This window comes from Ambystoma mexicanum, chromosome 11 (assembly GCF_040938575.1).
Source record: "Ambystoma mexicanum isolate Mex_15411 chromosome 11, UKY_AmexF1_1, whole genome shotgun sequence".
Taxonomy (NCBI): Eukaryota; Metazoa; Chordata; class Amphibia; order Caudata; family Ambystomatidae; genus Ambystoma; species Ambystoma mexicanum.
The window spans coordinates 81976042-82120220 of NC_090934.1; the positions used below are offsets into that span (position 1 = coordinate 81976042).

Below are 144179 nucleotides of genomic sequence, written 5' to 3' on the forward strand. Positions count from 1 at the left end.
AGGATGCCACATAGATGAATGTCAGTCAGATAATAAAAATTCAGGTAGTTCCACAAAGATGACAGGTGATTTATAGAGCAAGTAAAAGACACCTGCAGTGTCCAGTAAGACCATGGATGAGTGCACTTTAAACAATTACATCAAGCTAATAAACATTATATGAAACAGTTCAGGGAGCAGTCCTCATTCAAACCCTTTGGCGAGACCGTGTCCAATAAGTTGATCCAGTACATTTCTCTTTGTAAAAGAAGAGATCGCTAGTTGCCCCCCCCCTCTGTGGGCGTTTTTATAACTTCCAATATTTGAAATTTCAATAGGCCAATGGTGTTTTATTGCTCCGAGATGTGTCTAGCCACCTGAGATCTAGGGTTGTTACATATTATGTTCGATTTGTGCTCCATCCATCGTTCTTTGACAGGTCTCGTTGTCTGTCCAATGTAGAGCTTCCTACAGGGGCATTTTATAGCATAAATCACACCTGAGGCGAGGCAGGATCGCAAAATCCCTCAGCTTGATCTTTTTGCCGGGTTGTGGATGGGAGATTGTATCTCCTTTTATAACGTTGTTGCAATGAGTGCAGCAAAAACATGGGACTTATACGATGTAAGAACACAGGGGGAACCTTTTTTTCATATAATATGGGATTGCACCGATACTCTGTTACTGGAGAGTGACCCTGGGCAGATTGGCTACAATTATGGGGGAGGCTATGCCTCATGAACCAAAATAAGTGTTGTTGGCGATTTGGGGGGAAACATCCTATTCTCACTTTGGGAAACTGTTTTTGTCTACCGCAATTATTTTAATGAAATGCATATTGTCATGATGTTGAGAAAACCAGAAAATCCAAATAGAGCAAGTGGGTCGCAGATATGCATGTTTGCATGTCACTTGAAAAAGAATCTACAACGCTAGGTTGTGCCCAATGAAATCGCAGAAAATATTGGGCAAGTGGGAAGCTGCCAATGGCTGCTCTAATCAAATTTTTCATCCAAGAAAGGGATAGTCAATTCCTTCTATTATCTAGCCTACCTAATGCGTTTGTTTGTCGAACTGCTAATTGATGATCAGTGTTTTAATTTGTTATACGTTTAAAATCCATCAAATGTGTTATACAAAAAAAGCAACATTTCTGCCATTCAGTGGTTTCGCTGCCTTCTGATTCTATGTGACCCTTCTTGAAGCACTACAACTAAAATGAATCGAATGTATGCTTCTAAGTTAAAGGAAGATTAGGCACTGCCATTCTACAAATAGAAAAGTAGGAGGACCCTTTTCCGCAGAGACTTTGAACATTGTTTTGGGTGAATAACTTCACTGCCATCCTCTTTAAAGGGAATATTTCCCACCAAGACAAATGGGTGTGGCAAGGCTTTCTTCTCCTTCAATTTCCTCCAATGAGAAATTTGCGAGAAACAACCCCCACCTTCAAACTGGATTTCAGCGACCTCTCTGACCTCCCACCCTCCATACCACTAAAGAGGATATCTGTAGGCCTTGTAGTGCAAGGTAGATCAAAGACAAATATAAAAAATAAAATCTATATAAAATTATCAGAAGGGGAAGCCAAGGGAAAGGAAGCAGTCTAGTAAGAGAACCAGACCATTGAGGGACTTGGTCTCCTGCAACAGAAGGGGTCCCCACCCAGAGAGTTGCACTTAGGGGCATCTTTCTCCACTAACCCCTCCTCCCTCTCTGCAATTGTTGTATTGAGCAGGCTTGGTCTAAAAGAATGAACTCTCTTCTGGAACCTTAGCTTGCAGGTCCCATGCCAAGGACATAAGGAATAGCCTCTTAAAGGGATAGGCAAAGAGCTTGCAAAGCTTGAAGGGTCATGGTAGGGAAATGTACCCAGATGCAGAAGACCACCAGGTCACATGGGCACACCATGCGGCTTGGAGCTTATCAGTCATTTGAGTTATTGCTTTCTTCTTAACTGGTGCCCACTCGTATATAGGGAGCTCGACAGAGTGCAGGCCAATCCACAGTCAACTCCAATCCACAGTCAAGGTCAATCAATCACAGTCATGGCATCAAAACAAAGGTAGCTAGAGCATCAGAGCTGGCAACTGGAGGTGAAAAACACAAGGGAGCTCACATTCACAAGAGCCATAATGTGAATGGAAGACATATAAACCTTGAGAAAGGCTTTAACGCCTTTCAAATACGTCACAACTCATTTTCAAGCATTTGTAAGGCGGAGTGGAGGCGAGGTACGCAACTTGCATTTCTGCTGCTCTCTTCCCCTCCGCCATAAAATTGCTCCAGCATCTGTGCCCATATGGATTTTCATGGCAGTGCACATGCTGGAGAACCTTATGGATTCCGCCAGGTTTAGGCATCAGCGTAAAATAGACAGACTCCATAGTGAGCCATTATACACATTCCCTGCCAATGCGAGCATGGCAGTGAGCGTGTACAGTTACAATTAAACCCTCCTTGACAAGCTCGCATGTCGGGCAGGGCGTAATTGTATTTAAGAACACTGCATGTCAGGGAGGGCTTAATTTCAATTGTGAACACCTCTTACCATGCGTGCATAGCTGGCGGCACTCACAATGAAAAGTAAACGCTGCCTGGCATGCCAGCATGTACTGCAGAGAGCAAATATGACAGGGAAAAAGCAGAGTACACGCTTGAACGCTGCCTTTTGCCCTTTACATTTGCACCCCACATTGCAAATGAGGAGAATGTAGCAGTGGAGACCAGGCTATGCCTCAGTGCAAACGAGCCAGGTCCCCGACGTCAAATTACGTCTGAGAGCAAAATGAGCTCCTGAGTCTCAACAAATAAGAAAATGCGCCCTCTCAGTGAAGTCTACGTGGGCGCTCAGTTCAGGCTGTGGCTAAAGGGGACACCAAGGCTGTGCTCATGTTCTTCCCTTTCCAACAAACTACAGAACATAAAGCAATATATCTGCACACCAACCTCCATCTAAGTCTTATCAGCTTGAGTTGATCGAAGACCAAAAGTCGACAGCTGTTTATTATGGAAGGATGTTGTCATAGAAAAGCAGCCCTGTCCCTAGGTACAGTAAACATTATGATACCCCAAAACAACCAGAAGATTTTAGGTCAACAAAAGGGACACTGTGGCATGTCCCTGAAGAGATTTGTTCTCAAGGCTGTCTTGGATTGTCCAGTGTGAGCCAATCCACATGGGAGGCCGAAGAGACAGACATTTGGAGTTACATTCAAGGGCTGTCCGCTATCACAAGTCTACAAAAGTGAAGCCATCTGATGAAATAGTCCAGGTTATGGTCCTGTCTCTTGCGCAACCATTCATATACACAAAGAGTCTTCAGCCCATCATGTCCATTTCACAAAATCCAAGAGCTGAAGCTGCTTCAGTCAAAACTCTAATGCCGGAGAGGTGGGATTTTCTTCCATTTACCGACATGGACTTGGCTCACCTCTCCCAGCACGTTTTAACTCCCAATCCAATCACTGAATTCCAAATTGGGCCTCCACCCTAGGCTCAAGTCAATGTGGTCAAATCAGGATGGAATGTTCTTTCCAGAGTCCTTCTCTTCCTCTTAGAGCCTCTAGGTGGAAGTAAAGGATGATGACTTGATATGAGACTCTTGAACCTCCAGGACATGGTCTTGTAGCGGGAGCCAGCGGAGAATCTTGCGCCACATTTTCAGCAGATCTGTCCGGAAACGTTTGACAGAGAAGCAGTAGATCACAGGGTCAATGCAACTGTTGAGACTTAGTAAAGCAACATTGATCCTGTGCATGACATCCAAAGTAGAAGGTGACCTGCAAACTGGCGAGGAAGGACGATTGACCAGCCAAGCCGCAATGGTGAGATGGTACGGAGCAATACAGATTAGAAACACAAGTAGCATACCAAGGACCATGGCTTTGGCTAACCTGCGGTGGGCACTGCGGGAGCGGCTCTGCGGTGAAGATAGGGACTTAATAATTGAGATGTAGGACGCCAACACAATCAAGAAAGACGCAACAGTGTAGACGATGGTCGCATAGCAATAGCCTTCGCTGTCGGAGTATTGCTCAAAACACTTGGTCACCGAGAGATTGTTTTGGAAGCTCTGCTGCTCCAACAGGGATGGAAGGGCACAACAGAGCCACACAAGCCATGTTGCGAGGCTGATGGCTAGTGCCCCCTGCCGCGTGTTCAAGAGCAGCCTTGACTTGGACATTTCAATGGTGTAATACCTGTTGATGCTAATCAGGGTCATGAAGGTGATGGCACTGTACGTGGCCAAGTAGTACGTGGCTCCAGACAACCTGCACAAGATCTCCGACACCACCGAGCCATTTAACGCGGGCCAGTCGCCTCCTCGGAAGTAGTAATAGATCCAAAGCGGCAAGGTGAGGTTGAAGAGAATGTCTGAAATTGTCAGGTTGATCAGATATATCCGTATGGCTTTCTTAATCTTCCCGTTGTGGAAGAACACCACCAAGGCAATGGCGTTTCCTGGAAGGCCAACACAAAGGACCATGGAGTACACCATTGGCAAAAAGAAGAACTGCGTTGGGTCGCCAACGTCGCATGGTTCCACCTCACTGCCGGTGCCATTTTGTCCGTCGGAGCTGTTCATCTTTCTGTAAGAGGAAAGAAGAAAAAAGAAATCAATGGTCATTGAGAAATATACTTTTGGATTTGCTATTATGTATGTATGTATTCAGAAGTACAGGAGGCCCTCGACGGAGAACGAACACGGTCAAATAACCTGTGCTATAGGTTAGTTCCCACTCAGGACATTGATGGTATCTGCTGAGGGGCTCTTTTTGTTGGTGGTCGCAAAACCCACGAGGAGCCAGACCCTTAGATATGATATGATAGGTTATGAATACCCAGAGGTTTCTAGGCGCGGACCCGGGGATCAAACCTGTGTTGCTCCGTGTCGTCTTGCTTCCACGGCGAGCATGTTGCCCCTGAGCTATCCCCCCGAGACATATGTATGAGCCCCAATGCTTCACGGAACCAATTCTGCAATGATATACCCTTATTGATGTCCACTCACAAAGCTATTTGGTGTTGATGTAATTTAGCATCGTTTAGGGAATTTATAACATTAGAAGATGAACATGGGAGGTCCCTGAGGGATTGCATAACATTTGGCGATGGAGCTCCTTATCAGGATAACAGCCCTTTAGATTAATCAGCATAATTAGTATCTTATTCACTTTCTTTTATTCATTTCATTTTTCTGTAATCGAATTTTCAGGAGGTTCCAACATTTGTTGAAGTTGGGTAGCCAGGATTTGTCTGCTCTTACTCAGGGCAAACCCATTCAGAACATCCATTCTAATTTTGGGGGGGCAACCCAATCACTGGAGATCGCTGTCTTCACACTTTCACTAAAGATGTGGATTCCTTACGGAAATCCAGGTAACATTCGGGTAGCCAATCAGACATGTGTTGGCTCCGCAGCCCTCGTTGTTCAAAGGCCAGGAGAAGCCATGACCATATATGGCAACACAGAGGTCCAATCAATAGCAGGGAATGAAGTGTAGCCGTGTAACTCTATTTCCTCTACTGGTTGCTCTTAGATCCCTGGCAAGTTGGCACCTTGCCCCACCCCTGTTCTTAGCTCCCCACTCCCTTGTTCTTCCCCCTGTGATTGTAAAGTGCTCTGTTGCTTCTGGAACCTAGGTCTACGTTCAATAAATACCCTTATAATACACATAATTATCTTTTTTTTTTTAAATATATAATGTCATTAAGAGTTCTTGTATAGCGACCCTCTGCCACTTATGGTGGACTCCCTGCAGGTGGCTCTGTAAGTACGAGGGGGGTCTTTAGTGGGACCATGGGAGAGGCAGATGCAAAACCTATAGCGTTGATGGGTGCTGGCTGGATGTGCCTGGTTCCTGTTTGACAATCTGCTTTCTATGAGTTTGGCGGAGAGACTTGAGAGTTTGTTATCCATAGGGAAGAGCCACAGATCAGATAGACTTCATCACTTTTGGTCTGATCTGGGAGAGTGTGATAGAGCGTACTCATGGCTTGATTAGTGTTGATGTGCTAATGGCTACGTCTGTGGCTGCCATCGGTGGGGGAATTGTATGTGTAGCGTAAGGTGGTAGGAAGTCTAAGATGGGAGTCAGTTAGTCAAGGGGAATTAGAAGGACGCCTTACAAGGCAAACCATCCAGCAGCCCTGCACTCCGACTAATGGACTCTTGTGACAGGTCCCATTTCACTAGCCCGCATTGTCACTGTCGTTCTCTCTCGCTTGCTCTCTCTCTTTCCATTACTCTCTCACTTGCTCTCTCTCTCTCTGTTTCTCTCCCTTCCCCTATCCCTCTCTGTCTCTCTCTGTCTCTGTCTCTCTCTCTCTCTCTCTCTCTCTCTATCTCTCTCTCTCTCTACCTATCCCTCTCTCTCTCTCTCTCTACCTATCCCTCTCTCTCTCTCTACCTATCCCTCTCTCTCTACCTATCCCTCTCTCTCTCTCTCTACCTATCTCTCTCTCTCTCTTTCTCTCTCTCTACCTATCCCTCTCTCTCTCTCTCTCTCTCTCTATCTCTCTCTCTCTCTCCCTATCCCTCTCTCTCTCTTTCTCCCTCTCTACCTATCCCTCTCTCTATCTATCTCTCTCTCTCTCTCTCTCTCTCTGTCTCTCTCTCTCTCTCTCTCTCTCTCTCTACCTATCTCTCTCTATCTCTCTCTACATATCCCTCTCTCTATCTCTCTCTCTCTCTACCTATCCCTCTCTCTCTCTTTCTCTCTCTTTCTCTCTCTCTCTCTGTCTCTCTCTCTCTCTATCTACCTATCCCTCTCTCTCTCTCTCTCTGTCAAATAGATACATTGTGCCCAATGAAAAGAAACAAGCATCATCAAGTTAGCAGATGAGGGAGGGAAAGGAGTGCAGTGTGGAAACTCTACTCATCACCATACGCTACATGTTAGAGGTTAATGAGGCAAGAAGTTTTGGGTCAGAGAGATGGCTTCTTGAAATTTGAGGACCGCATGGACCCATTTTACCTTCCTTTGTATGTTGGTTGGAAGTCTGAGAGACCCTCAAACCTCACTGCTGTGCCCAGTGGCCTGCTGGGATTTTTGCCTGTTAGGCCGTGTCATTCGGGGGAGGGGGTGCCAGGTGTTTGTCAGGTAGTCAAGACATTTCCCCCACAGATCTACACTTCTTTCTCCCATAAGCCCCAAACTCTCCACACAGCCACAGGCCAAAATGAAAATGCCCCGCGACCCCACCGGTCACTGCTCACAGGTTCTGAAGCCGCACCAAGAGGTCAGTTTCAGAAGATACTTCAGGTGTCCGGTCAAATGTTTGAATCAAAGGGATCGAATGACCTTTTGATCAACAGTAAAAGGACCGAAAAATAGGATCACATTTTTTATTTTATTTATTTATTTATATATTTCTTTGGTTTGCATGTATAAAAAACTTTTTTATAAAAGCAAAACGGGGGGTTAGGGGGATCACCCCTAAAAAAAAAAAATTCTATCCTTTTTTTCGAACCTTTTACTGTCGAAAAAAAGGCATTCGAGACTTTTGTTTTCGAACATTTGACCTATAACCGATACTTCATCCCTGCCGCAGATTCTTTCCGGTTTCTCTAACCAGCGAAGCCAAAACAAGTATGATGCAAGGTTCCATGCACAGGAAACAGGGGGTCTTTGTGGCACCCTAATCCTCCTAGGCAAAGGGCCTCCTTTCAGGCAACACATTACAGGGTCCTGTCCACATTGATGGCCTTATGCAGGATAAAGATTGGTGAACAAGTCAGTATAAAGCAACATGTTTGCTGCATCTTTCCAGCGGTGCAGTCCAAGGTGTTCAACCTCTCAATCCAGCCACAGAACTCACAACTGAATGCAACAGCGTCAAAAAGCACTTCACAGACATAATAGACACCATCAGACTTTTCCAATCATAACATAGAACTCGCCCGTATCCCTCTATGAGGGACCTCAAGGTGCAGTGAGTTCAGGATCATCACCCGGGAAGAACTGCCCAGCACCCCTACATCCCTCAAAGCACATTCCTACCAGTGAAGATGACACTCTCCCCGCCATTATCAACAAATCCACTGTAGGAGCAGCACTCATACCAGTCCTCTACACCCACAGTGCCTCCCTCAGTCAAGGCGCATTCCACTACATTTTTAAGAGTGGCCAAATGGTCCCCTTGCAGAAACCATCCAAAGGCGACCGAGATGGCCTAGCCAGTGTAGCCCCAAAACACCTTTCATGGGCAAGATAATTGAAAAAATGGCCTTCTGACCACCACACAAGAAGATCACCCATCCTAGCCAATCGCATGGGGCTCGGCGGCATGGTCCTGATGTGGTCCACCTCGTAAGTCACAAATAGAACTAAGAGCTCCCAATGCTGACCTGCAATAATAATAATAATGTATTTCTTATACAGCGCTACACGCCCATAGGTCTCGGGGCGCTGAAATAACAGAAGAGAATATTATCCTGGGGCCTCCCTCTGGAACAGCCTCCCTGCCTCTCTGAAACTTGAGCAGAACCATCTCCGGTTCCGGACGCACCTCAAGACCTTCCTCTTTGCTTCTGCTTTCTCTCCTCCTCTCCCCTGCTGATCTCCTGGTGGAATCTGAAACTGCACGGGTTACCTGGCTACCCTCTGATCTAGGGCCCAGGTCCACCCCCACCAGTTGCACTCCTGCACTGCCCCCCCCTGGCAACCCTTGCACTTGGGACTGTTTCTGTATCCCTACAGCCCCTACTAGCACTTGACACCTGATGTCTGCACTTACCCTTGCACTTGCCACCAGCTGCCTGCACTTTTATTTATTGTCTTTATTTATTTTACTGTTATCCTATGTACTGCACTGCCCCCTCCCCTTTCCCCCTGCACTTGTGCAATCTCAATGTCACTTGGCCTAGTAGGATTGTTGTCTGTGTCTTCCCTCTGATTCCCCTCCTTGCCTCGTCGCACCTTGAAACACTTGTGTATAGGCGCATTATAAATGCCATCTCATCTCATATCATATCCCACTGAGTGGTACTCAATTTATCGACCTTGGAAGGATTAATGGCTGAGTTGAACCTGCAGGGATTCGAACTTGCCACAGCTGAGTGCGCACAGATATCAGGGGCGAGCACTTAGCTCAATGTGCTATCTAACCGACCAACCCGTGGCATCCCGCATGGTTCCATCCTCTACACAGCCATAGTCAACCTCTCCATGGAGTTACTGGGGCAACTTCTCCCTGGTTGGACTTTAAGATCCACCAATACACAGATGATTCAGAGCGTTTCCTGACCGGCCATTGAGTCATCGACATCACCATCTCCATTCATGTACATCAGCCGTCTCGCTGAGGCTGAATCCCCAGGAGCTCATCCTACTGGCAAACGCCACCAAGCAAGCTCTAGTCTAGAAATTGAACTGGCAATTTCCCACCCCCAACTGACGCCCTACATGAAATCACAAAGTTCCACCATTCACTGTGACCTCTCTTTTGAGCTTGGCACCAGGTATCACCCTGCTGTGGAATCAAACACTTTATTGCACGGATTTCAGAACAGCCCCTTGACCCAGATGATGGCCACTCCCTCCTAGCAGGTGTGCCAGCAGCTACCTGGGTGCGCCTAGAAGCCGTCAAGCACACCACAGCATTCACCGTCGCAGGTCCTCAGAGGTTTAACCAGATCACTTGCACCGTCAAGGAATTGCACATGCCCCTTGCAGGCCGGCATCCTCTTTAAAACAGCCTCCATCCCCTACAACACACTGGCGACCGAGGCAACATCATACCTGGCCGTAAGGCTCCCCATCCCGGAGGTCGCATTCCACCGGAAACAACAACAGGCGTTACCTAGAAACCAAGAAGTGCAAGAAAGAGAAAACGGCCCTTTTCCTGCAACACGCCAGGACTTCAGAAGAAAGGACCTCTATCAGTGAGGCTGCCACCCTTCCTCCTGCACTTCAGGACGAAGACCGAGAATACTGGTTTCCAAAGACCACTGCACTGTATGCTGAATAACAGATCCCATCCCCTATCTATTATGGCCCTGGAGGCGGTCACGGGCACAGCACCATGTTGGTGTGCCGGGGTCACCCAGACTTATAGGTGTCGCAGGGAGGGCCCTGTGAGGCTGTGGGGAAACAACCTAGACGCTGGAGCATCCTGGATGGTGGGTGCCTGGGCTGCACCCAGGGCATCAGGCTTGTCTGGGGTACCCAGACCAGCAGTGACCTGCAGGGCCATGATCACACTGTGTGGGCCTACCCCTATATATTCTGGGCCCGGCGCGCGGCCGGCCTCACTGGTGCAAGGAGCCCAGCACCCTCTTGGTGTGCCAGGGTCACTCGGGTTTACAGGTGTTGCAGGGCAGGACCCTGTGAGGCTGTGGGGACACAGCCTGGGTGCCGGAGCTACTCGGATGCCGGCGGCATCCTGGATGGTGAGTGCCTGGGCTGGCCCAAGGCACCAGGCTGGTCTGGGGGCCCAGACCAGCAGGGATCTGCAAGGCCGTGATCCCACGGCGTGGGCCCGCAGGCCAGGGCTGCAGGATCCTGATCACACGGTGTAGGCCTACATGCCCAGAATGAGAGACAGAAACAACAGATGTTCCATGGTTGGAATATGCAGCCGTTCTGCTGCACGTGCCTGCAATTGCTCCTTTTAATTAGCTTGTCATGGCCCATCTTAAAAGGGCTACACACGTGGCAGGGACACATTTCATTAAAAGGGCAATACATTTGAGAGGGTCAGATATCACACTATTCTTACCCAAGGGAGCCTCTTAATCACCCTCCTTTCACTTTTTAACTTTTTCCTTCCCTCTCCCCATTTACTAATAGCCTTCCGTTGCTAGCCGGCTAGGTGTGTGCTGTACAAATCTTGTGCATGCACACACACATGGTTATTGCCCCCCCCTTCTACTGAAGCCAGGACCCTAGACAGCAGAGCCATGGTAGCTTGAGTACTAAAAATATCGGGTAGCTGCGCCTCATCTCTATCGCCTGCACCACTTGGAGGACCCCCCCTCCAGATGGGTTCACTCTCACTGGGGACCCCTGGTATTGATGATACTGGACAGCAACAAACTGGTCCATAGGCTCCCTGGGGTTCAGTGCCCTGGGAGAGTGGATGCAGTGGATGCTCAAGCTCTACACAGCAATTCAAGCTTCTCACACTGCCTGTCCAGGCACACCAATCTCCTTACACTGTCTCTCCAGGTCCACCAATCTCCTCACACTGTCTCTCCAGGTCCACCAATCTCCTTACACTGTCTCTCCAGGTCCACCAATCTCCTCACACTGCCTCTCCAGGTCCACCAATCTCCTTACACTGTCTCTCCAGGTCCACCAATCTCCTCACACTGTCTCTCCAGGTCCACCAATCTCCTTACACTGTCTCTCCAGGTCCACCAATCTCTTCACACTGCCTGTCCAGGCACACCAATCTCCTTACACTGTCTCTCCAGGTCCACCAATCTCCTCACACTGTCTCTCCAGGTCGACCAATCTCCTTACACTGTCTCTCCAGGTCCACCAATCTCCTCACACTATCTCTCCAGGTCCACCAATCTCCTCACACTGTCTCTCCAGGTCCACCAATCTCCTTACACTGTCTCTCCAGGTCCACCAATCTCCTCACACTGTCTCTCCAGGTCCACCAATCTCCTTACACTGTCTCTCCAGGTCCACCAATCTCCTCACACTATCTCTCCAGGTCCACCAATCTCCCCAACTGTCTCTCCAGGTCCACCAATCTCCTTACACTGTCTCTCCAGGTCCACCAATCTCCTCACACTGTCTCTCCAGGTCCACCAATCTCCTTACACTATCTCTCCAGGTACACCAATCTCCTCACACTATCTCTCCAGGTCCACCAATCTCCTCACACTGTCTCTCCAGGTCCACCAATCTCCTCACACTGCCTCTCCAGGTCCACCAATCTCCTCACACTGTCTCTCCAGGTCCACCAATCTCCTCACACTATCTCTCCAGGTCCACCAATCTCCTCACACTGTCTGTCCAAGTACACCAATCTCCTCGCACTGTCTCCCCAGGTACACCAATCTCTTCACACTGCCTGTCCAGGCACACCAATCTCCTCACAATGCCTGTCCAGGTACACCAATCTCCTCACACTGTCTTTCCAGCTACACCAATCTTCTCACACTGCCTGTCCAGGTATGCCAATCTCCTCACACTGTCTCTCCGGGTACACCAATCTCTTCACTCTGCCTGTCCAGGACCACCAGTCTCCTCACACTGTCTCTCCAGATCCACCAATCTCCTCACACTGCCTGTCCAGGATGCCAATCTCATCACACTGTCTCTCCAGGTACACCAATCTCCTCACATTGCCTGTCCAGGTATGCCAATCTCCTCACACTGTCTCTCTGGGTACACCAATCCCCTCACACTGCCTGTCCAGATACACCAATCTCCTCACACTGCCTGTCCAGGTACACCAGTCTCCTCACGCGGCCTGTCCAGGTGCACCAATCTCCTCAGACTGCTTGTTCAGGTACTTCAAGCTCCTCACACTGCCCAGGTACAACCATTTCCTCACCCTGCCTGTCCAGGTACACCAATCTCATCACACTGTCTGTCCAGCCACAATAATCTCCTCACACTGTCTCTCCGGGTACACAAACCTCCTCACACTGCCTGTCCAGGTACACCAATCTCCCCACACTGTCTGTCCAGGCACACCAATCTCCTCACACTGTCTCTCCAGGTACACCAATCTCCTCGCACTGCCTGTCAAGGTACACCAATCTCCTCACACTGCCTGTCCAGGTACCTCAACCTTCTCACGCTGTCTTTCCAGGTAAGCACATTTCCTCACACTGTCTGTACAGGTACCTCAAGCTTCTCACACAGCCTATACAGGTACCTCAAGCTTCTCACACTGTCTCTCCACGTACACCAATCTCCTAACACTGTCTCTCCAAGTAAGCACATTTCCTCACACTGCCTGTACAGGTACCGCAAGCTTCTCACACTGTCTCTCGGGGTACACCAATCTCCTCACACTATCTGTCTAGGTACCTTGAGCTCGTCACACTGTCTCTTCAGGAACACTAATCTTCTCACAATGTCTCTCCAGGTACCTCAAGCATCTCACACTGCCTGTACAGGTACTGCAAGCTTCTCACACTGTCTCCCAGGTACACCAATCTCCTCATACTATCTTTCTAGGTAATTTGAGCTCATCACACTGCCTCTCCAGGTACCTCTAGCTCGACACACTGTCTCTCCAAGTACACCAATCTCCTCACACTTTCTGTCTAGGTACCTTGAGCTCATCACACTGTCTCTCCAGGTACACCAATCTCATCACACTGCCTGTTCGGGTACACCCGTCTCCTCACACTGTCTCTCCAGATACACCAATCTCCTCACACTGCCTGTCCAGGTACACCAATCTCCTCACACTGTCTGTCCAGGCACACCTATCTCCTCACACTGTCTCTCCAGGTACACAAATCTCCTCACACTGCCTGTCCAGGTACACCAATCTCCCCACACTGTCTGTCCAGGCACACCAATCTCCTCACACTGTCCCACCAGGTACACCAATCTCCTTACACTGCCTGTCCAGGTACACCAATCTCCTCACACTGTCTCCCCAGGTACACCACTCCCCTCACACTGCCTACCCAGGTACACCAATCCCCTCACACGGCCTGTCCAGGTACCTCAACCTTCTCACACTGTCTCTCCAGGTACCTTGAGCTCCTCACACTATCTCTCCAGGTAAGCAAATGTCCTCACACTGCCTGTACAGGTACCTCTGGCTTCTCACACTGTCTCTCCAGGTACATCAATCTCCTCACATTGTCTCTCCAGGTAAGCCAATCTCTTCACACAGCCTATACAGGTACCTCAAGCTTCTCACACTGTCTCTCCAGGTACACCAAGCTTCTCACACTGTCTCTCCAGGTACACCAATCTCCTCACACTGTCTCTCCAGGTAAGCACATTTCCTCACACTGCCTGTACAGGTACCGTAAGCTTCTCACACTGTCTCTCCGGGTACACCAATCTCCTCACACTATCAGTCTAGGTACCTTGAGCTCATCAACCTGTCTCTCCAGGTACCTCTAGCTCGTCACACTGTCTCTTCAGGAACACTAATCTTCTCATACTGTCTCCCCAGGTACACCACTCTCCTAACACTGCCTGTCCATGTACACCACTCTCCTCACACTGCCTGTCCAGGTACACCAATCTCCTCACAGTGTCTCTCCAGGTACACCAATCTGCTTGCACAGTCTCTCCAGGTACACCAATCTCTTCAAACTGTCTCTCCAGGTATCTCAAGCTCCTCACACTGTCTCTCAGGTACCCCAGGCTCCTCACACTGTCTCTCCAGGCACATCAATCTCCTCACACAGTCTCTCCGGGTACCTCGAGCTCCTCACACTGTCTCGCCAGGTAAGCCAATTTCCTCACACTGCCTATACAGGTACCTCAAACTTCTCACACTGTCTCTCCAGGTACACCAATCTGCTTGCACAGTCTCTCCAGGTACACCAATCTCTTCACACTGTCTCTCCAGGTATCTCAAGCTCCTCACACTGTCTCTCAGGTACCCCAGGCTCCTCACACTGTCTCTCCAGGCACATCAATCTCCTCACACAGTCTCTCCCGGTACCTCAAACTCCTCACAATGTCTCTCCAGGTACCTCAATCATCTCACACTGCCTGTACAGGTACTGCAAGCTTCTCACACTGTCCAGGTACAACAATCTCCTCACACTGCCTGTCCAGGTACACCAATCTCATCACACTGTCTGTCCAGCCACACCAATCTCCTCACACTGTCTCTCCAGGTACACAAATCTCCTCACACTGCCTGTCCAGGTACACCAATCTCCCCACATTGTCTGTCCAGGCACACCAATCTCCTCACACTGTCCCTCCAGGTACAACAATCTCCTTACACTGCCTGTCCAGGTACACCAATCTCCTCACACTGTCTCCCCAGGTACACCACTCCCCTCACACTGCCTACCCAGGTACACCAATCCCCTCACACTGCCTGTCCAGGTACCTCAACATTCTCACACTGTCTCTCCAGGTACCTTGAGCTCCTCACACTATCTCTCCAGGTAAGCAAATGTCCTCACACTGCCTGTACAGGTACCTCTGGCTTCTCACACTGTCTCTCCAGGTACATCAATCTCCTCACATTGTCTCTCCAGGTACACCAATCTCCTCACACTGCCTGTCCAGGTACCTCAACCTTCTCACACTGTCTCTCCAGATACCTTGAGCTCCTCACACTATCTCTCCAGGTAAGCAAATGTCCTCACACTGCCTGTACAGGTACCTCTGGCTTCTCACACTGTCTCTCCAGGTACATCAATCTCCTCACATTGTCTCTCCAGGTAAGCCAATCTCTTCACACAGCCTATACAGGTACCTCAAGCTTCTCACACTGTCTCTCCAGGTACACCAAGCTTCAGACACTGTCTCTCCAGGTACACCAATCGCCTCACACTGTCTCTCCAGGTAAGCACATTTCCTCACACTGCCTGTACAGGTACCGCAAGCTTCTCACACTGTCTCTCCGGGTACACCAATCTCCTCACACTATCTGTCTAGGTACCTTGAGCTCATCAACCTGTCTCTCCAGGTACCTCTAGCTCGTCACACTGTCTCTTCAGGAACACTAATCTTCTCATACTGTCTCCCCAGGTACACCACTCTCCTAACACTGCCTGTCCATGTACACCACTCTCCTCACACTGCCTGTCCAGGTACACCAATCTCCTCACACTGAATGTCCAGGTACCCTGACCTCCTCACACTGTCTCTCCGGGTACCTCAAGCTCCTCACACTGTCTCTCCAGGTAAGCCAATTTCCTCACACTGCCTATACAGGTACCTCAAACTTCTCACACTGTCTCTCCAGGTACACCAATCTGCTCGCACTGTCTCTCCAGGTACACCAATCTCTTCACACTGTCTCTCCAGGTATCTCAAGCTCCTCACACTGTCTCTCAGGTACCCCAGGCTCCTCACACTGTCTCTCCAGGCACATCAATCTCCTCACACAGTCTCTCCCGGTACCTCAAACTCCTCACAATGTCTCTCCAGGTACCTCAAGCATCTCACACTGCCTGTACAGGTACTGCAAGCTTCTCACACTGTCTCCCAGGTACACCAATCTCCTCATACTATCTTTCTAGGTAATTTGAGCTCATCACACTGCCTCTCCAGGTACCTCTAGCTCGACACACTGTCTCTCCAAGTACACCAATCTCCTCACACTTTCTGTCTAGGTACCTTGAGCTCATCACACTGTCTCTCCAGGTACACCAATCTCATCACACTGCCTGTTCGGGTACACCCGTCTCCTCACACTGTCTCTCCAGATACACCAATCTCCTCACACTGCCTGTCCAGGTACACCAATCTCCTCACACTGTCTGTCCAGGCACACCTATCTCCTCACACTGTCTCTCCAGGTATACCAATCTCCTCGCACTGCCTGTCCAGGTACACCAATCTCCTCACACTGTCTCTTCAGGTACATCAATCTCTTTGCACTGCCTGTCCACGTACACCAATCTCCTCACACAGTCTCCCCAGGTATACCATTCTCCACACACTACCTGCCCAGGTACACCAATCTCCTCACACTGCCCGTACAGGTACTTCAAGCTTCTGACACTGTCTGGGTACACAAATCTCCTCACACTGCCTGCTCAGGTACACCAATCTCCTCACACTGCCTTATCAAGTACCTCGACCTTCTCATACTGTTTCTCCAGGTAAGCCAATTTCTTCACACTGCCTGTACAGGTACCTCAAGCTTCTCACACTGTCTCTCCAGGTATATCAATCTCCTTACACTGTCTCTCCAGGTAAGCCAATCTCCTCACACTGTCTTTCCAGGTACACCAATCCCATCACACTGCCTGTCCAGGTACACCAGTCTCCTCACACTGTCTCTCCAGATACACCAATCTCCTCACACTGCATGTCCAGGTACACCAATCTCCTCACACTGTCTGTCCAGGCACACCAATCTCCTCACACTGTCTCTCCAGGTACATCAATCTCTTTGCACTGCCTGTCCAGGCACACCAATCTCCTCACATATTCTCCCCAGGTATACCACTCTCCTCACACTGCCTGCCCAGGTACACCAATCTCCTCACACTGCCTGTCCAGGTACTTCAAGCTTCTCACACTGCCTGGGTACACAAATCTCCTCACACTGCCTGCCTAGGTACACCAATCTCCTCACACTGCCTGTCCAGGCACACCAATCTCCTCACATATTCTCCCCAGGTATACCACTCTCCTCACACTGCCTGCCCAGGTACACCAATCTCCTCACACTGCCTGTCCAGGTACTTCAAGCTTCTCACACTGCCTGGGTACACAAATCTCCTCACACTGCCTGCCTAGGTACACCAATCTCCTCACACTGTCTCTCCAGGTAAGCACATTTCCTCACACTGCCTGTACAGGTACCGCAAGCTTCTCACACTGTCTCTCCGGGTACACCAATCTCCTCACACTATCTGTCTAGGTACCTTGAGCTCATCAACCTGTCTCTCCAGGTACCTCTAGCTCGTCACACTGTCTCTTCAGGAACACTAATCTTCTCATACTGTCTCCCCAGGTACACCACTCTCCTAACACTGCCTGTCCATGTACACCACTCTCCTCACACTGCCTGTCCAGGTACACCAATCTCCTCACAGTGAATGTCCAGGTACCCTGACCTCCTCACACTGTCTCTCCGGGTACCTCAAGCTCCTCACACTGTCTCTCCAGGTAAGCCAATTTCCTCACACTGCCTATACAGGTACCTCAAACTTCTCACACTGTCTCTCCAGGTACACCAATCTGCTTGCACTGTCTCTCCAGGTACACCAATCTCTTCACACTGTCTCTCCAGGTATCTCAAGCTCCTCACACTGTCTCTCAGGTACCCCAGGCTCCTCACACTGTCTCTCCAGGCACATCAATCTCCTCACACAGTCTCTCCCGGTACCTCAAACTCCTCACAATGTCTCTCCAGGTACCTCAATCATCTCACACTGCCTGTACAGGTACTGCAAGCTTCTCACACTGTCTCCCAGGTACACCAATCTCCTCATACTATCTTTCTAGGTAATTTGAGCTCATCACACTGCCTCTCCAGGTACCTCTAGCTCGACACACTGTCTCTCCAAGTACACCAATCTCCTCACACTTTCTGTCTAGGTACCTTGAGCTCATCACACTGTCTCTCCAGGTACACCAATCTCATCACATTGCTTGTTCAGGTACTTCAAGCTTCTCACACTGTCCAGGTACAACAATCTCCTCACACTGCCTGTCCAGGTACACCAATCTCATCACACTGTCTGTCCAGCCACACCAATCTCCTCACACTGTCTCTCCAGGTACACAAATCTCCTCACACTGCCTGTCCAGGTACACCAATCTCCCCACATTGTCTGTCCAGGCACACCAATCTCCTCACACTGTCCCTCCAGGTACAACAATCTCCTTACACTGCCTGTCCAGGTACACCAATCTCCTCACACTGTCTCCCCAGGTACACCACTCCCCTCACACTGCCTACCCAGGTACACCAATCCCCTCACACTGCCTGTCCAGGTACCTCAACATTCTCACACTGTCTCTCCAGGTACCTTGAGCTCCTCACACTATCTCTCCAGGTAAGCAAATGTCCTCACACTGCCTGTACAGGTACCTCTGGCTTCTCACACTGTCTCTCCAGGTACATCAATCTCCTCACATTGTCTCTCCAGGTACACCAATCTCCTCACACTGCCTGTCCAGGTACCTCAACCTTCTCACACTGTCTCTCCAGACACCTTGAGCTCCTCACACTATCTCTCCAGGTAAGCAAATGTCCTCACACTGCCTGTACAGGTACCTCTGGCTTCTCACACTGTCTCTCCAGGTACATCAATCTCCTCACATTGTCTCTCCAGGTAAGCCAATCTCTTCACACAGCCTATACAGGTACCTCAAGCTTCTCACACTGTCTCTCCAGGTAAACCAAGCTTCAGACACTGTCTCTCCAGGTACACCAATCTCCTCACACTGTCTCTCCAGGTAAGCACATTTCCTCACACTGCCTGTACAGGTACCGCAAGCTTCTCACACTGTCTCTCCGGGTACACCAATCTCCTCACACTATCTGTCTAGGTACCTTGAGCTCATCAACCTGTCTCTCCAGGTACCTCTAGCTCGTCACACTGTCTCTTCAGGAACACTAATCTTCTCATACTGTCTCCCCAGGTACACCACTCTCCTAACACTGCCTGTCCATGTACACCACTCTCCTCACACTGCCTGTCCAGGTACACCAATCTCCTCACACTGAATGTCCAGGTACCCTGACCTCCTCACACTGTCTCTCCGGGTACCTCAAGCTCCTCACACTGTCTCTCCAGGTAAGCCAATTTCCTCACACTGCCTATACAGGTACCTCAAACTTCTCACACTGTCTCTCCAGGTACACCAATCTGCTCGCACTGTCTCTCCAGGTACACCAATCTCTTCACACTGTCTCTCCAGGTATCTCAAGCTCCTCACACTGTCTCTCAGGTACCCCAGGCTCCTCACACTGTCTCTCCAGGCACATCAATCTCCTCACACAGTCTCTCCCGGTACCTCAAACTCCTCACAATGTCTCTCCAGGTACCTCAAGCATCTCACACTGCCTGTACAGGTACTGCAAGCTTCTCACACTGTCTCCCAGGTACACCAATCTCCTCATACTATCTTTCTAGGTAATTTGAGCTCATCACACTGCCTCTCCAGGTACCTCTAGCTCGACACACTGTCTCTCCAAGTACACCAATCTCCTCACACTTTCTGTCTAGGTACCTTGAGCTCATCACACTGTCTCTCCAGGTACACCAATCTCATCACACTGCCTGTTCGGGTACACCCGTCTCCTCACACTGTCTCTCCAGATACACCAATCTCCTCACACTGCCTGTCCAGGTACACCAATCTCCTCACACTGTCTGTCCAGGCACACCTATCTCCTCACACTGTCTCTCCAGGTATACCAATCTCCTCGCACTGCCTGTCCAGGTACACCAATCTCCTCACACTGTCTCTTCAGGTACATCAATCTCTTTGCACTGCCTGTCCACGTACACCAATCTCCTCACACAGTCTCCCCAGGTATACCATTCTCCACACACTGCCTGCCCAGGTACACCAATCTCCTCACACTGCCCGTACAGGTACTTCAAGCTTCTGACACTGTCTGGGTACACAAATCTCCTCACACTGCCTGCTCAGGTACACCAATCTCCTCACACTGCCTTATCAGGTACCTCGACCTTCTCATACTGTTTCTCCAGGTAAGCCAATTTCTTCACACTGCCTGTACAGGTACCTCAAGCTTCTCACACTGTCTCTCCAGGTACATCAATCTCCTTACACTGTCTCTCCAGGTAAGCCAATCTCCTCACACTGTCTTTCCAGGTACACCAATCCCATCACACTGCCTGTCCAGGTACACCAGTCTCCTCACACTGTCTCTCCAGATACACCAATCTCCTCACACTGCATGTCCAGGTACACCAATCTCCTCACATTGTCTGTCCAGGCACACCAATCTCCTCACACTGTCTCTCCAGGTACATCAATCTCTTTGCACTGCCTGTCCAGGCACACCAATCTCCTCACATATTCTCCCCAGGTATACCACTCTCCTCACACTGCCTGCCCAGGTACACCAATCTCCTCACACTGCCTGTCCAGGTACTTCAAGCTTCTCACACTGCCTGGGTACACAAATCTCCTCACACTGCCTGCCTAGGTACACCAATCTCCTCACACTGCCTGTCCAGGTACACCAATCTCTTCACACTGCCTGTCCAGGAACACCAATCTCCTCACACTGTCTGCCCAGGCACACCAATCTCCTTACACTGCCTGTCCAGGTACACCAATCACTTCACACTGCTTGTCCAGGTACTTCAAGCTTCTCAAACTGTCCAGGTACACCAATATCCTCACAATGCCTGTCCAGGTACACCAATCTCCTCACACTGTCTGTCCAGCTACACCAATCTTCTCACACTGCCTGTCCAGGTATGCCAATCTCCTCACACTGTCTCTCCGGGTGCACCAATCTCCTCACACTGCCTGTCCAGGTACACCAGTCTCCTCACACTGTCTCTCCAGATACACCAATCTCCTCACACTGCCTGTCCAGGAACACCAATCTCCTCACACTGTCTGTCCAGGCACATCAATCTCCTCACAGTCTCTCTAGGTACACAAATCTCCTCACACTGCCTGTCCAGGTACACCAATCTCCCCACACTGTCTCTCCAGGTACACCAATCTCCTCACACTGTCTCTCCAGGTACACCAATCTCCTCACACTGCCTGTCCAGGTACACCAAACTCCTCACACTGTCTCTCCAGGTACACCACACTCCTCACACTGCCTGCCCAGGTACACCAATCTCCTCACACTGCCTGTCCAGGTACACCAATCTGCTCACACTGCCTGTCCAGGTACCTCAACCTTCTCACACTGTCTCTCCAGGTACCTCAATCTCCTTACACTGTCTCTCCAGGTAAGCAAATTTCCTCACACTGCCTGTACAGGTACCGCAAGCTTCTCACACTGTCTCTCCAGGTACACCAATCTCCTCACACTATCTGTCTAAGTACCATGAGCTCATCACACTGTCTCTCCAGGTACCTCTAGCTCCTCACACTGTCTCTCCAGGAACACGAATATTCTCATACTGTCTGTCCAGGTACACCAATCTCCTCACACTGCCTGTCCAGGTACTTCAAGCGTCTCACACTGTCTGGGTACACCACTCTCCTCACACTGCCTATCCAGGTACACCAATCTCCTCACACTATATGTCCAGGTACCTGACCTCCTCACACTGTCTCTCCGGGTACCTCAAGCTCCTCACACTGTCTCTCCAGGTAAGCCAATTTCCTCACACTGCCTATACAAGTACCTCAAACTTCTCACACTGTCTCTCCAGGTACACCAATCTTCTCACACTGTCTCTCCAGGTACACCAATCTCCTCACACTGTCTCTCCAGGTACCTCAAGCACCTCACAGTGTCTCTCAGGTACCTCAAGCACCTCGCACTGACTGTACAGGTACCACAAGCTTCTCAAACTGTCTCTCCAGGTACACCAATCTCCTCACACTGTCTCTCCCGGTACCTCAAACTCCTCACAATGTCTCTCAAGGTACCTCAAGCTCCTCCCAATACCTGTAAAGGTACCGCAAGCTTCTCACACTGTCTCCCAAGTACACCAATCTCCTCACGCTATCTTTCTAGGTACCTTGAGCTCATCATACTGTCTCTGCAGGTACCTCTAGCTCATCACACTGTCTATCCAGGTACACCAATCTCCTCACACTATCTGTCTAGGTACCTTGAGCTCATCATACTGTCTCTGCAGGTACCTCTAGCTCATCACACTGTCTCTCCAGGTACACCAATCTCATCACACTGCCTGTCCAGGTACACCAATCTCCTCACGCTGCATGTCCAGGTACACCAATCTCCTCACACTGTCTGTCCAGGCACATCAATCTCTTCGCACTGCCTGCCCAGGTACACCAAGCTCCTCACACTGCCCGTCCAGGTACTTCAAGCTTCTCACACTGTCTGGGTACACAAATCCCCTCACACTGCCTGCCCAGGTACACTAATCTCCCCACACTGCCTGCCCAGGTACACCAATCTCCTCACACTGCTTGTTCAGGTACTTCAAGCTTCTCACACTGTCCAGGTACACCAATCACCTCACACTGCCTGTCCAGGTACACCAATCTCCTCACACTGTCTGCCCAGGCACACCAATCTCCTCACACTGTCTCTCTAGGTACACAGATCTCCTCACACTGCCTGTCCAGGTACACCAATCTCCCCACACTGTCTGTCCAGGCACACCAATCTCCTCACACTGTCTCTCCAGGTACACCAATCTCCTCACACTGCCTGTCCAGGTACACCAATCTCCTCACACTGCCTCCCCAGGTACACCAATCTCCTCACACTGCCTGCCCAGGTACACCAATCTCCTCATACTGACCGTCCAGGTACTTCAAGCTTCTCACGCTGTCTGGGTACACCAAGCTCCTCACACTGCCTGTCCAGGTACACCAATCTCCTCACACTGCCTGTCCAGGTACCTCAACCTTCTCAAACAGTCTCTCCAGGTACCTCGAGCTCCTCACACTGTCTCTCCGGGTAAGCAAATTCTTCACACTGCCTGTACAGGAACCTCGAGCTTCTCACACTGTCTCTCCAGGCACATCAATCTCCTCACACTGTCTCTCCAGGTAAGCCAATCTCCTCACACTGCCTATACAGGTACCTCAAACTTCTCACACTGTCTCTCCAGGTACACCAATCTCCTCACACTGTCTCTCCAGGTAAGCAAATTTAGTCACACTGCCTGCACAGGTACCGCAAGCTTCTCACACTGTCTCTCCAGGTAAGCCAATCTCCTCCCACAATGTTTGTCCAGGTACCTCGAGCTCCACACACAGTCTCTCCAGGCACACCAATCTCCTCACACTGTCTGTCCAGGTACCTCAAGTTTCTCACACTGTCTGTGCAAGTACGCCAATCTCCTGACACTGTCTGTCTAGGTACCTCGACCTCCTCACACTGTCTCTCCATGTACACCAATATTCTCACACTGTCTGTCTAGGTACCTCGACTTCCTCACACTGTCTCTCCAGGTACACCAATATTCTCACACTGTCTGTTCAGGTACCTGAATCTCATTACACTATCTGTCCAGGCCTAAAAGCTACTCGTGTTGTCCGTCCAGCTACCTCAATCTCCTCCCATTAACTGCACATGTTCCCCAGGCTCCTTACATTGTCCGTCGTTATACGCCAGACCCCACACACTGTCTATCCTTGTGACCCACGCCCCTCACACAGCACATCCAGCTACCCAGGCTGCTCACACTGCCTGTACATGGGCCCACGCAGCACCCAGGCTGCTCACACTGCCTGTACATGGGCCCCACGCCCCTCACACAGCACATCCAGCTACCCAGGCTGCTCACACTGCCTGTACATGGGCCCCACGCCCCTCACACAGCACATCGAGCTACCCAGGCTGCTCACACTGCCTGTACGTGGGCCCCACGCCCCTCACACAGCACATCCCGCTACCCAGGCTGCTCACACTGCCTGTACATGGGCCCCACGCCCCTCACACAGCACATCCAGCTACCCAGGCTGCTCACACTGCCTGTACATGGGCCCACGCAGCACCCAGGCTGCTCACACTGCCTGTACATGGGCCCCACGCCCCTCACACAGCACATCCAGCTACCCAGGCTGCTCACACTGCCTGTACATGGGCCCCACGCCCCTCACACAGCACATCGAGCTACCCAGGCTGCTCACACTGCCTGTACGTGGGCCCCACGCCCCTCACACAGCACATCCCGCTACCCAGGCTGCTCACACTGCCTGTACATGGGCCCCACGCCCCTCACACAGCACATCCAGCTACCCAGGCTGCTCACACTGCCTGTACATGGGCCCCACGCCCCTCACACAGCACATCCATGTATACAGGCTACTCACACTGCCTCTACACCATGTACCCAGGCTCAGGGGTGTTGCTAGGTCTGGAAAAAACCCGGGGCTACGCTGATGTCGGGACTGTCGAGACTCGGGGCTAGCTAGCTGACGTAAATAAGGTATTGCCGCTCAGGTACTTATGTATTTACGTTTATTGTTGAAGTTCAGTTATCACACCAGGTTACACGAGACACGAAGGGACGACAGGAAAATACACCGGCTCCCCACACCCCTGCAGCTACCTCTCTCACTCAAGCTCCAGCTGTCACTCCCAGTATAGCGCTGCAGACCCATTCACGTCACAATCACCTGCACGCACATCAGACACGCGCCCAACCCCATGCACGCGATTATGACACTACTAGCCTTTTGGTTGTAGCTCCTGAGATTCTAACCGGGGCTACAACCAAAAGATCAGGGGCTATAGCCCGCTTAGCCCCCCCCCCCCCCAGCAACGCCTCTGCCCAGGCTACTCATACTGCCTGTACATGTGCCCCACGCACCTAACATGGTCCATTCACATTCCCAGGCGCTCCCACTATCTGTCAGTGCACCCCAATCTCCTCACACTACCTGTTCTTGTCCCCCATTAGTGGAGTAAGGACCTGTGGATTGGACGTCTTAATGGGCATTGGGGGGTGACATAGGGTGGGGCTACTGTAACAGAAATAAAATGGTCGACAATAGGTTGATCAAAATTATAACTATTTAATCATGAAGAGCTCCTCTGGGAGAAGGAAAAGGGATTTGCGCCGTATGGGGAGTGGGACAATATGCCTTGTTTGGTTATGGGGGCTTCTCGTGGGGTGCAAAGGGGGGAGAACGAGGAAGCTGGATACCTCCACAAGCTAGAGGATGCTGGGTCGATGGAGAGCGAGGGAAGATCCCTCAGTCACACCCGCTTAGCCCCCGCCGTGGGGCAAAGGGCACTCAAAGGTAACTCCATAAAGCCATTCGTCCTTTGAGGCACCCTGGCTCCAGAAAGATTCGCCTGCCCGCCCCCATACCCGCCCATTCCCCACTATTCCTAGCAGACCGGTAGCCCCAGGGCCAGTCAAGATTTCCGTTCCGGAAGGCATCTGCTTAATAATAATGCCCTTTTATTAAAGACTGGAAGGACAGCTGCCTCGCCAAGCAAGTCCGAGGGCCAGGAAGCAGCCCGCATCGGACCCCTTAAGGGAACCCGCAAGAGAAACTCACCATGACAGGAAGTGGGGAACTCTTTCACTTCCCCTGGCAACACCGAGGACAAACCAGACACCGCCAACAGTGCAGAGTTTGCTATGCAGGCTATGCAAAGAGCTCAGAGACACAGGCTGTGGGGAACTCAACCTGAGCCCTCATGATCAGGCAGCGACACCAAAGAAGGGTGAGGTTAAAATGTTGACAGACAAACCCTCACAGAGCAGCCCCAGACCAGCAGGGATGACAGCCAAACCCTCACAGAGCAGCCCCAGACCATCAGGGATGACAGACAAACCCTCACAGAGCAGCCCCAGACCATCAGGGATGACAGACAACCCCTCACAGAGCAGCCCCAGACCATTAGGGATGACAGACAAACCCTCACAGAGCAGCCCCAGACCAGCAGGGATGACAGACAAACCCTCACAGAGCAGCTCCAGACCATCAAGGATGACAGACAACCCCTCACAGAGCAGCCCCAGACCATTAGGGATGACACATAACCTCACAGAGCAGCCCCAGACCATCAGGGATGACAGCCAAACCCTCACAGAGCAGCCCCAGACTATCAGGGATGAAATACAAAACCTCACAGAGCAGCCCCAGACCATCGAGGATTGTCAGACGAAACCTCACAGAGCAGCAGCCCCAGACCATCAGGGATGATAGACAAAACCCTCAGAGAGCAGCCCTAGACCATCAGCGGTGACAGACAAAACCTCACAGAGCAGCCCCAGACCATCAGGGATGGCATACAAACCCTCACAGAGCAGCCCCAGACCATCCCATCAGAGATGACAGGCAAACCCTCACAGAGCTGCCCCAGACCATCAGGGATGACAGACAAAACCTCACAGAGCAGCCCCAGACAATCGGGGACTGTCAGACAAAACCTCACAGAGCAGCCCCAGACCATCAGGAATGGCAGTCAAACCCTCATAGAGCAGCTACAGACCATCAGGGACGACAGACAAAACCTCACAGAGCAGCCCCAGACCATCAGGGATGACAGACAAACCCTCCCAGAGTAGCCCCAGACCATCGAGGATTGTCAGCCAAAACCTCACAGAGCAGCCCCAGACCATCAGGGATGGCAGACAAACCCTCACAGAGCAGCCCCAGACTATCAGGGATGAAATACAAAACCTCACAGAGCAGCCCCAGACCATCGAGGATTGTCAGACAAAACCTCACAGAGCAGCAGCCCCAGACCATCAGGGATGATAGACAAAACCCTCAGAGAGCAGCCCTAGACCATCAGCGGTGACAGACAAAACCTCACAGAGCAGCCCCAGACCATCAGGGATGGCATACAAACCCTCACAGAGCAGCCCCAGACCATCCCATCAGAGATGACAGGCAAACCCTCACAGAGCTGCCCCAGACCATCAGGGATGACAGACAAAACCTCACAGAGCAGCCCCAGACAATCGGGGACTGTCAGACAAAACCTCACAGAGCAGCCCCAGACCATCAGGAATGGCAGTCAAACCCTCATAGAGCAGCTACAGACCATCAGGGATGACAGACAAAACCTCACAGAGCAGCCCCAGACCATCAGGGATGACAGACAAAACCTCACAGAGCAGCCCAGACCATCAGGAATGGCAGTCAAACCCTCACAGAGCAGCCCCAGACCATCAGGGATGACAGACAAAACCTCACAGAGCAGCCCCAGACCATCAGGAATGGCAGTCAAACCCTCATAGAGCAGCTACAGACCATCAGGGATGACAGACAAAACCTCACAGAGCAGCCCCAGACCATCAGGGATGACAGACAAAACCTCACAGAGCAGCCCCAGACCATCAGGAATGGCAGTCAAACCCTCACAGAGCAGCCCCAGACCATCAGGGGTGACAGAGAAAACCTCACAGAGCAGCCCCAGACAATCATGGGAAAACAGACAAACCCTCTCAGAGCAGCCGTAGACCATCAGGGATGACATTCAAAACCTCACAGAGCAGCCCCAGACCATCGAGGATTGTCAGACAAAACCTCACAGAGGAGCCCCAGACCATCAGGGATGACAGACAAAACCTCACAGAGCAGCCCCAGACCATCGAGGATTGTCAGACAAAACCTCATAGAGCAACAGCGACAGACCATCAGGGATGACAGACAAAACCTCACAGAGCAGCCCCAGACCATCAGGGATTACAGACAAACTCTCACAGAGCATCCCCAGACCATCATTGACAGACACCCCCTCAAAGAGCAGCCCCAGACCATCAGGGTTGACAAACACGGCCTCACAGAGAAGCCCCAAACCACCAGGGATGACAGACAAAACCTCATAGAGCAGACCCAGACCATCAGGGATGACAGACAAAACCTCACAGAGCAGCACCAGACCATCAGGGATGACAGACAGAACCTCCCAGAGCAGCCCCAGACCATCAGAGATGACAGACAAAACTCCCGGAGCAGCCCCAGACCATCAGAGATGACAGAAAAAACCTCACAGAGTAGCCCAAGACCGTTGGGGATTGACAGACAAACCCTCACTGAGCAGTCCCAGACCATCAGAGATAACAGACAAACCCTCACAGAGCAGCCCCAGACCATCGAGGATTGTTAGACATAGCCTCACAGAGCAGCAGCGGCAGACCATTAGGGATGACAGACAAAACATCACAGAGCAGCCCCAGACCATCAGGGATGACAGACAAAACCTCACAGAGCAGCCCCTGACCATCGAGGATTGTTAGACATAGCCTCACAGAGCAGCAGTGGCAGACCATCAGGAATGACAGGCAAAACCTCACTGAGCAGCCCCAGACCATCAGGGTTGACAAACACAGCCTCACAGAGCAGCCCCAGACCACCAGGGATGACAGACAAAACCTCATAGAGCAGACCCAGACCATCAGGGATGACAGACAAAACCTCACAGAGCAGCCCCAGACCATCAGGGATGACAGACAAAACCTCCCAGAGCAGCCCTAGACCATCAGAGATGACAGACAAAACCTCCTGGAGCAGCCCCAGACCATCAGAGATGACAGAAAAAAACCTCACAGAGTAGCCCCAGACCGTTGGGGATTGACAGACAAACCCTCACGGAGCAGTCCCAGACCATCAGAGATGACAGACAAACCCTCACAGAGCAGCCCCAGACCATCGAGGATTGTTAGACATAGCTTCACAGAGCAGCAGCGGCAGACCATCGGGGATGACAGACAAAACATCACAGAGCAGCCCCAGACCATCAGGGATGACAGACAAAACCTCACAGAGCAGCCCCTGACCATCGAGGATTGTTAGACATAAATTCACAGAGCAGCAGCGTCAGACCATCAGGGATGACAGACAAAACATCACAGAGCAGCCCCAGACCATCAGGGATGACAGACAAAACCTCACAGAGCAGCAGCGCCAGACCATCAGGGATGACACACAAAACATCACAGAGCAGCCCCAGACCATCAGGGATGACAGACAAAACCTCACAGAGCAGCCCCAGACCATCAGGGATGACAGAAAAACAACCCTCACAGGGCAGCCCCAGACCATCAGAGATGACGGACAAAACCTCACAGAGCAGCCCCAGACCATCGAGGATTGTCAGACATAACCTCACAGAGCAGCCCAAGACCATCAGGGATGGCAGTCAAACCCTCACAGAGCAGCCCCAGACCATCAGGGATGACAGACAAATCCTGCCAGAGCAGCCCCAGACCATCGAGGATTGCCAGACAAAACGTCACAGAGCAGCAGCGCCAGACCATCAGGGATGACAGACAAAACCTCACAGAACATCCCAGACCATCAGGGATGACAGACAAAACCTCAAAGAGAAGCCCCAGACCATCGGGGATGACTGAGACACCCTCACAGAGCAGCAGCCCCAGACTATCAGGGATGACAGACAAAACCTCACAGAGCAGCCCCAGACCATCGGGGATGAAGTCAAAAACTCACAGAGCAGCCCCAGACCATCAGGGATTGACAGAAAAAACCTCACAGAGCAGCCCCAGACCTTCAGGGATGACAGACAAAACCTCACAGAGTAGCCACAGACCATCAGGGATGACAGACAAACCCTCCCAGAGCAGCCCCAGACCATCGAGGATTGTCAGGCAAAACCTCACAGAGCAGCAGCTCCTGACCATCAGGGATGACAGACCAAACCTCACAAAGCAGCCCCAGACCATCAGGGATTGACAGACAAAACCTCACAGAGCAGCCCCAGACCATCAGGTATTGACAAACAAGGGATGACAGCCCCAGACCATCGGGTATTGACAGACAAGCCCTCACGAAGCAGCCCCAGACCATCGGGTATTGACAGACAAGCCTTCACGGAGCAGCCCCAGACCATCAGGGATTGTCACTGAGAGCAACAATCATTTCAAAGGGGTGATAGGCCTTTTGAAGGGTCAGACGAACCCACAGGGTCCATATCAGACTCAGGTGAGACTATGAAAGTCAGCCAATCCAAAACCATCTCGGGTTCATTCACTCAGCTGCAGACCAGTGGTAGAGCCAGCGGGTGGGGGTGCAGGTGGGGTGGTGTCTGGCGTTCTGAGCATCAGCCCATATATTTTAAAAAACACACCCTCTGAGTGGCGTGCTGTGCCACACAGGACAGCGTTCCACTCACAGGTGTTTGTTTTCATTTCATCACTTGCTGGCACTCAGTCAGTGCACTGAATGAGTGCCGACCCTTCTGATATTAAAAAAAAAAACTTTAAGTGGTGTGCCACACAGAACAGCGCACCACTCACAGGTTTTTAAAAAATCAACAGTTTCTGAGAGCCCGCCAGTGCTGCTGAAAAAGAAAATTGTGAGTGGCACGCCATCCTGTGCGGCGCAGCATGCCACTCACAGGGTTGCCATAGCAACTGCATTGGTGTTGATGCCCATGTGGCAGCATGCCTTGGGGTTTCAAGTACTTCTGGTGCATGCAGGTGCCACGTGTCCTGTCCTGCCCCTTCCCCAGAAGTGTGTGTTTGAATGTAATGCATCATGTGTGTGCGCAGGTCCAGTGGAGTGATTCTGTAGCTCTGCATGCATGTGTATGTATCAGGGTTCAAAATTGAGTGGAGCTGGGAGCTATTTAGCTCCTGCTTTGGAAGCCTGTTTAGCATAACACCAGTAGGTACCAGGAGCTACATTTGGCTCCCCAGCCCAACCGATGCCAAACAAACACACCTATGTGATTTTAACATTAGGATACATGTATAGGACATTTAAAGCATAAGGGGTCACATATAATGGAAACAGTTATCTTGCATGGAACTTCGAGTGTGTGTGTGTGTGTGTGTGTGTGTGTGTGTGTGGGTGTGTTTGTGTGTGTGTGTGTGTGTGTGTGTGTGTGTGTGTGTGTGTGTGTGTGTGTGTGTGTGTGTGTGTGTGTGCATGTGTTTGTAGCATCTCTGCAAGGAATTTACCATATGGTAGCTCACTGTAAATCCCTTGCCGAGACGGTTGGCACAGATGGGTTGTGTGTCAACATCCTCATGCGTGTGATTTCAAGAAAACTTTACTGACATTGATAGGTCACCTATCTATGCCAGTAATGGTCGCTTTAAATGACATGCATGAGGCTGCTGCCACAACCTATCTATGCCAGCAATGGTCAATGTAAATCACATTCATGAGCCTGCTGCCGCAACCTATCTATGCCAGCAATGGTCAGTGTAAATCACATGCATGAGGATGCTGCCACAACCTATTTATGCCAGCAATGGGCAGTGTAAATCATGCGTAAATGACATGCATGTGGCTGCTGCCACAACCTATCTATGCTAGAAATGGTCAGTGTAAATCACATGCATGAGGCTGCTGCCACAACCTATCTATGCCAGCAATGGTCAGTGTAAATCATGCGTAAATGACACTTGTGAGGCTTCTGCCACAACCAATCTGTGGCAGCAATAGTCAGTGTAAATGACATGTATGAGGCTGCTGCCACAACCTATCTATGCCAGCAATGGTGGGTGTAAATCACATGCATGAGGCTGCTGCCACAACCTATCTATGCCAGCAATGGTCAGTGTAAATGACATGTATGAGGCTGCTGCCACAACCTATCTATGCCAGCAATGGGCAGTGTAAATCATGTGTAAATGGCATGCATGAGGCCGCTGCCACAACCTATCTATTCCAGCAATGGTCAGTGTAAATTACATGCATGAGTCTGCTGCCACAACCTAACTATGCCAGCAATGGTCATTAAAAATCACATGTAAATGACATGCATGAGGCTGCTCCCACAACCTATCTATACCAGCAATGGGCAGTTTAAATCAAACGTCAGTTTAAATCAAACAGATAAAACGGTTCACTGCTTCATGCTGACCAAGATGCTCAAATGGAAAGAACATTCAGGAAAAAGGCTGAGGTGGCATGTGGTAGAATCACAGGATTCATTAGAAGGCAAGTGGCACACTGCGCAAAACATTGACTATCGTCATGGAGAGTAAATTTGCTGGCACTCTGGCCCATGCTAGCAAACTATTGGGGCTACGAGGCAAAATGGATCATACATGGATATGTGGACTTTCAATTTAGAGCAAAATGAGGGTTCCAAAGGCAGGTCCTCCCCACCCCCACTGCATTAGTAGCCGATATAGGCGAGATCTCACAAGTACACTGTGGCAGCAAAAGAACTCAAAGCACACACACAGATGTGATCGATTGAACCAGTGGTGAGATGCAGATGTAAAGCCCCCTAACATGATGCCTTACAAAAGTTAGAGTGTGTTAGAGAAAACATCTGCTTCGAGCTGAACCCATCGGAAAAGGAAGCTCTGGACTTGCCACACAAAAAAGCATGAAGAACAACAAGGAAAGCAGGAGTCAGAAAGGGATAATGACAGACTTTCATCAATCCTGTAGGCTTCCATTATTTCCCTGACAGGTCCTACGTGTCTTCATTAATGCAAGGGTGGGTCGCACTCAGGGGAATGAGGTCCAATCATAATGGAATAGCACAGCTGACCAGCAGTGGGCTCTCTGTGACCAGGAGCCCTTGAAGTTCCACAGTCCGCACTTTGCTCCTGTGGGAGGGAGGTGGATTACACCACACCCGGAAAGGACAGGTACATCTCCAATCCCTAAGGCCATATGAATCTGAAAAGGCTTGTGTGCCTGGGATAAGAGAACAATCTCTGAAGCCCATATCACGGGAGGCCTAGCAATTGGTCTCCCAAAAACTGCTTGTAGTCATTTATCTTGAATGCTTCAAGAATCAAGCCATTTCCCCCAAGCATGAACGTGATTCTCCACACTTATCTTTGTCATAGCTCTAGCACTATCTGAAATGTCGCCAGGCCTAGTACAATAATCGCTTGTTTGTCTCATCTCCTACCCCCCGCCCCTCCTCCTTATCTCTGTCATAGCTCTAGCACTATCTGAAATGTCGCCAGGCCTAGTACGATAGTGACTTTTCACATTCTTATTGTCTCAAGGCCTTGCAAGAATGTCATTGTATTTTCCCTTGCTCCCTCCCTTACCTTGACGCGCTTTGAAAGACACTGGGCCACATTACAAGAATGGAGGTAATGAAAAAAGGAAGGCGGTATGGCCATTACCGGCATGGGGGTTTGCGCGTGCTTGCGCACTCGTGATCACCCGCTATTAGCGGCCTCATACGAACACAGACCCGCTAGTACCTCATGCCGGTAATGACCCCGTTTTTACCACGCTCCTCGTAATGAGGCCCATTGTGTATAGGCACCATACAAATAATCTATCAATCAATCAATCAAACACAGAGTGGTGATGCTCTGCACGATCTGCGGCATGACTCACAACCTAATTTCCAATCTAAACAACCCGCTCCCGAAAAAGTGCCTTAGCATTCTTGGGTCTATTTACACAATGGCCATTTAAGCCCTAAACTGCCATATACTTGCATAGTAGCCTGGCAGTCTTATATGCACTTACCAAAGGGGACCTTAGAAAGGTGATTTACAGGAAATGCTATACAACCTCTTTCATTTTTTCTATTTTACATTTTATAAAATGTTGTTTTTCTAAAGCACTTGCAACACTAAAGCCCAATTCAAAATGCAAGATTACAGGAGGAAGCAAGGAAGGGAATGGAATCCCAGGCCTACCTGCTGAACAGGACAGGTGCTCCTTATAAGCTGCTTGGACCTTCCTAAAATTGGGCTGGAGGCAGAGATGCAGTGGCAGCGAGTCCCATTGGGAGTGGCCTGGATGGGGAAGAGCTCTTCCGCCAAAATGCATGTATTGTTGTCCCCATGAAGCCAGTATGTTTTGAGTGGTCGAGATCACTTGCCGGAGAGCTGCAACTTTCTTGTATGTTGTGTTCTTTTCCAACAGGACCATTTATTAACCTTTGTTACTTGATATAGTTTAGAATTTTGAATGTATAGCCTGCTAATTGCTTAATTATTATATTTATTTTAAGTAACACTTAGGTAGTTCAGTAAGATAACAGGACAGCACAAACCCTATTTCAAAGATTGTGCATGTCACACACTCTTCGTGAGTATCATTTGTGTATTTAAAAGTAAAGCACCCTGGGGCCCTCGACTGAGTCATCCGTGCTACTGGAGATTTCCCTCAGAGTGTGAGAAAAAAAATGATGATTTTATTAACGACGGTTGGGCTAATGTTAGGTACCACTTCTCAGAAGTAGGCACTGTGTGCAGGAAAGCAGGCAATGCGGCAAAACCGAAACCCAGAGGTAAAACATCATAGAATGACTAAGCGTCTCGAGCAGTAAAAAGGAAACGTATTCGTAGGCAAGTTTTAAATGATGGTAGCTATTGATATCTCAGTTATCCGCTGTGCTCAGCAAAGCGAGTGACTCATCTTGTCATAGTTGACAAAATGAGTACCATTGAGTTGGGTGCAGACAATTTAGTTTCTTTTATGGGTATTGAAATGGTCAATATTGAATTTCCAAGGTCTCCTTTCTATCTTCTATATCTACACCCATACCTCCCATGACCAGGCTCCTGGCACTGCCAATTATAACAGGAAGAGAACCCCTGTGACCGGCCCAGGATCTCCTTCTGAGATGTGCTGCTCTAAGACCAACATGCATCTCCAGTTATGACACGGGTGCAAAGACAGCTCACCTGCCCGTCCGACCCCCTTTAAGGCTTCTCCTCCCTGATGACTGCTCTGGATGAAGCCAAGTGTAGCTTCTTGGTCAGACCCCAGCCTGATTTTGATGAAGGCATTTGTCAGCCTCCATATGTGCCTGTGACAGCTCGGCCATAATCCATTCCAGAACGTCAGCAGGAAATAGGATGAAGATTTAATGGGATTTCCGGATCTAAACTAATTTTTTTCATAACAGAATACAGCTTTTTTCATCCCTGAAGGCGCTTGTAAAGACAAAATTGCTCAGGTTGTCAATCAGACAAGAGGGAGTCCAGAACGGACTTCTGCACTCTTGCTTGGCAGACATCCAGTAGCAAGCCAGGGGGTACAATTCTGGATGAGTGCATGGATTTCCCCAGGGTTGCAGGAGCGTACTCTGTTAAGTGTGGGGACATCAGGATTGAGATGGTATAATCCAACGCAGATTATAAAGATTGCTTTCAGGAAACCATTTCCAGGCGTAAAGTACACTATTGCCCAATCACAAATGTGGCAAGTGGATCACATAAGGCTGGAGAAAGAACAAAAGGTGGAGCCAAAGAACCTTGTACCGAAAAATTGTAAAAATTCCATACATTTCCTTAGAGGACTTTACCGCTGAGACAAAGGGGGTCCTTATGAGTTGGGCAGTATTCAGTAAAAGTGGCAGTAACTAAATCACTGCCACATTTACTTACCGTTCTGATGTATTATAAGTCAGCGGTAATACCCTCAACAGTAATTCCGCCAACAGTAATTCCACTGACTGCAACAAAATCGGTAGAATTACCGTCGAGAACAAAAAAGCTGTATTACTGTTGCATTACAAGTTGGGACGTGGTGGTGATACTGAAGAAATTCAGCATTAATTTCACCGAAAACACAGCACAGTTACCTCCATTTTTTAGGTGGAGGTAAATGCAGACAGATGCCACAAATGAAGCCACAGGTGCACCCAATCCACTCAAGAGGGCTACGCAAGGCACACATCTTCCCAAAACACACTTTCCAACACCATGCTGCCACTAGCCATTGCAACCTGGGATATGCAGCTGCTCACATTGCGCATAGGCCTACAGTGGCAGGAAAATCAGCCCAGGGCACAGGGTACAGAGAGGAGAAGGAGGAGACTCCATGGAAGGCAAGCGCCCATACCCAGGGTCAGACCCTCACGGACATCCAGCTGGTAACTCTGTACTGGCTCAACAGGGAGACCATAAGTGAGCTGCTCACCATAATCCAGGGGGTCATTGGGAGCAGGATTAACATCAGGACAGCTGTGCCCCCACTGCTAAAGCTAGTGTCCATCCTGCAATTCCAGGGAACTGGCACCTTTCAGCACTCTGTGGCCATGCTGCACAGCATGTGGCAGGCAACCTTTTCAATCGTGCTTAGACCGGTGCTGGAACCCATCCTGCGCCATGTTTCATCGTATATCTCTCTGCCCACCACCCCGGCACATGAGCATGCCATGAAGGCATGGTTTTATGCTGTGGCACACATGCCAAACGTCATTGTAGCCCTGCACTGCACCCATGTGGCATTAGTGGCCCCACAGGCACATGAAGCGGTGTACCGCAACAGGAAGTACTACCACTCTCTGAATGTCCAGGTGACTTGCTATCCAGACCTCTACATCACACATTGCTGTGTGCCTGCTTTCCTGGTTCCACCCACGAAACAGTGAATCAACTCATTAGTACAAGATACAAAGAGGGGCACAGAGGACAATGGACATGATTAGTTGGCATGAACAAGTGCCATCACACAATGTCAATGTGCTGCAATACAGAAAAGCATAGTTTCTGACCCACAACGCCTCCAGAAGAAAAAACATAATACTGGGAGTTACAGCTGGCGTGCAGAGCAACAGAGGTCAATGGTACCCGGGGGGCTCCCACGTTGATAACGCAGGTGGAGAGGCAAGCTGGCTACCATGGTACTATCCTTGACTCCAGCAAACAAAGTAACCAGCGGGTTCAGCACAGCCAGTGAGTCGGAGGAAGCTGAGATCAAACCAAACTGTTTTAAGTCGAAGGTTGTGAGTATCAACATTTTTAACGCAATGAGGAGGGCTTGTGTGTATGTTTGAACTTTAAGGAAAGCTCAGTGTTGGTCCAGATGCAGAGGTGTCTGGCGCCACATGGGCGCTCATTCAAAATGATCTCACCGGGACCTGTTTTTGACACTACAACAACCAGAAGGCCCTAGGAAAGGATGGTGTGAGGTGTCAAAGTGGCCCTACAGGTGTCACATCAAATCCCTTGTACAATCAAAAGTCTCTGACCCATTGCTAGAGGAAAGCTAGGGGAAGGGAATCCTGCTTTCCACTACGATTGTGAACTGTGATAATTGGTAAATGTGAACCCGACAGAGGGAAGCCGAAAGAAAGCAGAAAAGAAGAAATCCTGCTTTCTGATAAAACTGAGCAATACATGAACTGCGTAGAAGAAAAGCTGTAGTGAACCCGATGTAGAGAGGCCCTTTTTTCAAGAAAGAATCTGAGCCTGGCAGAGGGAGATCCCAGGGGTGAAAAGCAATCGCCCAGATAACTTTTCATTGTTTGTTACTTCCACTCAGCAAATGTTCGATTGCAAGAGACCTTTGCAGGAAAGAGACTTAGCCTTTGAAGGGTTTTTGAGGTCATAGAACTGAACTGTGAACCTTGTGCTGTCAAGGCCCAGGAGTGTGCTGTGCTCGAGAGTCCCACCTTGTCCCGTGCTTCAAATGTGGTGAAGGGAGACCCAGCCGTGCCATCCTGGCGTATCATTTGGTGAACACTGCTTTCTTTTCTGGTAAACATTATCCCACACTCTTATTTTGTAACTAGTAGTAAGGATTGCCAATATGTTTTTTTAGTATAGGCCCTTTTTATTTCACAAGACGCCACTAGGACTGCCTTATTATTATTTGATGGTCGTAGCTTGCTCCCATCTTAGATTTAGGTTTAGATTAGGTGTTTATCTCACCCATTATAAAGTTCAATAAACACCCTTGAACTGTGATCACTTGTGTCTATCTTTACTGTTGCCACCATGAGTTCCTTATATATGGTGTCAGGAGTTGGACGTGACTCAATTGAAACAAATTAGGGAACCCTACAATTTCATAAACTTAGTCAACAAACTTCTAACCCTTCTGTCGGAAAAGAGGGATGATTCCTACTGATTTGGTTCTGATACCCCCTCCAGTTTCTTCTCTTTCTTTGTGAAGAGATAAGCGCAAGCTCCTCCAGAGGCCACTTTGCCTGCTTGATAAACAAGCCAGGCAGTATGGACCCTGTGGAGCCAACCCTCCCAAACAAGGAAAAATCCTTACGGCGAAAAAAAAACGGATTCTGCTGATGTGGTTTCAGAATAGGATGGTCCGTTATTGAGTATAGGCAGGGGCAAACTCAGGAGGACAGAACAATGGTTTGACAAAACCTTTACTCACCAGACTTGATCCAGAAATATGTGATGGAAAGTGCTAGACAATGGAAGCAGTCAATAGAATAATCAAGCAAGTAAAGAGGAAATGGGGGGGTGCAGCAGCACAGAACCACGAACAGCAAGATGATAAGTGGAGGTAAGCAGGAGGACAGGCAGCTGCATGATGGCAAGCGGGTGGAAACAAGGAGAGGAAAGCAGCGGTCCGGCAGCAGGAGGATTGCTGGAGAAAGGAGCATGGAATTCACAGAAAAGGTGGTGAAAACAGGAAGGAAAGCCCAACGAAACACTCAGCAGTGTCTTACCCACGGAATGAAGGGTTGTAACAGTCAGAGCGATGAGAAGGAAACTGAATATACGCAAGGCGGCCATCTTGGATAAAAACTAGACCGCTGATGTCCATTAGGTGGAAGACGTGATGGAACATCAGCTACACCACCAGCGTCTCCATATGCTCCAGCCTCCAGTAATGAGGGTATGGCCCTTCCAAATCTGGGGACCTCTGGGTTTTCCTGGATGTCGCCTATGGAATAAGCCAGATAAGCCAGGGTGCATGGATGTCTCGTGTAGGTTCCCAAATCCTTTCTGCTCCTGAGAAGGCCTTCCATTGAACCAAATATTCTAGTGTGCCATGTCTATATCTAGAGTCTGAGTCGTGACACTTCATTCCTCCTCAGGTTCTTCAACCTTCCCTTTGCCCTGCCCCTTGCTCTTTCGTAGGTAGGTACCATGAAGACAGATCTTTAGGAGGGGGGTATGGAAGAGCGGATGAATCCTCATTAATCTATGAGGTAGTTTTAGTTGGTAGGCTAAGGGATTTACCATGGAGCTGATTTAAAAAGGTCCAATGTAAAGTGGAGAGAACTTGGTGGGACGTACCCATCTAGGTAGGTTCTTAGCTGATAACCACACCTTAGTACCTATGTCCCAAGAAGGTTTCTTTCTCCTGCCTCGGTCGGCCACTTTTTGCTTCTTTCTAGGTTTTGAAGAGCTTCCTTGTGGGTACGGGACAGGGTCTCCAGAAGAATATCCACTGATGGTATCTTAGAAGAAGGAAACACTGAAGTCGGATGGTGTTTGGGATGGTATCAATAGGTGCAGAACAAGGGACTTGCACCGGTTGCAGTGTGTCTGGTGTTGTTATAGGCAAACTCAGCTAATGGTAATAGGTCCCACCAATTGTCCTTTTCTTGATTACTGAAGCAACACAGATCTTGCTCCAGCGTGGCATTTAGTCTCTCTGTCTGCCCATTGCTTTGTGGGTGATAACCTGATGATAAGGCACGGTGGATACCGAGTTGTTTACACAGGGTAGACCAAATGACTGGGGTAAATTGGGAGCCACTATTGGACACAATAGTGTGTGGAAAGCCATGTAATCTGACAATGTCTTTGAGAAACACTGAGGCCGTCACTGAAGCTCAAGGAAGTCCTACTAAGGGTGAGAAATGGGCTAGTTTACTTAATGAGTCAACCGTTGCCATTAAGGTTGTATGTCCCTATGAAGGCAGGAGATCAACAACGAAGTCTGTTGAGACTTGTTGCCATGTTCCTGTGGGAGGAGGTTCTTGTTGTAACAAACCCATGAGTTTGGCTGTCGAATACTTATTCTGTGCACAACACGGACATGTGGAAACATATTCTCACACATCCTTGTTCACAGAGTACCACCAGAAATAATGTGTAACCAAATCAAAGGTGGCTGCTTGTCCCTTATGATCTGCGGTCTGTTGATCATGGCACCATGACATTGCCAACACTTGTAGCTCTTTTTTAGGCAGATACAAACTCTTGTTTTGAAAAAGACGCCCTTGCTCGAAACAAAGGGATGGGTCAAATGATTGAGATGTACCGGCCTCAAATTCTCTGGTGGCTTGTCTGACATCTTGCAGGAAGGAATTAACCTCTTCTATGAAGCTTTTTCCTGCTAGAATCCTTTCATAGCCCTGTTATTTACCACAGTCTTCGCTAAATCTTTGAGACAAGGCCTCTGCCAGGATGTTCTCCCTTCCTGGTATATATGTAATCACAAAATCAAATTGTGAAACAAAATAAGCCCATGTGGAACTCCATCTGCTGGAGGATTCAGAGATTTTGATGGTCCGTGCGGACTACAAGTGAAAACGTAGCTCCCTGCAAAAGATGACGCCCTTCTTCACATGCCTGGTGAATGGCCAGCAGCTCCTTTTCAAGAACGGAATAGTCCCTCTCACTAGGTGTGAGTGTCCGTGAGTAATACGCCATGGGGTGTTCCATACCATTGTCTCCTTTGTGTAGAGGAATGGCTCCCAGTGTGTCCCCGGATGCATCTGTCTCGACTCCAACGGGAGTCGTTTGATCAGGCTGTTGAAGAATGGGAGCCGAACAAAAGGCTGTGACTGGTAGGATGATGCCGCAGAATGGATGGATAAACTTCCTGTAAAAGTTTGCAAATCACAGAAACCGCTGGACTTCCTTGACGGACCTGAGGTCAGGCCTTTGTATGATGGACTGGGTCTTCCTAGGATCCATTTGCACTCCTTCTGAGAGGATAAATCCCAGATAGTAGACTATAGAAGACTCAAAGACGCACTTGTTCGGCTTGGCAAGCAATCTATGTTGTCGAAGACGAAGCAAGACTTCCGTGACATACCATCTATGTTCTATAAGGTAAAAGGAGTACACCAGGATGTAATCTACTACACCACCACAGAGGAGAACAGGATATCCGTGAATATCTTATCCATGGACCTCTGGAAAACTGCCGGGGCATTAACCATACCAAACGGCATGACTTGATATCACATAGTGGCACAGGGGAGTCCGGAATACTGTCTTCTATTTGTCTCCTGGTCTGATTCAGAGAAGATGATAGGCTCCACGGAGGTCGGGTTTAGTGAATAATTTGGCACCCTGAACAGCCTCGAGAACATCCTTAATCAGGGGCATGGGGTATCTGTCTCGAATAGTAAGACTGGTGAGTCTGCGATAATCTATACAGGGCCTCAACTCCTTCGAATCCTTCTTGGGGATGAAGAAAAGGGAGGCACCTTCAGCAGATTTGGATTCACAGAATAGTTCAGGTAATCTCTCAGAGCTCCCTTTTCTGGTAAGGATAATGGGAACATCCTGCCAAACAGTACTGTAGTGTCACGTAGTAGATCAATGGCACCGTCTTCCATGCGATGCAGAGGTAATTCTCTTGGGGTCACAGCCTCAACGATGTCTTGAAAGCCTTAATAGTGTTTAGGTATAGAGAACACAACAGATGAGGACAAAGGAACAGTATCACCTGCTTGTGAGTCTTTTGGCCTTCTCGGTCAGGCAAAAATGAGAGGAATATGGTGACTGGAACTAAATGGTATTCAGAGTCCAGTCAATACTCAGGTTATGACTTTGTAACCATGGATCCGTGGAATCACCGGAAAATGGGCAGCATGTATAAGGTCAAAAGATATATCCTCTTCATGATGAAACATGGAAACATGTATTGTGCAGTTATCCTGTACAATAGGACCCAAGGTTAATGGCGAGCCATCTACCCCTTGTTAGGCGGAAACCTGTGCAGTTCCCTCTGGGACCACTGCAAAAGATTTAGGACTACAGGTGTTTGGCAGTAAGCCCACTTGGTAGCAGTCTGCACCACACAGATTCACTGTTGGTAGCTGTGGCTGAGCAGTCAGACCTCTCTCAAGAAGAGTTAAGCAGTGTGTGGAGTATACAAAATAGGGCAATTCTTCACAGTAAGACAAGCAAACACGCAACGAGGCTCAGTGTAAAGATATGAAGGTATTTATTTATAACGAAACATCTATCAAAAACACTATGGCACTATCACGGCAAACAAATCAAACACAATTACTCTACGAAGAAGAAACGATCAATCCCCCTAGCAATATTTCGACAAGTCTAGGTTTTACCGGTACCACTTATTTACAGACAGAGGTGTATGCCTCAACCTAGATGGCACTCTAATATTAGTTAGGACGGGAGAGAAAAATAGGCAGGTTATGAAATCAACACAGTTCAATACTTCACGGCAAAAATGCAAGGCAAGAAGGCGAGAACCACAATAGATCATAAAGTTCAGAGGCCAGGCCCACTCGGAGAGAGGCAAGGCGATATGTCCCAAAAGTCTCTAGTGGAAATGTGTTCGAGTCTTTGTAGCAAATTGTTATCGGCAGATTGAACCAGTTCAGAACAATACGTGAGAAAGCTTGGAGGCGACCCAACGGAAAGGAGAGGATTAAGACACCTCACTCGAACCGATCGAAAGGGAAGCCAGGCGTACCTTGTTGTGGAGGGCAGCTCCGGCGGGGGCAGTTGTTCCTGGTGGTGGATGCACGTCGGGTCTTTGCCAAGAGTAGAGATGTTCTCGTCGTCGAAGAAAAGTGAAGTCCAGTGCACCACCAGGGAAGAGACCAGCCGCTGAGTGCTCCGTCACAAGGCACCACCTTTTGGTCGCGGTACAGGGGTAGTGGCTATCCGGTTGCTGAGGTGCTCTGCACGGGCAATTCGACCACTGCGTCCTGAGGTGAATAAAAAGCAAAGGGGACTGGTTGTTCCCACCAGTCAGGGGAAGAGACTCTCCGTCAGGGAGATCTCCTCTGTCGTCGGGAAGTGGTGAGTCGGTTCCGCAGGGCTCCACCGGAGGTGTCGTCGTGCAGGTCAGCTCAGCGTTACCCTCGTCGGATTCTTAGGTCCTGTGGCGACTTCTGAAGATCCAGTCCCAAAAGCCCTGCTTTTATGCAGAAAACCCCCATTCATTCAGCCTAGCTGTCAATCAACATATGCTAAGTGGTGAGCGGGAGGCTCACCACTTGGGCCAATCACTCCAGAGTGCGACCGGAGTTGGCAAGGCAACTCGGTCCAGGGTGCCTAAACCCCCTCCCACACCCCTGTGGTAACCCAGACAGAATGGCACCACTTTGGAGGGTCTCTGTACAGAGCCCGCCAAAAGTGGAACAAAGGGCTCAATCTTTGGTTTAGGAGTCACAGAGACGAACACAGACGCCATTTTACAAAACCGAGTTCTGGCAGAAAATACCATCCGATGAACTTATTTAAGATAAGTAGACCGGTGGTACGTTAGAGATTAACGAGGAAAAGTATCAATCTCCAACAATGGGACGAATCCCATAGGGTTATGTTTGGGGTCGAACATAACAAGTAGTTTCCACTGCCACCAGCCAAAACTCGACGAGGGGGGACGGGACAGTGCCCCCTCGAGTAACAGATCCAGGAGTAATCAAATTACCCCTACTAGTACGTCCACAATAAGATGGTTTGTACTAGTTCTGTTAGTAAATTTAGGTCTAGTAAAGCCAATGGTGACTTTACATGCCCGGGGAGACCGTAGTCAGTCCCCGGGTATGGAGTCTATGGTGGGTGTCCGCTAGGACGCCCCAGTGCTACGGCACGTAGGGTGCGGTGTAACACACATAGAAAAACATATGAGAGCCTATGGAGTAAAAGACCCCATAGCCCATAGAACACATTGACATTCAAAGGAATTACACACCTACATGTCCAAGAGCGGGAGAAAAAGAGTCCCACTCTTGGCAGGATGGAAAAAACAAACTCCAGAAATCCAGCAAAGCTGCTGGGGGACTCACTAGGTTAGGAAATTCAGCCTAAACAGAGAATTCTCCCTAACACTCGCCCCCCCCAGACTAAGGGACAGGAGGATTTAATCCACTCCTGGATGAATCTCATACCTCTAGTCGATGACATACATCCTAGAGAGACCATCAGCATTTTGGTGGTGACACCCTGACCTGTGCTCAATGGTGAAATCAAACCCTTGCAGGCAGATCGACCATCTCAATAGTTTTGGGTTTTCCCCTTTCATTTGCATTAACCATCTCAAGGGTTGGTGGTCAGTCTGAATGACAAAAGTAGAACCATACAAGTACGGCCTAAACTTCTTCAGAGCCCACACGATAGCAAAGCACTCTCTTTCGATTGTTGCCCACCTTGTTTCAGGATCCTTCAGCTTGCGGCTGATGAAGCAAACGGGGTGCTCCCTACCTTTCCCATCCAGTTGACTGAGTACGGCACCTATTCCTACATTTAAAGCATCTGTCTGCACAATGAAGTGTTGGCGGTAATCAGGAGCTCTGAGTACTGGGGCTTGGCAAAGAGCCTTTTTCAGGTTTTCAAAAGCCTGATTGCACTCCTCGTTCCATCTAACCTTCTTAGGAAATTTGGGCGAGGAGATGACATTCAGTGGAGAAGCTATGGTCCCATAGTTCTCTATGAAATTCCTGTAATACCCAGTGAGGCCTAGGAAGGCTCTCACTTGGGTTTGAGTAGTCGGTGTTGTCCAATTTTGCACAGCTTCAATCTTACTGAGCAAAGGCCTAATTTCTCCACCTCCTACCTCATGTCCAAGATAGACTACCTTACTCTGTCCAATTTGGCATTTACTCTCCTTTATGGTCAGATTGGCTTGTCCAAGAGCCTGCAAAACATCTCTCAGGTGGGTTACATGTTCTTCCCAGGAATTGCTGAACACTGCGATGTCATCCAAGTATGCCATGCAGAAGTCCTTCATCCCATTCAGAACCTGGTTTACCATCCGTTGAAACGTAGCAGGTGCATTCTTCAATCCGAAAGGCATTACCTTAAACTGGTATAAGCCAACGGGGGTAGAAAATGCAGTTTTCTCCTTGGCATGGTCTGTCAAGGCTATTTGCCAATAGCCTGACGTCAAGTCACATGTGCTGAGGAACTTGGCGGCGCCAAGTTTATCCACCAACTCATCTGTTCTTGGCAAAGGGTGGGCATCAGTCTTGGTGACTGCATTAAGAGCTCTATAATCCACGCAGAATCTAAGTTCTTTAGATCCGGCCTTTGGTACTAACACAACGGGGCTAGACCATGGACTAGTAGAGGGCTCTATTACCCCGAGATCAAGCATCTTGCTGACCTCACCTTTGATGTGGGTTTGTACGTTCTCTGACATTCGGTATCCTCTGCTTTTGAATGGCAAACAGTCACCAGTAAGTATGTCGTGCTGGCCCCACGGGGTCAAGCCTGGTGAAAGCGAGAACAGAGAGGCAAACAGATTCAACATAGATTTGCACTCTTCTTGTTGCTCGGGTGTCAGATTGGAGGAGAGATTTACTCCTTCAATTTTTTCATCTAAAGGTAAGCCTCTGAGGAGATTCGGAAGAGCTTCACTCTCTTCTTCTTCCTCGGATGATGCTAGAAGCAACGCTCCTACATCAGGTCGTGAGACATACGCTTTAAGTCGGTTGGTGTGAAAGACTGTCGGATCCTCCTTGGGATTGCCCAAGTCCACCAGATAGTTGACCTCTCTGAGTTTACCCACAACTCTGAAGGGTCCCATCCACTTGTCTTGCAAGGCCCTCTGCCTTGTAGGGATCATAACGAGAACGAGCTGGTCTTGAGCGAACTCAACCATGTTAGCCTTTTGATCGTGCCAGTGCTTGACCAATGCTTGTCCAGCTTTCAAGTTATCGCTTGCTTCCGTCATCATGTGCGACATTCTCCTCCGGAGACCTATCACGTAGTCAGTCACTCTGACTGGCTTGGGGGAAGGAGCACTCTCCAACCCCTCCTTAATCAGGGCCAATGGACCTCTGACGGGATGACCATAGAGAAGTTCTAAGGGAGAGTAACCTACTCCCTCCTGAGGGACTTCTCTATAAGCAAAGAGAAGGCATGGCAGTAGAAGGTCCCACTTACGCTTAAGGGGTTCTTCTAAAGCACCTATCATGCTCTTCATGGTTCGGTTGAACCGTTCTACCAACCCATTGGTTTGTGGGTGGTACGCTGTCGAGAACTTGTAAGTAACTCCACAGGTTTTCCACATGGCTTTCATCTAGTGGGACATAAAGTTTGACCCCCTTTCAGAGATTACTTCCTTAGGAAACCCGACCCTGGTAAAAATACAAAGGAGGGCCTTAGCCACAGCCGAAGCTGTAACAGTGCTCATAGGAATTGCCTCAGGATACCTAGTAGCATGGTCTACTACAACAAGTATAAACCTGTTGCCTGAGGAGGTTGGAGGATCAAGGGGACCAACAATGTCAACCCTACTCTCTCAAACGGGACTCCCACAACTGGGAGAGGCACTAAAGGTGCCATATTCTTGCAGCCAACCTTACCAGAGGTCTGGCAGGTGTGGCAGCTCTTGCAGTGTTTTTCTACTTCGGCTCCCATCTTTGGCCAATAGAAGTAGAGCGAAAGCCTTTCCTTAGTCTTCTTGAAACTCAAGTGACCAGCCAAAGGAATCTCGTGGGCTAACTGCAAGAACTGTGGTCTGTTCTCTTGGAGTACTACAAGTCGTTTGTAGTCTCCAGGTGCAGACTCGGTCGGTTCACTGTAGAAGAGGCCATCTTCCCAGTGCAACCTGTATTTCCCAGGCTCTTGCCCTTCAGCCTGAGCTTCTGCCTGGTTGCAAAGACCTTCCAGAGTTGGACATTCCCTCTGTCCCTTACTTAAGTCTGCCCTGCTGGGTCCACCTTCTGCCAGTAAAGACTGCAGCTCAGGATGGTCAACAGGATCCAGATCTCCAATGAGTTCCTGGCCTTCCATTAGCTCTTCCTCAGAGTCGAATTCTACCACACAGGGTTGTACCTCCCTCTCAGCCTCGGCTGGAGGTGGAGTTACGGGTGTAACTTTGGACAACCGCGGGGAAGTCCGTGTTGGCTGCACTGGAATGCTGGCTGCTGGTTTCGGGATAGAAGTCTCAGGTTTCCCTTTCGCTTCTGATTTCTTGGAGACAGCGGCCGACAATTCCAGTGGAGCAGGAGTGATTTCTTTCTTCATCATCTCCTGGAGAGTGCCGCGCATGGTCCTCTCTCTTGCGGGTCTGGTTAGCTCCTGTAACCGTTTACTAGGAGGTCTGGGAGTATGCGATACAACTCCGAGAGTTTTCAAATCGTTACCCAACAGTACGCGTCCTGGTACCTCACTCTGTATGCTGACAGGTATCTTCACAGTCATGTCGTTACAATGGATGAGAACTGGTAATTGGGGAAGCATCTGCACAGGCCCTCCAGCTAACTTGGTGAGGCGTTTGGGTGCCTTAGCAACATCCTCAGCCTGAAAAAACGATTTATCCACCACAGTTATGCTGGCCCCAGTGTCCCTAATGGCAGGAGTCTCCTGACCATTCACCTGGACACTGTCCTTATAATACTCTTTAGTATTATCGGGGATAGAATTATAGACATCTAAATTCTGTTGTTCCCACAACCCCAGAGATACTAAAGAAACACTGGCTGAGACTCCAATGGGTTCGTCAGCTAGCAGTAGAAAGTTTCCACTTGCCATTTGGACTTCCTCCTCTGGAGCGAAGGCTAAGGAGACAAGCTGGACCCCTGAAGGTTTACCCTTACATCTGGGATCTCCTTTCACGTGGTCAGTCGAGCCACAAACAAAGCATTTACCGAATTCTTTCTGGAATGGTGGCTTGTTCTGACCTCCTTCCGGTTTGGCACCAGAAGACACACTATTCTGCTGTGGTTTTCCTTGTGGCTTACCCTTCTGGTTTTGTTTGGGGCCCTCTTTGGAATTTGAGTTATTAGAATTCTCTTTTGAGTCTTTTTTAGGCTGTTTTCCCTCATCCTTTTTCTGAGTTGCCCCAGAATCCTTATGAGTAGCCCTGTTGGCAACCCATAAGTCAGCAGCCCTAGCCAGCTTCCGGGAATCCAATTCCTTCGAATCGGCCAAGTGCTGTCTGAGCTCAGGAGAACAGGCATCATAAATAGACTCCAACATAAAAAGATTCCTCATACCCTCATAAATGTTCACTTTGTAACCTTTAATCCATCCCTCTAAGTTTTTCAACCCTTCACTCACCCAGGTAGCCCAAGGGGTACCATCATGCTTTTTGAGGGTTCTAAACCTCTTAAGATACTGGGAAGGGGTCTTCCCGAATCTAGCTATCAAAGCTAGTTTCACACTTTTGTAATCCGTCTTATCCGCCTCCCCCAACTCCATTACCACATCAGTCGCAACAGGAGGGAGCCTAGAGAACAACCAGGGAAGTAAATCATTCCCGGTGATGTCCTGGAGCCCATGATTGTACTCAAACAGTTTCAACCAATCCAACACATCCAATCTCGGTTCATACATACCCACTAATTCCTTCGGCATCCGGGGTCTTTTGGGGCTGGAGCTTCTAGAGGAACCAGAGGAGAGAGAAGCATTTTCCATAGACAACTTTTTCATCTCTAACTCGTGATTAAGTTCTATTTCCCTGAGTCTTAACTCAGCTTGCTTCTGCTCAGCCTGGGCATTCATCCGTCTGAACTCGAGCTCTTGGTTTCGTTCAGATTGAGCCAAGAACCGTTTGTATTCTAATTCAAGCTTCATTTTTTCAAGTTCAAAATAAGCAGGGTTACTTGTGGGACCTGGTATGGGCCCCGTAGGCACAGCTGGTAAGGCAGGTAGAGGAGCAGCAGAGATAGTTTCGTTAGCCTCTCCTTCCTCTTCAGTCTCTTCATCACTATCATCAGAATTATGATTTAGATCAACACCATCACTATTATCTACATTTGCTGGAATAATTGATTCCTCTGAACCAGTACCCAGACTTTGGTTCGCCAGCAATCTCTCTATTAGTTCTAACTTCTTGCCTCTTACAGGAAGGTTCTCTTGCCTACAGAGAGCTCGCAAACTCTCAGTATTTTCACCTGACAAGGACTCTTGACTGTAAGTTTCCATCGTAGACTTGTTTTTTGAAAGTTGCTTTTTAGTGCTAAGTTTTGTGGTTAGTTATCCTAAAGTGTCGAAAAGCACTCTAAACTGTATACTCGATACAAATCCCACCGCTGCACACCAGTGTTAGGCGGAAACCTGTGCAGTTCCCTCTGGGACCACTGCAAAAGATTTAGGACTACAGGTGTTTGACAGTAAACCCACTTGGTAGCAGTCTGCACCACACAGATTCACTGTTGGTAGCTGTGGCTGAGCAGTCAGACCTCTCTCAAGAAGAGTTAAGCAGTATGTGGAGTATACAAAATAGGGCAATTCTTCACAGTAAGACAAGCAAACACGCAACGAGGCTCAGTGTAAAGATATTAAGGTATTTATTTATAATGAAACATCTATCAAAAACACTATGGCACTATCACGGCAAACAAATCAAACACAATTACTCTACGAAGAAGAAACGATCAATCCCCCTAGCAATATTTCGACAAGTCTAGGTTTTACCGGCACCACTTATTTACAGACAGAGGTGTATGCCTCAACCTAGATGGCACTCTAATATTAGTTAGGACGGGAGAGAAAAATAGGCGGGTTATGAAATCAACACAGTTCAATACTTCACGGGAAAAATGCAAGGCAAGAAGGCGAGAACCACAATAGATCATAAAGTTCAGAGGCCAGGCCCACTCGGAGAGAGGCAAGGCGATATGTCCCAAAAGTCTCTAGTGGAAATGCGTTCGAGTCTTTGTAGCAAATTGTTATCGGCAGATTGAACCAGTTCAGAACAATACGTGAGAAAGCTTGGAGGCGACCCAACGGAAAGGAGAGGATTAAGACACCTCACTCGAACCGATCGAAAGGGAAGCCAGGAGGACACGGTACCTTGTTGTGGAGGGCAGCTCCGGCGGGGGCAGTTGTTCCTGGTGGTGGATGCACGTCGGGTCTTTGCCAAGAGTAGAGATGTTCTCATCCTCGAAGAAAAGTGAAGTCCGGTGCACCACCAGGGAAGAGACCAGCCGCGGAGTGCTCCGTCACAAGGCACCACCTTTTGGTCGTGGTACACGGGTAGTGGCTATCCGGTTGCCGAGGTGCTCTGCACGGGCAATTCGACCACTGCGTCCTGAGGCGAATAAAAAGCAAAGGGGACTGGTTGTTCCCACCAGTCAGGGGAAGAGACTCTCCGGCAGGGAGATCGCCTCTGTCGTCGGGAAGTGGTGAGTCGGTTCCGCAGGGCTCCACCGGAGGTGTCGTCGTGCAGGTCGGCTCAGCGTTACCCTCGTCGGATTCTTAGGTCCTGTGGCGACTTCTGAAGATCCAGTCCCAAAAGCCCTGCTTTTATGCAGAAAACCCCCATTCATTCAGCCTAGCTGTCAATCAACACATGCTAAGTGGTGAGCGAGGAGGCTCACCACTTGGGCCAATCACTCCAGAGTGCGACCGGAGTTGGCAAGGCAACTCGGTCCAGGGTGCCTAAACCCCCTCCCACACCCCTGTGGTAACCCAGACAGAATGGCACCACTTTGGAGGGTCTCTGTACAGAGCCCGCCAAAAGTGGAACAAAGGGCTCAACCTTTGGTGTAACGCTCACCTGATTCCCGTAGAGGCGCCGGTCTTGACTGGGCGTATACCGTATCTTCAAAGGTGATGTGTAACACACGGCTGGCTCTTTGGGCTGGACCTCTGTGCACTGTATGTCTGACTCGAAGGGTAAGATGTCTGCAGATAGAAAATATGGGATTAAGGAACTGGGTTATTGAATGTCTCTCTCTTCTTCCCTTTCTCTTCTCCTGTAGAACCCCAAAGGTTAACGCTCTCACCTTAGGTAAGTGAACGCCGTGCCCTCCATCTGCCTCGGGGCAGGGTGCTGTAACCAGTTTCTTCACTGGATAAGGGGAGCAGGCCTCTTGACTTCAGAGGACTGCTGTCCGTCGTTTACTGCACGAACGGTAAGTTTCGAGTAATTCTAATGTCTTTAAAGTCTTTAGTAATGATGTCTCTTGTTTTGCAGGGTTCCGGCGATGGCGGATGACGGGCTGAAGTGAGTTGAAAATGGAGCCCGTGTGATGAATAGAAGCGCCTGGAAGCACGTAAGTAAGCGCTTGTTGCCTGCTTCACGATGCGCTCTAACTGTCTTTTTATTTTGCAGGTACAAGTTCGGAGCGGCTGCAGGGTGCCGGAATACCCACTGGGTTAGATGTGGAAAGGAATAATGGCACGTGAGTATTAAAGTTCCCCAATGGCTTTAAACGCACCTTGTTTTGTCTTTCAGATGCGGGATGCAGCGCCGAAGGCCTCCAGAGCGTGCGAAGAGTTGGTAAGCTTTTGTCTTTCAGATGCCGGAATGCAGTGTGAAGACCTCCGGAGCGCACGAAGAGTAGGTAAGCCTTTGTCTTTCAGATGCCGGAATGCAGCGCGTGGCGTTGGTGACAGCCGATGGACCAGGTAAGTGAAGAGCTGTCACTGAAGACCGTAATGCTAACCTGTTCTTTCTTGTCTTTATAGGTGTTGCTGAAGACTGGATTCGGGATGGTAAGCCTTTTCCCTTAGGCCCAGGATCAGATGCAGAAGACACGATGAGCGTTCTGCTGCAGAGGATGCAGAATAACGCAAAGCAAGATTCATCCATCGGGTGTGGTTTAAATAGCCTCCTGTAGTGCTTAGGTGTCTCCTTCCACAGCCACGCCTAGGTAAGAAAAGAGTTCCTGCTTTCCAGAAGAGTTCCAGTGTTCTGAATCTAGGGAGTGGCTCCTGCCCCACCCAACAGGAAAAGTAGTTCCAAACAGAAGAGGATCCGAGGCTCAACTGGCAGGCAAGTAAGCAGCATGGTCTGCTGCAGGTAAGTCCACCCAAGCATTATGAGCCCGGCGCTTCCAGCGCTGGGACTGGGCATATTTATGAGCCTGGTGCCACTGGCGCCAGGACTGGGTCCAAAAGGTCCCAATTGGGACTGGTTGGCACTCGGAACCTGGGTTATGGATCTGCTTCCAAGGGAGTTGGGAAAACCCTGACCTTTTGGAAGCAGAGATCATGACAGTACCCCCCCTCAAGGCCCCTCCCAAACCGGGCTTCTCCGGGGGTTTTGGCTTGTCAGGAAATGTTCGGTGAAATCTTTTGATTAGGCGAGGAGCGTGGACATATTCAGCAGGTTCCCAGGATCTCTCTTGGGGGCCGTAGCCTTTCCAGTCAATTAGGTAAAATAGTTTAGATTTGGAGATCTTGGAGTCCAGAATGCTTTTGACTTCAAACTCGAGTTCTCCATCAACTAGGATAGGTTTTGGAGAATTAGTTAGTCGGGTTTGAGGTTGCACGGGTTTTAATAGAGAGACGTGGAACACCGGATGTATCTTCATGTGCGGGGGCAAGTCCAACTTGACCGCTACTGGGTTTACTATGGTAGTGATGGAATAGGGACCAAGGTATCTTGGGTTGAATGTGCGTGGCCCTTTTAGAGGTAGATACTTGGTGGATAACCAGACTTGATCCCCTACTTGATATTGAGGGGCTTCCTTCCGATGTTGATCTGCTCCTTTCTTGTATTGTTCTTTAGCCCTTTGAAGGTGAGAAACAGCTTCCTTAAAGGCTTGGGTGATTGTAGAATGCAGGTAGTCTACTGCTGGTGTTTCAAGATCTTGGAGGGGATCCAACTCCGAGGTTCGAGGGTGACTGCCGTACAAAAGAAAAAACAGGGTTTTCCCAGTTCCCGAATAGACAGAGTTATTGTAGGCATATTCGGCTATCCAAAGGATGTCTTTCCAAGTTTTTTCAGTTTGTTGCAGCATGCAGCGTAAATACTGTTCCAGAGTTTGATTGGTCCTCGTGGTTTGTCCGTCGGTCTGAGGGTGGTGACTGGTCGATAGTCTCACATCAATTTGAGCCGACCGACAGCAACTTCGCCAAAAATGAGAAATAAATTGACTACCTCGATCCGAAATTAGAACCAAAGGAAAACCGTGCAGTCGTACGATGTTTTCGAGAAATTCTCGGGCTAGAGTTGCTGCTGTTGGCAAGCCTTTGAGCGGAATGAAATGCGCCATCTTGGAGAATAAGTCCACGATTACTAGAATCGTATTGTATCCGGAGCATGGAGGTAGATCGGTGATGAAGTCCATAGAAAGCGTATGCCAAGGGCGAGGTGGGATGTCAATAGGGCGTAAGAGTCCTGCTGGTCTTTCCTTTTGACTCTTGTTTTGGGCGCATACTCCACAGGACATTATAAAGTCTCTGATATCTTTTTTCCAAGACGGCCACCAGAAGTAGCGCTTGATCTTTTCTGAGGTCTTGGCCATACCGGGATGTCCTTCCATTAAAGAATCGTGATAACAAGAGATTACTTTTTTCTGTAAATCTGTGCTGGGTAGGTATAATCGTTCTTGGAAATACAATAAGTTGTCCTTTACTGCAAAGTCCTTTCCCTGCAGATGCCAATTCTGTATGTCTGCTGGAGTTACAAGTTGCCTGGCTTTATCCTTAACTTCCTCTATGGATTCTGTGGCGTTTACACCCAGAATTCTTTGTTCGGGAATGATTGGTACAGGTTTAGGGTTGATCAAGTGTTCTTCCACTCCCATCCGAGAAAGGGCATCAGCTTTACCGTTCTTTGTACCAGGTCGATAGGTAATTATGAAGTCAAACTCGGCAAAGAATAATGCCCAACAGAGTTGTCTAGAGGATTGGGCTTTTGCGTTTTTCAAATATTGCAGGTTTCGGTGATCCGTAATCACAGTAACAGTGTGTCGGGCCCCCAGCAGATAATGCCGCCAAGCCTTAAAGGCAGACTTGATAGCCAGAAGTTCCTTGTCAGTAATCGTGTAATTGATTTCAGGAGGTGAGAATTTGCGGGACCAAAATGCCACGGGATGCAACTGATTGGTTACCGGGTCCTTTTGTGATAGAACTGCCCCCATGGCAAGGCTTGAAGCATCAGTTTCCACGATGTAGGGGAGTTTGGGGCGAGGGTGTTTTAAGATTGGTGCAGAGATAAATTTAGTCTTCAAATCCTGGAAAGCTTGTTCCGCCTCGGTAGACCATTCAAAACGTTTGTTTTTCTTTAACAAGGCAGTGATGGGCTGGACTATTCGAGAGAATTCGGGGATAAACCTGCGGTAAAAGTTAGCGAAGCCTAACATGCTTTGCACACCTTTTACGGAGGATGGTGATGGCCATTTGAGAACTGCATCGACCTTCTTTGAATCCATACGCACTCTGCCAGGTGATAATATGAATCCCAAGAATTCAACTTCAGTCATGTTGAAAACACATTTTTCCAACTTAGCGAAAAGTTTGTGTTGACGCAATCTTTCGAGGACCATTTTCACGTGTTTCCGATGTTCAGATTCCGATGAAGAATAAACGAGGATGTCGTCAATGTAAACAACAACACACACATCTATGAGCTCTCTGAGGACATCGTTCATAAAATATTGAAAGGCGGCCGGGGCATTGCAAAGTCCGAAGGGCATGACCTGATATTCAAATAGCCCATACTTGGTGCGGAAGGCCGTCTTCCATTCATCGCCCTCTTTTACTCGTACCAAGTGGTAAGCTCCTCTAAGATCCAGCTTTGTATATATGCATGCTTTTCTGACTTGGTCCAGGAGTTCAGGGATCAAAGGTAACGGATATCTATTCTTAACGGTGATCTGGTTCAGGGAGCGATAATCTATACAAGTTCTAAGGTCTCCTTCCTTTTTTGGAACGAAGAACAAAGCTGAAGAAGCAGGGGACTTGGAAGGACGAATAAACCCATTTGCCAGGTATTGATCCAGGTATTGTCGAAGATGAAGGTTCTCAGGCTCGGTGAGGGCATAAATTCTACTACAAGGAGGAGTAGATCCAGGTATCAGGTCTATCTGGCAGTCATAAGACCTATGAGGAGGTAGAGAGTTAGCCTGATCCTTCCGGAAAACATCTTGGTATTCTAGGTATTCGGGAGGTAACTGGGGAGTCTCTGAAGAAATTGCTGCCAGTGCAACACCAGGTAGAGGGTGACAAGTAGAGACACATTCTGGAAACTGGACCGTTCTTGCTCGCCAATCGATCAGAGGATTGTGTTTCTCTAACCAAGGTATTCCTAGAATAATCTGAAACTGAGGGGCCTTGATCACATCGAACACGATCTTCTCATGGTGTCCATCTTGACTTACTAGCGTCACTTCTTGAGTGGTATGCGTTACTGGCCCGGAGGCTATCTCCGTACCATCCACCGTAGTAATGACGTCCTTTACAGCCTTGGGACAAAGAGTTAGATTCATCCTCAAAACCATTTCATGATCCACATAATTGCTGATGGCACCGCTGTCGACGTAAGCTTCAATTGCATGTAATCGATCCGGATTATCAGGGCTAATGAGGACCATAGGTATCACGAAATGCGAGGTCACAGAACTGGTTTTCACGCTCGGCAAGAGGACCTCTATTCTTGTCGGGCGAGGTCGTTTCCCTGCTCAGAGTTTGTAACTTTGGTAACTGCAGCTCCTACTGCCTTCTTGGCAGGTTTCACCGGACAGTCTCGAAGAAAGTGCCCTGAGTTTCCGCAATGGAGGCATAATTGCAACTGTTTTCTCCTTTCCCGCTCCTTTTGTGTTAGAGGACCTTTCAGACCCCCTATTTGCATGGGTTCCCCGGAGTCTACTCCTTTGGAAGGAGTTGGCGGTTTGGAAAATACTCGAGCATCAAACTTGGAACGATCGGCCTTCCTGTTCTGCAGTCTGTGATCTATTTGAACAACTAAGTCTATATAGTCCGAACAATCTTGTGGGGGATTCACTACTTGGGCTAACACATCTTTGAGCTCTCCACGTAGACCTCTATAAAACAGCGTAATCCTTTTGTCCTCAGGCCATTGAGTTTCCACTATCAGTCTGTTGAAAGACGCAATATAAGCCAAAAGGTCTTGATTACCTTGTCGCAACGAAAGAAGCTCATTGTCCAAGGCCTGCCCCTGTGAATGTCTTGCGAACAGTTTTTCCATACTGAGCTGAAAAGCTTGAAAATCATGGAGGACCGGATCATCTTGATTTACTAGAGGGATCGACCAGTCTGCCGCATTGCCACTAAGGTACGAAAGCACGAAAGCTACTTTAGCTTGATCAGTTGGAAAGGCTGCTGGCCGGCATAAGAAATGCAACCGGCACTGATTGATAAATACTGCAAACCTCTTTGGGTCACCAGAAAATCGTTCGGGCGGAGCCAGAGGTACATTCCCAGGTAGGTTGATCTGCACTGGATTCATAGAGGATGTAGAAGGAAGATTTCCCCCAGATGCGGGTAACGGGGTCTGTCCGGCTTGTGACTGTAGCAATTGTCTAGCGAGATCATCTGTTCGCTCCTTGGAAATAATCAGTTCCCTTCTTAGAGCGTTCGTTTCCTGACGGGCTGCATGCACTTCTGCCCTTAGTTCCCCAAGTAACTGGGCTAGCTGGTCGGTATCCGAGGTTTCCATAGCGCCTGGACGGGAGTTTTGTGGTAGGCTTTGCGTTCTGTAACGCTCACCTGATTCCCGTAGAGGCGCCGGTCTTGACTGGGCGTATACCGTATCTTCAAAGGTGATGTGTAACACACGGCTGGCTCTTTGGGCTGGACCTCTGTGCACTGTATGTCTGACTCGAAGGGTAAGATGTCTGCAGATAGAAAATATGGGATTAAGGAACTGGGTTATTGAATGTCTCTCTCTTCTTCCCTTTCTCTTCTCCTGTAGAACCCCAAAGGTTAACGCTCTCACCATAGCACGTAAGTAAGCGCTTGGTGCCTGCTTCACGATGCGCTCTAACTGTCTTTTTATTTTGCAGGTACAAGTTCGGAGCGGCTGCAGGGTGCCGGAATACCCACTGGGTTAGATGTGGAAAGGAATAATGGCACGTGAGTATTAAAGTTCCCCAATGTCTTTAAACGCACCTTGTTTTGTCTTTCAGATGCGGGATGCAGCGCCGAAGGCCTCCGGAGCGTGCGAAGAGTTGGTAAGCTTTTGTCTTTCAGGTGCCGGAATGCAGTGTGAAGACCTCCGGAGCGCACGAAGAGTAGGTAAGCCTTTGTCTTTCAGATGCCGGAATGCAGCGCGAGGCGTTGGTGACAGCCGATGGACCAGGTAAGTGAAGAGCTGTCACTGAAGACGGTAATGCTAACCTGTTCTTTCTTGTCTTTATAGGTGTTGCTGAAGACTGGATTCAGGATGGTAAGCCTTTTCCCTTAGGCCCAGGATCAGATGCAGAAGACACGATGAGCGTTCTGCTGCAGAGGATGCAGAATAACGCAAAGCAAGATTCATCCATCGGGTGTGGTTTAAATAGCCTCCTGTAGTGCTTAGGTGTCTCCTTCCACAGCCACGCCTAGGTAAGAAAAGAGTTCCTGCTTTCCAGAAGAGTTCCAGTGTTCTGAATCTAGGGAGTGGCTCCTGCCCCACCCAACAGGAAAAGTAGTTCCAAACAGAAGAGGATCCGAGGCTCAACTGGCAGGCAAGTAAGCAGCATGGTCTGCTGCAGGTAAGTCCACCCAAGCATTATGAGCCCGGCGCTTCCAGCGCTGGGACTGGGCATATTTATGAGCCTGGTGCCACTGGCGCCAGGACTGGGTCCAAAAGGTCCCAATTGGGACTGGTTGGCACTCGGAACCTGGGTTATGGATCTGCTTCCAAGGGAGTTGGGAAAACCCTGACCTTTTGGAAGCAGAGATCATGACAGTACCCCCCCTCAAGGCCCCTCCCAAACCGGGCTTCTCCGGGGGTTTGGCTTGTCAGGAAATGTTCGGTGAAATCTTTTGATTAGGCGAGGAGCGTGGACATATTCAGCAGGTTCCCAGGATCTCTCTTGGGGGCCGTAGCCTTTCCAGTCAATTAGGTAAAATAGTTTAGATTTGGAGATCTTGGAGTCCAGAATGCTTTTGACTTCAAACTCGAGTTCTCCATCAACTAGGATAGGTTTTGGAGATTTAGTTAGTCGGGTTTGAGGTTGCACGGGTTTTAATAGAGAGACGTGGAACACCGGATGTATCTTCATGTGCGGGGGCAAGTCCAACTTGACCGCTACTGGGTTTACTATGGTAGTGATGGAATAGGGACCAAGGTATCTTGGGTTGAATGTGCGTGGCCCTTTTAGAGGTAGATACTTGGTGGATAACCAGACTTGATCCCCTACTTGATATTGAGGGGCTTCCTTCCGATGTTGATCTGCTCCTTTCTTGTATTGTTTTTTAGCCCTTTGAAGGTGAGAAACAGCTTCCTTAAAGGCTTGGGTGATTGTAGAATGCAGGTAGTCTACTGCTGGTGTTTCAAGATCTTGGAGGGGATCCAACTCCGAGGTTCGAGGGTGACTGCCGTACAAAAGAAAAAACGGGGTTTTCCCAGTTCCCGAATAGACAGAGTTATTGTAGGCATATTCGGCTATCCAAAGGATGTCTTTCCAAGTTTTTTCAGTTTGTTGCAGCATGCAGCGTAAATACTGTTCCAGAGTTTGATTGGTCCTCGTGGTTTGTCCGTCGGTCTGAGGGTGGTGACTGGTCGATAGTCTCACATCAATTTGAGCCGACCGACAGCAACTTCGCCAAAAATGAGAAATAAATTGACTACCTCGATCCGAAATTAGAACCAAAGGAAAACCGTGCAGTCGGACGATGTTTTCGAGAAATTCTCGGGCCAGAGTTGCTGCTGTTGGCAAGCCTTTGAGCGGAATGAAATGCGCCATCTTGGAGAATAAGTCCACGATTACTAGAATCGTATTGTATCCGGAGCATGGAGGTAGATCGGTGATGAAGTCCATAGAAAGCGTATGCCAAGGGCGAGGTGGGATGTCAATAGGGCGTAAGAGGCCTGCTGGTCTTTCCTTTTGACTCTTGTTTTGGGCGCATACTCCACAGGACATTATAAAGTCTCTGATATCTTTTTTCCAAGACGGCCACCAGAAGTAGCGCTTGATCTTTTCTGAGGTCTTGGCCATACCGGGATGTCCTTCCATTAAAGAATCGTGATAACAAGAGATTACTTTTTTCTGTAAATCTGTGCTGGGTAGGTATAATCGTTCTTGGAAATACAATAAGTTGTCCTTTACTGCAAAGTCCTTTCCCTGCAGATGCCAATTCTGTATGTCTGCTGGAGTTACAAGTTGCCTGGCTTTATCCTTAACTTCCTCTATGGATTCTGTGGCGTTTACACCCAGAATTCTTTGTTCGGGAATGATTGGTACAGGTTTAGGGTTGATCAAGTGTTCTTCCACTCCCATCTGAGAAAGGGCATCAGCTTTACCGTTCTTTGTACCAGGTCGATAGGTAATTATGAAGTCAAACTCGGCAAAGAATAATGCCCAACAGAGTTGTCTAGAGGATTGGGCTTTTGCGTTTTTCAAATATTGCAGGTTTCGGTGATCCGTAATCACAGTAACGGTGTGTCGGGCCCCCAGCAGATAATGCCGCCAAGCCTTAAAGGCAGACTTGATAGCCAGAAGTTCCTTGTCAGTAATCGTGTAATTGATTTCAGGAGGTGAGAATTTGCGGGACCAAAATGCCACGGGATGCAACTGATTGGTTACCGGGTCCTTTTGTGATAGAACTGCCCCCATGGCAAGGCTTGAAGCATCAGTTTCCACGATGTAGGGGAGTTCGGGGCGAGGGTGTTTTAAGATTGGTGCAGAGATAAATTTAGTCTTCAAATCCTGGAAAGCTTGTTCCGCCTCGGTAGACCATTCAAAACGTTTGTTTTTCTTTAACAAGGCAGTGGTGGGCTGGACTATTCGAGAGAATTCGGGGATAAACCTGCGGTAAAAGTTAGCGAAGCCTAACATGCTTTGCACACCTTTTACGGAGGATGGTGATGGCCATTTGAGAACTGCATCGACCTTCTTTGAATCCATACGCACTCCGCCAGGTGATAATATGAATCCCAAGAATTCAACTTCAGTCACGTTGAAAACACATTTTTCCAACTTAGCGAAAAGTTTGTGTTGACGCAATCTTTCGAGGACCATTTTCAAGTGTTTCCGATGTTCAGATTCCGATGAAGAATAAACGAGGATGTCGTCAATGTAAACAACAACACACACATCTATGAGCTCTCTGAGGACATCGTTCATAAAATATTGAAAGGCGGCCGGGGCATTGCAAAGTCCGAAGGGCATGACCTGATATTCAAATAGCCCATACTTGGTGCGGAAGGCCGTCTTCCATTCATCGCCCTCTTTTACTCGTACCAAGTGGTAAGCTCCTCTAAGATCCAGCTTTGTATATATGCATGCTTTTCTGACTTGGTCCAGGAGTTCAGGGATCAAAGGTAACGGATATCTATTCTTAACGGTGATCTGGTTCAGGGAGCGATAATCTATACAAGTTCTAAGGTCTCCTTCCTTTTTTGGAACGAAGAACAAAGCTGAAGAAGCAGTGGACTTGGAAGGACGAATAAACCCATTTGCCAGGTATTGATCCAGGTATTGTCGAAGGTGAAGGTTCTCAGGCTCGGTGAGGGCATAAATTCTACTACAAGGAGGAGTAGATCCAGGTATCAGGTCTATCTGGCAGTCATAAGACCTATGAGGAGGTAGAGAGTTAGCCTGATCCTTCCGGAAAACATCTTGGTATTCTAGGTATTCGGGAGGTAACTGGGGAGTCTCTGAAGAAATTGCTGCCAGTGCAACACCAGGTGGAGGGTGACAAGTAGAGACACATTCTGGAAACTGGACCGTTCTTGCTCGCCAATCGATCAGAGGATTGTGTTTCTCTAACCAAGGTATTCCTAGAATAATCTGAAACTGAGGGGCCTTGATCACATCGAACACGATCTTCTCATGGTGTCCATCTTGACTTACTAGCGTCACTTCTTGAGTGGTATGCGTTACTGGCCCGGAGGCTATCTCCGTACCATCCACCGTAGTAATGACGTCCTTTACAGCCTTGGGACAAAGAGTTAGATTCATCCTCAAAACCATTTCATGATCCACATAATTGCTGATGGCACCGCTGTCGACGTAAGCTTCAATTGCATGTAATCGATCCGGATTATCAGGGCTAATGAGGACCATAGGTATCACGAAATGCGAGGTCACAGAACTGGTTTTCACGCTCGGCAAGAGGACCTCTATTCTTGTCGGGCGAGGTCGTTTCCCTGCTCAGAGTTTGTAACTTTGGTAACTGCAGCTCCTACTGCCTTCTTGGCAGGTTTCACCGGACAGTCTCGAAGAAAGTGCCCTGAGTTTCCGCAATGGAGGCATAATTGCAACTGTTTTCTCCTTTCCCGCTCCTTTTGTGTTAGAGGACCTTTCAGACCCCCCATTTGCATGGGTTCCCCGGAGTCTACTCCTTTGGAAGGAGTTGGCGGTTTGGAAAATACTCGAGCATCAAACTTGGAACGATCAGCCTTCCTGTTCTGCAGTCTGTGATCTATTTGAACAACTAAGTCTATATAGTCCGAACAATCTTGTGGGGGATTCACTACTTAGGCTAACACATCTTTGAGCTCTCCACATAGACCTCTATAAAACAGCGTAATCCTTTTGTCCTCAGGCCATTGAGTTTCCACTATCAGTCTGTTGAAAGACGCAATATAAGCCAAAAGGTCTTGATTACCTTGTCGCAACGAAAGAAGCTCATTGTCCAAGGCCTGCCCCTGTGAATGTCTTGCGAACAGTTTTTCCATACTGAGCTGAAAAGCTTGAAAATCATGGAGGACCGGATCATCTTGATTTACTAGAGGGATCGACCAGTCTGCCGCATTGCCACTAAGGTACGAAAGCACGAAAGCTACTTTAGCTTGATCAGTTGGAAAGGCTGCTGGCCGGCATAAGAAATGCAACCGGCACTGATTGATAAATACTGCAAACCTCTTTGGGTCACCAGAAAATTGTTCGGGCGGAGCCAGAGGTACATTCCCAGGTAGGTTGATCTGCACTGGATTCATAGAGGATGTAGAAGGAAGATTTCCCCCAGATGCGGGTAACGGGGTCTGTCCGGCTTGTGACTGTAGCAATTGTCTAGCGAGATCATCTGTTCGCTCCTTGGAAATAATCAGTTCCCTTCTTAGAGAGTTCGTTTCCTGGCGGGCTGCATGCACTTCTGCCCTTAGTTCCCCAAGTAACTGGGCTAGCTGGTCGGTATCCGAGGTTTCCATAGCGCCTGGACGGGAGTTTTGTGGTAGGCTTTGCGTTCTGTAACGCTCACCTGATTCCCGTAGAGGCGCCGGTCTTGACTGGGCGTATACCGTATCTTCAAAGGTGATGTGTAACACACGGCTGGCTCTTTGGGCTGGACCTCTGTGCACTGTATGTCTGACTCGAAGGGTAAGATGTCTGCAGATAGAAAATATGGGATTAAGGAACTGGGTTATTGAATGTCTCTCTCTTCTTCGCTTTCTCTTCTCCTGTAGAACCCCAAAGGTTAACGCTCTCACCTTAGGTAAGTGAACGCTGTGCCCTCCATCTGCCTCGGGGCAGGGTGCTGTAACCAGTTTCTTCACTGGATAAGGGGAGCAGGCCTCTTGACTTCAGAGGACTGCTGTCCGTCGTTTACTGCACGAACGGTAAGTTTCGAGTAATTCTAATGTCTTTAAAGTCTTTAGTAATGATGTCTCTTGTTTTGCAGGGTTCCGGCGATGGCGGATGACGGGCTGAAGTGAGTTGAAAATGGAGCCCGTGTGATGAATAGAAGCGCCTGGAAGCACGTAAGTAAGCGCTTGTTGCCTGCTTCACGATGCGCTCTAACTGTCTTTTTATTTTGCAGGTACAAGTTCGGAGCGGCTGCAGGGTGCCGGAATACCCACTGGGTTAGATGTGGAAAGGAATAATGGCACGTGAGTATTAAAGTTCCCCAATGTCTTTAAACGCACCTTGTTTTGTCTTTCAGATGCGGGATGCAGCGCCGAAGGCCTCCGGAGCGTGCGAAGAGTTGGTAAGCTTTTGTCTTTCAGATGCCGGAATGCAGTGTGAAGACCTCCGGAGCGCACGAAGAGTAGGTAAGCCTTTGTCTTTCAGATGCCGGAATGCAGCGCGAGGCGTTGGTGACAGCCGATGGACCAGGTAAGTGAAGAGCTGTCACTGAAGACCGTAATGCTAACCTGTTCTTTCTTGTCTTTATAGGTGTTGCTGAAGACTGGATTCAGGATGGTAAGCCTTTTCCCTTAGGCCCAGGATCAGATGCAGAAGACACGATGAGCGTTCTGCTGCAGAGGATGCAGAATAACGCAAAGCAAGATTCATCCATCGGGTGTGGTTTAAATAGCCTCCTGTAGTGCTTAGGTGTCTCCTTCCACAGCCACGCCTAGGTAAGAAAAGAGTTCCTGCTTTCCAGAAGAGTTCCAGTGTTCTGAATCTAGGGAGTGGCTCCTGCCCCACCCAACAGGAAAAGTAGTTCCAAACAGAAGAGGATCCGAGGCTCAACTGGCAGGCAAGTAAGCAGCATGGTCTGCTGCAGGTAAGTCCACCCAAGCATTATGAGCCCGGCGCTTCCAGCGCTGGGACTGGGCATATTTATGAGCCTGGTGCCACTGGCGCCAGGACTGGGTCCAAAAGGTTCCAATTGGGACTGGTTGGCACTCGGAACCTGGGTTATGGATCTGCTTCCAAGGGAGTTGGGAAAACCCTGACCTTTTGGAAGCAGAGATCATGACATTTGGTTTAGGAGTCACAGAGACGAACACAGACGCCATTTTACAAAACCGAGTTCTGGCAGAAAATACCATCCGATGAACTTATTTAAGATAAGTAGACCGGTGGTACGTTAGAGATTGACGAGGAAAAGTATCAATCTCCAACAATGGGACGAATCCCATAGGGTTATGTTCGGGGTCGAACATAACAAGTAGTTTCCACTGCCACCAGCCAAAACTCGACGAGGGGGGACGGGACAGTGCAGATGTTTATTAGATCCCCAGTACATATAGAGACCTTGGTCTCTTTGCTTCTTTCTTTCCGCAGGAGTCAGAGGACCTCTAGCCACCCCTAACTGCATTGGCTCATCCGTCACAGGCTTCTCTGCCTGAAAGGAAATAGGAGGAGCTGTAGTTTGAAAACCCCATGTCTTCCTTCGTTCGGTTGTTCTTTCCGCCAGATGGAATTCAATTTGTAATGAAAGAGAAATCAATTCCTGGAAAGGGGCTGTTCTAACAATCCAGGCTAATCCATCACTTATCTTCTCAAGCAGCCCTCTCCGGAATATGGTCTGTTGTGCTGTCTCCGGCCAACCAGCTTCGGTGGCCATCTTCTGAAAGACTGAAACATAAGTCTGGCCGTCTGAGAACTCGTACCGCCAGAAAGTTCTCAAAGGAGGAAAAAAGAACCTCAACTCTCTCAAAACACTCTTTAAACAGGCATACAAAGTGGCTGTCGTCGTTTAAGGCAGGATCTGATGTAGTAACCATGAGTGTTGCCCATGCCAAGGCGTCACCCACCAGACTGGAAATCAAGAAGACAACCCTTGCCCTGTCGGATTCATAAGACCTGGAGCGAAAGGTATAGAATACATGACAAGCATCCAGGAACTCCTTCAGACGTCATGGAGCACCGTCATATTTCCAAAATGGGAATCCTAGAGGTGGGAGGTCTCCTCTTTGGTCATCTCAAAATACAGCCTGTTCCCTCAGGCGATTCTTCTTGTAGCTCACCCTACTTCTTCCTTTGTCTCGGCACACGTTTCTTCTCTTTCTTTGTGAAGAGATAAGGGCGAGCTCCTCCAGAGGCCACTTTGCCTTGTTGATAAAGAAGCCAAGCAATATGGACCCTGTGAAGCCAACCCTCCCAAACAGGGAGAAAGCCTTATGGAGAAAGAAACCCTGATTCTGCCGATTTGGTTTCAGAATAGGAAGGTCCGTTTTAGAGTGTAGGCAGTAGCCAACTCAGGAGGACAGAACGATGGAATATTGGTTTGACAAAATCTTTACTCTCCAGACTTGATCCAGAAATACGTCATGCAAAGGCATGGACAATGGAAGCAGTCTATGGAAGCAGTCAACGGATGATCAAGCAAATAAAGAGGAAAAGGTGGGGGTGCAGACAAGTGGAGGTAAGCAGGAGGACAGGCAGCTGCAGGACGGCGAGCGGGAGAAAGCAAGGAGAGGAAAGCAGTGGTCCGGCAGCGGGAGGATTGCTGGAGGAGGGTGTAACCGGTGAGCCTTGATCCGCCAGGTGAGCTAATGGCGACATAAAACGTTACAATAACCAAGGCCTTTTATGTCCCATCCAAGTCGTTCAACTATTTAATGGTATTTAAACTTATTTGTTTATTCTAAAACATGAATTTTGTATCCATACAAAAACAGGCCATATTTACTTAAAATACAAATCATCCATACACATTCAGGGGCCTTTGTTAGGGCCGTCATACACATTTCTGTTCCAAACAGTGAATCTTCATTGCAATTTCAGACACAAAAGAAAACCAACGTATGCGGTTGAGATCTATACACAACATAAATCACTCCTATCAATGTAAATTAGGTAGACCCTGGCAATATCCAGAGATGTTTCTAAATTTTGTTTTTTCGTATAAGACCTGCCCTATTTTTGCAGTGTCAGTTGTTGCTGTCTTTATAGCCGATACGGTGTGTTTGGGCCGTCTCTTAAACCAACTGTGGTTCCACAATTGCGCAGCCTTCATCAGAACGGATTCAGTTTCTTTGGCGCTCCCAGAAAGTGTGTTTTGTGTCTTCTAGTAGTAGCCCAGCATCACCCGGGGTGATGTAACAGGGATTTGTGTGCCCCCAGATCCACCTGGGGTCATGGGAGGGGGTATTACTGTGCACATGGCATCAGTGCCTCATTTCAGTGTTTGTCTCCACTTTCCCGTGCTGGAGCGGGGAGTACAAGACTTCAATAGGGTGCTGTTGCAACACTAGCAAGGGGCAGCTGCCCAATGCTAGTCTGACATCAGCACCCTATTGTAATGGCATGCGCCCTGCTCCCGTGCTGGAATGCCCAGTGCCAGCATGTGGGAGGGGCACGTTTCCTTTCAATAGGGCGCATTCACCGCTACACAGGCTTGCAGGAGACCTTGAATGATTTCCCCAACTGCCGGGGCAGGGGGGCACAGATTACAATGATCCTACAATTGAATTAGCTGTCCCTTTAGGCTATGTGCTTTTTCTCTCAGAATCAGATTCAAGGGACTGGAGGGGGAGTTGCTGGTAGAGCTAAGAGAGCTTTTCATCTGTTTGAGGTGCCATGCATTTGCAATGACTGTGAAATTGTACACCTCAAGTTTACCCCTAATCATAATACTTGTATAAACTCCATTTTGCTTTATCACCCACCCTGGGAACATTTCGAAAAATTCACATTGCCACCTTAACTTGCTGAAACAGATAATACCTTTCCTATCAGAGCAAAACTGCATTCCTCGGGCTGTCATTCCTCCCAGAATTGACTACTGTAATGGACTTTTAGAGGCATCAGAACGAATTGCATTCAGATCCTACAAGTCCGTATTGCAAACAATGTGCCTCGCAACTCTCCCATTCCTGAAATAAGGAAAGAGCTGCACTGGCTTCCAGTAGCAGCTCGGGTGCACTTTAGGATACCCATTTGCGCTTGTAAGTGTGTGCGTGGTAATGAACCTGCTTATCTTTCGGACAGGCTGATCAGATATATGAGCCCAAAAGTACGTTACGGTCTCCAGGTGCTCGGGTGCTCTCAAGTCCTAGAGCCAGACGTGCCTTGGCCAATGGAAGACACTTCGCAACCCCGGGCACCTGCAGCCTAGAATACCCTGCCGCTGACTCTTCGGCAGGATTTTAACCTACGTCAAATTCGAAAGCACCCTTAGACTTTTTTGTTTGAATAAATGTTTCCATGCTCTGCATTTACCCATTCCTCTGCCTCTCCTGTGTTTCATGTTTTGTGTTAGTCTCTATGTGCGCCCTGATGCCTGCAGGTCTTTGGTGCGTTATGAACAAATAAATAAACAAACAAATAAAGCAACACACACAGCAATACAAAATCCCACACAACAGGCATCGAACAACTCAATTCTACACTACTAGAACCAAATTGCATACACCCTGGCTTATGCGCCCTAACCCCACAGGTACTCGATGCTCCCACCTGGACAAATGCTTCTATGCCCTTGACACACTCCACCTAGAAACAGAGCAACACATGGCACCCGACTACTCACAAACTACACGCATCAACAGAGCAGGAAAGCTACCTTGCAATTCCCCTCTCGCCACACTAACCCAACTCCTCCTTTCCCTCCAGATCCACCAGAGCGCCTACAGACCATGAAAAGGACAGCGGTGTGTGGCCTAAACCCCAACACGACACATATGTCACTGGTCTATCTCCTGAGATTGATCCCAACCCCAGAAACTCTTTGCTAATCACTGGGTCACTCAATTTCATCTTTCCTGTCTGCTAGTAAATCTGCCCTGTACTTCTCTCCCAAGATCTCTAAGGCACGCCACACTCCACCTGTGGTCCTGTCCAACCAACCTCTTTCAGCGGTCCCCCATCTCCTCTATTCTTTCCACTTTTAGCTCCCTCTCCCCACCCTCACCCTACGAACTGGCAGCCACTGCCCTGCAAACCACCCCATGCTGTGCTCCAGGGGACCCTAGTGCTACGCAAACAATAAAGGCAGTGGCACCGCTTACCTGTTCCTTCTTCTCCTTGTTCTTTACCCTCTAACTTGAAATATGCCCCTTTCCTGCCTGCTTCAAGACAGCCACGTGCTACCTATCCTCAAAAAGCCCTCTGCTGGTCTCTGACAGTCTCACTACATCCCCTGAAAGTCTACAACTTTGGTTCCTCATTGAGAGCGATTCAACACTTCAACACCGCGGCCGCTAGACAGCTCAATCTTCTTAACAACAGAAAAATCCTCCACCACTCAACACATCCCTCAACCAAAAACCCTTATTCCCACCTGGCACACGGTTGCCTTGACCATTGCTCCAGCCGACTACTGGTGCCCGCCTGTACTAGTGTGTCCCTGCAACAAATCTATTGATTATACTACTGGTACTCCCCTGTTCTCCTCCCACCACTGCCCACAGACTCCAATTTGGCTGGTTCTCTATGCAGCACTGTCCCCTTTTTAAGTTTGCTCTACTCGTTAGTTGGGCTATTAGGTGTCGCTTGCAACACCTATAAGCCGAAACTATTGCATTGGAGTACAGATAGGGAGGAACGGCATATGAGGGGGGACACAGAGTCTGTAGGTGTTGTTTGGTTATTTGCCCACCCATTACCTGTCCATGGCCATGCTAATCCCTATTTCAATACCCACCCATTCCTGCCTCTGCCCCACCCAAAACACCTCCTGGTGGGAACTCTTTGAGCTCGCTTTAATCAAGCCTTACCATCAGGTTTTGCAATCAAAGTGCCTGCCAGTGTTTGCTCAAAGCAGTCTTATGGGCGTTAATAACTTAATTGGAGCTGTCCACATGCTACTGGTGTAATAGAAATGTCTTAACCAGGTCTGCCTTCAGCCACTCGATTTATACCTTCACTGAAGTCCTGTTAAAAACAAGCGTTGGCAAAGCCAACAGTTTTGGCTTGTGTATAACTATTAGGCATGTGCCAGGTACTGCTATTAGATGCTTCAGTATTCTCACCATTTTGCACCTGCTACCCACAATGGGTAGTTAATGCCCCTACGGCTGTGCATGGCAAGTGCCTTTCCCATGCTTAAACAAATGTCCAAACTGTAGGCACTGCCAATGCTTGTTTGTAAATCCATGTATTCTACAGCCGCCCTTATCTAGCTTCCTCTATCACCCGCTTCTCACACACTTTGCTCCTCTATCACCCTCTATCACCCACTTCTCACACACTTTGCTCCTCTATCACCCTCGATCACCCACTTCTCACACACTTTGTTCCGGCACCCTAGTCTGTCTGCCTCTACCCCGCCCCCTACCCGCACTTCCTCATGCTTCTGCTGCCTTCCTTGCCTTCTTCCACTGGAATGCCCTCCTACTGAGAGCCTGCATTGTGCCACTACTTGCATCCAAATCCAGCCAGCCCTGAAACTTCATCCCTCCCTCCAAAGGGTCCCTACAGCTAAGCGTGTATAGTGCCACTTCGAGGATAGCCTATCCTATGCTTTGCAATGTATATATTTCTACATACATGGCATGGCCACCCACCCGCACGCATCTTCTATCATACACTACTATAAGACATATTGCACAACACCTCTGCCATAAGAATGCAGCTATCCCCCACGACATTAATTCGGTCTCGCAGCACACATAATGAGTCTCCTGCACTCGCATACTCTCCAGACTACCTCGCAGCACCCATCGACATGGGTAGCCAGCTGGGACTTCGCAACCCCGACCTAACTTCGTATTGCCTAAACCGCACACACGCATTCTAAACTCCTCTGACGAATTTTCCATACATAGTTTCCGGTTCCCAAGGGCGTTCACCTACAGTGCTTTAATGCCATACCAATGGCAAAAGGCGCTATACAAATGACAATTGCATTACATACATTTCTAACTGTCTTTGCATACACTACAGAGCCTATTTTGTCTGTATGTGGTGTCCTGAGGGAAGTTCCCATTATCACCCTCCCCGTCCACCAACTGCCCCACAACGTACTCAGCCCGTCTGGGCAGCCCCCTGAAAGAGATGGCTCCAGGTACTGCTGCTATGCTCAGGTACAGGGTTTCTGCCGGAAACGCTACCCTTTTCTTTCATTCGTTCATTCATTCAGCCAGTCAGATAGCACAGCGAGTAGAGCGCTCGCTTTGACATCCGTGCAGAGCCCTCAGCATTTCATCCTTCCGAGGTCGATAAATGAGCACCACACACCGTGGGTAATAATAAGCAGCGCTCAGATGCCTGAGGGTTCGTAGCGCTATATAAATGCTAAATTATTATTATTAAAAATGTTTATTAAATATAAAAACAAAATACAAAAATATATGGCTGGCTGGTTTCTATCAGTACAGCAGCCATGAAAATATTGTGAACGTACCATGAGGAAAAAGGCCAGGAACATGTTGTTTCGAGCAAGACATTTCTTTTTTTTCTCACCTGTGACAGACAAGGAGACTAAAGCAGTGGGATAGCCAAATGCAAAGATACCCGAACACGCTTTTGTCTCACCACTCAACGTATGTGTGGGCATTATGGCATGAAGCCAGAGAAGCAGAATGTCTCGCCTAATTAGGCACCTTGGATGTCCACAGAAGACAGACTGACCTAAATTCTCTTGCGGTCATACTGAATAAAAGGAGACAGCAAAAGCAGCACACAGCAGACTGGGAAGAGCGTACATACACGCACCCAGATACACAGCAGACATGTATGCACACCCACACAGTCAGTGAAGTGCAGACACACACGCACCCACAAACACAGCAGACATGTATGCACACCCACACAGATAATGAAGTGCAGACACACACGCAACCACATACACTGCAGACATGTATGCACACCCACACAGACAGTGAAGTGCAGACACACACGCACCCATACACTGCAGCCATGTAAGCACACCCACACAGTCAATGAAGTGCAGACACACACGCCCCCACATACACAGCAGACATGTATGCACACCCACACAGATAATGAAGTGCAGACACACACGCAACCACATACACTGCAGACATGTATGCACACCCACACAGACAGTGAAGTGCAGACACACGCGCACCCACATCCACATACACAGCAGACATGTATGCACACCCACACAGACAGTGAAGTGCAGATATACAGTCACAGGAGGCCGCGAAGCACACAGACAAATGCACACCCATGCATGCGTGGACACACATACACACATTCAGTGGCGGCGCACAACATTTGTGGGCCCTCCTGTGAGCCATGCTGAGGGCCGTCCTCCCTCCCCGCAACTCCCTTGTCTACAAATCACAGGTCGCGCCAAACTCTGTGTCGGCCTAGAGTACCACGCGTGCGCAATACACACCATTATCATGCTGCTGCAGGGGCATGCCACACACTGCACTAGGAGAAAGATATACATATGCATAAGCCGGTGCGATAACACAGCGAGTAGAGCGCTCGCTTTGACATCTGTGCAGGTTCGAATCCCGGCAGGGCCAAACTCAGCCTTTCATCCTTCCGAGGTCGATAAATGAGCACCACACACCGTGGGTAATAATAAGCAGCACTCAGATGCCTGAGGGTTCGTAGCACTATATAAATGCTAAATTATTATTATTATTATTATTATTATTATTATTATGTGTTTTCATGCATTATACAACATACTTTCTGAGACAATTTGGCTAAAAAACCAGGGCATTTGCAAATGTTTTGTAGTACAGCACCTATCAAAAAATCCAATACATGCAAGTCATGTACAGTGCACAGGAACATTAAGGTTTTAATTAATTGAATGTTTCGCTATTCAAAATGCCATGCCACAATTAAAAGATGTCCAACTAGCTGCACAATGTAGACCAGTCTAGACACTAATGAACATATTACAGTAAAACATGCCATGCCACATTAAGACATACCTAGACTGGCTGCACCAAAATGCCAGTCGAAGCAATGACACTTATCGTGGATAATTTATCACAGAAGCCCAGAAAAATATACAATGCCACAGTAAGAAATGACTAGACTGGCTGCACCCAAATGCCAGTGTAGCCAGGTAATTAAACTAAGCAGGACTGCTTTATCAGAGATGTCAAGTAAATAAAAAGTCAAGCCAAAGAAATGGCTAGACTGGCTGCACCAACATGCCAGTCTAGCCACTAATAACCGCAATGTTGCAAATCCATATGTATCGAGTGCAGTTAATTATGGATGGGATATGTTACTTTTGGTGTTACAGTTGTTTTGAATGTATACATATTAAATCTTCACGCACATAGAAAGATTCAATATTAAAACTGTAAATGCAACATTAACACAAAACTACAAAACGGGGTGCTTTGTAAAAAACACATGGAAGCTGGGAGTCTTGCAAAATGCATGTTGACTTTTAAACTGACTTTCTCAGATTTTCAGATGGCAGATATATTTGTAAATCAGTCATTTTAATCTCTGTGGTTAGCTGCTGCAGATGAATTTTAAGTAGCAGGGACATTCTTGACGGAAAGAAGAATGAGACATATAGCAAGAAGGTCAGCGTACGAACAGGACAAGGTTTATGATTTTACAGTTCCGCAAGGGAACAGATGTAATCTCGCTCATTGTATTGAAGTCGCTAGAGGGGGTTGGTCATTTGTTTGGTGGTCATAAAAATGAGGGCTGATACCAGGGTGTCCGGTGACAAATTGTTTTTACAGGCGATCAGAGGCAGTATGTTCTAGAGTTGTGATCACATAAATTAGTAGGTTTTAAGAAGTGCCAGGAGTCTGGGGTAGTTGAGATTGCAATCAGTAGTTCAAAGAAGATCCTGCTTATTTAGGCCTTTCTCTATTTGCTAACATATATAAGCGGCCCATGTGCAATCACACTTAAAGTAAAAGGCCTTAGGCCGGTTATTGCTAGCAATGAATCATGTTTTCAATACCAATGCTTAACTATTTACTGACATCATGGACTACTACGGATGAATCCTAAAGGAGAGGTGTGTTCTGAATATTGTCTAAAGACGTCTATCAAGATAAGACTGACCAATGAAAATGGAAGAATTGGGAACCAGTGAGATTTCTTTGAAGAGGTTTTTGTCCAATCATATTTGGGGGGTGGATAAAGTATCTGGGAATGTTTTCATTGTTGCAAAAAAGTATATAATATGCCAACTGATGTTGTATTGTTCAGACTTGGGATAGTTTGGCCCTGCAACACCATCTAACCTCTCCCCAGAGCTTTGCACAATAAACTTGCTTTATGTGCAATGGTGTACTCACTTCTAAAGTGTATCAGAAGGGAAGCGCCGAGAGCTTTAATGGAACAATGGACCCCTGCGCTGGTCTTGTACAATCTTCTATGGTGTGTCCTGCTTTCTGGTCAAGGGTTCATGTGGGATAATGCTCCAACTGGTCCTGTGCGGTAGAAATTGTATGCAAGTGGAGAACCTTATTTGTGTTGGTGCTGGATTTCAATTATTCATACCACTTTTGGTAGGGTGTGTAGCAAGGTCAAAAAGAAAGTAGTAGATAAATATATATAGTCTGTGCTACTTATTGATTGCTTGCAGAGTTATTTTTATTTGAATGAGGTTGCCAGAGTTTTGGCTGAGCAGCAAAGGTGGGGCTCACATAGCAAAAAGCCAACACGTGTTTCAACCATCAGGTCTTTATCAAGGCGTCAGAAAGTTAGATCTAACTTTCTGTCATGATTCCTGCCCCTCATGTCCCCAGCCCTCCAAGATGTCAGGCTGGAGCCAGGCCACAATCACCTACAAGGCCCTCAAGGGCCTCTCCATCCCTCCAAAGACCCACTTGGAGTCAGACTTGGCGCTTGTGGTACCAGACTCACTGACTCCCATAGGATAACATTGGGTATTAGCCTTGTAGTGCATTGATGGGGACAGGATGGATGCCCCCACATATTTCCGTTCCCAGAACTGCATGTGCAGTCTAGTCTTTTGGGTGTGGTTCAGCCCAGAGACACCTGGGATACCCAGAGAATATTTAAGCCACACCCAGGCTGAGGAACATGCTCTGTGTTTTCTGCACCTGCAGCATGACACTCACCGTGTTCGGATCGGTCTCCAGTAGGACTGCATCTTTAGTCTGTGCTCAGCTCCTGCAAGAACAAGAACACCGTTAGGAACAGCCTTACCTTGCAGCGCTTCTGCCCATCATTCATCGCTCCTTCTGTTCTGCGGGCATCTTCGGCGGTGTCATTCCCATCCCGGCACGCGGCTCCCTAAGGAAAAGGGAAAAGAACAGAAAAAAGGCATTAGTAAGCATTCTGCAAATATTCGCTTATTTTTAAATACTGTACGAGCTTCAAACGCTTACCTGAATCCCAGCCGCTCTGGGGGGAACTCTGTCTCCGGAACTTCTCATCCATCTGCAAGAGGGAAAAGACACTCCAGGTTAGCGTGGAAACATCTAGAGGCGCCGCATACCGCGCTTACTCACAGCATTTGTTCTTCATAACCGGCATCCACGCTGAAAAAGTTGCGGCACCTAACAGACACAGGAAAAGAACTCAGTTCAATACAAATATGAAAGTGGTGCATCGCGCATCGCGCTCTCACTCACCTTCAGCGCTACTCATCTCAGCAGCACGCCGCCATCCCCGGAACGCCGGCCATCATCTAAGGAAGGAAAAGAACAAAGTTAGAGAACTGTTCAAAAGACTCATTATACTTACCTGTCGGACTCTTGCCAGTGAAGTAACTAGGCAGCAACGAGCCCGCATCAATCAACGCGCCCCTGCGCTGAAAGCAGGACGGAGAGCACACTATCCAAGAAAACAAGGTGAGCTGTGGATCAAAGGGAAGGGTTGGACCCCGGGGAAGAAGGGGTTCAAGCACACAGAGACAATAGGGAGTTAAACTCTACCAATCAGGTGTTTCAGGCCCAGTCTCCAGTCGAATAGCCTCCAGGGAAGGGTTCGAGGTAGTAAGAGGTCAGAACAGGCTGAGTGACGTCCCCGTGGATACCAGGTGAGCGTTACAGAACACAACGCCTCACATCAAAATCCATCTGGGCGTCATGGAAACGTCAGAAACCGACCAGTTAGCCCACATGTTGGGGCAGCTACGTTCCGAAGTACATGCGGCCAGGCAGGAGACCAACACCCTGAGGAGAGAGCTGATAGTAGCCAAAGAGCACACTGATGATTTAAGCTGGCAACTTCTCGAGTCACAAGCAGGGCATGCACCAATTGCCGGGAAGCGTGCCCTCGATGCTAGCGCCATCAGCCAATCCTGTTCAGACAACCCTTCCTGGGGCAGTTCCCTTGGCCCCACCCGAACGATTTACGGGGGATCCCAAGAGGTTTGCAACGTTCATGAACCAGTGCCGCCTGCACTTCCTTTGTAGGCCAGGGGCCTTTCCGAATGACCAATCACGGGTTGCTTTTGTGCTATCCTACCTGAGTGGTAGCGCCACGGACTGGTCTGTACCATTTGTGGCCCAAGATGATCCTTTGCTGCATGACTTCAGAGGCTTTCAGCAGGAGATGGAAAAGCTGTTTGCCCGTCGTACTCATGGGCAGGCATTAGACAATGAACGTCTGTCCCTACGCCAAGGGAATCAAGACCTATTAACGTACATAGCCACGTTCAATAGACACGTAGTTGAAGCAGAATGGCCAGTGGAGAAGAGAACCACGTTATTTCATTGGGGGTTTTGGGGGGAGCTCAAGGATGTTCTCGCACAAGTAGTGAACCTCCCGAAAGACTGCTCAGAATTCATTGACCTTGTTGTTCAACTGGATCATAGGTTGCAGGACCGAAGAGCAGATCGAACCAGACCGGACCCTCGCCCTATGTATGTGCGTTCAAAGGACAATACTGCCCGAACAACGGAAGGTTCAGGAGAACCAATGCAAATCGGGGGGGTCAGATCCCCCTTGACTAAAGCGGAAAAGGATAAAAGGAGAAAGCAGCAGTTATGTCTGTACTGTGGAAGGTCAGGTCATTTCCTTAAAGAGTGCCCAGTGAAGCCACCGAGGAGGACGGTAGGGGCCACGGACAAGGAAGATACCATTAAGGAATCGGAAAACTCCCCAGCCTGGCAAGTGTAGGGGTCCACTTGTCGAGCGAAGAAAGTGAACTACAGACATCCCATTTTGCACTATCTGTGGTCTTAATCAATCACCAACAACCATCTCGGATGCACGCAGTAAGAGCGTACATAGACAGTGGAGCCGTTGGGAATTACATCGACCAGGATCCTGCGGCAAAGATGGGGCTTCCGTTACGCCCTAAATCAACCACCGACACTGTTACCACGGTTTATGGCACGGAAATAGCTTCTGATCCAGTATCCCAATGCACTGCAGCTTTAACCCTTCTGTGCCAGGATGGACACCAAGAATCTATTGTTTTTGACCTCATTAAGGCACCACAGTTCTAGTTGATTTTGGGAATGCCATGGTTGGTAGCTCACAATCCTTGAATCGATTGGCGAGCAAAAGAATTGGCCTTTCCCAAGACCTGCACCCACACATGTTATCGCCAAGAGAAACAACCAATAGACACCAGAACCTCGCCGCTTGTGACTGTGGCAATCGGCACCCTACCAAGTGATTGCCAGGACTTTCAAGATGTCTTTCAGAAAGAACAGGCTAATACCCTGTCACCGCATAGACCATACGATTGATTGCCAAATCGACCTGATACCCCGCGCACAAATCCCTTGTGGGCAAATTTACACACTCACGGAACCATAAAACCAGCACCTGAAGACCTATCTTGACCAATACCTGGCCAGCGTGTTCATCTGTCCCTCGAAATCTCCAACAGCCAGTCCTCTATTCTTCGTACCGAAAAAGGAGGGGGCCTTGAGAACGTGCATCGACTATCGCGCACTGAACCAGATTACTGTAAAAAACTGCTACACCCTGGCACTGATACCTGAATTGCTTGATCAAGTCAAAGATGCCCAAATCTACACAAAACTAGACCTGAGGGGGGCATTACACCTTGTTTGCGTAAAACAGGGGGACGAATGGAAAACCGCTTTTCGCACCAAATACGGCTTGTACGAATATCAAGTAATGCCCTTTAGCCTTTGCAACGCGCCTGCTGCATTTCAATACCTCATGAAAGATGTCCTACGGGAATTGATTGATGTCTGTGCTCTAGTGTACATCGACGATATCCTACTATATTCTGAATCAAAGCAGGACCATGTTAAACACGTCCGATTCGTATTGGAGAAACTCCGTCAACACCAGCTCTATGCCAAGTTCGAAAAGTGCTCATTCCACGTCTCCGAGGTGGAATTCCTGGGCTTTATTCTCAGCCCAAATGAAATCCGAATGGATGTACACAAGGTAGATGCTATCCTGAACTGGCCATCCCCAAATTTATTCAAGGGGGTTCAAAGTATGCTGGGTTTTGCAAACTTCTACCGCCGGTTCATCTCAGGATTTTTCGCAAATCGTGCATCCCATCATGTCATAACAAAAAGTTTCAGTGGACAACAGAAGCCGAGCAGGATTTCCAGGAACTCAAAGCAAGATTCACATCTGCCCCAATCTTACGCCACCCTCGCCCTGATCTCCCATACCTGGTGGAAACGGATGCCTCAAGCATGGCTATGGGAGCCGTCCTCTCACAAAAGGACCCAGAAACGGGCCAGTTACACCCTGTTGCCTTCTGGTCGCGTAAATTCACACCCCCTGAACTCAATTACGCTATCACAGACAAAGAACTCCTGGCCATTAAGTCAGCCTTTAAGGCATGGCGGCACTACCTCTTGGGCGCCAGACACACAATCACTGTAATAACTGACCACCGGAAACTCCAGTACCTAAAAACGGCAAAGTCCCAATCCTCACGACAACTACGTTGGGCTCTTTTTTTTTGCTGAATATGATTACGTGATTACATTTCGACCAGGGGTGAAAAACGGGAAGGCCGATGCCCTTTCCCGTATGGGGGTCGAAGAGCAAGGGTATCAGACCCCTGACCCAATAGCAATCATCCCGAGTGACAAGCTCCTAGGAATCACAGCAACCATAACTCAGAAAGAATTACATGAAGAAATCCAAAGCCTGATGAGTCCGGAGCAATTACAAGCGTGGAGTGCACAAGGAGAACATTACATGATAATAGATCAGTTGCCCTACTTCAGGAATCGTTTATTCTTACCAAACCAAGAACTACGAGAACAAGTCATGTCCGGTTATCATGATTCCTTGATCGAGGGCCACCCCGGAATCGCTAAAACGCTAGCCAAGGTAAAACGAAATTATTGGTGGCCCACGTGGCATAAAGACAATATCCAATTCATCCTATATTGTGGAGTGTGTGCTCAAAACAAGTCATCCAAGCAGAAACCGGCTGGGCTATTACAACCATTGGAAATCCCACCAGCACCCTGGCACACGTTGCCCCTCGATTCTATTACTGACTTACCACCCAGTCAAGGGTTAAGCACTATTCTTGTGGTCGTGGACCTATTTTCAAAAATGGCACATTTCATTCCTCTTAAGGGGCTCCCAAATGCTTCCACTCTGGCAAAGGTATTTCTTGAAGGCATCGTACGGCTCCATGGGTTTCCTTCAGTTTTGGTCGCAGACCAAGGTACTCATTCGTATCTAACTTCTGGAGAAAATGCTGCTCTATGGCCCAGATCGACATCCGGCTATCCACCAGTCACCATCCCCAAACGGATGGTCAAACTGAGAGGACAAATTAGACGCTCGAGCAGTATCTGCGTTGCATGTTACACCAAGCTGAAGGAGGCTGGTTCGACCTATTATGGATAGCTGAATATGCTTATAATAATTCCCTACACACCAGCACTGGGTAGACACCTTTTTATAGCATGTATGGCAGGCACCCACGTACTTCTGAGTTGGACGTTCCTACAACCTTGGAAATGGCAGCAGTCAAAACCTTGCACACAACCATTTCTCAAACCTTTAAAAGGGCAGCTGAACACCTACTTCAAGCTTAGAATCGCCAAAAGAAGTTTGCTGATCAACACCGAGCAAAGGCCCCCAACTACCAAATGGGAGACAAAGTCTGGCTGGCGTCCAAACACGTGTCCATTAAAGGAACCCGAACTTTCCGTCCAAGATACCTGGGTCCATTCACTGTCACCTCTGTAATAAATCCTGTGGCGGTCAGACTAGCTTTGCCGTCAAACATGCAGATTCATCCTGTGTTCTATGTGTCTATCCTTAAACCTGTTCAACCTGGGACCCGGGTAGCAACGCCACCGCAGCCAGTAGTAGTTTCTGGGGAGCCAGAATTCGAAGTCAAGGACATCCTAGATTCAAAGTACGTCAGATCCAAATTATACTACTTAGTAGACTGGAAGGGGTATGGTCCACAAGACAGGACATGGGAGCCTTGTGAGTACATCCATGCACCTCGCTTGCTTAGACGATTTCATCAAAACCATCCAACCAAAACAGGAGCAGACAGAAGAGCCACCTTGAGAGGGGTCTTGGGGGGGAGTGCTGTCAGGATTCCTGCCCCTCATGTCCCCAGCCTTCCAAGATGTCAGGCTGGAGCCAGGCCACGATCACCTACATGGCCCTCAAGAGCCTCTCCATCCCTCCAAAGACCCACTTGGAGTCAGACTTGGCGCTTGTGGTACCAGACTCACTCACTCCCATAGGATAACATTGGGGAATGGACTTGTAGTGCATTGATGGGGACAAGATGGATGCCCCCACATATTTTGGTTCCCAGAACTGCATGTGCAGTCTAGTCTTTTGGGTGTGGTTCAGCCCAGAGACACCTGGGATACCCAGAGACTATTTAAGCCATGCCCAGGCTGAGAAACATGCTTTGTGTTTTTTGCACCTGCAGCGTGACACTCACTGTGTTCGGATCGGTCTCCAGTAGGACTGCATCTTTCTTCTGCGCTCAGCTACTGCAAGAACAAGAACACCATTAAGAACAGCCTTACCTTGCGGCGCTTCTGCCCATCATTCATCGCTCCTTCTGTTCTGCGGGCATCTTCGGCGGTGTCATTCCCATCCCGGCATGCGGCTTCCTAAGGAAAAGGGAAAAGAACAGAAAAAAGGCATTAGTAAGCATTCTGCAAATCTTCGCTTATTTTTAAATACTGTACGAGCTTCAAACGCTTACCTGAATCCCAGCCACTCTGGGGGAACTCTGTCTCCGGAACTTCTCATCCATCTGCAAGAGGGAAAAGACACTCCAGGTTAGCGTGGAAACATCTAGAGGCACCGCATACCGCGCTTCCTCACCGCATTTGTTCTTCATAACCAGCATCCACGCTGAAAACGTCGCGGCACCTAAAAGACACAGGAAAAGAACTCAGTTCAATACAAATACGAAAGGGGTGCATCGCGCATCGCGCTCTCACTCACCTTCAGCGCTACTCATCTCAGCAGCACGCCGCCATCCCCGGACGCCGGCCATCATCTAAGGAAGGAAAGGAACGAAGTTAGAGAACTGTTCAAAATACTCATTATACTTACCTGTCGGACTCTTGCCAGTGAAGTAACTAGGCAGCAACGAGCCCGCATCAATCAACGCGCCCCTGCGCTGAAAGCAGGACAGAGAGCACACTATCCAAGAAAACAAGGTGAGCTGTGGATCAAAGGGAAGGGTTGGACCCCGGGGAAGAAGGGGTTCAAGCACACAGAGATAATAGGGAGTTAAACTCTACCAATCCTGTGTTTCAGGCCCAGTCTCCAGTCAAATAGCCTCCAGGGAAGGGTTTGAGGTCGTAAGAGGTCAGAACAGGCTGAGTGACGTCCCCGTGGATACCAGGTGAGCGTTACACTTTCTGAACGCCTTTATAAAGACCTGATATTGTGGATGCCATGTTGGATGCCATATTCTTTAAAGGTCCGGCTGCTCTGTGGAGCTTGGTGCCAAGGTCCAGCTCTGCGGAACAACTTGACGAAGCACCACATTGGAGCATCTGGGGTTCAAGTGAGTACACATTTGGGGGTGTAAAGCAAGGGGGAAGTAGGGGTAAAAAATGGGTTGTTTCTTTGATTTTAGTTTATTTGTTGTTAAGTTCAACACTTGGAGTGTGGGTGTGAAATGAGTTGAGGTTGCAGGTTTGGAAAAGTGGATGTTTCTGATAGACCGATATAACTGTTCTGTGTTGTAAGTCCCTTGTATATATGTTTTGCCTCGTTTGTTATTTTAGAGGTGTGAGGGGGTACCTTAACCCACACGCCCAGTGTGAAGCTTGTCCTTTTACCCTTTAGCTTGCTTGTCCGGTTGGCTGGAGCCCCCACCTAAAGGTGGGGTGGCATCTTATGGTAAATCCAACCCGAGATACCTTTCTGAAGTAGACATTGACATTCTTTTGTATTTGCCGTGCGGGCGGAGCCCCTCACCTCGATTCTCTTGGTTAATCGAAATAGGGAAGGGAAACTTCCTGTAGTCAGGAAAAGACGGCTTTGTAGTAGAGAAAATCAAACCGGTGCTGTAGTGGAAAGCATTGTGCCCCTCCTATGCTCGAGTGATGGGGATATCTACGAAATATTGGCTGGCAAGTATTTTTGATAAGAGGCTGTCTTCTGTGTATGAGTGAGAAGTAGTATTGGGGTAAATAGTGAAGTGAGGTATAGACAAGTACAGTGAATGAGTGTGAAGTGCGACCAAAGGTAAAAATGGAGCTCTTGGGTGAAAAATATTTTGTGCCAAAGGTTTGGCTCGGTATCAGACTTTTGTGCAATCATTGTTTGATAACTTGGGTTGGAGTATGGAGACTCCGTTGAATCATTTATGCATGCCAGGCCATAAGGCAAACGTTTTTAAATATCATAGAGATTGGTTGTGGGAGAGCAAGGGGAAAATTATAAATTCTTGGCCTATTGAGGGATCCCATAACACGGGGATATTGGAGAGCCTGCATACCTTTTTAACTACAAAGCACAAGGGCTCAAAGTTAGAGAAGCAGTTAAACATCTTGGAATTATGGAGGATGTATACAAAAAGAAGGAAGGGCAATAATGTTGAAATTGGGGGGGAGGGCCAAAAAGGAGGGTGCAGGAATTTCTTCTGCACCACCCCCACAAGGGTGCTATCCTTTATCACCCCCTGAGAGGTACACAGACCCTGAGTTCATACCATCGTTTTCCCCAGCAGCTACTCCAGTGGTTGCAAGACGGACACAGGTAACGCCTCCGTCAGTTACAATTTCTAAGCACTGAGATTTTGAAGAAAGTGGAAGGGTAACTCCTTCAATGGTTGAGGTGGATATGGAGAACAGGGATGCTGCCATGGGTACAGGGGCTGAGCAGGGAGGATGGGAGATGGCACCTTAAGGTAGTGCTGATTATGCTTCCATGACTGTATAAGGGTTAGGGGAAGTAGTTGCCGGAGTAGACAATGAAGGAGAGGAATGGGATGTCGAGCAAGGAGAGCAGCGTTTAGGCACCGTACCTCCCGCTCAGTAGTAGCGAGAGAAAGCACACGATGAAGTCATAGGACTTGCAAGGGTATTTGCATGTATGTAGAGAGGCAGATGTACACGTCATCTCTCGTGCCTGCCCCTTCACCTCCGTCGTACTGGAAGAAATCCAAGAGAGCAGTATGTGTGACACGAGGTATCGTCCCAATACTGAATCGAAGATACGAGAGATGTTATGCACTCAGACAACCATATCAAATGTACCGTCGCACTGATGTGGTGGAAGGATATATGCATGCGCCACTGAACATAGAGAGCTACAAGTGAAATTAGACCAGGGCAAAGTGATGTCATCAAGAGAAGACACTGGGACAAACTGGGACACACTGAAACGATATGCGATCACTTCAAGAAAAGAGATGTAACTGAAGTCACAAGAGAAACATGTATGCAGAGATGAAGAAATCATATATAATAAGTGAGAAGAGAATCAGTAAATGTATATGCGAAGAAATGCAAGGTAGATGAGACATATAGAAGATTGCTGCAGGAGAAAATACGAAGTGGGTAAAGCAGCCTTGATAGAAAGATGGACATCGGTTTTGTATAATAGTCGGTTAAGAAGCCTTGAAGGGTGAGATCAAAACTGCAGAGCTGACAGGTGCTGGAAAACAGCTTATTGTGAGGAACAAATAACATTTGTTAGGAATAGGATCAAGGATGCCACATCAGGAGGCAACTGCAAGGCACAAGGGGAGTCAAAGACAATAAGCTACAAACGCAGGATATATTTTTCTTAGATTAAGTGAAGGAGAAAACATTTGCAAGAGCCAAGTATTGGACATTTAAAGATGCAAAAACCATGTGTAATACAGACCAACCAAGTCTCTAGAGGCCAAGAGGAGTAATAGCACCCAGCCTAATTGAATTAAATAGCACTAAATAAAAGGTTGAAATTGACAAAATCATGGTCTCCTCACACGTGGTGCAAGACTCTAAAACAAGGCCTATTCATTAAGCTTTATCTGAAGATAGCGACGTACCTAAACTCCCTTAAAAGTCCCAAGGAACAGAACAGTCAGCAAGGTCAACTATAGAGAAGACGCCTTGGCTCAGGGCCTAACCGATGAGAGCTGGTAGGATATTTGACCAAAGAGGGCAGTGGTCTGATGATGTTGGCCGCACCTGGGTTTCGTTTTGCTCATGTGCTGCTAACAAGCTGAATGTGCAAGGTTGGGAGAGAACGCCATCCAATCATGTGGGCCTATGAAACAGTGTACTTTACATTGTTGCAGGGACCAATCCGTTGCTGTGATTCTGCTATTCTGTATTATACCTAGTAAGATTTGGTTAAAGGTATCTTACCTGACAGGTAGCAGCCAATTATGTTACTAGCATGCACATAAAATATAAGTGTACATGTTCCCTTAACCAATCCCTCCTTTCAATAAGTTTTTACTATTTGCCACGTAGGATGACGTCATAGCTGATGTTCATCAAGATATACAGCCTTTGTATAATCAAAATGAAGTTCAGAGTGTGTGAGCTGCAATCTGTTTGTTCACCAGGTTTCCCTACTTTATTTGAGCTGATAATGAAGTAGTACTTTGCCATATTCTTTGAGTCTGTCCGGTAATTTGATTCTGAGATTGTTTATTGGTAATTCCATCTAACACTACTGCACAAGTAATGAGAGGGGAACGATGGGGAAAGCCCCAATAAAATCAGGCATAACTCAGTTTCCATTGCTCCAGACGGGTCTGGGAAGGGCGTATTATATCCTGTCGTCACACCTGGACCAGAATAACGTGATGAAGACACTTCCTTTGCCCACTGCATTGGCAGGGAAGTGGATTTATGCATTGGAGAAGCACACTGCCGGTGTCATGTTGGCCATAGGGGACACGAAGAGCTAATTCACGACCCTAATCGGGGAGTGGTCAGACAAGCTTTGGGGTATTCGGGAGTTCAGCTGGATACAAATACCCATGATGGAGCAGCTTTTAATCATAATCTTAGGGCACAGGTATGCAGGGCCTTGAGGATTATGTATCACGATACACCTGATATCAATTCAATTCTAGGTCAGACAATGAAACTGGATGATTATCCTGGCGCACACATCCAGTTAATTCAGCAGATTGGGATGGCAGAAACGGGAGAAGGGTGGGACAAGAATGTGGTGATTTTTTACCACATGCTAAAGAAGGGACTTCCTAAAGAAGTGCAGCATGATTTAGATAAAGTAGTAGGGTTGGAGGCCAAGAGTTGGCTGGAAATTCAGGCACACATCGTGCATTTTTGCAAGAGAGACAGGAAAAAGAACGAGAGAATGCAGAGGATGCACAAAAAGCAGAGACTAAGCTTGTTTTAAAGCAATTGGCAAATATTTGTTTAGAAGGGGCAGTAATCACAAATTCTATGGAGGGACAGCAGGGGCAACCGGGACACAGTGAGCCGGGTATGACGCAGGGCTGGGTAGACTGATATGTTCCCGGTCCAAGGACAATGAGAGGGTTTCTGAGGGGCCGAGGAAGATTTCCATGGGGAAGTGGGTCATTTGGCAGGGTCGGAGGAATGGGTCCCCGGTTTAATGGGCCAACAGGAAATACTTTTGAGGATTTTATTGGATTCAGTGTCTGTCGTGTGGAAGGTTGGGACGCGTGTCACTGGGTTGTCATGAATGACCACAGTACCTTAACATTGGAGCACAACAGATACAGGTCCGACCCCACCATATACCCCAGGCTCTGTACAATTGCAGCAGCCACAGGATGAACAGAACCCAGTAACCGGGACTGCACAGACCTTCGGGATCCCACTGACCATGCCAGCACAAGCATCAGTGCAGACATAGGACAAGAATCCTACACTGCACTAGAGCAAGTGTTTTCGGGGGGAAATCCTTTTTCTCTCCCAGGTGCTAATATGTACCAGGAGTAGGACAGCCCACGGGAATCTCTGATGTGTCCAGTCCTGTCCATTACCACAAATCCAGAAGAGGAACCCCAGATAGGTGTGCAGGTAGGTGACCAAATGTTTTCATTCATGGTTGACAAAGGAGCTACCAAGTCTTGTATCAAGGAAGGTGATTTCAAAATGATCGACACACAGGAAATCTCTCGAGCTGTCCTTTTGGTTCTTTATACTGAAGATCTTTGTATCTAGGTGGGTAATGTGGGAGACCAGAAGGTGTCTCACCCGCTAGTCCCTGGGGATCTCTCTCTCAGGTGGCCAGGGCACGGTCATCGCCTTTGGATCCAGACCCTGGGGGTGGACCAGTGCAGGAGGAACAACTGGGTGAGGGGTCTTTGGGGAGTGGGAGTGGGACACCTGATGGCAAGATGCGGCACCCCCCCCATAACACCTTTGCTCCATCCTACCAGGTGGGGTACCTGGGATCTCTAACCCCCCCCCCCCTCTTCCCTACATGAACACTTCCACACAGACAGCCCGCTTTGGAAGAAAACAGACTCATACTTGAGCATTGTATCTGAAATGTCCCACTACTATGGTCAGGCAAAGTCAGACAATGGGCCTCATTACGACCCAGGCGGTAAGTTACCGCCTGGGCCGTGACTTTACCGCCATGGCGTAAACTACGTTTACGCCATGGCGGAATGGGGATTTACCGCCCCATTCCGACCTTGGCGGGGCGGTAAATCCCCATGTCCCATTTACCCTTCCCCATTCCCATTTTTGCCCCATAGGGCATAATGGGAGTGGGGAAGGCGTTAATTACGCCACCGTAAATTACGGTGGCGTAATTAACTCCATGGTCCCTTAGCGCCATGGATTTTAACACCTGCTAAAAGCAGGTGTTAAATCCGCCATGGCGCTAAGGGACCTCCTAATCAGGCGGTAAGGGTCGGCGCTGTTTACGGCGCCGTAAACCCCTTACCGCCTGGGTCGTAATGAGGCCCAATTACTTTTAACAGCTCACACCTGATTTCCATTAAGCTTCCCCACACAAATAAAAGGCGGAGCATGATGAGAGCACACTCTGAGTGGGGCAAAGCACACAAAGGAACAGCGTTTTCAAGAAGGGGGAGCAAGGAGGGAGATACCCTTGACCTTTCCGGCAAGAAACCGTTACTTTCCCGAAACCTTCAGATTAAAAGGCATAAGGCCAGGAAACCAGACTGAAGAATCCTGCATTGTAAGTCAGAGATACCCAGTGCCCTCCTGCATGGCTAGTCGAGTCAGGGAGGAGCCGCAGCCGCTGTTGTACCGTCCTAGGCTCCAGGACCAAAGTGACAGAGAGATCAGCACAGCTGGTGAGTTAGGGAGACCGATGCAAGACCGGTCTGTGTTGAAGTCAAGGTTGCAAGCGGCAACATTGTATGAAGAGCGCAAGAGCGTAGAATATTAAGGTGTGTGATGAAAGACGCGAGTAAAGCTCAATTGCCGATAGATGTTTGAAATTGAATATGAATCAGAGAAGTACGAGACGAAGTAACAGATTGGTCCGGCACCGTGGGTGTGCTCAATCGTAGGTCTCTGTATGATGTACACAGCCAAGAAGTGGCAGAAATAAAAGCAATAAAGTGATACTTATAGATGGAGTGAATCAAAGTGGTCCTGCGAGGGTTTAAGAAAAATCCATTGCACAATCAAAAGTCTTTGAATTTTGATAACAAAAAGAAAACAAACAAAGGGAGATTATAAGGTCCGAGCCCGATCGAGGAAGACCCATGGTCTGACCCCGATCGAGGGAGACAAATTGTGAACTTGTGTTTAAGGGGGTCCAAGCATGACTGAGGGAAACCTGTGTTGAACAGTAAACCCGAGAACTTGTGGATGTGAAAATCCTGATGAGAAAGAAACTTTGGTACTTGTTTGTTACGCCAGACACTCTGCAATAAGAGACTTTTATTGGGAAAGAGACTTTGGCGCAGAAGGCCCAGATACCTATGGTTTGAACTGCATCCTTGTGGCAGAGAAGCCAGAGTGTGTGCAAATCTCGAGTGTGCCACCTTGTCCCATGCTGAAAACGTGGGGAAGGGAGGCCATCTGCTCATCTATCCTGACATATCGTTTCTTGAACAATTATCTTTTGCATACATCGTTTTCCCACACCATTTGCATTTAGAAGTAAGGATTGTCAATAGGTTTATTAGTATAGGCCCTTTTATTTTGACAGGGACTCCACTAGGACTGCGTTATTATTGGATGGGCATAGCTTGCTCCCATCCTTAGATTTAGGGTTAGATTGGCATTCAATCAACCGATTAAAGTTCAATAAACACTCTTGTACTGTGATCACTTGTGTCTGCCCTCACTGTTTGATACCATGCCTTCCTTGCAGTAATCAAAATGTATCAGCCACTTTGTTGTATTGTACTGACACCCCAATAAATCTTTTTAGAAGGGTCATCCTGAGCAAGTTGCGGATTTCGATTACCTTCATGGAGGAAGGTATTGTATGCTCGGATGCAGGAGTGTTTCCTGTTAGGAAAGCAGCACGTTTTCAGACCTATTGTAGTGGCAGCGCGATTAGGGGGGTTCCCCTGCATGCAGCGTTGTTTCTTTATGGGTTGTTGGTTTTGCTGAGTTGGGTCGCAGGGATCAGAAATCAGGCCTGGTGAGTATCATTTGAGTTTTTATTTCGGCCTGATGTGCCGCAGGAAGGAAGGAAGGAAATGCCAGAGAGAGCTATCACAGTTCAAAATATGCCTCAGTCAGTCACAGTGAAACAAATTATATTTTTCATGATCGTGCCACATATGAGGGAGAAGAGGAAGAGAGGGTGAATGGGAAATAGGATGGCCTGTAGGGGGATGGGAGATTTTTTGTTGATGGGTCTTCCACCATCAGCCAGGAGATGGATGAGAGGCAATACGGGTGCAGCTCTCATGGGTATTGTGAATGGGGAGTACCGGGTCAGACTGAAGAGACGGTTGCCTTCTCATTACTCTGCACAACCAGTGGAACTGTGGGTACTTGTAGAGGTGCTATAAATGTGTAAGGGGAAGGCAGTCACTGTTTATTCTGACTCCACGTATGTCACCTCCATGTCTATTCTGGGTAATCAAGATGGCAGAGAAGAGAGTTTAGGAGGTCTGCTGGTTTCCCTGTCCAGCATGCTGTGCTGCTACCCCAGCTGATTGAAGCATTAACCTTGCCAGCAGAGATAGGTCTAATGAAGTGCACTGCCCGTACAAACCACACTAATTCAATAGCTCTCAGAAATGATGCCGCAGACAAAGCAGCGAAGGAAGCAGCATTTTTCCTTTCACATATTCCTAGAAAAAGGAAATCGTGTCCCAACAGGTATAGTTATCAGCCCCATACACCGCTGTCTCTGTGCGCCAAATAACAGAAATACAAGTGAAAGCCTCTAGAGAAGAACAGGAGCTCTGGAAAAAGAGAGGATTTGTTCTCTCAACCACAGATTTGCTTAGGAGACAGGAAGTGACGGGGTAGGTAGTAATGTCTGTAGAGATGTTTCTGGCGTTCCTAGGGTATTTATCCAGAGTGAGGTGGGGGTAGCAGATGCACAACATCTAGTGCACTGAGCCCTGTGCGGGGTCGAGGGCAGTTTAAAGGGCAGTCAATTACAGCATCAATCATACCAAGTGACAATGACTGTTCAGTGGCTGAGCGTGCAGAACACACAAATATTAGGTGTATTCAAAGAGTCGAATTGATCTTGGAAGGAGCTTCTAAAAATCGATGACAGCAAGGGGTGAAGCGTTGCAGAGCTGGAGGAATGAGGCGATTCTCAGAAGGGGTGGCACAAATAAACCAAGAGTGTGGGACAGTATGGAAAATCATTTGCAGCATCGCACATGGCTCAAAGAGCCCGAAAAACCTGTTAAGATACAGACACTTACCAATTTTTCTCTATGTTTTAAGGGCAATGGCACAGTGCCCACTGGCACAAACGGGAACTGCAGTTGCATGCTACGCATCACTGATTTGGCTGGATGCACGGTTGCTCTTCTAGACAGCTTTTGGACCTGTGGACAGAATGCGTACAGGCAGTTGCCGCCAGCCTGGCAAGAGGTGTACAGTCTCTCTACCCTTCATGTGCCATTCTCATGATCCCTGAATAGCACCTGATTTTGGCCCGTCCAATGCCCGAAATCGCACCTGTGCCCCTTGCTTTCCCTTCACTACTGTATATGGACAAACCAGAGACTATGTTGGGTGGTGAAAATCCCAGACAATTACAATGTAGGAAAAGGTCCAACTACCTCTCAGGAGCATCATCACAGGCCTTAACAGACATTACTGATCAATATCGTCTGTTTAGCCACACTGAGACCTTCTTTACCTTGCTCCTGGCAACTGGCACCCAAGCAGTGGCCAATGTCAAATGGCTCCAGGTGGCCAGTTATGAACTATTATTGCCTTCCTTCAACTGAAAGTGATCATGGAAACTGAGGCTGAGATCACCGACGACTCATGGATTGATTCTTTATTCTCGTGGGTACCTCCTTCGTTGAGCCTTGGTGGGAAGATTCTGATGCCTATTTTTGTCTTTTTACTTATTCTTTTTTGTTCCTGCCAACTGATCCTATTTTGTTGCTTTGCCCAGTTACCAACAGTTGCTGCCATGCTCACCGTAACCCTGACCAAGGCTAGGGCCACCACCACCACTTCACCCCAGATGGGTACTCAAACTGAAGGTGCCTTGTGTCCTCCACCAAACTGGCATGCTTGTGTGGAGCAGCAGGTAGATTGCGGGAATGGTGGGGGGTTGAGTTGGGTTGGTTCAGCGGAGGTGTATGCCCATATTGAGACCAGAGTGAGAGTGAGGATGTTCCTCAAGAAGATGATTGTGATTTGTTCGTTAAGTATTAACTAAAGGGGGGGAATGTCGAGGTGGTCAGGAAGGGTCCCCATTATTACGAGGGATTCATGTTGCGCGCACCATATTGATGACAGGTGGATGGCAGCACATTGGGAAAATATGTGCAAATCCATATGTATTGAGTGCAGTTAATTATGGATGGGGGTTACTTTTAATGTTACAGTTGTTTAGAATGTATGCATATTAGATCTTCACACATGTAGAAAGATACAAAATTAAAACAAACTGCAAATGCAACATAAACACAATCTACACACGGGGTGCTTTGTAAAAAACATGGTAGTTGGGACTCTCTTCCAAACTGCATGTTGACTTTTAAACTGACTTTCTCAGGTTTTTGGATGTCAGACAAGTGTGTATATCAGTCATTTTAATCTCTGTGGTTAGCTGCTGCACATGAATTTTAAGTAGATGGGACATTCGTGACGGCAAGAGGAATGAGTCCTCTAGTAGCTAGGTCAGCTTACAAACAGGAAAAGATTTATGATTTAACAGTCCTGCAAGGGAACAGTGTTAAGATGGATTTCTGAACTCTGACCTGGTGGGCAGAGGTTCAGGAGGCCAGCCTAGTATCTTGGAACAGGGTAATCTTCTGGACAAGCCAGACCAATCAAGGTAGATTGGCGGCGGTCAAGACTAGGCCTCAGGAGGGGTGAGTGTGACTGAAAGACCTCAATGAGCACACAGAGTAAGGACACTTACAAATCACTCCCAGTCAGGTGTAGATATATTAAAAATACATATACATTTATTTCAAGGCCTTTGAGTTTCAAACACAAAAATCAAATCACAGTAATACTATTTAGACCAACACAATACTATCAAAATACATATATACAAGACCAATGGGGTCTAAAGGGTTAAAGCACCAAGTGGGTACACAACCTAAAAGGGGAAGGAAACAGGCAGTGCAAATAGGCTTTAGCCCCTTTCTACATCCAACGCACTCCTAACTAAGAGGCAGTCCGGTCCCTAAGAAGAGAGGAGCCTAATGCTCAAAAGTACAGGCAATGCAAGTGCACGCGGTATTTCCAATGGGCAAAACAGTGTCTCTTCAGGGGTCTCTAACAGCTCAGGAAGGTGGGTGAGGCGATGAAGAATAGGTTCCCACTATTCGAGGAGGGTCTCCACTTGAGGGCAGAGTCGATTCCAAGAGTTTGGAATAGTTCACTAGTTTGCACTATCAGTAGAAAGGAGAGGGACCCCAGGGGCCACTCGTGTGTAAAAATGGATGGAGGCGCTAGAGGCCACCGGCTAGGGTTGTGATTACTCACCGACCCCCGGCGCACTCCGGACCAAACTTCGGCAGTCGAGTCCACTTCGGTTGCAGGTTCAAGTGCAGCAATTTGGCGGCTCTGTGGCTTTCAGCGACGAAGATACAGCGATGATTTCCAAACAGGACAGTGGCGATTTCTCTGCTCCTGGTGGATGGATCAGGCCAGTTTCACTGCAGCAGGCTTCAGGGGCAAGAGGGGCACAAAGGCAGCGCACCTGCAAAGCTTGTCACCACGGCTGGGTGACACGGTAACCACGTATGCTCCGGTTCTGGTGCACTCGTCTCACTTCAGACCTGGGAACGCCAAGTGTACGGAATTCGGTGTGAGGGTGCCGTGAACACAGAACTAGCAGTATACCAAGTTTCGAGGCCCTCCTCGAAACGGCGGCGGAGACAGAGAAAAGGTCCTGCGTAAGCTGGTCAGCCCACTGGTTGGCCAGGGACACTTCCGAGAAGGCTTACTTGCAGGTTTTAGTGAAGGTGCCGAGAATAGTTGGTCCCACTATTCCAATGGGTCGAAGCATCTTCACAGACCTTCTAGGATGAGCAGATGCAGAGGGGTCCCACAGGACGACAGCGGGCTCAGGGTGCCAAATCATCCAGCGGGTCACCAGCGGTTCCTCGACTCGGCTTCTTAGCTTCAGGATACTTGGATCCTATCCTTTTTTCAGTGAGAACTCCAGAGATCGACATGGTATGGCTGTTTGGGGGCTTCTCTTATCCAGAATCTCCTTTGCGCCAAAACGAAGAGGACCCAATGGGCGATCTGATCACATTCAGGCATACCATACGTGGACCAATCACAGACCACAGTGGTCCCAGGCATTCACAGCACTCCAGACTATCTGGCACCCAGGATGTGTATTGGGGACAGACACCCCAGCCCACATCCTGGAGGCACACACACAAGGCATGCAGAAGCCCGCAAAAGCTTGTCGTTTTATGGGAAAATGCATGCCCAAATAAGGACTGACCCGGGTCGGCTCAACCTAGGGAAGGCGAAGGGGCAAGATGGCCAAAAGACAGGACAAAGAACCTTGTGACATGGCCATTTTGAAGCCAGGCAACCTATTCATGCCAAACGCGGTAATCGCGGTTTACCTGGCAGGAAAGGGTTAAAATTAAATGAAAAGATAAGCTGCCACCAGCCCTCTCCGTGACACATATGCACATCTCCTACAAAATCCTTTGAGAGTATCTAGGGCCTTTGGAAATGACTAAGAGACCCAAGTGTACTGTACTGGAAGTTACACTGTACACTTCATACATGTTACAGAAAAATTGCAACATTGGAAAGGGACCAAGGGATACAAACTCTCCCAGTACTGACTGTCTTAAGGGCATGTCAGTTTCCCCATAAAAAGTGAGCAAAAGCCCAGAGGAGTGCAGCATAAGGCCTGGCTCCCCTGGCAAAGTCAGACTATGTTGTTTAACAGCAGCAAAAAGTTGGGGGAGCACAACTGGAGGGAAAATTATCTTTCCTAACAAACAGATGTTATTTCTCTCATTGTATTGAAGTCACTAGAGGGGGTTGGGCATTTGTTTGGTGCTAATAAAAATGAGGCCCGAGGCCAGGGTGTCAGGTGGTTAATTGTTTTTACAGGTCATCAGAGGCTGTATGTTCTGGAGTTGTGGTCGCATAAATTAGTAGTTCTTCAGAGGCACCAGGAATCTGAGGTAGTTGAGATTGCAATCAGTAGTTCAAAGAAGATCCTGTTTATTTAGGCTTTCCTCTATTTGCTAAAATACGGCAGCAGGACCATGTGCAAGCATACTTAAAGTTAAAGGCCTTAGCCCAGTTATTGCTGGCAATGAATTATGTTTTCAATACCAATGTTTAATCATGTACTGATGTCATGGCCTACTACGGACGAATCCTAAAGAAGAGCTGTGTTCTGAATGTGAACTGAAAATGACTATCAAGATAAGACTGGCCAATGAAAATGGAAGAATCGGGGAGAGATTGAATTTCTTTGAAGAGTTTTTGTCCAATCAAATTTGGGGGGGTTTGTAATAGAGTATCTGGGAGTGTTTTAATTGTTGCAAAAAAGAATACAAGATACCAACTGATATTGTATTGTTGAGACTTGGGTTAGTTTGGTCCTGCAACACCATCTAACCGCTCCCCAGTGCTTTGTCCAATAAACCTGCTTCATTTACAGTTGTGTACTCTCTTCTTAAGTGGTGAGCCTGTTTGTTAAGGTGATTAAAGAGTCAATCTCCACATAGCCTGGACATGTATGACCATTTCGATTTAATGCACAACCCCCACCCTGCTGTGCACCACCACACCCCCTCCCATGTCCCTGCTCCCTTCCACGTCCCCTCTCCCTTCAACTTCCTACTCCAACTCTCAAAATCAGGTCCTCAACCCACAATTACCTCCACGTTCTTCTTCCTCCTCCCAGTACTTACGTATGAGACACATTGCCTCATACACAAATACTGAGACGAGGAAGAGTAGGGCTATGAGTAAAGAAGATTACAGGTAACTAAGCCAGGCATTACCTCCATGTCCCTCTACCTTGTCCCAGTACTTGTGTATGAGGCACGTCCCAGTACTTGTGTATGAGGCAATGTGCTTCATACACAGGTACTGGGACGAGGAAGAGCAGGGCTATCAGTAATGAAGATTACCAATAAGTAATCCAGGCATTAAACACAAGCACACACCATTCACCATACAAACACACATGCACACCCAGCCACCCATACACTTAAATGTGCAAAACCCACATAGGAGCGCTAGGATCGACATTAGAGAATATTTCACGTCACTTGAGGTGGCAGAGCACACTCAGTCACACTCGCGAAAGAGCAAGACCAAGCTACTGCAATTGATCCCCAAACGACTCCCCCCACCCCACCCCCCGGAGTAGATGTAAGCATGCTGGATGGAGGAGACCTGGCCGATTCCTTATGAAGCCACTCACAGGGCAGCAAAGCAGCCTTCACGGAAACAAGGGAAATTGTATTTTTGGGCAATCTGTTGTTTATTGGCGGGGGGTGGGGGGGTAACCTGTGGATGTTTTAAATATAGCTAAAGCTAAAAGCGGACAAGGTGCCGGGCTCAGGAATTCCATTCAGCACAGACTGGAGGCGGACATGGGACTGCATATAGAAAGCCTGTTCTGCAAAGCCAGTCCAGTCAATGCACACCAAATCGAAGGGCAATACTTTCACTTGTCCACCCATTGCATGCACCCACTTAGATTGATCAATTCAAGGGCCATAAGAATTGCTGAACAGCTCGAAGAAGAGCACAGGGCACCGTCCATAGTTTACTTTTACTCGGAGTCTGTAAAACACAGGTACTATTTACAACCAGGCGACTTTCATAAAATGGGATATAACCGCAGCCAAGTGGCACCCCGGTTACCCGGACCCTCAGTGGAAAACAACTGGAGCTCGCCTGGTTGTTAGGAGGGACGCCCGCGGGTGAATGGCCCACGGGTGAATGGCGCTAGAACTGCCCATTTTAAACAGCATAGCCCTCAACAATTTATGTCGCAAAGGCGGGTGAAAAACACCAGATTATTTTTTTGGGCGGGGGGGGGGTGAGAGGCCCATTGAAATGAATGGACATGCAGGAGGATTGGCAGGTGAGTCCGCTGTTTACAAGGTGGGTGACACCAGCCAAAAGCGTGTGAGTTGAGAGCTATGGTGACACAGACAGGAAACGCGAGTGGCACTGACAACTAGGCCTTGCTGGCAGGGGGGCCCTGTTGTCACGTCAGGAACGAGCCATGTGGCCGTGCTGAGTCATGTGTTATGGGTCACGTGCATGAGTATGTGACCTAGGTTAATAAAGGTGCTGAGCTGGCGGATTGTGACGTCAGTAACGAGCCACGCGGCCCCACGTGCTGAGTCACGTGTTATGGGTCACGTGCATGAGCATGTGACCCAGGTTTATAAAGGTGGTGAGCGGGCGGAAGGAGCCTAATACTTGCGTAGAGCCGTGGACTGGTTATTGCAACCTGGGCTGCCTCTTGGACAATGGGCCCACCGTGCCCCCCTGCACGACAGGCCATCCTCAACAACGTGGGGTCGACGTCCCCCGACCCCTACATACCCTGCTGCGTATTCTTCCAAGGCCCTTATAACGTGACGAGAGTGCTCTCATGGAACACTCGAGGAGGGCACTCACATTACTTGGACTCTGAAGGCCTGTGGGGTCAGATCAGTAGACTTGGGGAGGGACTCACTAATCTGTGACGGAAGAAATCATTTAGAGTGTGGCAACTCAGGGGGCACTAAGCCGCCCAAAGGGAGGGATGCTTCTGAGTGACATGGCGGACCAGCCCCAAGACTGGCAGTCTTGCTGCATTACAGTGAGAGACTCCATACATGGGACAGAGGGTGGACGTCTCATCATGCTTTGCTAATGTTTTTTTATTTTTTTTATGAATTGGGAGTGAATGAATGGGAAGTTTTTGGGATAGTGAAGATGCGAAAAAATTTAAATAAGTGAATGTTTTATTTTAAAAAGCCTGCGATGTAGACTGGATTATAAAAAAAAGTTTAAATAGCGTTGAAAGTTTTATTTTTAAAAAGCCTGTGATTTAGTCTGTATTATAAATAAGCATACATTAAAAAATATGGGCTCATTTCGTGGAGTTTTTTTGCACCGTTCAAAGTGACTTGCCACTGCTGAGAAGTGACTTTGCACTGCCGACACAACCCTGATTCATGGAACTGCAAAGTGTATTTTTGCAGTGCAAAGTCAGTGTAAGTGGTCATTTTTGCAGTACATAATAACTTTGCACTGCAAAAATACACTTTGCACAGTTCCATGAATATGGGGTTGTGTCGGCAGTGCAAAGTCACTTTTCAGCAGTGCAAAGTCACTTTGGACCGGGCAAAATTTCCAGAAATCGGGCCCTATATATTTTAGATAGCATGAGTAAATGTACGAGTGACTGTGTAAGCAAGGAAGTGCGTAAAAGAGTGAACAACCAACAATTGTGTGAGCTATAGCATAAGCGAGTGAATGAATGAGTTCATGAGCAAGTGAGTTAATAATCGAGTCAGAAAGTGAGCAGATGCACATGTGAGCAATCGAGTGATTGAGTAAGCAAGCAAGAGGGTGTGAAAGGACTTCACCCATTGGTATTATCCACAGATCCATGGGCTGCTACTCTGCATTAAGCCCCCCGAGCAAGTGGATCCACAGACGACCCCGAATGCACAAGAAACATTTCCGGTATGTATAGCCCCGCACTGTAAACTGAATGATCTCTAGACAAGTCCTGGTGAGCAGGGCCGTTTCTAGAAGTGGGAGAAGTGGGCAGCTGCCTTGGGCGCAAGTGTGAAAGGGCACTGCAAAGGCAGCTGTAAATCAGTCTCCAGATTGTGTATTTACCTGAAACCCTAATCGGACAGGAGCAGAAGACAAGGCGAGGCTGACCTGTCTGTTTAAATCTCCCACAAGACTCCCCACACTCTTCGGGCAGCATAGACTCGTGCCTCTAGGTTATATGTGGTTTTACCGACAGAAATTCAGAGTGGTGCATTTCATCATGATCAAAATACCGGAATACAACTAATGTTTTTATTTTTTTTATTTGGGGAGTCCCCCACTCATGCCCATCAATGTGCAATCCTTATAACACCACCCCAACCCCATCCCGACCCATTTTATCCCCTTACTCCACTAACCTATATATATTTATTTAAATATTTTCGGTGTTTTTCTGTATTATTGTTCGCAATGAAATGTACCACTCTGAAATGTTTTCGGTAAATTGACTGGGTACCATGCTTTTACCATGTCAAACATGTCTACTATGTGAAACATCGGCACCTCTGTCAGTCTAAATGTACCTTGACTTAATTGTAGCTTTGCAGTCCTTGGCTATAGACCATTAGCCCCCCAGGGAGAGGCTTGCCAGAGCTGAGGGGAGTGGAGGGGTGGGAGGTGAAGGGGAGAGGGTGGGCAGGCGCTAAAACGCCAAATGGGACCGATATGGGAACAATATCAAATCAGACTAAAGAGAAACCAAAGTGAAAGGGTGAGACAGGTTTGAAGGGCAGAGGGAGGTTAACGGGAGATGGGGTGATAGACAGGACGAGGTTAGAGAAGAGAAGGAAAGGCACAGATCATGAAAACTGGGAAATAAAGTGCAAGAGAATGAAATAAAAGTAAAGGGATAAAGGAAAAAGGAGAAGCAACGGGTGGAAACAAAGACAAAAATGAGGGCGAAACAAGCGTCACATAAGAAAGTCGAAGGAGATGGGAGTACGAGCAAAGGAAAGCAGGATAGAGGGTAAGAGTAAAGGAGAGCAGAAGGACGGGGGCAAAGAGCAAAGGAAAGCAGAAGGAGAGGGCAATGAGCAAAGGAAAGCAGAAGGCGAGGAGGCAAGAGAAAGCAGAAGGAGAGACAGCAAAGAGCAATGGAAAGCAGGAGGAGAGGGGGCAAATAGCAAAGTATAGGAGAGGGGACCAAGAGCAAAGGAAAGCAGAAGGAGAGCTGAGCAAAGGAAAGCAGAATAAGAGGGGGCAAAGAGCACAGGAAATGAGAAGGAGATGGGAGTACGAGCAAAGGAAAGCAGGATAGAGGGTAAGAGTAAAGGAGAGCAGAAGGAGGGGGGCAAAGAGCAAAGGAAAGCAGAAGGAGAGGGCAATGAGCAAAGGAAAGCAGAAGGCGAGGAGGCAAGAGAAAGCAGAAGGAGAGGCAGCAAAGAGCAATGGAAAGCAGGAGGAGAGGGGGCAAATAGCAAAGTAAAGGAGAGGGGACCAAGAGCAAAGGAAAGCAGAAGGAGAGCTGAGCAAAGGAAAGCAGAATAAGAGGGGGCAAAGAGCACAGGAAATGAGAAGGAGATGGAAGTACGAGCAAAGGAAAGCAGGATAGAGGGTAAGAGTAAAGGAAATCAGAAGGAGAGGGGCAAAGTGCAAAGGAAAGCAGAAGGAGAGGAAGTAAACGAAAGCAGAAGAAGAGGGATCAAAGAAAGAAGGAGCGGAGGCGAAAGAAAGCAGAAGCAGAGGGGCAAAGAGCAAAAGACAGCAGAAGTACGGGGCAAGGAAAAAAGGAAAGCAGAAAGTGAGGGGGAAAATAGAGAGTGAATGCTGCAGAATGTAGGAAAGTGCTTCTAAGAAGGTGCTGTAGAGGGGGTCCAGGAAACAGTGGGCAGTGGGCGGTGTAAGAGAGAAAAAATGCAGCAGAAAATAAGGAAGTGCCGCATAAGGAGACCAGGAAAGAGCGGCAGTAGGTAGTGAAAGGCGGAGAGAACGCTGCATAATGTAAAAAGTGCTTCTAAGAAAGTGCTATAGAAAGACACCAGGAAAGAGTGAGTAGTAGAGGGTGAAAGGGGGAGAGAAAGTGCTCCTAGAAAGGTGCTGTAGAAGGATTCCAGTGAAGGGTGGATAAAGAAAGACGGAGAAAACGCTGCAGAAAGTAAGAAAGTGCTGAAGAAGGGGACCAGGGAAGAGAGGGCAGTGGGCAGAGAAAGAGGGGTGAAAAACTTCAGAAAGTAAGAAAGTGCTGTATAACGTAAGAAGGTGCTGTAGAAGGGGACCAGGTAAGAGAGGGCAGTGGGCAGAGAAAAAGGAGAAAACGACTTCAGAAAGTAAGAAAGTGCTGAAGAAGGGAACCAGGGAAGAGGGGGCAGTGGGCAGAGAAAGAGGGCGGAAAAGACTTCAGAACGTAAGAAAGTGCTGCAGAGGGGGACCAAGGAAGAGAGGGAGAGGGGGCAAAGAGCAAAAGACAGCAGAAGGACAGGGGGGAAGGAGTAAAGGGAAGTAGAAGGTGAGGGGGCAAAGATCAAAGAAAAGCAGAAGTAGAGGGAGCAAAGGAAAGCAGAAGAAGAGGGATCAAAGGAAGAAAGAGCAGGCAAAAGACAGCAGAAGAACGGGGGCAAGTAGTAAAGGGAAGCATGGGGTGAGGAGGCAAAAAGTAAATGAAAGCAGAAGGATAGGGGGCAAGGAGCAAAGGAAAGCAGAAGGAGAGGGTGTGCAGTAAAGGAGAAGGAGAGGGGGCTCATATCAAAGGAAAGCAGAAGGAGAGGGCAAAGAGCAAAGGAAAGGAGAACGAGAGAGGGCCAAGAGCAAAGGAAAGCAGAAGGAGCAAAGGAAAGCAGGAGAGGGGGGCAAAGAGCAAAGGAAAGCAGAAGGAGCGGGGTCAAAGGACGAAAGAGAGCAGGCAAAAGACAGCAGAAGGACGGGGGCAAGGAGTAAAGGGAAGCATGGGGTGAGGGGGAAAAGATTAAAGGAAAGCAGAAGGATAGGGGGCAAGGAGCAAAGGAAAGCAGAAGGAGAGTGTGTAAAGTAAAGGAGAAGGAGAGGGGACACATATCAAAGGAAAGCAGAAGGAGAGGGCAAAGAGCAAAGGAAGTGAGGACGAGAGAGGGCCAAGAGCAAAGGAAAGGAGAAGGAGCAAAGGAAAGCAGGAGAGGGGGGGCAAAGAGCAAAGGAAAGCAGAAGGAGAGGGCAGCAAAGAGCAAAGGAAAGCAGGAGAGGGAGCAAAGGAAAGCAGAAGGAGAGAGGGGTCAAAGAGAAAAGGAACACAGAAAGTGAGGGGCAAAGAGCAAAAGAAAGCAGAAGAATGGGGGGAAAGAGCAAAGGGATTGAGAGGGGGCAAAGGGAAGCAGAAGAAGGGCAAAAGAAAGCAAAAGGAAGGGACAAAGAGCTAATGAAAGCAGAAGGAGAGGGGGCAAAAGAGCAAAGGAAAGCAGAAGGAGAGGGGGCAAAGAGCAAAGGAAAGTAGAACAGAGGGGGGAACTAGCAAAATACAGCATGAAAGGAGGCAAAGGGAAGCAGAAGGTGGGGGGCAATGAGCAACAGAAAGCAGAAGGAGAGGGGGTAAAGAGCAAAGGAAAGCAGTAGGCGAGAGGGCAAAGAGCAGAAGAAAGCAGGAGGAGAGAGGGCAAAGAGTAAAGGAAAGCAGAAGTATAGGGGCAAGGAGCAAAGGAAAGCAGAAGGAGAGGGTGTAAAGTAAAGGAGAAGGAGAGGGGACTCATCAAAGGAAAGCAGAAGGTTGAGGGTAAAGAGCAAAGGAAAGCAGAACGAGAGGAGTCCAAAGAAAGCAGAAGGAGAGAGGGCAACGAGCAAAGGAAAGGAGAAGGAGAAGGAGCAAAGGAAAGCAGGAGAGGGTGGCAAAGAGCAAAGGAAAGCAGGAGAGGGGAGCAAAGAGAAAAGGAAAGCACAAGGCGAGGGGAGAAAAGGAAAACAGAAGGAGAGGGAGCAAAGGAAAGCAGAAGGAGAGAGGTCAAACAGAAAAGGAACGAATGCAGAAAGTGAGGGGTCAAAGAGCAAAGGAAAGCAGAAGGACAGGGTAAAAGAGCAAAGGGATTGAGAGGGGGCAAAGGGAAGCAGGAGGAGAAGGGCAAAGGAGAGCAGAAGGAGAGGGGCAAAGAGCAAAGGAAAGTAGAACAGAGGGGGCAAATAGCAAAATACAGCAGGACAGGGGGCAAAGAGCAAAGGGAAGCAGAAGGAGAGGGGGCAAAGAGCAAAAGAAAGCAGGAGGAGAGGGGGCGAAGAGTAAAGGAAAGCAGAAGTATAGGGGGCAAGGAGCAAAGGAAAGCAGAAGGAGAGGGGCAAAGAGCAAAGGGAAGCAGGAGGCGCAACGCCAAAGATCAAAAGAAAGCAGCAGGAGACGGGGCAAAGGGACTGAGAGGGGCAAAGGAAAGCAGAAGGAGAAGTGCAAAGGAAAGCAAAAGGAGAGGAGCAAAGATATAAGGAATGCAGAAGGAGAGACGGCAAAAGAGCAAAGGAAAGCAGAAGGAGGGGGCAAAGAGCAAAGGAAACTAGAAGGATAGGGGGTGAGAGCAAAGGAAAACAGAAGGCGAGGGGCAAAGAGCTAAGAAAAGGAGAAGGAGAGAGGGCAGAGGAAAGGAGAAGGAGGGGGCAAAGAGGAGAAGGGGCAAAAGAAAACAGAAGTAGAGGGGCAAAGTGCATAGGAAAGCATAAGGAGAGGGGAAAAGAGCAAAGAAAAGGAGAAGGAGAGGGGCAACGGAAAGCAAAAGTAGAGGGGGCAAAAGAGCAAAGGAAAGCAGAAGGATAGGGGGCCAAGAGCAAAGGAAGGCAAAAGGAGAGGGGGGAGAGAGCAAAGGAAAGCAGAAGGAGAGGGGGCACAGAGCAAAGAAAGCAGAAGGACGGGGGAAAGAGCAAAGCGACTTAGAGGGGGCAAAGGAAAGCAAAAGGAGAGGCGCAAAGAGCCAAGGAAAGCAGAAGGAGAGGGGGCAAAGAGCAAAGGAAAGTAGGAGAGGGGCAAAGAGCGAAGGAAAAGAGGTAAAGAGCAAAGTAAAGCAGAAAGACAGGGGGCAAAGGAAAGGAGGAGGAAGGGCAAAGAGCAAAGTAAAGAAGTGGATTGTGGGGGAGGGTTGGAATCTAATACAAGACCTGGAGAGAAGGTGGGAGCACACCTGCAGAATGTGAGAAAGTGCTGTAGAAGGGAATCACAAAAAAAGTGGGCAGTGGATAGAGAAAATGCTGCAGAATGTAGGAAAGTGCTTCTAAGAAGGTGCTGTAGAGGGGGTCCAGGAAACAGTGGGCAGTGGGCGGGGTAAGAGGGAAAAAAGGCAGCGGAAAATAAGAAAGTGCTGCAGAAGGAGACCAGGCAAGAGCGGCAGTAGGTAGTGAAAGGCGGAGAGAACGCTGCATAATGTAAAAAGTGCTTCTAAGAAAGTGCTATAGAAAGACACCAGGAAAGAGTGAGTAGTAGAGGGTGAAAGGGGAGAGAAAGTGCTCCTAGGAAGGTGCTGTAGAAGGATTCCAGTCTAGAGTGGATAAAGAAAGAGGGAGAAAACGCTGCAGAAAGTAAGAAAGTGCTGTAGAAGGGGGCCAGGGAAGAGGGGTCAGTGGGCAGAGAAAGAGGGGTGAAAACGACTTCAGAACGTAAGAAAGTGCTGTAGAAGGGGAACAGGGAAGAGATGGCAGTGGGCAGCGAAAAAGGGTGGAAAAAACTTCAGAACGTATGAAAGTGCTGTATGAGGGAACCAGGGAAGGGAGGGCAGTGGGCAGAGAAAGGGGAGGGAATGACTTCAGAACGTAAGAAAGTGCTGTATGAGGGAACCAGGGAAGGGAGGGCAGTGGGCAGAGAAAGGGGAGGGAATGACTTCAGAACGTAGGAAAGTGCTGTAGAAGGGACCAGGGAAGAAAGGGCAGTGGGCAGAGAAAGAGAGGGGGGGGGGTTAGAACGTAAGAAAGTGCTGTAGAAGGGGAACAGGGAAGAGAGGGCAGTGGGCAGCGAAAAAGGGTGGAAAAAAACTTCAGAACGTATGAAAGTGCTGTATGAGGGAACCAGGGAAGGGAGGGCAGTGGGCAGAGAAAGGGGAGGGAATGACTTCAGAACGTAAGAAAGTGCTGTATGAGGGAACCAGGGAAGGGAGGGCAGTGGGCAGAGAAAGGGGAGGGAATGACTTCAGAACGTAGGAAAGTGCTGTAGAAGGGACCAGGGAAGAAAGGGCAGTGGGCAGAGAAAGAGAGGGGGGGGGTTAGAACGTAAGAAAGTGCTGTAGAAGGGGAACAGGGAAGAGAGGGCAGTGGGCAGCGAAAAAGGGTGGAAAAAAACTTCAGAACGTATGAAAGTGCTGTAGAAGGGGAACAGGGAAGAGGGGGCAGTGGGCAGAGAAAGAGGGGGGAAAGACTTCAGAACGTAAGAAAGTGCTGTATGAGGGAACCAGGGAAGGGAGGGCAGTGGGCAGGGAAAGGGGAGGGAATGACTTCAGAACGTAGGAAAGTGCTGTAGAAGGGACCAGGGAAGAAAGGGCAGTGGGCAGAGAAAGAGAGGGGGGGTTAGAACGTAAGAAAGTGCTGTAGAAGGGGACCAGGGAAGAGAAGGCAGTGGGCAGAGAAAGAGGGGGAAAAGACTTCAAAACGTAAGAACGTGCTGTAGAAGGGCAACAGGGAAGAGGGGGCAGTGGGCAGAGAAAGAGGGGGGAAAGACTTCAGAACGTAAGAAAGTGCTGTATGAGGGAACCAGGGAAGGGAGGGCAGTGGGCAGAGAAAGGGGAGGGAATGACTTCAGAACGTAGGAAAGTGCTGTAGAAGGGACCAGGGAAGAAAGGGCAGTGGGCAGAGAAAGAGAGGGGGGGGGGGGTTAGAACGTAAGAAAGTGCTGTAGAAGGGGACCAGGGAAGAGAAGGCAGTGGGCAGCGAAAAAGGGTGGAAAAAACTTCAGAACGTAAGAAAGTGCTGTAGAAGGGCAACAGGGAAGAGGGGGCAGTGGGCAGAGAAAGAGGGGGGAAAGACTTCAGAACGTAAGAACGTGCTGTAGGAGGGAACCTGGGAATGGAGGGCAGTGGGCAGAGAAAGAGGGGAAAAGACTCACTTCAAAGCGTAAGAAAATGCTGTAGAAGGGGAACAAGGAAGAGAGGGCAGAGAAAGAGGGGGAAAACTTCCGAACATAAGAAAGTGCCGTGGAAGGGGATGAGGAGAGAGCGGGGAGTAGGCAGAGGAAGAAGAAGAAGGGGGCAGAAAGGAGTGGGTAGTAGATTCAGAAGACAGGAGCGCGAGAGAGAGGAGGGAAGTAAATGTGTACAGCCAGACTGGTACAGAGTGCCCCAGAAAGATACCAAAGGAGAGGTGTGCAGGGGGTGATGGCTGCCAGCCAGAGAGAAAAGGGAAGAAATGTCCAGGGAGAGCGGTGAAATGCCCCCTACAGACTGGCAGTGCCCGTGCCGAGGGGCATAGTTGGCCTGCACGCGTTGGCGCGCATTTTCGTTATTTGCCCTGGGCAGTGGTCACCCTGTGTCCTATGCAGACGAGGGCGGGGCAGAGCAGCACGATGGCTACAGCGGGTCTCGGCTGAAGGCCGGCGCATGGACGCCCACATCATGAGAGTGCCAGGAAGAGGGTCCGGCGAGGCTTACCTGCTGCCCCAGCTCGCTCCCACTCAGCGCCTCGCCTCCGTCCGCTGTGTGGGCCCTCTCCACATGCCACCCTCTTCAGGTGCCAGCGTGCCGCCGCTACCCGTGGGAGGACAACTCCCGTGTCGCTCTCAGCAGCCTGGGCCCTTCCGTGCAGAGGAGCAGGCCACACAGCTGCTGGTATCATGGGGTTTCCTGTGTTACTTGCACGTGTGCACGCGGGTGGGTGGCCGTGCGAAGTGGGAGGGGAGGAAGGGCCTCATCTCAACTGACAATACAATGCCCAGCCAGGGCGGGGTGTGCTCTGGGCACCCCCTCACTCCACTGTGGGGACTGCCTCTTGCAAGAGGTCTCCTGCAGTGTGGGACCCGTGAAGTACAAACAATTGTGTGCATAATATACAACCTACGGTGCCCCCCAACTGTTCATTCTAAGGACATTCCAAATCAGAACGCAGTTCAGTGCTCCCCCCACCCCCCCCCCCCCCTATAAAGGACAAGACTCCAGACCCAGTGTTTCCTTGTGTGGTGGCGGAGTTCCCCCAGAATACCACTCGGCGATTATAACATAAATCAACAGTTGGGCTGCCCCCCCTATGGATATATAAGGCTGTTCCGCATTATTGATGACAAGTAGTATATGGGACACATGGAATAATAATATACAACAAAGATTACTGGTGTAACCTTATACGTCTCTCACCACAATCTTAATATAAACGGCCACTTTGTGAAATCGATGCGGGCTGTAATTATGTATTACAGACGCTTTATGACATCATCTGCAATAACTTATTACAGCTAATGATAATGGTGTGTTATTTATATAGCGCCTTAACCCAAAGCGCTTTACAGAGCACATATTTACATACAATATCACCCGACCGAAATTGGTACTCATTTCTCGACCTCAGAAGGATGAAAGGCTGAGTTGGCCTTGCCGGGATTCGAACCTGCGACAGTTGTTTTATGACTTCACAGCAGCTACTGCCAGGGCCAGCACCTAGGATTGAAGGCTACATCAGCTGCGCGTGAAGGAATATCGAGCCCTGTCCATGTGAATAGGGCCCCCTGGGCTACTCTTAATCGCTTTCCAAATGAACACTCATCTGGGGGCTTAAAGGCTTTGCTGCGATGGGAAGGGGCCCTCAGGCTATCCGTGGTCCAATGCACGTGCCAGGGTGTTGATGACACTTAAGATCTATTGTCCATGTTTCTTTGTTAATATGTGGCCAGCCCACACTGTCACCTACAGGGCTTCGAGGCGCATGTCAGCGTTGGTGCTTATTCCTGAGCTGTTGCTTGGGAGTTCTCATACCTTAATGTACGCGCGACCCCCTGGGGCTTTCCCCAATGGGACATGGGTGGGAGCTGATCTTATCTGGGGAGGCAGGGCGGGGTTAAGCCAGCATTTAGGAGCGAGGGTGCAGAGAGGTACACCTCCTCTGCTGAGGTGCCTAGACTTGGGCGTGGATAATCTCTTTTGGGGGTGCATCCCGGAGCTGTGGGTCTTCAGCAATCATATATACGCCCCACTTCGATGAGGGCTTATCCCACTTTACTCTGGATCTCACTAGAGCAGGGGTCTGTAACCTCTGCATCCACAGAGGCTTTGGACTACCGCTCCCATGATCCCTCGCCACTGGGTACACGGTCTAGTGCAGATGGGTGTTGTAGTTGAAAACATCTGGATAAGCAAAGGTTGCAGACTCGCCACTAGAACACAGCTCGCTGCACGCAGACCCCACGGCCATCACTCTGGTCCGGGTCTGGTGGGGAACATTAAAAAGAACACCACAGTCAGAAATATAAAGGACATTCGTGTATGTTTCATGTTTCGATCTCACTGGGCTTCATCAGGAGGTGTGCATGCAACAGTCACGTGCAGTTAACCTGCCACGACAGAGGTACAATGCACGCCTTGGGATGCACTTGCCTGTGCAATATCTCTTTTTTCCTCACCAAAGCAAAACGTTCAGTTTCAAAAAACGTGGAAACCCACCAATTCGCACAAACAAATTATATTTTCACAATTGTAAACATTTTCTTGCCACACATCGATTCGTTTTATCTTATGTTTCAGGGAGAAGGCATATATTTTCACAGATTTGTCTGGCATATTCAGTTTTCTGGACCTCTCTCTAGTTTGTTGCCTTATTTCAGCATTGTCATTTCTTGTCCAAGGCTGGGTCCGCGTTTTGGGGGTGGGGGGCGTCGGTGGGGTGGCACGAGCGTCATTGCCTCAGACGCCCCCTCTCCTATGAGCTGCCTGACCAGACAACGGTGACGTCAAGGGTCACAGAAAGTTCATGTTGTTCCGGGAGGCGGATTGGGAGAGGTCAGAGTGCCATCCTCCGCCATATGCCAAAAAGCCGGATGTGGGAAGGATGGCTCTGAGTACCATCTGCCACCCCCAAGCCCCCCACCCCCGGATGCCAAGACAATAGGCGCCGTTTTGAGAACGTGTTATAATGAACGCTGAACACCTCCAGGCCCCTCCAATATGGCCAGATTATATTTTCAATAAACTTTCACATCTACAGAAAAGTGGCAAAGTTAAACACAAGACACATTATTGTTAAAGCCAGTAGGTCTGACGTTTTCAGCGTAGAGCGTTTAACATGTGGTTTATGAGGGCACGCCCATGTGGGTTTGTGCGAAGAATACAGGTGCTTTTTTCCTCGTTTCAGCAGAGAGCCTAGGAATGAAGGGTCACCGAGTCTGAAATCACCCCTGCCCCCACCCATGGCGACACGCTGTTAGCACTTCTCTGGAGAGTTGCCCTACTTTGACGAGGCAGTACCGACTCTGCCCAGCAGTGCTGCTACTGGGCAGTCCCATCAAAGAGGCCAAGGTTTGAAAGGGTCTGCATCCGGTGTGATGCACAAGCACACTTCAATGGTGTAGACCAGGGCACGCGTCCTCAAACAGTCCTGGGCCCTTTATAAGTGAGAGGGGCAGTATATGCATCATAAGTGTGAGGCACTACAAGGCCTCATCACGAGTTCGGCGGTATTCCGGCGGTAAGTCTGCTGGTATAGCTCAAGCGGTATTACTGTTGCTGCCATTTGGTCCCGTGGATTTACCACGGGATTACAGGTGGTGGTAGGAAGTGTAAATGCCATTGCAGATTTTTGGCAGCATGACCACCGGCGGAATTACGGTGTTGTAATTCTGATGATTTTTGGAGGTAGAGTGGAGGATCTACGGTAGCTCCTCCACTTAACCTCCAAAAATAGACGAAATTACCACCCGGTAGTTATACCATAGTTTGGCAGTGTGGGACAAATGGAGGTAACAGAATCACCTCCACTGTTCTCTGTACCGCCAAACTCGTAATGAGGCCCTCCCTTGTAAGTGAACTGGCCTATAAGCAGAGTTTAGCATCTACCCTTACATAGGGTTTATTTTTCAGCATTTTTAAAGCGCTCACACAGCCCAGGGGCATCAGGCACCGTTACATGAATATGTTGTAGTTGCGTTTTCATAACGCGATTAATACCCAGAGATTTCTAAGGGCAGACCTGGGGATCGAACCTGTGTTGCTGCGTGTTGTCCTGTTTCTAAGGCAAGCACGTTGCCACTGAGCTATCCTCCCAGGACAAGCTCAGAGGCCAGTTAAGAAAATCACGTTAAATTGGTAAACAAAACAGTACGGAGGAGGATTCTGGGGCTTGCCCAAAGCACCACCATGGAGGCGATAGGTTTGGAGCTAGGCCCCACTGCTATTAATACCTGCGTGCTTATAAGAAAGGGCTACTTTGCATTAGAGCAATGATACAGCCAACACACCCATTGTTAAAACGATTATGCGCGGTTATGAATGGTAAAGCAATATGACGTCAACAGAGTGGTATTATTCACACCGATCTCCACCTTAAGTACAAATATTTGTTCTGGGTCACCCTTAGGGGTCCCAATGAAAGTCCAGAGGGGCCACATGCATTTTAAAATGTAAGCAGATTGACTCTTGCTGAGGCCTCCAGATAAGGTGTGTACAAGGCCTTTTTACGCATGGAAATCTTGTAAATACGACAGCTTTATTATTTTCCTGTGTACATTTACACACAGGTTTAGAGCAGAGGGCAGTGCAAAGGTCAGGTTACTTGACAGAAACCAGAAGGCTTCTTTTGATTTTCATCTACATGGATGTAATTGCAAGCCACCTCTGAAACAGAATGTATTTCTCTGAAGCCTTTCAAAAAAAGAAACTGCACACTGTGATAAAAGGAATGGTTTCTTTCCATTCAGCTTCAGAAGCACTGTGCATATTTTCCTAGAATTTTAGCATTGTATGATTAATAAGATGCAAAACTAAGTATCAATTGAGAATCAATATTTTGTAGCTAATGATGCTTTTTAAAAAAAAAATGTTTGCGGTGAAAGCAAACCAGTATTGCACAGTTGTATTTTTCAGAGTTCCGGTGCTCTGTGCATAATCATGCAGAGGCAGCTCATTTTTACACTTATAATTTAATTTACACTCTAATTATAAAAACAGTGTGTAAAATGATAACTGTGCACAGTATAGTTTACATCCATTCAACCTTGCAGTCAAAGGGGTACATTACTATAAATGGTCAGTGGCAGCAGAGTCTTTGCTCAAGTATGAGTGATTGTCATTACACCAATCACAGGTGTTCTAGCCTCTCAAATCTTCAAGACTAAAATTAAAACATCTAAAACCTAACTCTCCAGGAAGTGCAAGCGCTGTTCATAAACAAACAAAGGAAAGTTACATTGGTAATTGAAATAGAAACTCAGCAAAACCTGTCCCATTGATAATCCAGATAGGTATTTAAATGTATATAGCGCTTCATAAATGGTTCGTCCAACCTCTAGCTACTGTGATTATTATACCTCAGTCGATACTCAGTTAACCGACCTCTGAAGGATGTCAGCCAATAAGATAGCTCAGCCGGTTGAGTGCTCATTGCTGTAATCTATGCATGATCTGTAGGTTGTAGGTTCGAATCCCGGCAAGGCCAACTCAGTCTTCCATCCTTTCGAGGTCGATAAAGGAGTACCAACTTTGGTTTGGTGATTATTGTGATAAATATGTTCTATGTACAGCGCTTTGCCAAAAGCGCTATATAAATAACCAGTTGACCATTAGATTAGATATGGAATTTAGCATGGAGTCTGTGCCTCTCTGCACTGTTGTATCATAACATTGGCATACCATTAGGTAGTAATAGCTCCAGGAAATGAGGACTTTCATTAGACATCAAAAGACAATTCTGTTATCGAACCTCCAAACAGACAATAAAATTCATGTTTGCTTTACTATGTAATTGGCTAGGTTTTTGTGTTTTCAACATTTAAATATATAGAGGAGAGATCAAATGGCCAGACATTAGAGAAATTATGAAAGGTGTATTCTGTCAATGCAGAAAGCTGCCGCATAGTAATGATGTCCATATAGTTTTGGCACACGTCGGCTGGATGTGACCTACATTTTACTCTCTTGCAAAGGAGAAAAGTCATTTTTACTCTCTTAAAATCACATTTACTCTCAAAGTTTAAAAATAGGGAGTAAAATACTCCCACCTCAAAATCTTATCTGGAGCAATGCTCTTGCTTATCATTTCCTATTTAAAGCAGCCACCCTTTAATCCTTTTTCTATAGTAAAAACAAGCATCTTAATCCCTGTTTAAAGAGTCTTGGCACCCACACACCCCTGACATCCTCGGAGGCCCCCAGTTTGAAGACCACTGCATTAGCAACTAACACAGATACTTGTGAAAGATATTTCCATGTAATACGCTGGAAGCCAAGTTGGGGGCTTGGGTTTTTGCAGTTGAGGTGCAAATTCATTTTGGGGTTGCAGTCTGGAGTATGCAAGCCATTTGGAAAGCCTTTAGGACTTTGCAAGGTTGCACCATTAACTTCTAAGTGCTCAGAGATACCTGCTTCTGCATCCATCGCCAACCTGCAGAAGAACGGATCTTTTCAGGGGAATTAACCTACTTCCCACCCTGGCTGTGGTCGGTTCCTGGTATGATATTGTGCCGACTAAGCCAGTCATCGCGAGACTCACAGACCTATCCTGGCGCTAGGCCCATTCTCGAGCAACCTATAGGAATTCTATGTCAAGACTGAAGGCTCGGATTATGCTTTCTCTACATCTTTACTGTTCAGCAGCAAAGAAAAAACAATATGAAAACAACAATACAAAACTAATAAAAAACTACAATAACCATGAAGTTTTTAAGTTTTGTAGTCCATCTCCATTGGTCTTCAAACTGACCATGTGATTTAAGTAACCAATCAAAAAACAGTCCTCAAATAAAAGCTCTTGTCCTCTTTCTATTCCTCCTCTTTCTTTGCTGCTCAACAGTGAGTTAAGTACTTTTTTCGGTTTATTTAGTCTGAAGTGTTGTGTAGGTGAATTGACAATTTATAACTTTCGTGTGACACGCGCGTGCTTTCTTTATTCAGGCGGAGCATATCCGCTACGAGTAGGCGGCTCTAGGGAGTTGCGGCCGCGACGGGGCTGGTGCACCGGCGGCCGCAGCTCCTCCGATCCGTCAGAGAGGGCACTGCATAACGGAAGGGAGAGCGCGACGGGACCGCGTAGTTCCGGGGGTCGCTCCTTCGCTTTTCATTCCGAATTCGAACTGCTTCAGGTGTTTACACGAGTGGGTATTGCTCCAGTGAAAGAGCAATCTTTTATTGCTCATTTGATCTCAAACAGCACGCATCGTACGAACGTAGCGTCCTGTTCAAGAGCTCAACAGCGCCCCTGCAGGCTATCAGCTGATACTGCACCTTCTACGGGCACAGTCCCAGGTAAAACCTGTAATTTGATATTATCATTATATCTGTGACATAATCAGAACCAGGGAAGATATTTTTCAAATACTTTACGATTTGACTCTCTGTACTGAGAGAGTTTGGAGGCCCCTGGTATATATATATATATATATATATATATATATATATATATATATATATATATATATATATATATATATATATATATATATATATATATATAATAGTCATAACATACACATTTCTCATAACTCCCCAGGGCCTGAGAATTATGAGTTCTTCCAGTGATGAGTGGAAGGCTAGTGTTTGCCAAAAGAGGAGCCACTCAGACATGACTGATGTCTTCCATAAAGCCCTGGGGGCTTCACTGGGACATAATCCTCAGCAAACAACGCTGATGGAGGATTGGCTCCGATTCTCTCAGGGCCTGGAGGAGGTCAAGGGCCTTAAGGCACGGATGAAATCCAAAGGGGGCAGTAAATCAGCCCGTAGGGCGGAAGAAGCCCACACCCACCCGGGCTCCCCACCGAAGAAGAAAGGTGGTAAAAAGAAGAGAAAGGGTAAGACGGTGCCTAGCAGGGGACGAGAATCATCTTCCGATACCTCAGATGAGGGTGAGAATGATTGGGAGGAATATCCTGAAGAGGAGGAAGTGTTATCGATATCCTCATCAGGAGAGGAAAGCCATGAGGCATCAAAGAAAAGAAAGAAGGAGGAGGCTGAGGATGGTGCGGATGATGAGGATTTCGATCCGGAAGCACTGATCCATCCCAGATCGTCAGAATGGGTACCACCCAAAAGAATTACGGCATATTTAAAGAAACGCCTGAGGGCACCGCTGGCCAAAGAGGCTAGAAGCAAGATGAGGGCGGAATGCCCCAGACCACTCCTCCCTGAAGGTGCAGCCGATACACCTGTTATAGATGAAAAAATGATAACTTTTATGAGCAAGTTTTCAAAAGATGTGAGGAAGGGTCTTGATAGATCCTGGCGATCATGCCAGGATAAGATGCTTGCCATTACAGGACCCCTCACAAAGATTCTCCAAATGGGAGAAGAAGCAAAAGCAAAAGGGGAACCGATTGACCCAGCTATTCTTATCGGATGGGCCCAAAGGGCGATATGCATGTTGGGGAATTCTAATCATGCTATAATCACTGAAAGGAGGAGATCTTTTTTAGTAAAGATCGATCCTAAATTAAGTGAATTAGCTTCCTCAGAGTCAGTCACATCGGCGAAAGGAAAGTTGTTTGGGGACTCTTTCATCAAAGAGCTCACCAAATTTGTAAATTCTTACGCAGCCTTGGATAAGGCGCAGGCATCTCTTAAGAGAGTTTTCGGGAGGCAGATTTTTGGACGGGCCAGCAGAGGCAGGGGTCGCTCGGCTGGCTGCTTCCAATTCAATCGATCCTTTCAAGACAGAGCAAGTTGGCGTGATCAGGAAGAATGCAGACAAACGCCTTTCTACCCATCGAGGAGTAGGGGAAGAGGCAGAATCTGGCGAGGGGAGCGTCAACAGAATAACCCAGGTGAGAATACCTTCCCCACATTCAATTACCCCAGAGGTAGGGGGGAGAACTGTTCAATTTTTACAAAATTGGTTGAACATATCGGGGGATCCCTGGGTACTTCAGACGGCGCAAGGTTTTTATATAGATTTGATAGAAACACCTCATCAAAGAGTACCGCCAAAATGTTTAGAGATGAACAAGGAAGACAGGGCCTTGCTGGAAAGAGAATTACGGGATTTGGTAAACAAAAGAGCTATACGACCCGCTACAGGTCAGGTAGGAGGTTACATAAGCAATATGTTCATAGTGAAAGGAAGACACAAGACGAGACCAATCATAAATCTGAGAGGCCTAAACAGTTTCGTAGTGTATAGACATTTCAAGATGGAAGGGATACATCTGTTGAGAGATACCCTTATTCAGGGAGATTGGTTCGCCAGAATAGATTTGAAAGATGCATACCTGACTATTCCCATAGCAGAAGAACACTGCAGGTTTCTGAGGTTCATCTGGGGGAGTATGATATGGGAATTTCGGTGTCTGCCGTTCGGCCTGGCATCGGCACCTTGGTGTTTCACCAAAATGATGAAACCTGTAGTATCTCATCTCAGAGCTCAAGGGATAAGGCTGATAATTTATTTAGACGACATATGTCTGATGTGTCAAGAGAAGGAAACGTTAATAGAACAGGTTCAGATAACTATAGAGGTGTTAGAGAGTTTGGGCTTCCTGATAAATTGGGAGAAGTCCAATGTAGCACCCGTCCAGTCAATAGAGTTTCTGGGTTTCATAGTGGATTTGTTACAGGGAACTCTCAGTTTACCCATTCACAAAGTGAACGACATCAAGAAACAGTTGGGACATACTCTAGCGAAGGGAGAACTATCGTTGAGGGACATCGCGAGATTGGTGGGCCGTCTGGCAGCATCAATTCAAGCGATATTTCCAGGGCCCCTGCATTACAGAGCACTCCAGAGGCTGAAGATCTCTCACCTCAGGAGGGGTGATTCTTACAAATTAAAAGTGAATATTTCGCAGGAGGTGAGAGAGGAGCTAGAATGGTGGCTCATTCATATGGATGCATGGAACGGGAGAGCCATATTTGGTTCATCCCCGGACCTTATTATCAAATCCGACGCCAGCAGATGGGGCTGGGGAGCCCGATGCGGGAACCTGTCCACAGGGGGCAGGTGGTCAGAACAGGAGACAAGGCTCCACATAAACTGTCTGGAGTTGTTGGCGGGGTCCTTTGAAGTGAGATGCTGGACCCAGGAGAAAGCACAATGTTGCATGCTGTTAAAGATGGACAATGTCTCCGCAGTCAGGTACATCAACAGACTGGGGGGGACGAAATCCAGGTTATTGGCAGAACTGGCGAAAGATTTTTGGGAACTCTGTCTGGAAAGAAGAGTCTCAGTGACGGCAGAATATCTGCCGGGTCAGATGAACGAAGTGGCCGATTGGAACTCGAGATACCTCAGAGACGCCAGCGATTGGAAGCTGGACGAGGTAGTGTTCCGGAAAATTATGACACGATGGGGTCCTTGCCAGATCGATCTGTTCGCATCGAGGCTAAACAAACAGCTTCCTCGGTTCTTCAGCTGGAGACCGGACCCGGAAGCAGAGGCGACAGATGCCTTCCTTCAATCATGGGAACAACAGACGAATTACGCATTTCCTCCTTTCTCCATGATAGCGAGGACGCTAGCGCAGGTGAGACACCAAAAAGCATCCATAATTCGGATTACGCCGGACTGGAAGGGGCAGGCGTGGTTTCCCAGTCTACTGGAACTGACATATCACAACCCGGTAGTTCTACCAGACACAGAATTTATCATTCGAGCCCCCAGAGATCGCAGTCTTCCGCTAGTGAGGTCAGGAGGACTCAGACTAATAGCATGGGCGATTTCAGGAGATCTTGGGCTAGGCCAGGACTATCGAATTAGGCTGAAAGCATCATTAACGAATCATGGGCCCCAGGGACTCACAAGGCTTATAGATCAGCTTGGGATAGATGGGATAGCTGGTGCTTGGAAAGGAATATTCATCCCGATAGAGCAGATTTAGTTCATGTGGCCAATTTTTTAGCTCAGATGGCAGCGCAGGGTAAGGCTTACAGGACTATCAACACAGCCAGGTCTGCAATATCTGCGGGGGCTCCCTAGAGTAGAGGGCGTAGCGATTGGTGAACATCCTTTGATCTGTAGATTGTTAAAGGGAGTAAGGATGTTAAAACCCCCTAGCGTTAAGTATAATCAGTTGTGGGATGTAGATAAAGTCTTGAAACTATTTTTATCTTGGCCGGATAATCAAGAGTTGTCACGGAAAGCGATTTCAGGCAAGTTATCTATGCTTTTATGTCTTTTAGCATTCAAAAGATCCTCTGATGTTAGAGCTCTGGAAGTTAACAGGAAGAGTAGATCTCCGAACTGAGTGACTTTCCTTATAACAAAGAGGACCAAAACAGGTTTGAGATCTATTTCCTATGAGTCTTTTCCAACCCAACCAAAATTGTGTGCAGTCAGATGCATAGAGGCTTATGAAGAGATGACGAGGGAGGTTAGGCCCCCGGGAGTGTCACAATTATTGATAGCGATTTGTAGACCTTATAAGGCGGTTACACCGGCCACCATTGCTAGATGGCTTAGATGGGTGATGGTCAAAGCGGGCATAGATGTGGAGAGATATGGTGCCCACTCCTCTAGAGGAGCGATGGCTACTAAAGCATATAATATAGGAGCCAGAGTAGAGGATATTATGAGGGCTGCAGATTGGTCGAATGAATCGACATTTAAAACTTTCTATTTTAAAACCATGGAAAGTGCGACATCGTTGGTGGTAGGTAAGCTTTGAACAAGCATAATCCGAGCCTCCGGTCTTGACATAGAATTCAGATTTTAAACACATTTGTTACTGAAAGTCATAATTCTATTAAAGACACAAAGGCAAAGGATTATCCCACCCTATCAATCATATGAATGTAAAGTTGATATTTATCATGTGTTTATGTGTTATTCATACTGTTTATGAGAAAATATTCGTATTAGTTTTATTGAAGTTATAGTTTATTGTACTTATGTATACGATTGTCCCACCCGTTCTTCGGTCTATAGTCACCTTTCTAAATTTATGTTTCTGTAGGATTGGTGACAGATAACAAGCAATCCGGGATCTGAATCAGGATGCAGATGGAGTTTCGAAGAAGTACTGAACACATCCTCGCAGGACCAAAGAAAGAGGAGGAATAGAAAGAGGACAAGAGCTTTTATTTGAAGACTGTTTTTTGATTGGTTACTTAAATCACATGGTCAGTTTGAAGACCAATGGAGATGGACTACAAAACCTAAAAACTTCATGGTTATTGTAGTTTTTTATTAGTTTTGTATTGTTGTTTTCATATTGTTTTTTCTTTGCTGCTGAACAGTAAAGATGTAGAGAAAGCATAATCCTTCGCCTCCGTGTCTTTAATAGAATTATGACTTTCAGTAACGAATGTGTTGAAAATCTGAAGTACTTGCTAGATTCCGGTTGATTATCCATTACGATTTAAAAAGAAATGGCTGTGGATGCCAACTGCCTAGTGTGATTGGATTGTTCAGGCGCGGCTGCAGTCTTTGAGTGCTACACCAATATTATCTTAATGTAGTAATACAAAAGTGTAGATTCCAGATGACAAGTGACAAGATGGTTTTAGATATTGTTTTGAGTGTTGATATATTGTGATGTATTGTGTTGTGTATACATATATGAATTATGTTGTATTATAGTGTGAAAAGTTTGTTGATAAACTGTAACACACTGTAATAAAAAAATACAAACTATAAAAAAGTGAAACTGGACACTATATCCTCATATGTGACAGGGGCATTAAATCCCTTATAGTGAGAGGGTCCTGGTAACCCCTATAAAGGGTCAGGGCAATTGATCTCTTGTAAGGGGATGGGGCACTTCATGCATGGGGCTCATTAAGTATTTGGTGGTAATTCGGCTCTGAATCTGCTGAATTGCCACCAAACCTGATTATTAATTTAGCATTAGAAGTGCTGGTAGGGCAGTGATCATCCCCATTTTCAGAGTCCACAGGACTCCATTGAGATTTCGTCAGACTGGCTGACAGTGGTAATTCTGCCGATGTTGGCGGTAAAGTGGAGAAAAAGCGCTAGAACTACGGTGACCAGATTAAAAAAAAACCAAAAAACGAGACAGGCCATAGACGTAGACGTAGGACTAAAGTAAACGCAAATAGAACTGTTGTCCTACTTCTATGTCGCTGGCCTGTTGCATGGGCGGGGGTGTGTGCTCACAGGCACACTCCTCTCATTGGAGGAGAGCGGCTGGGGAGGGGGATGGGGAGGAAATGGGGGGGGTGAAAAGCATTCACGGCCCCATTCACACGCATGAAGAGTTGCGCCGGGCCCAATTTCGGGATTTCGAAATCGGGTCCCGGCAAAAACTGGGACCGTAGCCACCTACCCTTTAAATCCCGGGACGAGGTTTATAAAATTGATAAACTCCCGGGGCCCCGGGACGGAGGTCGATCTCCCGGGACTGTCCCAGGAAAACCGGGATGTCTGGTCACCCTACCTAGAACCCCTATGGAGGACTGGCCACTTTTCGCATGGAGGGAAAGCACAGCATAGGGACCCATGGCGTAGCGGCCGGGGCCCATCCCGCAGTGTCCCACAACCCCCACTGACATTGTGATTTTGATGCTCGAAAACACGTGTGGATCAAAACACAAAAAATATAATTAAGTGTTGTTTAACCCAGCAAATAATTTTTTATGTAAACAACACGAACTGTGAAGAAATACAACTCACCGTATCCTGGCAATAACTCAAAGTGCTTGGGAATGTGTTTAAAATAATATTGAGAATAATTTGGAAGACAGTTAATCCATAATGGGACAATATGCAAAAGGTCATGCCTCACATTTTTTTATTTAATTGGTTATTTATAACACGCTTAATACCCCAGGGATCGAGCTTGCGTTGCTCCGCATCGTCTTGCATCCAAGGCGAGCACGTTGCCCCTGAGTTATCCTCCCGGCGCTTATTGGCAATGCTGGATACACAGCAGCTGCTTTCAGCTCCTGCTCATCAAATCCTTATTTTCATCCGAGAGCAACTCAATATTGCTTCTCAAGGTGCCCCTGCACCAGTCTATTCCCGTGCATATTCCCTGCTTTAAAAAGACGAACAGTATTTCTTCAGTTTCTATGCAAAGCTGTGGGAATGTCCAATAAAATGCATGCTCCCTCGCCATGCCGTCACCAAACCCACATAGACACTTGTTGATCACTCACCCAGATTCAAACAGCTTTCCAGAAGTCTAGCGCATTACAGTGCAGACAATTAAAGATGCTTTCTTTTAAATAGGTGCTTTCCTCTGAATAAACCTACTCTGACATGGCCATGGAAGTGCCTCATATTGTGCAGGCATTCCGAATTAAAGAAGCACACCTTTTAAATATGGGGGCACAGAAGTAAGCAACCAGAGTCTGATGGATGTTACAGTGGGACACATTTGCTTGTCTCCTTCCTTAATCCCGTCACTTATCTCTTTAGTAGTAGGTTGTCATTTATACAGCGCCTTTATCCCATTAGTATGGCATCAATGCGCTTGTGATGGGAACGCCCTCTGCGGACCGAAATCCAAGGTATGGGAAAATTGTCAGCAGGATTAGAATGAGTGTGTGCATTTGGCCAGGATAGGCAGCTGGCCGAGCTCCAGAAAGCGACCCATGATAGAGAGGCATGTGGATGGGCGCAGAGAGGTGGTCAGGCGAGTACAAGAGACTCGCTGCATTCTCATGCCATAGGTGTTGTGCTTTGTGTTTTAGTCTGGTGTATGGATGCGAAACTCGGGATCGAAGTGTACAAAAAGAAGTAATGGAACTATGTTCCCTGCTGGCTGCCCCAGTTCTTCACAAACCCCATCGCCGCACCCCCCACCTGCAATCCAAACCCCCAAACAAACACACCTGCTGTTTAAGGGAATGTTCAGTGCAGTATACTGAAGTGCAAGTATCAACTTCTTCCTACACTTTTATTTTATTAAAAGTAAACCATTCCGAAACGGTTTCTTATAAAAATAATAGTATAGGAACAGTAAAACGTGAAAAAAAAAAGTTAAAGAGCACTGCTACCAACTGCTCCAGCCCTTTTGACCACTGGGCGTGTTATTATGTGTCCAGCTAGACCAAATTCTTTGTCGTAGGTCGGCGCTGCATTACGATGCATGCGGTTGGGTAGCCGCGCCTGTGGCAGATGTCCACCTGAGTGGTGCGTGAATACGTGCCTTGAGGCTCAGATGGAGCTTTGTCTTTGATGTAGCTGTGTGACCAGATCGTCTGTATAATAGGCAACCCTCATAAATCCTCTAAGTGCAATAGACAGGCTACCCTCATAAATCCTCTAAGTGCAATAGACAGGCTACCCTCATAAATCCTCTAAGTGCAATAGACAGGCTATCCTAATACATGTTCTAAGTCTAATACACAGGCTACCCTCATAAATAGTCAAGTGCTATAAATAGTCTGTCCTCTTGTACCTTCTAGGTGCGATAGACAGGTTATCCCCATAAATCCTCTGAGTGCTATGGACAGGATACCATCAGAAATGTTCTAAGTGCAATACCAAGGCTACCCGCATATATATCTTCTTTGGCAATGTATTGGCTAACTCGTACATTTCCGAGCACACTACAGGATATGGCCAGCCAACGTAGTTTATGAGCAACCTTGCATCTGTAAGCTGGCTCCCAGGGTGAGAAGAGGTCCAAGTTTGCCTTTAGCCATTGTGTCCTCGCATCTGTTCTTTCACTGAATTCCTGGAAAAAATAAGCTACGCCAAACCCAAGTTTGGTTATACGCATACGAATAGCCACATGCAAGGCACTGCTATAATATCCCCGGGTACTCATCCCATTTTTTACCGTTTGGCATGTTATGGCCAGATAGTACCATTACAGTGTTGCATGTGAAATGCGTATCCCTGGCCACGCACAAGACAACACAATCCTGTTGAAAACCACAATTATCTAGGATAATGGCATTTTTGTAAGTTTGATTGGAAAAAACCACTCATGCCAGCTTCATGTAACCCTCGGTCACGGGAATGAAAGAATGGATCCCCAGCGCGAGAGATCAGGAAAAAAAATTAGAGTAAGGGACCCTTGTGCATGTACACGCAAAGATCCCTTTACTCGAAAATGGGAACTAAAAAAACATGGTTGGTGCGAGCAGAACGACTGTCATAATGGTGAAACCCTGCAACAGGGATAGAGGCACTCTGCTCTGTGCCCTGACACCGCCGTGGCCGGGCCTTTATATTGCCACTCCCCTGATTTGCAGGGGAATCCCTGTAAGCATTGCCAGCCCCCAGGTGGCATCCCATCACCTGTGCCCCGGGCACCTTTAATGACTGGCGCTCCCCACAGTAGGGGTAGCGCCAAAAATGTGCTTTTAGCCTTCTGGGGGCTGAACTTAAATTAAGGGCCACCTCTTTCAGGTGGCCCACCTGAACTAGGCCATACATGCAGACGTGGCCCAGGTGGAGTGAGCAGTGTGGGACCCCCACACATTGCCTCTGAGTGCTTGGCTGCATCTGACATACGCAGCCCATATAAAGACTTTGGGGCCCACACACTTCTGCTGCGGCTGCCTTTCACTGTCTATGGCCATCCCTACAAAGACTTTGGGGGTCCCCCGCACTGTTGCTGCAACTTCCTGCCGCGTACTGCTACAAGAGCCACCACTGAAAAGCGCAGGAGGAAAAAGGAACCCGAGAGCAGCAGCAAGAACCTTGAGACAACCCTGACCAGGTTGTAAGGTCTTTATGAATAGTTTTTAATACAGTGCACTGTATAGACATTGTACATATTTTTCAAGGAATCTTTTTACATTTTTTGTGTTTTAGTTTTTAGCAACACCACTGCTTCCAAGTAACTTAAGTTGTATATAGTGTCCTTTGTTATGCCCCTTTTGTAAAATAAAATACATCACAAAACCCTGCTGGTGTACTGGAAGAGGATATGTAAGCTTTTACCAACTAAAAAAGAACCGTACACCAGCATTGCTTTGTCTGACATTCCATTTGGGCTCCAGTTATTCTAACCTTGTGTTTTCTCCTTAGGGGTATTTGGAGAACCTGCCTGTCCTAACCTCTTGATCTTCCCTATACATGCCACTTTCATAGTGAGGTACACCGGGGTGATCCTGTAGGCGGGGGTTGGAGTCAGGTAAGAGGCGGGTCAAGTTATAAGTGATGGTTTAAGCAGTATATTGTGTGCCTGCCTACACCGGTCTCCAATAAGGTGCGTTGGAAGATCACCCTGCTACATTTGCTGGAGGCACTGCTAAGATCACCTTTGGTGTGCCTATACTCTCCCTATCCTACCTACTTACCTTGTACCTACCTGTTTCCCTTCCTGGGGTAGTGTATAGTTTGCTAGCGTAAGTTTGTTTATTTCGCAATCAGTTTCTTTGTGCAAGTTTTGGATAGGGATTTGTATACAGTATATTTGCCACCTTATCTGACAGATGGGTACCTTCCTCAAGGATCAGCCTCAGCTAGCAAGCTGGGCTGAGGGTTTAGGGATTAAGTCCGACCATTGCTTTATCATGGGTAACGTCCCTTGGAGCATACTCTACACCAGGTGCTCAGGTTGACAGAGTCCCTCACCGGCCAGGTTAAATGCCTGGGTAAAGCCCCTGGCCTAGCAGGAACCAGTATCCTGGACTGCTACAGGCCTAAGGAAGTCGATCTTGAGACATTGCCTCTTACCATCCATGGGGGAGACCAATAGTGTCCTATCCTCTCTGGGCATTGAACACATTGAGCTTAGGGCCCTTTAGGAATGTGCATGTAATGGATGGGTTCACACAGAACAACTCCAAGTCCAAATAACCGAACCAACTCAAGAAGATGGCAAAGTACTGTTTTATTAACAATTATCTAAAACAGGAAGTTACAACGAACATCAACAGAATGTACGCTCGATTTCTCTCAGCGATCTTTTCACACAACATTGACTTTATACTAAAAATACATCATATGTGATGTCATACTACGTGGCAATAATGAAAAACCTACTAGGGATCTGGAGGGGAACATCTAGGTATATCTTCTATCAGAACTAGGATTGTAATTGTCTGCCCACTGTCAGGTGGACAACATATGCCTACATCTAAAACATGTCATCTTCAGAAACATTAGCTACATGGTTTCTCATTGGTCTTCAAACTATAAGGTTCTTCGTTATATAGACCACTATAATTGGTTGGCACGCTTGTGCTATGTCTGGAACATTCGGTTCACTTAGCAGCACATAAGCCCAGACCCAGGTGCAAGTAGATGGACCTGGCTCTACCTCCCCAACCAATTAGCCCAGAATCTCTCATCACCCATGCCTTCTGCCATGAAGACTGTCTTTGAACTTGGCCTTGCGAAGTATCCATGTCTCTGAGAATATATGGGAGTGCAGGCACTCACTATCGTGTTCTAGGACTCCAAGTTCAAACTCTATTTTCATCCTTGGCTCACGTGACAAGAGAGCATGATTCGGTCCATTTTGCAGGTTTTAAATGTCTTAAATGAATTAAACTTGGAACTCTAAGTGTTCTTTCTTTGCACCTTAACAAGAGATGATTCATCCTTGCACGTTCGCTCCTTTTCTGAATAGATAACCGACCTTAGCTGCTTCTGTCTTGACTTCAGGCCAAACTGCCTTGCCATGCAGCTCCACGATTCAGCCTATTCTTGCTGCAACATCGTTTTTCTTCTTCCCTCTTCATCGGTCCTGGCTCACTAAGATTAATTAGACCTATGATCAGCTTCTATACAATGGTGGATTTGCCTACATTCTATTCACTACATATAGCCAGCTTCTATGATAACTCAGTCTACTTGCGTTTCAGCATCTGTACAATTATTGAACGATTGATTCTCTGCAGCACTTTGTGCACATGTAATCTTCTTTAACATATTTAAAAGTTCACTTGATTCTTTACTTCGTCATTAGTTTCTGTAGGATCTATACATCCTCTTCAGCGAGTATCCTTAGACATCATTCATACTCTTATGACGTCACAGCTTCTTTCTTTGCTCTTTTTTATATTCCTTCAGGGAGTTACTCCCTCAGTCCCTTTGGGGATACATTCGATATGGTTGTCTCAATGGGTATCTTCTTTCGAACATACGTTGTGGTATTGGCACAACTGCTGGTGTCAAACGTGGCACGATCTCAGGCCTCCAACATATGGGATGTAGGGTGGCGGGGATTCCTGCAGAAGCATGCAGCTGCTCCTCTACAACATGGTCAGGCTTTCAGGCTGGTGCACCAGTCACACCATCTGTGCTTAGCCCAAATCCTGCCTTGGTCAGCGCTGGGCCCCGTCTACCTGCTGCGCCCAGTGTAGACGCATCATGGCTGCGCCCGTTAGCACCCCTATCTTACCAGGGCCTAGACTGCGTGCTACACCAGAAGATAGAGGCGCTGAACTGATCGCTTCCTCCATGGTGGATGCTTTCTAGGAAGTGTTACACAAGGTCATCGTAAACACCATATGAGCATGGCCTTCGTGTCCGCCGAAGACCCTTCTCGGGGGAGAAACCAACCCAGACTGGTGAAGAGGAATACCAACTTTGAGGGAACAGATCAACCAGATGATACATGACTGGAGAGATACAGACCGAGAGAAGAGGAGTTGCATCATTGAGAGTCCGCACGGTCATGCATTGAGAGCCACACGTCCAGACCCCACAGAGAAGGAAATTATGTAAACACTGGATAGAGTGTTTGGAGCCACTGTGTCTTGTGCCAAGCTGATGGTGAAGTACTACGCTACCCGCCTCCAACAGGGTGAGCGTCTCTCCGAATACCTGGCCAGGACCGAGACGATTCTTCCGCTGGCTTTTCAATGGAAGGGGATTGAGCCGAACAGCCTGAACCTACTCAGGCTGCAACAGGTCATGTGCTGAGCCAAATCGCTGCCGCTGTTACTTCTGCAGCTAGGACTCCGAGAACAAACCCAAAAACCACCACCCTTTGATGAACTGGTCCAAGAGGTGCGTACTCTGGAGGACGAGATAGTGTACAGTTTACCGAGTCAACTGGTGTCTCCATATGCTGCCCCAGAGTATGATGTGAGACATCAAGTGGAGGAGTTCCACCAAACCATCCAGGCGATGCAGCTACCAGAGGGTGCAGGCCAAACCACCGCCTGTAATGGCACCCAGGCCACCAGAGCACAGAAGAGGCTCTATACTGCCATCCTGAGAGAGAAAACACCAGCTCTTCCGGTGCGCTCAAGAGCCACGGCAGTCCCAAGTGCACCAATGGCATACCACACAGCTCCAGCCATGCCAATTCTGCCATAGGTGTGGACAGGAGGGCCATCAGATTACAACCATGTCGCGGCAAGGTTCCAGGCCTTGAATAGTCCAACAGACGCGATGGTGGGAAGCGAGGACCAGGAAGCAGAGCTCCTAAATCCTCAATACTACTACACTCTGACCGAGTAGAGGCAACAACCAACAAGTCTGTGACACCAGACAGGCCCAAGGCTGCAGTGACACCACTGGTGGGCAAGTCATCTGGGAACCAGCATTCACCCAGGCCAGCTAGTCAACCCGAGAAGGATATCATCTGTAGTCAAACTACCAGCAAGCGCAGTACCCAGACATCATGGGCAATAACTGGTGGGCTAGTAGGACAACCTGCCACCGTGACTATTGCCATTGCTGGTCGACAGATACAAGGGCTTCTGGATAGCAGCTCACAGGTGACCATCGTTTATGAGCCATTGTACACAAAACACCTGGTGCATATCCCATTGGAGCCCTTGGCCAGGCTGAACCTTCTTGACATGGGAGACAACCCTTGCAAATATCTAGGGTACATCTGGGACAGACTGCAGTTTCCACGCAATGTAGCTGGAGTCAGCGCTTTTATCAATACACTGGCTCTGGTCTGCAGCAGTTGGAGTGAAGATCTCACAACACCTGTGGTGATTGGCATCAATTCCTCAATGTTTGACGCACTGGCTGCCTTATGTCAGGAGAAGGCTGGGCCATGATATGCCAGCACGTTGTCCATGCACCCCATGTGCCAACAGGTATACTTGCAGAGAGAGTTTCCGGTCCAGAGCTTCACCTGATGGACCCATTGGAAAAGTTTGCACCACCCGGTTCGGGCTGATGACTATCCCGGCACACACCACTGTTATAGTTCCTGGCAAAGTGTGACTCAGCGGGGTGCAACGACCAAGACATCTGGTGATAGAGGCACCAGAATGTGGAGAGCTCCTAGGGGGTTTACTGGTACAGGGGGTCCTGGTGACAACAAATGGACTGGTACAGGGGACCCTGGTTACAACGGATGGAAGGGACCTGAAGACCATCAAGGTACTGGTCACTGATGTGACCAATAGGACCATCCGTGTACCAGGATGCACCATCATCACACACTTCCACCTGGCTGCATCTGTTGCCCCAACAAGTGTCACCACCAGCTCATCTGAGGCGGTGTTGGACCCAAAAACCTTGGACTTTGGAAACCCCCCAAATTCGGAGCGAGACAAGGACCACCTGAGGGAGCAGCTCGCCCTGTGCGCCGCGGCATTCTCCACAAACCCCTGAGACATTGGCAAGACCCATAGAGTTGAACATCGAATCTGGGTGTCTGAGGACACTCCCTTCTGGGAACGGTCACGACAACTGGCCCCAGGAGACTTGGAGGATGTACTCTGCCATCTGAATGATCTTCTGCAGGCATGGATTATCTAGGAGTCCAGGAGCCCCTACGCTTCTCCCATTGACGTTACCTGGAAGAAAAATGGGGATGTCCAGATGTGCATCGACTACCGTCAACTCAACACCTGCACTATTCCTGACCAGTACACCACACCCCAGATGGATAAGGCATTGGACTGCCTGACTGGGAGTTAGTGGTTTTCGGTCCTGAACTTGCAGAGTGGCTACTACCAAATCCTGATGCATCCGGCGGATCACGAGAAGATAGCTTCCTCATCTGTCCCTGAGGATTTTACGAGTTCGGCAGGATGCCTCAGAGTATCACTGGTGTGCCAGTGACTTTCCAGCGCCTTATGGAGAAGATCGTCATTGACATGAACCTCCTGGAGGTACTGGTGTATCTAGATGACATCATTGTGTTCAGAAGGACCCTGGATGAACACACAGGAGGTTCATGAAGGTGCTGGATCACCTGCGGAAGGTCATTGTGGACAAGTGACAGGTTTGCCCGACAAGCGTCAAGTACATTAGACACATCATCTCCGTGGATGGCACCGCTGTGGATCCAGCAAAGATAGATGCCATCCTCACCTGGCCAATACCTCAAATCTTCAAGGAGTTTCAGAGTTTCCGGGTATCTGTAATTACTACAGGAGGTTCGTTGTGGGATATGCCAACATCTCCCGACCACTTGTGGACCTCACCAAAGAGTACCCACTTACACAGAGGAGCTGGAAGAACACTGCCAACTATGCGGACAATCTATATCACCCACAGGAGCCCTTCGGTGAGCATTGGACTGACCAATGCCCCCAGGCCTTTGAGTTCAAGTGGACTCTCACCACAGCACCAGTTCTGGCCTATGCAGATCTGCAGTTACCTTACATCCTGCATGTGGACGTGAGTCTGGAGGGATTGGGAGCTGTTCTCTACCAGGAGACCAACAGTGAGACGAGACAGGTCGCTTCATACAGCAGAAAGGAATTACCCAGTTCACAAGTTGGAATTTTTGGCATTGAAGTGGGCCATTACAGAGAAGTTCCAGGATTACCTCTATGGCACCACCTTCACGGTGAGGACAGACAACAAACCCCTTAAATATGTGTTGAAGTCGGCGAATCTGGATGCTACTGGATACCGTTGGCTCGCCGCACTGTCCACATTCATCTTCAGTCTACAGTACAGACCTGGGTGCACCATCATAGATACTGATGCCCTCTCTCAGAGGCCTCATGCTCAGCCGGATGATACAGCTGGATCATGGAAGGAGTTGTCTTCAGCAGATGTCAGAGCTATCTGCCAGGCTACAAGTTAGCAGGAACCAGATAGAGCCACGATTGTGGATTGCTTAGAATCCTCATCTGAGGCGGTGTCGCCGTCTACTGCAACATTATCAGTCTGAGGCGTCTGACCCAAGATGAGATCTGTAGGTCGCAGCTAGCGGATCCTGGCATTGCTCTGCTCCTGAAAGCCAAGACCACAGGAGCGGACGTGTCCAGAGACATCCTTCATGATGCTGAACAACCTGCAATGCTTAAGGAGTGGAAGACGCTTGTGCAGAAAGGTGGAACCCTATATAAGGAAAGCAGTGTCGGAGACCGGCTACTGTATCGTCTGGCGCTGTGACAGAGATTCTTCTGAGCTGTACTGTATGCTCTCCACGACCAGCATGGACATCTTGGCAGTGACAGAACCTTCAAGGTTTTTCTGGCCCAGAATAGCAGCAGATGTCGAGTATTATTACCAGCACAGCGCCAGGTGTGTCACCAGGAAGACTGCGGCTCATCCTTCAGCCTATCTTCATCATCTTAAGAGTTCCGGGCCCATGGACCTCGTCTGCATCGACTTCCTCAAGCTGGAGATGGACAGGTGAGGAGTACATCCTGGTGGTGACAGACCACTTCACTCGGTATGCGCAGGCATTTCCCACCAAAGATCAGAGTGCCACCACCATTGCCCACGTATTTTGGGAAAAATACTTTGTGCACTATGACTGCGACTGGCTGGCCAGGATTCATTCCCGTCAGACTTTGAATTGACACTCCAAGCAAATGCTGGAGCTGGTTGGCATCAAGAAGAACCATACAACTCCATAACGCCCTCAGGGGGATGCCCAAGTGGAGAGGTTTAATCATACCATCTTGGCTATCTTTGGCACCCTGAGGCCAGAGGAGAAGAATAGATGGAGTCATCATGTGGCCATCCTGACCCATCCACTCAACTGTACGAAGAATGATGCCACCGAGTTTACAACATATTTCATGATGTTTAGAAGGGACACCTGTAGACCTGTGTTTTTAGTGTCCGCAGACAGAACAGGCCGTGAGAATTACATAACCTATGTTAAACAGCTTAAGCGTTAACTGGAGCAATCATATCAGCTCACCCAGGCTGCCGCAGAGAAGACAGCAGAAGGAACAAATGCTGATACGACGCCAAGTTCAGGTTTCACGCTCTTCAACCTGGCGATCATGTGTTGATCTGCAGCCTGGGAAAGAGAGGACGCAACAAGCTAGGCAAAATGTGGGAGTCTCAGCCTTTCATCATAGAGCACCCTGCCTACCGACTGCGAGTGGAAGGACGGTCAAGTATATCAAGACCTTCCACCGGAACCACCTGCTCCCAGTCGGGGATGGATGAGGTTGAACTTACACCGGAGGTGACCGATGAAGAACCGGCCAAGGGGCTTGTGATGAGACAGCAGTGAATCTGCGCTGAAAGGCCAAAAGAAGATCCTTTGAAGGTTCAATCCCTGGAAGATTTTCCAGCTACCAAGGCCGAGAAAACATCAGGAGGTCAGCCGGGGAAGCCAGTGAAGATGCTGAGGGTGATCAGTTTGGCGTCTACCCAGACCCATGGTTAGATCAGACACTTGTGTGGGTCCCTACACCCACAGAGCCAGATCCCACTCCTAGCAAACCTGAACCCATTGCAGGTTGTTCCCAATCCTGCTCCAATTGCCCCTGCTATGGTGGACGTGGCACAGAAACCCTTACTCATTTCTCCACTGGAAGATAGGGTCCTGACATGGAGCAGAGTATTCTGCCAAGTCCGGGGGAAAACCTACATGAGGCCCGGCTATTCTCTGTTGGACCACCAGGGAGAGCAGACTTCTTACCAAATTAACATATGATAAACCAGGGGTCCAGTGTGAGGTACCAGTCCATCCCTCTCAGTCTTCTGTCCCTCCTTCTCTAGAGCAGGTTCCTGGGAGTTCAGGGGTACTGTGGGAGGTGCCTGAGATTCAGGGTACTGGGTGGCATCCGGTAGCCTATCGTAAATCATGGCTGGATAAATTCATCGATCAGGCCAAAGCTATGCTCAGGGCTGAGGATAGTTCAAAAGGGGGGAAGCATGTAACCCCCGGTCGGGGGAATGAAAGAAAGGAACCCCGGCGTGTGAAGTTGTGCTGGGGATCCCAAAAATGAAAAAGAGAAAATTGGATCCCCGGCACGAGAGCCGCGCCCCAGGGATCAGGACATTTTTTTAAACTAGAGTAAGGGGGTATCAGGTAATATTATCCCCATATATATGGTCACCGTAAATAATATCGCCGGGAAAACGTTGCAGCGATATTATATGGGTGACCATATATGTGGCGATAGGGGCAAACATTTTTTATTTTTTTTAAATGTAAAAAAAAAAAAAATGTTTTGGGGTTTGCGGGGGTGTCCCCCGCATGTTCCATGCAATAATGTCGCCACAAAAAACGGCCATTTTTCTGCGATATTTTTGCATGGCAAGATTTTTGTGCCGACATTATTACATGGAACCAGTAAGGGACCCTTGTGTGTGTGCACGCGAGGGTCGCTTTACTCTGAAATTGGAAAAAAAGGAAAATGTTGACAGCGCAACAGCGCCAGCAGCTCGCCTTTCATAGCAGTGAAACCCTGCCACAGGGTTAGAGGCGCTCACGCTGTGGCCCATGCCTTTATGGAAGCACTCATTAATGGCTGGCACACCCCATAGCTGGGGTGCACCCAAAATGCAGTTTTAGCCTTCTGGCAGCTGAACCTAAATCAAGGGCTACCCCCTTTCAGGTTGCCCACCTGAAGTTCCTGGCCCATACTGGAAGAGGATAAGTAAGCGTTTGCCAACTAAAAAAGAACCGTACACCAGCATTCCTTTGTCCGACTTTCCTTTTGTGCTACAGTTACAATAACCTTGTGTTTTCTCCTTAGGGGTATTTGGAGAATCTGCCTGTCCTACCCTCTTGATCTTCCCTACCCATACCACTTTCATAGTGAGGTACACCGGGGTGATCCTGAAGGCAGGAGTTGGAGTCAGGTAAGAGGCGGGTCAAGTTATAAGGGTAGGGTTTAAGCTGTATATTGTGTGCCCTCCTACACCTGTCTCCTAATAAGGTGCTTTTGAACATCACCCCGCTACATTCCCACCATGAAGGAGTATTTCAGACTAGTTCTTCAGGCCAATACAACACTTGGTCATGTTCACCCCTCCATCACTGCACAAGGGCGGTGCACTGTGGGGTTCTAAAACAGCGGTCTTGAAACTGTGGGGCTGGTCCCATGGTGGGCGGGGCAGCTAAACGGTTATTGCATGTGGTGGGACCTAGAAACATTGTTTTACTCAAGGAAGGGGGCTCAACATCAAAGTGTGTGAATACCAGTGCTCTAAAGTTATCCACACACTTCCATGATATGATATGGCATTTATAACGCGCCTATACACAAATGTTTCTAGGCACGACGAGGCAAGGGGAGGGAACAAAGGGAGGACAGACAATGATCTTACTAGGCCAGGTGTCATTCAGATCGCGCAAGTGCATGGGAAGGGGGGAAAGGAAGAGTGCAAGGGGGAAAGGGAGAGGGGAAAGTGCAGTACATGGGAAGTGGAATAAATAAGATAAATAAAAACACATAAAAACAGGCAAGTGCAAGGAAGTGCGGACAAAGTGCTGGAAACGGGACTGAAGGGATACAGAAAACAGTCCCCAAGTGCAGAGGTTGCCAGGGAGGCAGTGCAGTTGGGCAGTTGACAGGGCCTCGGCCAGAGATCAGAAAGGTTGGCCAGGTAACCAGTGCAATTTCAGTCAGGAGTTCAGCAAGGGAGGGGAGGAGAGAAAGCAGAAGCAAAGAGGAAGGTTTTGAGGTGTTTCCGGAACCGGAGGTGGTTCTCCTCGAGTTTCAGGGAGGCAGGAAGGCTGTTCCAGAGAGAGGCCCCTGCCGAAGAGAGTAATCTGCCACCAACTCGTTGCTTGGAGAAGCGACTGACCCTGAGGGAGTTGGAGGCAGATGAGCGAAGAGCTCGTGAAGGAAGGTATTTAGGAAGAGAGAGTTGAAGGTATTTCGGGCCCATACCCCAGAAGGCCTTGTGTACAATGCAGAGGGTTTTGAATTTAATTCTTGCAGCCACTGGGAGCCAGTGCAGAGATTTCAGTCCTGGAGAGATACGATCCCTGGGCTTGAGCAGTCTTGTTCTGGATACGTTGCAGAGGGCGGAGAGTGGAGGCAGGAAGATTTAGATAGAGGCTGTTACAGTAGTCCAGCTCGGAGAGGACCAGGGCTCTGGAGACAGTGAGCTTCTGGGGGAAGGATAGAAAAGGAAGAATACCTCTAAGGAGGTGCAGCTGGTAGTGTGACTTCTTAGAGACGTCAGAGATGTGAGGAGAAAAGGAGAATGTCTCTAAGGAGGTGTGCTTGAGGGGAAAGGAAGTGACTCTGCAGAAACTCAAACGCAGGTGAATTGCTGTAAAAAAACAACATACGTGTGTAGGGCGGGGTGGGGAGTTCCAACTAGTTGCAAGTCTGGGGGTGGGAGGGGCAGATTTAAGGGTTGGGAATAGACTGGGGGCACAGATGTAGCGATGAGAAATGCAGGTCAGGCATTCCGAGAAGGAACGTGGGTAAATGTATTTATTTATTTATTTATATTTATATAGCGCGCAAGCAGCCCAGGGGCATTGAGGCGCTGTTACTTGCAAGAACTTAGTTACACATGTACAGGCATGGTATGTGGGGTAATGTGGGGTTGAGGGGAGAGTCACAAGTTGGAATGGAATCCAGGTGCAAGGGGGGAGGGGGTGCACCGACCAATACAATACTACTGCACTGTGTTCCTGGAAGGAAGCTTGATCCCACTCCCACCGTCCCAGATATCAGCTAGTGTGCCCTTGCCCACTCCCCCCCATCAGCATGCACCTACTAGGCAGCTGCATATCCCTGGGTAACCACAATAAAGCTACCATTCTACAACCCCACACACCCCCTCTCCCCCAGGAACATCACCACCCTCCAGTATGACCCTAGACCCAGCAGTGGACTGGCCCATAGGGCAACTGGGAAAAGAAAAGAGGATCCAAAGATAGGAGCCCTCCCGTCCCCTGCACACTATTATAAATCCATCAACAGATGGTTCATCAAAGTCAAATAAACTAGTAGTTATAACTCAAAAGTATATAAGTTTTATGAATAACAAAGATGTTCATTCATCTGGTAAAAAAACAAAGAAATTTTAATTGTAGTCACAATTAATTCACCATTAAAACTTAAAATGCAAAAGCCAAATTAGCTGTCAACAGAATATGATGGTAAGCAATGATAATCCATGTATACAGTTCAAAGGTGGCTGACGCGTTTCGGGAAAGCATCCCTTCTTCTTGAGCCAAGTGGTTTAAACTGGAAAACAAACATAAATGAAGACTGTATCAATCCTGTATTCTTCCCATAAACATCATGTATCTACAGAGGAATAACAAGTTATACATAGCATTGCCAATTAGTCGTATACGTGTTGCTATATCTTTCTGAGCACAATTCAAAAGACATTCTAGCATGAGAGTCGAAGTTGTTCTAGTATTTCAAGGCCTCTACTGCAGCCAGTGTGCACTGGTATACTCACTACACGTCCCAAATCAATCAGTTAAGAAACCATCTAGTTATTAATGCAACTCTCCATTTTATTGTTTAGAGTTAGCATACCTTGAATGTATAGAAAGTAAAGTTCGTATTTTCCCTTGGAAATGGTAAATGGTGTGTTCCACTTCGGTTAGAAGAAGTGTTCCTCTCCTGAGTGTGGAGCACCTAAAGTGAAGAAATGGGAAATATATCCTGACTTAAATTCCTGTGATGTAGTAAATCCTGTTTAATCTCCAAAATGCGTGGTTAATAAAACTATAGGTCCCTTACAGCATGTAATATCAAATCTTTTGGAATATAAAACTGCAAAACAAAAATGCAGAACAAAATTATACTGCTACGTCAGAAGAAATCGCCATAAATAGTGAAATGGTTTACCTCTCAAGTTGAGAGGTTTGAAGAAAATGAGAGGGCTATGGCTCGTTGCTTAGAAAACCTGGCGTGCCAGGCGTTGTCAACACAGGATCAACTGGGATATTCTTTGCAGAGAAAAATATGAAAATAAAAAGATAGAGGAGTGAGCTCTGTTCCCAAAGACCTTCTTGGGGCTATGTAAAGGAGTAAATACACAAATGCCTACCCTAACTCCTGCTTACCTCCGCAGTGTTAATGTGGAAATCCACAATCATGGATAAAAAATGTTCGTTCTTCTCTGTGCTTCTCCCTGAGGCCGCGCGTGCTCCAAACAGATGGATGCGTGCCTCGTTCGTGCTGCGGTGGGTTTCCTCATAACCCTGGCAACCCTCTTAGTTGTCGGAAAATACAACGCATACTGAGACCATCTCTGTCTGTATGCGTGTTCCTAAACATAGAAGATGGACTATTCTGAGTCTCTATGTGCAAGGTGCTATCTTAGAGGTGTGTGTATAGGCGCCATCTTGGAATATCCAAAAAGCTCATTAATAAGCTTACATCGACGTGCTAATATTGTTAGTTAGATCTAATCTTATTGTAAGATAAAGTAAAAGTAATGAATAATCAACTGTGTAACCATGTTTGTTATGAGAGTGGATATGGTGAGTAAAAGAGCTGGGGGAGGTGGTAGAGATGTTCCTTGATGCACGTGTATGACAATTACACTCTGGCCACAGTAGACATCCTGCTATATGAATCGTATGGGTCTTTTGTATACATGTATGTACATAAAATAAACATGTAAAGTACTCATAGATAAGGTCTTAATTGTGAACAGTGGGCCGGTCAACACACCCCGGACTAAATCCATTTTAACAGTTGTTCCACTGTCAAGAACAGTATGTGGCATTTGTTCCGTCTCATGTAGAACATTTTCTACTCTCTTTTAACATTTTTAACAGCTTAATCTCCCCAGTGGACCAAGCAATTGCCTCTTTGGTGTTTTTTTATATGAGTGTGCCCCAATTCAAACAAGATTTTACAAAGATGGGAAGAAAATGTAAAATTATACATTCAACATAATCAAACAAAAATAAAGAATAAAGGTCTGTCATCCGTCAGATAATCAGATAAACACCTCAGGGAAAACTCTTCTTTAAGACCTTGTGGATTTAATGTATCAAGGAGGTGTATCCAAATCTTTTCTCTGCGTGAGAGAATTGATTGATAGTCTCCCCCTCTGTGTGGTTTCTTGACTACCTCCAAAATCTGGAATTTTATCTGGGCTACTGTATGATGGTATTCTGTGAAGTGTCTTGCCAATGGAGATTTTATATTTTTACATCTGATGTTCGATTTGTGTTCGGTTATTCTTTCACCGCTCTTGTAGTTTGACCCACATACAGTTTACCACAAGGGCATTTAATTGCATAAATAACCCCTGTTGACATGCAGGTAGCGTAATATCGTAATTTGTGTTTCTTGCCCCGGAAATAATATCTAATTACTACATAGAATTTAGAAAATTGACTTTTCATACAAAACAGAAGGTAGTGCGCCTACTAATCCCTTTCTTTTCACAGTTTGTTGTATCACTGGCTCCATCCAGTGTGGCACAATTTGTAGACAACACCCAGTCTCACTGACCTACTCATTAATAACATGTCCTTTTCACGAATAAATCAATTTACTGACAAACATGCCTCAACATTAGCTTTTGATTTTGAAGAAGCCAAACGGATTCTGTCACTAATTAAGGATACTGAAAAATCCTTATAGAGTAAAGTCAGTCCAGACCGCCTCATATTCCAACTGGAAAACCTCATTAGGAAGGAAATCTCGCAGAAACTACATGCGAGTACATTAGTGGAATACTTCAAATCCAAAAGGATCCCAAGGGGATTGAGGGTCTACCTCAGACCCACATTGTGTAATGAAAATAAAGCCTTCATTGAAAAGTGGGACTGTATTCTGAACAAATGTTCCCTGGACCTCATCTTGTTAACGATAGAGGAACTATCAAAATCCTTAACCTCTATAGACACAGAAATAGTGAATTTAAAAACTCAACTAAATGAATTCAAATCATCTGAAGAATTATCACAATTGTTAGTAGATATCAATGAAAAATTTGCCTTGTACAAGTCAGATATAGAACAAAGAAAACTAAGGAAGTTCAAAAGGGACACTTTCGACTATATGAATGACATTGTACACAATTGGCAGGAGTATTACCACCATCGGAACCTCAACAGAACAAGACCTAGGAATCTAGACTCATCAAATTCTGGCAACGATAGCAGCGCGAGTAGCATAGGGGAACCAACACAACTAGGTACTAAGAGTTCAACCTCTGACACAGGTAGAAGACCAACACCATCACCAAACGGAGGGTCTCTTTCCCCAGTACCAGCAGTAACAACGCCAACTACAGGCTCTCCAAGACCAAACGACACTGGGGCTTTTTTAGGCCTATGCGACAAATCAAGAGAAAAATGAGGAGAGGGCAAGGCAAAACTAAAAAAGCAGAACAGATGAGTGAAAACCTGGTAGTTAACATCTCTAAGAAAACTCTTACCAGTGGCCAACTTGAGATGTTGAATCCTTTATTCCGACAAATAACCACTTTATTTGAGGAGAAAATTTGCCTGGATAGGCTATTAAGAAAGCTGAGACTCAAAATATTTTTTGAGTCAGATGAGAATCTGTAAACTCGACACTCTGAGGGTGAAACATTAGAAATACGTCCAAAGAGTAATTTCGATCCACATGTACAGAACTCAATCTTGAATCTTTTTGAGTAGAATGTCCTTACAGATTTGAAACGTATCAATTATCAAATATCAACACCTATCAACGTAAAGAAGTGCCAATTAGATCATGTGGAAGCATTGGCAAAAGATGAGGCTCTGACCATAAAACCTGCCGATAAAGGAGTTGCAATTGTTGTGATGGACACGGATTACTACACAAAAAAATGCCTGATTCTACTCAATGATGCCAGTACATATACCAAACTGAATGGGGATCCAATCATGAAAATAAAGTCACTCATTGAAAATATAGTGGAGGAAGCCCTGGAAAACGAATGGATAAGTAGTAAAACGAGCGCATTTCTAATTAATCATCATCCAATCACGCCAGTGTTCTATGGATTGCCGAAGATCCACAAAAATCAAAGTGACCCCCCACCAAGACCCATAGTAGCTGGCACTGACAGCATTTTCGACCCACTGTCCATATATATTGACCGGTTACTTCAACCACTCATCCAGGAAATCCCAACGTACCTTAAGGACACTACAGACTTTTTAAACTGCATTCAAGAAATTAGAGCATTAAGTTCAGAGTGCATACTGTTCAGTATGGATGTGTGCAGTTTGTACACTTCCATCCCACATGAGGAAGGAATCCAAGCAGTGGAATGGCTGCTATTGAATTCACAAGCAACGAGAGGTGATCCACAATTGATTGTGAATGAACAATAACTATTTCAGATTTCAAGGTAATTTCTATCTTCAAGTCACGGGAACATCTATGGGGTCAGCAATGGCCCCCGTGTACAAGAATACCTTCATGTACAGATTTGAACACATACATTTACTGGAGAATACGGACTGGTCAGATAAAATATTAATATGGAAACGATTTATCGATGATATTTTTTGGGATTTGGTGCAGCACCAAAGAAGAATTGGCCACTTTTTTCAACTTTTTGAATTCAGTACATCAAAGAATTAAATTCACAATGGAAGTAGGAACACCATCTCTACATTTCCTAGATGTGTGCCTGGAGATCAAAAACAATCAAATTGAGACCAATGTCTACCACAAACCAACCGACCTCAATAACTTATTACATTTTTCTAGCTTTCTTCCGAAGTCAATGCTGGGTAGCTTACCCTATAGCCAAATTCTGAGATTGAAAAGGATTGTTTTGGATCCAGCGGGACTTGATGTCGAATGCACCAAATTGTTCGACAAGTTTGCAAAGAGGGGCTACCCACACTCTGTTTTAGAGGAAGCCAAGGAGAGATCATCCAGTGTGAGCAAGGAACAACTACTCACACCAAAGATTAAGAACATAGAGACACCATTACTCTACATTTCGAAGTATTCTCGGCAGAGTTTTCAAGTAGGGAGAGCAATCAAAAAACACTGGGGAATTCTCCATAGTGACCCACTACTCGAAAAACTATTTGCCAAGTCCCCAATGATGGTCTTTAAAAGAGGCCAAAATTTGAGAGACAAACTAGTAAGAGCGGAGAGACCCCCTAAAGAAAAACAAACATTGCTCCCACTGCAATAATGTAATCCAGGGTGAAAGTGTAACACATCCCCAGTCGGGCAAGAAACACAAATTACGAGATTACGCTACCTGCATGTCAACAGAGGTTATTTATGCAATTAAATGCCCTTGTGGTAAACTGTATGTGGGTCAAACTACAAGAGCGGTGAAAGAAAGAATAACCGAACACAAATCGAACATCAGATGTAAAAATATAAAATCTCCATTGGCAAGACACTTCACAGAATACCATCATACAGTAGCCCAGATTAAATTCCAGATTTTGGAGGTAGTCAAGAAACCACACAGAGGGGGAGACTATCAATCAATTCTCTCACACAGGGAAAAGTTTTGGATACACCTCCTTGATACATTAAATCCACAAGGTCTTAATGAAGAGTTTTCCCTGAGGTGTTTTATCTGATTATCTGACGGATGACAGACCTTTATTCTTTATTTTTGTTTGATTATGTTGAATGTATAATTTTGCATTTTCTTCCCATCTTTGTAAAATCTCGTTTGAATTGGGGCACACTCATATAAAAAAACACCCCAGAGGCAATTGCTTGGTCCACTGGGGATATTAAGCTGTTAAAAATGTTAAAAGAGAGTAAAAAATGTTCTACATGAGACGGAACAAATGCCACATAATGTTCTTGACAGTGGAACAACTGTTAAAATGGATTTAGTCCGGGGTGTGTTGACCGGCCCACTGTTCACAATTAAGACCTTATCTATGAGTACTTTACATGTTTATTTTATGTACATACATGTATACAAAAGACCCATAAGATTCATGTAGCAGGATGTCTACTGTGGGCAGAGTGTAATTCTCATACACGTGCATCAAGGCAAATCTCTACCACCTCCCCCAGCTCTTTTACTCACCATATCCACTCTCATAACAAACATGGTTACACCGTTGATTATTCATTACTTTTACTTCATTTTACAATAACATTAGATCTAACTAACAATAGTAGCACGTTGATGTAAGCTTATTAATGAGCTTTTTGGATGTTCCAAGATGGCGCCCATACACACACACCTCTAAGATAGCACCTTGCGCATAGAGACTCAGAATAGTCTGTCTTCTATGTTTATGAACACGCATACAGACAGAGATGGTCTCAGTATGCGTTGTATTTGCCGACAACTAAGAGGGCGCCAGGGTTACGAGGAAACCCACCGCAGCACGAACGAGGAGCGCATCCATCTGTTTGGAGCATGTGCGGCCTCAGGGAGAAGCACAGAGAAGAATTAACATTTTTTATCCACGATTGTGGATTTCCACATTAACACTGCGGAGGTAAGCAGGAGTTAGGGTAGACATTTGTGTATTTACTCCTTTACATAGCCCCAAGAAGGTCTTTGGGAACAGAGCTCACTCCTCTATCATTTTATTTTCATATTTTTCTCTGCATAGAATATCCCAGTTGATCCTGTGTTGACAACGCCTGGCACGCCAGGTTTTCTAAGCAACGAGCCATAGCCCTCTCATTTTCTTCAAACCTCTCAACTTGAGAGGTAAGCCATTTCACTATTTATGGCGATTTCTTCTGACGTAGCAGTATAATTTTGTTCTGCATTTTTGTTTTGCAGTTTTATATTCCAAAAGATTTGATATTACATGCTGTAAAGGACCTATAGTTTTATTAACCACGCATTTTGGAGATTAAACAGGATTTACTACATCACAGGAATTTAAGTCAGGATATATTTCCCATTTCTTCACTTTAGGTGCTCCACACTCAGGAGAGGAACACTTCTTCTAACCGAAGTGGAACACACCATTTACCATTTCCAAGGGAAAATACGAACTTTACTTTCTATACATTCAAGGTATGCTAACTCTAAACAATAAAATGGAGAGTTGCATTTATAACTAGATGGTTTCTTAACTGATTGATTTGGGACGTGTAGTGAGTATACCAGTGCACACTGGCTGCAGTAGAGGCCTTGAAATACTAGAACAACTTCGACTCTCATGCTAGAATGTCTTTTGAATTGTGCTCAGAATGATATAGCAACACATATACGACTAATTGGCAATGATATGTATAACTTGTTATTCCTCTGTAGATACATGATGTTTATGGGAATAATACAGGATTGATACAGTCTTCATTTATGTTTGTTTTCCAGTTTAAACCACTTGGCTCAGGATGAAGGGATGCTTTCCCGAAACGCGTCAGCCACCTTTGAACTGTATACATGGATTATCATTGCTTACCATCATATTCTGTTGACAGCTAATTTGGCTTTTGCATTTTAAGTTTTAATGGTGAATTCATTGTGACTACAATTAAAATTTCTTTGTTTTTTTACCAGATGAATGAACATCTTTGTTATTTATAAAACGTATATACTTTTGAGTTATACCTACTAGTTTATTTGACTTTGATGAACCATCTGTTGATGGATTTATAATAGAGTGCAGGGTACGGAAGGGCTCCTATCTTTGGATCCCCTTTTCTTTTCCTACGTATATGTTGCAGTGATCCTGTGCCAGGGTCACGTTTCCTCCCCCGCACCTGGAAATAATATCTAATTACTACATAGAATTTAGAAAATTGACTTTTCATACAAAACAGAAGGTAGTGCGCCTACTAATCCCTTTCTTTTCTATAGGGCAACTGGGCCCTTCAATGCTCCTAGACCCAGCGGTAGCCTTACAAGGCCCTTAGACCCAGTGACGGACTGGTCTATAGGGACACTGGGCCATTCAATGCCCCTAGACCTAGTGGAGGACTGGCCTACAGGGGCATCCAAGCCCTCCTAGATCCAGTGGTGAACGCGCCTAAAGGGACTCAGGGCCTCACAAGGCCCTTAGACATTTTGTTTTTAAATACATTTTATTATTTTTAAAACAACAAACACGCCAAACATGACAACTTTTGGGACATGCATAATCAATATCAGACCATCACATTATACAGTCTTGTTGTCTGTCCTCCCCCCTCCCTCCCCGCAAACTCGAGCCGTTTAAACCGCAACATCTACATGAATATTTCCAGGAATCTCTGCGTTTGTTGACTCATCTGAGTCTTCTGTTTCATGATTGACCTGGTGGGGATTTGCCATCGCGGCCACCAGCTGCCTCCAGGCTAACAGGGGGCCCACTTCCTCCTCTCCCCCCCTGGTGGCAGCTTCAAACCATACCGCAGTTTCTGCTTCCGCCCATCTCAACAGGTCCGCCCAGCATATCTCCACCCTGGGCCTGTGGACCGCTTTCCAGCCCATTGCGATTCTGCGCTTGGCCAAAATATAGGCCAGGCCTTCATCTTACTTATATGCTTTGAATGACGTGGACTGGGAAAATTCCCAAGCATGCAGGCCCAAGCCGACCCTACGTCCAGCACCACTCCCCCACCAGCCATTTTCGTCTTTATTTCTTCCCAGAATCTATGCACCTCAGGGCAAGCCCAGAACATGTGCAGTAACCATGCCTCCTCCTCTCCGTACCTGGGGCATTTTTGTATAGCCGAGCCTCCAAACCTAGCCATTGTACTGGGGGTCAGATAAGCTCTATGGGTGACATACAACTGGATCTGCTGGAGTCTCGCATTCCTGGACACCTTTTTGCGGTACCTCTGGGCACTATCCCACTGTCCCTCTGTCTTGGGTTCTCCCACCTCCTCCTCCCAGTCATGCCTCAATTGGAGCAGCTCCTCCCCCACCTTTGCCCTCAGGAGCTCCTAGATATTTCATGCCCACCCTCCGAGACATCATACATCGTTTCTAGGGAGGCATCAGGTTCTTCCGCTAGCACCGTCTCCGGCCACCTCTCCGTCACCCGTTTCATTAGCCTGGTGTAGGTTAGGAATTGGCCTCTATGCACCCCCGTCTCCTCCTGCAGCCTCTGAAATCCCAACGCCTCCCCTTCTTGCCATATGGGCCAGAGGGTGGCCAAGCCGACTGGTTCCCAGTATCTGCAGACCGCTTCAAACAATTGGGGATCATCCCCGCTTAGCACGGCCAGTGGGACCTGCTGAGAAAGCGGGTCTGGGTCACCCGCCGTTCTCCATGTCCTACGCCAGACCTCCCAGCCCAGCTTCAATAGTCTCCCCCTCCTCGCTATTTTAGTTTTATGCAGCCATACTGTCTCCCTCAAAAAGTATGGGGCTGATTCACCTTGCAAAAGCCTAGCTTCTGCCGAGTCTTCCGCAGACAACCACCTAGCCACATACAACAGCTGTCCCGCCAGGTAATACAGTTCAAAATTCGGTAAATTTACGCCCCCCTTATCACATGTTTTCTATAGTTTCCACAGGGCCACCCTATTGCTGGAGTTGCCCCATATGAATCCTCTGCACATGCCATGAAGTCTCACAAAAAAGCGTCTAGGGATCAAGAACAGGACATTCACAAAAAAGTGCAAGAGTCTGGGCAAGACCACCATTTTGAGCAGAGCTGCTCTCCCCATCATGGCTAGGGGTAGTCTAGACCAGAACACCATGCTATTCATAAGGCCCTTAGACATAGTGTTGGGCTGCCCTACAAGGACACAGGGCCTTCCACTACTCCTAGGCCGTTTGGAGAACTGCCCTACAGAGGCTTCCACGGCCTCTAGAACCAGTGCTGAACTGGCCTGCAGGTATTCAGGGCCTTACAAGGCCATTCGACCCAGTGGTGGGCTCACCTTCAGGGACACTAAGCCTTCCAATGCCCCTAGACCAATTGGAGAACTGGCCTACAGGGGCTTCCAAGGCCTCTATACCCAGTGGTGGACTGGCCTACAGTGACATTGGGCCTTCCAATACGCCTAGGCCCAGTGGAGGACTGGCCTACATGGACACAGGGGCTTCCAAGGCCCCTAGACCCCGTGGAGGACTGGCCTACAGGGAACTCTGTAGCCTACCCAAGGGTCCTCTTCTGAGTGTATGTCTTAGGTTTCTCTTTTCCAGCTCAGGTATTCCTGCACCTATCGCCTCACCCCTCACATCCCATGGAAGCAAATAATAGGCGCTAAACCTTCGAGTGGGTTATTCCTCACTCTTAAATGCTTGTCATTTAACAATTTTTCCTTGGAAGAATCCTACCCCCCAAAATACACTCTTGGGTTGGGCTTGCTCGCATGGTGAAATATGGGGCCACTTCCAGGGTCACCTATTGTTCCTTGTCCACCCCTGCCTAGAGCCCACCCGCTCAACCCATTGCCCAGCCACCTCCATCTCGAACTTCTCGATGGTTCCATTGTCGATGCCCCCACACTTGTAGATGAGGTGGAGGGTGGTGGTGGACTTGCCGGTGTCCACATTGCCGATGACCACGATGCTCATGTGGATCTTCTCCTTTCCCACCGAGCCGGAGGTCGCTGCGGGTGTCTGCTCGGCTTTGCGGTGACTCCAAAAGCAAAGTGAACCACAAGAGCCGCACAGTGGATTTACATATCCACCACCACCACCGTTGGTTCTGCCCACAAATCTGTAGCCAGCTTCCCCCTTCCCATTCAGATATCAAGGCAAACCTTTGCAGAGCCTTCAAAGCAATCGCATTCTGAAGAGTGGGGGAGGGGGCCATGCCATTCACACCTCACAGAAATGGGCCAATACTGCAGTGAATGACACAGGTGGCAGAGAGATGAAGAGGGAGAAGCAGGCAAATAATGAGAAGAGGTGGAAGGACTGAAGATAAAAAGAGATCTTGGTCAGGTCAGTGATCGAAGTGAGTGGGAGCGGTCGGGAACGGTGTCCCGCTACATTTCTTTCTTTTCTGTTTAGTATTCCCCTTTTTTACGATCATATTCACAATTCTACATAGAGGATTTCTCCATTCATGTCCCTGTGCAAGTGTAAAGTTGAAATAGGAGCCTTAGTCACTTAGGCTATTGCAACCCTGGCTGCAACACCTTGTCACATGTTGCACTAGGCTTCCTCCTACCCTCTCCCCTGCCAAGACCACAGTAGCACTACTTTTTTCAGTACACTTCTACCACTGGGTCACTTGGAAAATGTGAGGAAGGAGAGAAGGCAAGATGGGGCAGGAGAGCAAACAAAGGGATTGAGGAAGAGAAGGAGAGATTAGAGCTAAAGGGATAACAAGAAGGGGAGATGAAAGAGCTGAGAAAGAAGTAGAGATTGTGCTGCACTAACTTCCACATATTTTGCAAATCAGCTGCAATCAAGAGGAATTAAGAACATTTAGTTAAAAAGGGGACACTTGGGTATGATGGTGTGAATATTTATAAAACCTAAGGAAAATGCTGCCACATTAGTTGTATCATAATTTTAAAACCCTTTTGCCTCCTCCGCCAGTGGTTGGCAAGTTGAGAGCTGCAATCCATGACCATCTGTGCTTGATAGGCAGGAAAGCACTGCCTTCTTTCCTAGTAAGTCCTTTACCTCTGGTGCAGAAAGAGTTACTGATTCTCAAACAGTCACACTAGCAATGGTACGAGGAATGATTTCTCTGGATTTTTAAGCAGGGACGTCATTTGGGGCTCGCACAAGGTCTCCCTCGCTACCCTTAAAAAAACACAAAATGTTTTCTTTTTTATTGAAGCTCCTGGGCTGTGGCAAGTGGCTCTTGAGAGGCTGGCTTTTTTGTTCAGGCCTCTTCAAGAACAGGGGGTTCTACAAGTGTAACACTTTGCGCAGTGAGCCTAAATAGGAAAGAATAGGAATAACAAATAAAGTATCTTTCTGGGAGTCTATACAATAATTGCTAGACTCATTAAAGGTTTATTTCAGGCACAATTCAGGGGGCAAGTCACTGATTTAGTCTGTTCTTTAACACCTCAAATTCACAATGCAGACAAAATGTTCCAAAAAGCATTTAGAGTAAAATAAGCATCCATTTCGGACTATGTATTTTGCTTTCCCCAAGTTGCAGTTGTAGCATTTTTTTCTGCCATTGTCTCTGTTACGATCATCACAACACATTCCATCTCGGTGTCCTCGTTCACTTGGCAAAATCCTTGTGTGTAAATTTTGTGTACAGTGTAGAATTGTTTGACCATAGCATATAAAGTGGCCCTTGATTTCATTGTGCCACAATTAATGTTTTGTTGTATTGTGTATATCTTTCCCATCTCCCTGGCATACCGTTCAGGATGTTTGTTTGCATGTATGAGGTAACGAGTTCCCAGAGTATGAAATGCCGTGTGAGTGCGCTGCTTTCCCTGCGCTACTCTAAATTCTTTAATACACAGTTATGAAGCCTCCCAATGGTATCTATTTTGCCAACCTCTGAAGCTTGAGAAGTAGATCCATGCAGGCTTGACATGTGGCCAACTTTGCACCAGACAAGCAGATGAACTGGCCTGCTGTTAAATCTCAGTTACCAGTTTAATGGTATTCACTACAGAGTGTAATTTGCTTTCTGACGTTGAGATCATTCAGACATGTAATTGCTCATTTTACTACAGCCGGTAAGATAGTTCAGTGGATTTGCGCTCTCTGCTGCAATTTGTGTGTGATCTGCAGGTTGCAGGTTTGAATCACGGCAAGGCAAACTCAGCCTTTCATCGATCTGAGGTTGATAAATGAGTACTAATACAGGTTGGGTGATAGTGTGTATATTTGGTCTATATAAAGTACTTAAGCGTAAGCTCTATATAATAACACATCATTATCATTTGGCCTTGGACGCATGCTTGTGTTCACAATCATTTGGTAATGTGGGCCTGTACACACTGATATTAACGATACATATGGTGATCAATTCTTGTATGAGATGCATATCACATTACAGTGATATCGTAACCATATTTTTTGTAGTGTATTTAGGAACAATGCTATGTGATGCCCCTTCCTGTTTGGTCAAGGGGTGGTCATATTCCATCGCTTCCTGTGATGTCACTTCAGGGTGGTGTCAAATGACATCACTTCCTGTGATGTCATGAAAGGTCAAGGGTTGTGTGATGTCACTTCCGCTACCCCTGGCATTTTGGTGAAATTACGTCCCTGGCTTTAAGGCTTATGTAGAAAGTGGTTACAAGCCTTCCATCATGTCTTATTGTTGTAGCAGAAATGGAAAACAATTTGTGCTGAAGGAGTTTTC

The 144179-nt window shown here is 47.7% G+C and overlaps 1 protein-coding gene across 1 annotated transcript; it reads right to left on the bottom strand.

Annotated features, from left to right (window-relative positions):
• Positions 1-2878: 2878 nt before the first annotated feature.
• Positions 2879-103804, bottom strand: LOC138503083 (platelet-activating factor receptor-like). The gene is made up of 2 exons (XM_069622575.1): positions 103616-103804; positions 2879-4571 (listed from the first exon to the last, which is right to left on the bottom strand). The coding sequence occupies exon 2, from the start codon at positions 4565-4567 to the stop codon at positions 3545-3547; it is 1023 nt and encodes a 340-aa protein (XP_069478676.1). The 5' UTR covers positions 4568-4571; positions 103616-103804; the 3' UTR covers positions 2879-3544.
• Positions 103805-144179: the final 40375 nt, after the last annotated feature.

Bases quoted from the DNA above. Each gene is read 5' to 3' on its own strand.
- LOC138503083 (XM_069622575.1), bottom strand. From the start codon at position 4,567: ATGAACAGCTCCGACGGACAAAATGGCACCGGCAGTGAGGTGGAACCA.